We start from the raw sequence: 125,127 nt of genomic DNA on the forward strand, positions 1-125,127 counted from the left end.
CTTAATAGGTCTCCATATTTTTCTTTCTTTCTTTTTTTTTTTTTTTGGTGAGGAAGATTGTCCCTGAGCTAACATCTGTGCCAATCCTCCCCTACTTTGTATGTGGGACGCTGCCACGGCATGGCTTCACAAGGGGTGTGTAGGTCCATGCCCAGGATCTGAACCTGCGAACCCTGGGCCACAGAAGTGGAATGCGCGAACTTAACCACTATGCCACCAGGCTGGCCCCAACTCTCCATATTTTTCATCAGCTCAGACCCTTAAGCTTTTCACAAACTTCCAACCCCTTTGGCTATCACACATCAGAATGTGGAAATCTTTGAGCGCTTCTAGAGAGAAGATGTCACATTCTTGACTATACTTTAGTTAACTTAGAAATTTGAAGAAGACTGTGAATAGAAAAAAATAATTGTATTGACAAAATTGCCCACACTTCCTATTGTTGCATAGAACTGGTTCAGGGGCTGGCCCAGTGGCGCAAGTGGTTAGGTGTGCACGCTCCACTTCGGCGGCCCAGGGTTCGCAGGTTCGGATCCTGGGTGTGCACCAATGCACTGCTTGTCAAGCCATGCTGTGGCAGTGTGTCCCACATAAAGTAGAGGAAGATGGGCATGGATGCTAGCTCAGGGCCAATCTTCCTCAGGGGGAAAAAAAAAAAAGAGGAGGATTGGCATCAGATGTTAGGTCAGGGCTGGTTTTCCTCACAAAAAAAGAGAACTGGTTCAGAATGTGGACTTGGGAAACAATTGGTCTTAGATCAAACCCTGACTCCATTAAATACTATCTGTGTGACCTTGAGCAAGTTACTTAACCCTGAGCTTTTATTTCCTCATCTAATGAGATGGAGATAATAATAGTAATCTTCTTCTTGTGATTATTGAGAGGACTACATGGCACAAGAGTGGGGCTCAATGAATGTCTTCTCTTGTTACCACACTGGGGTCCTAGCACTCAAGCCTATCTGCTGTCACTCAAGGAACAGGTCTTCTAGCATCCCCTAGGCTCATTATAGCTATGCACACCTCCCTCCTCTCCCCAAGATGTCCTCCAGGTCTCCTGAAACCTCTCATTCCCAAGTTGGCATTATCCAAACTTAACCAGTATCTCTCGAAGTGCTGTCTAAGAACAAGCTGCATTGAAATCACCTGGAGGGTTCCTGGGCCCTATTTCAGACTTACTGACAGAATTAGAATGTGGAACTGGTGAGTCTGCATTTTAACAACCTCACCAGGTAGGGTTACTGGATAAAATACAGGACTTCAGTTAAATTTAAATTTCAGGTAAACAATGAATAATTTTTTTAGTATAAGTATGGCCTGTGCAATATTTGAGACATTCTTATACTAAAAAATTATTTGTTATTTATCTGAAATTTAAATTTAACTGGGTGTTCTGTATTTTTAATTGCTAAATCTTGCAAACCTATCCTAAGGATTCTGATGCTGAGTAAATTTGAGGACCACTGGTCTAAGAAATTTGGCGAAAATGTCAAATTCAACTTTGTGAGCTCCCCCCTCAAAGGAAAAAAATAGGAAAAATCCAAGCTCACAGAAATAACCTACATATCCTGTGAGTCCCCCAAACAAATATGCAGAAGAGCAGGGGTGCAGCGTTCTCTTCTTTTTTTTTATAATTTTATTTATTTATTTATTTATTTCCCCCCCAAAGCCCCAGTAGATAGTTGTATGTCATAGTTGCACATCCTTCTAGTTGCTGTATGTGGGACGCAGCCTCAGCATGGCCAGAGAAGCGGTGCATCAGTGTGCGCCCGGGATCCGAACCCGGGCCGCCAGCAGCGGAGTGTGCGCACTTAACCGCTAAGCCACGGGGCTGGCCCCAGCGTTTTCTTCTTCAGAATAGGTTAGCTTTTGTTCCAGCAGCCACAATAGCAGTAGACAATCTGGCAGCCAGAGAAGAATCTATGTCCCTATTTCTCTCATTCTATTCTCTATAAAGCTTTGGGTTGGGCTTTAGCTGTCTCCTCTGTCTCTCTCTCTCTTTTTTTTTTTCTTTTTGGTCTAACATCCCCATGCTGGCCATCATCTACTCATCTTCCATTTGGCGCTTCCTCTTTTGCTCTCCAGAAGGCATCTTGCTTGCATTCTCCTCTGTGTGCCCCAAGTTCCTAAATATCAGAATACTTCACCACATAGCCATCTTTCTTCTTCTAATATTCCATCTGGTCTTTCTCAATTTCAGTCCTCTGATGGGAACTTCCTAACTCAGAACCCATTCTCTTTTATGTGTAATATAGTAATGCATTGTGTTTGTATGGTTTATGTGCATTTCCAAAGTCCTTAAACATTATCTTAGTTGATTTCCACAATAATCTCATAACCTAGGCAGATGAAGCACTGAGGCTCAGAAGATTTAAGAGAAGCTAGGACATCAGTCTGGGGCTTGTTCTTCCTAGACCAAGACCCTTTTCATTCAGCCATTGCCTCATTTCAGCTTTTTACATTTAAACGCTGCTCATTTGTCATTTTAGGACAGTGATTAAAGCACAGCTGTGTGACCTTGGGCTTTCTTTTTTAACCTTTCTAAGCCTCCATTTCCTCATTTGTAAACTTAGGTTAAAAACCACTACATCATGGGGCACTAGATATAATGAGATGATCCAAGTCTCGGCACAGTGACTGCGTGTTGTAAGCACTTAGGAAATATTAGCTACTATTAAAACACTCCTTTGGGCCACTTCCTCCCCAGACCTAGCTCTCTCAGTGTTGTCTTTCAATAAACAAAGAGAGAAAATGGGAAATTTAGACCAAACTAGCAAAAAAGAGAAGTATCAATGGCTGCACAAGGAGATCATGTTGATCTGTGCCAAATTTTCTCTTAGCAAACACTTCCTCTTTTATACTACCCCTCTCTGAATTCTCACAATTTTATGTCTATGTACAGTGAAAAATATAGCCCTCCTAAACTAGACTCCATGGCCTGGAACGTAACTGACTGAAATATTAGGGTCTTTAGTTAAAAGCAGGGACTGGAGTGTAGTACCAAGAAGATTAATTTTAATTATTTGCATCTTGGCTAACTTCCTAATTTCTTCTAGCCTTTTTCACTTTTTCTTTTGTTCCATAGTAATTATGGTATCCATATGCCAGCTGTTTGGGGCTACAATATTATCACTATGTTCCTCCTTTTCCCCATTAGGATCTTTATATAATAATGGGCAGTGTGATATCTTGATATCCCCAATGGATGAGGTGGTGTCCCATACACGGGTGACCTCAAAACGCTTTCTTGCATTGCATCTATGAGGACTATTTTCTTCAGAAAATACTCAGGGCAATGCTGCTGTGGATAATGGGAAAAAAAGAATGGGTTTTCCATGAGGAAAATGAATGTCAAACAATTGAATAAAAAAAAAGAGAAACTATCTAGACTAGTCTCAAGTTAGGGTCAGTGCACAGTCCCAGAGGAGATATAAGTAAAGAAGTTCTCTTTTCATGACTGGGTAGTACTTGCATCACTGTTGCCTTTCTTCTCTGAGGCAGCACACAACTATCCCAAAGAAAAACCGAGGACATGCTTGGGGTATAGCAGAGCAGGCTCCTCCAAAATAGTTTTTGAAGGAATTTTATATTTGATCATTTTTGAAAAGCCTAAAAGTGATCATCAATGGAAAAAATTGGAATTTTACAGAACTTTGGTTTAGAGGGCTTTTTTTTTTTTAGCTACTATACTTTTGGGAAAGTGGAGGATGGGTGGACATCATAATCTTTTACTGTTTAGAAACTCTAAATGCCTTAGCCAAATTTAGGCTAATATAACATAAGTATTATTTGCCTTTTACCATTGAGGTAGGTATCATAATCCCTTTACTCCTCTATCTGGAAAATGTTGATTTTTTACCTCTAAGATGTAGAATTTGTCAGCATCATTGCTCCTTTGTATCTAACAGATTGGATGATGCTCAAGTCTTCCACATAGGCCCTCGCATGAAAACTGCCTCAGAAACCTCCACTGGCTCAAATACTTTGTCTTTGAATGGTACAAGGAAGTAGAATATACCTGGGGCATACACTTGACCTTCCTCTGCCTACTGAGATTCTTACTCTTTGGTGAGGCCATTTTATTGGCTATCGTATTCAACAAACAGTTCAATCCCACAAAAATTGTTTGAGCCAGTGCCATGTGCAAGGCATTCACTCAACAAATATTTTCAACTTCTACTATGTATCATGCTTGAGAGATTCACCTACAAGAAAAAGAAGACGAGGAAGAGGTAAAGAAGAAGAGGAGGAGGAGGAAGAAAAAGATGAAGAAGAAACTATCTCTGCTCTCAAGGAACATCAAATCTTCCTGGGGAGAAGACATGTAACATAACAGCAATACAATTCATGTGTTGCCTCCACAGACTGAGAGTGAGAGGGGTGGATCCTTGAAGAAATAACAGGGTGCTACTAGAAAAAGGGGGAATGGATACTGGGTAGGCAAAAACCACTGCTGAAAAATACACACTGAGACTTGAGTCATGCCCTAGGAAGAGGTGGGACTTTTATTCAAGTTGAAGCGTAGGCAGTGGAAAATATATGGATTTTGGAGTTAAACATAATTTTGATTTTGTCTTTGCCAGCGAGCTGTGTGACCTTGAACAAGTTATTTTGCCCCTCTGAGCCTCCTCTCGAAAAATAGGAATTGTGAAGCCTCGCCTCATGTGTTAGTGTAAACATCTGCTCAAGCCTCTAGTTAGTCTCACATAGTGTTTCAGAGTGTCTGGGGCCAACACTTAGCTATTAAACTTGGGCAAGTTACTGAAACTATCAGTGCCTCAGTTTCCACATCTGAAAATGGAAATGATAATAATAGCAAACCTACCTCCCATGGTTGTTGTGAGAATTAAACAAGTTAGTTATGTAAAGTGCTTAAAAGAGTGCCTATACATGGTAAGCCCTATGATCATTTGCTATTATTACCAAGTGTTTCATGATGTAATATAAGCCACTAAATTAGCATGCTGCCTGGATGGCAGATGCCCAGTATTTTTTTTTTTTTTATTAAATATATAGCACTGGGCTAAACATTGTGAGAAATATAAACTGTATTTTTAGAGACGACAAGAAAAGAAATGATAGCCTAGTTGTAAGTAATATCCACAAGTAACCATGATAAAGACAGTATGTGATAAATATTACAAGAAGGAACAGATCATTCAGAAGAACAAGGGGACAGGAAGAAAAAAACTATGATGGAGATAAGCTCTAGGAGCCTACGGGAAGGAGAAGGTGTGTCTTCCTGGGTGGAAGGAAAGATAATGATCCTCGGGGCCAGGCCAGTGGCGCAAGCGGTTAAGTGCACGCGCTCCGCTACGACGGCCCGGGGTTCGCCGTTCGGATCCCAGCCCGCACTCACGCACCGCTTGGCAAACCATGTGTGGCGGTGTCCCATATAAAGTGGAGGAAGATGGGCACGGATGTTAGCCCAGGGCCAGTCTGCCTCAGCAAAAAAAGAGGAGAATTGGCAGATGTTAGCACAGGGCTGATCTTGCTCACAAAAAAAAATGAAGAAAGAAAGATAATGATCCTTGAACCAGCAATGCAAAGATAAGTAGGCTATTGCAAGGTGGACTAATATAAGGAAGACATACTTGGCAAAACCAACAATGTGTTCAAAGGCATAGAAGCATGAGAGAGCTATGTGTGTTGCAGAGAAAAGCAAATCATTCAAGGTGATGGGTCATAAGGTGTGAACTTGGGGCCATCACTTGACTGATGGAGATACAAAGATGAATAAGACATGTAAGAAATCTTTTTGGATGATGCATGCTGGATGTTATTTTTGTTTTTTACGTCCCTTCTTTCTTGCCTTCCTCCTCTTCTTCCTCCATTCTTTCTTCCTTCATAATGTATTTATTGATACCCATAATGTGCTAGAGAAATGTGACTTCCCTTATATCACTGCTTTCATGACGTAGCTTTGTCATGTGAGAAGTGATATGATACAGATTGTTTCAAGTTACGATGAGGCCCCAAAAGGGCTCTTTGGTTAAACACCTCGTTTGTGCAGTTGTCTTCTCTCACTCCCATGTTCCTGGAGGGCACTGACAGTAGAGAATTCTTTTTACAGTCCATGTGGGCCTGATAAAGAGTAGGCAGGCCATAAATACTTGCAGAATTGAATTGAATTGAATTGCTTTGAGAACTTAAATGCTCTGGAATGCATCCTCTTCACAACTTGGTGGCAAGTTCTTTCAGGAACTGCAAGTTGGATGTTTTCTAAGGGAGTGAAAGCTTGTGGAGATCCTTTCTCCCTTGTTTAACAGCATCTACATGCTGATTTTTTAGGCGCTGAACATTCAAAAATGGGTGTTTTACTGACCTTAAATCAATGCCCATCACTGTTTCTGTTTTATACAGTGAATCCCTTGGTTTTTAATATTTCCATTATTCAAGTGAAAAGACAAAATTTTGTCCAACCGACTAAACAGGGAGATTTTAAAATAAGGTAGAAATTTTGACCTAGCAATCCTACTTCTAGAATTTTATGCTACTTACACATACGTACACATACATGCAAAGACTATATATCTGTTTATTGAAGCATTGCTTATAGGAAAAAGAAAGAAGCATCTATCCTTCAATGAGAACTGATTAAATAAATTATGGTATATCCATATAATTAAATAGTATGCAGTCATCAGAAAAAATGATGTAGATCTATACGGGCTTATTTGGAATGATTTCTAGGACAAATTTTTGTATTAAAAAAACACTAAAGGAATAAAGAAAGAGAAAAATAAAACTACAGAATATGTATAAGGAAGAAAATTCCCATTTGTGAGACACATAAATATTTATCTCTGTGTATGTTTTATATATTAATTTATTACATATGAATGCTGTGCATGCATAGAAAATTTCTAAAAAGATAAGCAAGAAAGTACAAATATTGATACTTCTGGATGGCAATCTGGACTATACAGGCAGCAGGCAAACTTTTCATTTCATATCCTTTGTATTCTGCATTTTTTACTACGCCAATGTATTTTTTTGTTAAAAATTATTTAATTGAAGAAAGAAAACTAATGGAGAGAAGCAATTTTGCATCAGTTCTATAGTGGCTTGTTGGAGACTAAGTAATATCAATCTTGACATTAATGCCCATATTAATAAACCAGTATTCCCCAGTCTTGGTTTGATTACAAGGGCACTTTTGAATAGCTCAAGTATGACTAGAATTATTTAAAGGTCTCAAAATAAAAATAAATGGTAATTTACTTTAGTTTTAAAAGGAAACGTATTTTATACACTTCGGGAAAGAGAGAGAGGTGTTGTTTTCAAAATAGAAGCAGTGTCTTAGTGAACAATGTATTTACATTCCTGTGTATCTTTAAACTGAGTACAAACTAAGAAAAAATTGTTCTTGTGGATTGCACAGTAAAATTGCTTTAATTTTCCTATCTTCAAAGGTCAAAAACACCAGAAAGCCTACCACTCTCAACTTCAGCTCATTTGAGTAATATTTCTCTTTGCTCTGGAACACAGTTAGCTCCTGGGGAAATAGGCCAACTTTTCAGTTTCTGCTTTTCATGGTTTCTGTCTTTCCCTCAGCTTCTGCAGGTCAGTCACACAGATAAGCATTATGCCCAGAATAAAACTGGCTTTGTTTATCTGGACTAATAAATGAATGGAATCAGTTATTTTCATTGGCTTGGTCTGGAAGAAAACCAAACTAATTTCCACAGACCTTAAATTGGACCTAAACCAAGCTCCTTGTCCTCATTAGTAACAAGAACAATAACGATGAACCCAAGTGTAAAAGTAGAAATTTTTACAAAAGTAATACATATCTACTGTCAGGAAAGGAAGTTTGGTTAAAACTAGGAACTTACATTGGGAGCTCTGAAAGCTCTGAGAAAATCTGCTTCATTTCCATTTCAATGGGTTTGAGGTTTGCAGGTCAATGGAAACTCTCTTTATGTTCTAGAGGCTCCAGTTTCCCTGTGGTCAGTTATCCTAATCAAGTTATTCTGCCTTATGCTGACGAACAGAAGATATTTGTGTGGCATCATCAAAACTTTTGCACAGACCTCTGTTTTACTTTGGAAACTCTTAAAACTCACAATTGTATTTCCAGGGTTCCTGACAATTAGGCATAGTTTATTTCCCAATTCGTTAATGGAGCAGTGAGATTTTGACTTATATTATGCACATATAGTAAATGTTTTTATAAGTAAGCTTCACTCAGTTTATTAAAGCAGTTACTGCCTCTGTCCAAAGGGCGTTGCTATCCCCATTTAAGATTCATGGTTGGTCTTTTAATTATACTCCCAACACTGCCCCTAAATATATTCCCATGAAAAATAGATAAAAATATTTAACTTAATTATTGTCTTGCTTAAAGATAGGGACAATTTCTGGGAGTTGCTTCCAGGATTATTGTTTTGTGATTCAAAAGTTGTTTAGCTATTTTCCCCAATAGTTAATTTAGATATATTGAGAATGGAATAAACTCTTTATTGGAAGGAGAAAGGACTTGTAAAGAACTTAAATCAAAGAGTAATTCCCCATAGTATGTATTTTTAAGTGGAAATCATTTATTCTTTCTGTGATTAAAAAATAATGCCTATTTGTGGTAAAACAAAATTAGACAATTCATTAAAATGTGAAAAAAAAAAGGAAAGGAATCCACCCCTATTCCTAAGCACTCAAAGAAAACCACTATAAACATATTCATGTACATCCTTCCAGACATTTATATGGATAGACGTTAGGTACACACACACATTTTTTAAGATAAAAATAGGGTCATATCATACTCTTTCAATTAACCATATACCCTTGAGCACTATAAAATGTTTAAAGATAGATAGATAATTAGATAGGTATACGGATAGGTAGACAATCTCCACCTCACTATGTATAGTGCTGCGTAGTACAGGAATTCCATTGGACTTATTTCACCCGTCTACTGTTAATGAGCATTTAAGTAATTTCAATTCAATGCAATATTATACAATCTTAATGCAAATTGCCATGTGTGTTTGTTGGATTATCTTTTTCAGTTGTATTCCTAAAAGTTACTGACTGTGGATATTTAAAATGTTTGAAATATAGTCTCAACTTGCCCTCCAAAAGTGTTAAAACCCATAGCATAGTTTTAGTATCTTTAAAGGGTAGTTTCTACTTCACAGGAAAGTTATTTGGAAAGAGCCTTTGGGTGAAAGAAAGTGGTGAAGAGGGATGGAGGACTAAGAAATAAAGACAATGCTAGATGTATTTCTCAAAGAAAAAAACAATCTGAGAGAAGGGAGAAAAATGAGTACAGCTCGGAGATTTAAAAAATAAGAAGAAGAAAAAGGTGTGTGTTACATGCAGTCAGGCACCAGTTCAAAGTGATTGAGAGAACACTCTTGTGAGCCAATGAGTTATCTAAAGGAGAGAAACCCAAAAGTTTTAGCTTAAATGAGCTGAAATGTTATGGTTTTGCTCAGGAGATTGGTCAAGGTAGCAAGAGCTCTTGCCTAAATCTTTTTCAAATACAATATTCCCAATTACTTGATGGGCTGTAAAAATTTTTCCTACTACACTTAAAAAATGCATTGTTTTCTTTCTCTCTCACACATCTTCAGTTTGGACCAGAACCTACTGGGTTAGATCTAGTTAACAAACATTCTCCAGGAGAAAATACATTTAGAAATAGAAGTTATTATTTTGAAATTTTTCCATAGTGAATTAAGATACTTCTTACACGTCTACAAATATTTAAATCCAAGTATGTTTATTAAATGGCTAAAACCACAGAGGTTCTTAGTTTTGCAAAACTAGCTCTTGGCAAACCTGTAAAATGGAAAAATGTATCCTTCTAATACTATTGTTCAATCTTCCCACCGTTTCTCAGATACCCAACCTCTCCGATGGACGCCACTTTGCCCCTTTAGATCTCTCTTCCTCCAGTCCAGCTCAGTCCCTTCAAGACAGGACTTCCAGGTGGGGCCCCAGGGATCATATTTACTGCACTCTCTACACCCACTGAATGCTTTAATCTTTGACTTCATTTCCTCAGGAAACTCCTAAATGGTGCACACTTATCTGATGAACTTCTTTGAAAATTAATGACTGATGGTAGTTCAGTGTGTTACTACTCCAGGTAACAAGAGCAATTTATAAGTGGCCTTTAATGCCTCGATGGAACGAAATCTGTTATGTAAAGGGAATTCAGACTTCTTATAACAGGATGTTTTCCGGTAAACACGCAATCACACCAAGTGAGGCAACAGCTCTCTGTTTCTGTTCACAGTTGCTATAGATACTGTAGACAGATACTGACAAATATTGTTCCAGCAGAGCTTTAATTTTATTTAACTTTTAATTTTATCAGAGTGATACATATATGCATACTTTTAAAAAGTAAAATAGCATTTAAGGCTTTTAATAAAAATAGCTTGCCCCTGCTCCCTTGCCCCACCTCAAAAGCAGGACTTTCAACACTAGATTTGCTTGTAATATGTATCCCCAAATTTCTATATTGCCTGCTCACTCTATTGATTTTTCAATTTGAGATATTATTATTGATTGATTTCCCTGCATGAAAAAGCAAGATTAAGAGGTCTGACACCTTCCTCCCACCACACACCGCAAATACACGTTCCTCTTCCCGTCTTCCCACTATATTTATAGCATACTTAGAGATTAAATCAGTATTTAATATTCGTATTACTATAAATGTGCATATCACTCACGGCTAAACCGCACCATGTTTTGTAAGTTACATTTCTTTTTTTTTTTTTTTTTTGTGAGGAAGGATTGGCCCTGAGCTAACATCTGTCAATCTTCCTCTGTTTTTGCTGAGGAAGACTGACCCTGGTCTAACATCCATGCCCATCTTCCTCTACTTTATATAGATGCCACCACAGCATGGCTTGACAAGCGGTGCATCGGTGTGCGCCTCGGATCCGAACCGGCGAACCCTGGGCCGCCGCAGCAGAGCATGCGCAATTAACCGCTTGCACCAACAGGCCGGCCCTAAGTTACATTTCTTTTCTTGTATTAATTTTTGTTTTCCCTGGACTTTAGAATAGCTTTGTAGTGTTTTGTTATCTTAGTCTCCTATGTACTTGTTATTCATTCACCCTCAATTTTCTGACACTGCTGTTACACTCTTAGGCAAATGAGACACATTAGGTGAACGGTCAGTACTACTTTTTTTCATGGAGACAGTCTTCCTGTGGCTGTCTGTCCTTCTGCGCTCCAGGCCTGCTGCACCGTTGCAGTCCTGGAAATTTCCTCTGCCCTTAATCCTTAGTATTCCTGTCCTTTCTCATTTGTAATCTATCCTTTCTCCTTTGTAATCTATCCTTTATAATTTGGATTTCATGCCTTCCTCTTACTTACTCTCTCATTTTTGAAGAAGCAAATGGTTCAGTGGCCTATTGAGAATGGAGACTCAAGAGGTAAACGCATTGAGGTAGTGCGTGTCAGAAAATATCTTTATTGTGTCCTCGGGTTTGATTGTGGTTTGGCACGGTACAGAATTCAGAGTTGGAAATCGTCTTCCCTCAGAATCTTGAAGGCAGTGCTCCAACTGGAACATGGCCCATGTTGCTGTTGAGAAGTTCAATGGAATCTGATCCTGATTCTAAATCCCTGTCATGAGAGCTGATTTTTCTCTCTGGAAAACGTTAGGTCTTTCCTTAATCTCTGGCTTTCTGAGGATGAGCTTTGATGTGGGTCTTTCTTCATTCATTGTATTAGAACCTTGATTGGTCCCTTTAATCTGAAAATGTGTCCTTCAGCTCCATTTTTATTCTGCTACTTCTTTGATAATGTTGTCACCTCCGTTTTTTCTCTTCCCTGTTTGTGGAACTCTTATTAATTGGATACGAAGCCTCTAATTTTCTTGACTTTTCTCTCCTATTTTCCACCTCTTTGCTTTTTATTCGAGTTTCTGAAAGATTTCCTCACAATTTGCATTTCAATCCCTCTGTTTTTATTTGTTTTCTTTGTACTGTTATATTCTTTTTAATTTTAAAGATTTTTTTTTCTGCATGTTTCTTTTAAATAAAATTCTTTTCTTGTTTCATGGGTGCAAAATCTGCTTTTGTCTTTGAAGATATTACGTATAGAGAATTTGCCTGTTGCTCCATGAATGCTTTCTAATATGTGGTGTAAGGGTTAAGAGCTTAGCCTCTGAAGCCAATTCAAATGCCAGTACTGCCATTGACTATGACCAATGATCTTGAGCAAGTTACCTGACCTCTGTTTATCAGTTTTCTCATTAAAATAGAAATAGTAAGAGTACCCACTGCATACAGTTGTTGGGAGGTACAAATGTGATTAATATATACTAAGCATTTAGAATATTACCTGGAAAATAGTAAGCCTATATAATACGTTATTGTATCCGTTTCCCGAGTTCCTTTTTTTTCTGTTTTGTTTTATTTTAATCTTTTTCTTCTGTGTTAGACACTTTCCTCCAATGTCTGCTGATCCTTGGTTGTGTGTTCATATTTAAGATCAAGGAATTACAAAGCTGACTGGAAACTCTGTGTGCCTTTGGATCCCTGAGCTGCTGTGTTGGAAATTTAATTCCCTGAAGCATGTCATGCTGGAGAGACCACATAATGATAGAGAGAGGTGGCCAAGGAGTACCAGCTGTTAGAATCACCACATGCAACCATGAGACGCCCCAGTGACAACTACCTCACTGAGTCCAGTCAACCTCCAAAACCATGAAAAGTCATAATAATAATAATAAATGATTGCTGTTGGTGTATGCCACTAAGTTATGCAACAATAGAGAAATAATACATGGGAGGGGAATAGGCTCTGGAATGAGCAAAGACTCCATCCCGTATCAGATCTTATGAGTTCTAAATTTCAACTAGTTGTCCAGAAACAGCCTCTTGACCTCAATTCTTTTAAAGTCTGCTAGACAACACCCTTGTTTGATTCTCTATAGTCATTAAAAATGTTTATCTCTCTATTCAGTTCAAAATAGGTCATAGAATCACACCTGGGGGCGTGTAAGAAAGGATACCCCTCTAAGGCATAGTAATCACTTCTTTTCTAAGTATTAAGATATTGCAGACAAAGCATAATAATAAACCACTTACAACAAACACAGTGCAATTGTTACCTACATTAATAACACTCTTCTTCTCTTTGCATCTCATCAGTTCTCTCACTCATCTAAATTCATCTAAATTCATATCTGTGCCAGAAATAGGATTTCAGTAAAGAGATTCCTTTGCAAATTCAAAAGAGTACTTCAAATTAAGGGAAAACAAAGTGAGATGAGAATGCCAGAGAAATCTTCTCAGAAGCTATAACAATTCTTTGAAAAGAGATGCCCACAAACATTAAGGCTTGACTTTTAGAAGCAGGTAATTCAGCATTAAATGATGCGCAGTATAATTGCTAGGAGTATATTTGTTTAAACTGGGGTCTAGCTATTACACTTGTGAAAAGGGATTTTGGACTTTGAACATCTTGATAGAGACCTTGTGTCTAAAACAAATTTATTTCAAGTCAATAGACATAGTTGACAATTCACTGTTCATTTTAATTCCACACTGAGAATGAGATTAGACTTCCCCTAAAGAAGTCATTGCTATGAGGATGGATAAAAGCAGAGAGTAGTCGAGGAGATCTCACAGGGGAGCAGGTAACTAAGCATCCAAATTAAAATGCTTAAATTTAAACAGCTGTAAACCATGAAATCAGTCATTCAGAATGTAACTGTCAAATTCAGCTACACTTATTGAAAATTTTACTCTGTGTTTATTTGAAATGTTTCAAAACTCTAAGTTTAAGATGAATATCATATTAGGTTAGCAAGGGAAATTTTACCTATTCTGATTTTATTCAATTACAGTGAACTACGGGGGGCTAGTGTAAGTTGCCTGGAAGATATTTACTGAAACTACTGTCATCACCATGGCTGATTGATCTTTAACCCTCAGCAGTTAAGTGCTGTGTGTAAGAATATACAGAGGATGAAAATCTATCCTTTAAGTGATTTATATTTAAAGAAGAAAAGATTTATACCTTTGAAAATCTTACACTGCCTCAAAAATAATTCAGCCACTGGGGCCGGCCCCATGGCATAGTGGTTATGTTCAGTGCGTTCTGCTTCGGCAGCCCAGGTTCGCGGGTTCAGATCCTGGGCGTGGACCTACACCACTCATCAGCCACACTGTGGCAGGGACCTACATATAAAGTAGAGGAAGATTGGCGCAGATGTTAGCTCAGGGCTAATCTTCCTCAGCAAAAAACAAACAACAACAAAATAATAATAATTCAGCCACTGTTTTAATAAATCACCTCCCCGTGAAGTGGGCCTCAGCCACGGCTGTTGTAAACTATGGAACAGAGCAATGGTTTCAAACTTGAATATGCCTTAGAATCACCTGGAGGGCTGGATGAGACACAGATTTCTAGGCCCCACTCCCATGGCTTTTGATTCAGTAAGTCTGGAGCAGAGCCTGAGAATTTACATTTCAAACAAGTTGCCAGGTAATGATGTTGCTGCTGGACCACACTTGGAGAACCACTGAAATAGAGTAGTCCAAATCATTGTTATGAGGACGTCAAATGCTGTGTGTTTGTATATTATCAAACACATACACAAACAGCAAAACCAGCAATTTTAGGAGGAACCACTTGCATTCTCTGATAGTTTACCTGTGTTCCCATTAAAAATAAGATGAAGTAAAATAAAATAAAAGTGAGCACAAGCTCACCCAGAGATAGTAAAACCAAAAACTACATTGGTGGCCTAGAAACGTAATGATAATCTCTTTCATAATGAAGGCACTGAGGTTAAGCGTTCTACGTACATTATCACCATTAGACCATATAACAGTGTTATGATGAATGTGTCAACATCTCCCCTTTACATATGAGGAAACTGATGCTTAAAGAGACTGAGAAATAGGATGACCAACCATCCTGGTTTGCCTAGGACTGAGGTTTCCCAGGTTGTGGGACTGTCACTGCTAATTACCAGGAGAATCCCGGGCGAACCAGGATGGTTGGTTGCCTTACACAGCAGGTCAGCTAGTTACCGAGTGTGTATGAAAGGGCATGGTCAGGTCTGCTGCACTGAAAATTTGAGAACATTCCATGGCAGCAAGCATTTCTTTCTTTGTTATGGGGTGGTTTTTTGAGTGCTGGCTTAGCTACTGCCTGCCTCCCATCCTTAGAGCTGGAAGATGTTCCTTCTGTATGATCTGCTAAACCATCAAAATTTGAACTTACCTCCGTGTTCTTGGGGCTTAAAGGGTAGCATTCACATGTATCTGATATCATATCCTAATTTTATTATAGAAAAAACTGAAGCCAGGAGAGAGTAAATTACTTGTCCAAGTTGCCATTTAACTTCACTTCTATAAATCACCTGGAGAGTAAAAGGAACAGATTTTTTATCCGCTAAACTAGAAATCCTAAATACCTGGACTAGGTTCAAAGGATAGACTGTCGAGAATATAAGATCAAGGTGTCTTTCAAGAAGAAAGAGGTAATATTTCAAATTGGTGATGTTGGATGATAAAAATACATAATCTACAATGTGTGTTGGCTATCTTGTTTTAGAATAGTTAGGCCATAGAAGACAAGAAAACAAATAGGAAGTGTACAACTCAGAAGGTATACTAAGCATAGATTAAGTAAATAGTAACCTGTGAGACATGTTCAATATAGATAGGGTAAGTAGAGCATATATGTGTGAATATAGTTAGAAAGGAATGGAAGGAGCAGGTGACATTAATTGTTTATCACACACTAAATATATACGAATCATAGTCATGTTACGCAAAGTATACGATGTAATATGGGAAGCACTCAGAAGAGGAGCTCTTAAACCATTGTGAAAGGGAGGGTTCCTGGAAGGGGTGATATCTGAACTGAATGCTCAAGTCTTAGAGGAAGTAAGGGTAGGGTGGAGAGGAGCATTCATATAGAGACAATAAGTAGGTGGTTGAGTATATAGATCCAGGGCAAGGAATCACTCTTATTTGATTCTATGCAAATGGTCAATGTCAAAAAGAAAGCACAGACTAGACAAGTACCCAGGGTGAAACTCAAGGGGCTCACAAACTGCTGAGGAAATAGTTAAGACACTGTGTAGCCTTGACTTACTTATATTGAAAAGAGCTCAAAGCATGTATGAAACGTCGTCGGTAATGCTACATACAGGTTGGGGCTTGGGAATATGTATAGATTTGTACTTCTCAAATCAAGTCAAAAGAAATTAATGTTCAAAAATTTTATTACCGTTACATCATAGATGTCTTTACCAAGGGATCTAAGAGGTTTTCTTTTACTAAAAATAGAGAAAGTGAAAATGGTAAAATCTGGACTAGTATTTCTTGAATATAAAATATCACTATCAGGGCCAGCCCGGTGGCGCAAGTGGTTAAGTGCGTGCGCTCTGCTGCTGTGGCCCAGAGTTTGCCGGTTCGGATCCCAGGCGCGCACCGACGCACCGCTTGGCAAGCCATGCTGTGGCGGCGTCCCATATAAAGTGGAGGAAGATGGGCACGGATGTTAGCCCAGGGCCAGACTTCCTCAGCAAAAAAAAGGAGGATTGGCGTGGGATGTTAGCTCAGGGCTGGTCTTCCTCACAAAAAATAAATAAATAAATAAATAAATAAAAATAAAATATGATCATCATTGTCATCATAGTCATTATCATCACTCTATTATTTAAACAAATTTGCATTGTGATAAATAATTAATACACGTTGTCTTACTTAATATGCAACACTGTAAGGTAGGTATATTTATATCCATTTTAACTGAAAATAAGGCTCCGAGAGTTGAAGTTCACACAGCTAACAAGTGGCAAAGCTGGTGTAAGAACCCTAATGTTCCTGACTCCAAAACCTTACTGTGAAATACATTCTAATAATGGGTGTTTTAACAATTAGATTTTAGTTCATATAACTTGAATCAATAAAAAATTCAACAAAGTTTGATAGTACCAGGTTTTATTCCAAATGCTTTCCATAATTCTATAACCCTTTCATATTCCTCACTAGCCATATGCAAGAGACAAAAAATAAGGTCTTGGTGCCAACCCTGTCCATAATGTTCAGTAGGCACAAGTTTTCCTTGATACTCCAAATTGCCTGTTACAGTCTTATTTACCACCAATACCACTGTGAGGATTTATTTAGCATCTTCTTGGTCTTCGCATTCTTCTCTATCAATAGAAAAGGCTGAGATGACAAGGTCAAACCTGCAAATTCTCTCCAGAGTAATCTATATATCATTAAAGAGAGCACATTATATCAAAGAAATATATGCTTTTGATGGTGGAATTTTAATCATTGACAAGTATCCTAAGGAGAGCTTTTGTGTTTTTCTCCTTTTTAGAGCAGGAAAAGGAGATAAAGAGAGGATGGCAGGATATGTGGTAGAGAACAGTTTGGAGGAAAGGAAATCCTCTCTTGACATCGGCCCCTCACTTTATTTGTAATGACTCTACCTCTGGATCAAGAGTATTGTGGAAAAATTCTTAATGAGTATGGATTGTTGTAAGTGATAAAATAGAAATTTATTAATCTTAGTCTTTATTATGTATCTACCTACATATACGTATGTGTGTGTTTTATAAATTCACTGCTGTAAACATTGTGTGTGTGTTATAAATTTACCACTAAAAATATTAGGCCTCAATAGGGACGTTTATCTATCTGTATCACTAGCTAAGATCTATCTGTTAAGGCAAAGGGCCTAGTGGGCCGGGAACAGAGTGGGGTGGTCTCCTGGCATACCAGAAGGAGAGAACTCCCGTGATTGATGAAAGGTTCAAAGCTGAGTCACTTTTGGTAACACAAACACATTCAACTGAGGGGTTGAAGCCTTTAAGAATGCCATCCCCAAGATCAGCATCTTCAAGGGCCAGTTCTACTTAGAATGTCAAGAAGATTGCCTCTATAGTTCACTCATCTGCGTAGAGTCCAAAGAGCTTCTCTAAGTCAAAAGAATCTCTTCCTTTCTTTTGAGAGAAGCCAGCTAAGAGTGGGCCAGTAGTCCTCACTATATTTTGTTTTGTCTCTTATCTTCTGGTCAAACGTTGTGGTAAAATTGAGGAGCACTAAAGACATTTTGTTTTCTCCTAGTCTCGGGATAAACTTATCTGCAATGGAGGAATGGTAATGAAACTTAATAAGGGTTTTAGAATAAAGCCCAAAATGTGAAACCTTTTTAGCACCCCTGTATCACACCAGTTGGTTATTCTTCCTGAGACTGGCCTGAAATTAAACCAATATTTGAAGACAGAACTTCATAGCAATCTCCAGGATGAGAAAATGTGGACTCATTCTTTCATTTATTCTTTCAACAAATATTTACTGACTGACTTCTAGTAGTACAGCACTCCCATGTCTTCCTGTTGAATGTTAAAGCAGAAAATGAGTGGGAGCCTAACTCTGACCATCCACTGCCTGACAGTGAGAAATTGGAAAATTGAAACGGAGATGGGGCTTGATTTTTGTTTCTTCCTAATGTTTTTGGAAGCCCCTGTCCCTCCTCCCAACTGAATTCCCTGATGAAGTTGTAGAAGGTTCCTTGTGCAATGATCAGGGAAATCCTGGGTCCTTGGACCTCTTGAAGAAGCAATCAGAGTCATAGGTCACTGTGGTTCCCAAATACTTGTAGTAAAGAGCTTGAGCCGGGAGGTTATAGAGCCATTCGCTTTTTGAGCTTCAGTTTCCACAGGATTCAAATGGGCATTAAAACAAAACAAAACCTACTTCACAAAGAATTAAAGAGATAAACTTCCACAAGGAACCTATCACCACATGTGAGATGATCCAAAATCCAAAATCGCTGTCACCATCTTGAACCAAGGATTGTCTGGTTCAATTTACAAGGGATCTCAAGTGCCATATGAAAGCATCAGACAAAATGCTTCACCAGTTCAAAGGAGGGGATGATTTATTTCTCCCTGGAGCCGCACTGGACGTGTTTTGGAACATGGTGGACATTTCCGCATTGGAAATGGTGTCATGGCAGTAAAATCAAGTGGCATCTGGGCCCAGCCTGGCCTTCCTCCTAGAGTCATGCTCTAGAGAGCCCCCTTAGGGTTTTTGCTCGGCAGAAAGAAAAAAAAAGTTCATGGAGAATTAAAGCCTTACTCTCCTCTTTTGATAAAGACATTTGGCAAGAATCACCATACAGTTCACAAGCATTAGTCACTGAGGGATCTAAATCACCAAAGCATAGAAAAATCTGTTGATACAAGTTTCTTGTCAGGAATAACTAGGACTGACCAATCTGGCTCTTTCACCCGATTTGGCCACTGGTTCTCAAAGATGTAAACTTTTAGAAGTATGTTTAGGTCATGGGTAGCTTTAAGCATATTGAAGAGCCCTTCCATTTTGACAAAATTGAGGATACGATTTGTGTGCATTTGTCTATTTTATCTAATGAGAGAGACAGTGAGCTCCATAAGAGTAAGAACTGTATTGCACCTGGCACATTGTTGGTGCTCAATAAATGAAGCAAATGCCAGCAAAAACCTGTGAAAAGATTTATATGATTATATTTTGGGAATTTTTAATGATGAAAAATGTGGTAAGAATTAAAAAGAATAAGAAGAAGAAATGAAGCCATTAATTTATTACGTTATTAAACATAATTTGAAGATAAAGCCAACACACCTAGGAAGGCAGAGCCCAAAAAACCTGCAGAGAAATGGAGCAGAAGCCTGATCACCTAGAGACTGCCGTATCACTGGCCTTAGTGCTAAGACAGTATATTTCCTTATTGCTCAAATCAATTTTTCTTTTATTTGTAGTTAAAAGCATCATAACTGATTCAACATCAATGCATTTACTTCCACTGAAACATATTTTTTCCAAAAACCAAAAATACATTTTTCTCCTACTCCAGATACTCCTTCCCATGTTGGAAGATCTAGGAAGTCAAATTAGTTATCAGAAAGTTCTTTCTCTCTCTCTTTCTTCTCCCTGATGGTGGAGTCCTTTAAAAGGGAATGGGATACTTATGGGATAATTTTCCGGAGGATTTTAACTAAGTCTTTAGAAATCCTGTTGAAATATTGCTACCTCTAATCGCTGGGAAATTCAATGCACTCTAGAGGAAGACCTTTTTTTTCCTCTTGGGATTGGTAGAGACCTTCCGTCCTTTTCTTCTTTGCTTCTGTTTGTATAAATAATCACTGTCTATAAGAATTATAACGTGAGCCTCAAATGCAAGCACGGAAATTTTCTAGTAGCCATATTTTAAAAAGTAAAAAGAAACAGGTGAAATTAAAATTTAATGATATATTTTATTTAATCCAAATATCTAAAATATCATTTCAACATTTAGTCAATATAAAATTATTAGTGAGTTATTTTACATTCTTATATTTGTACTAAGCCTTCAAAATTCTGTGTGTATGTTACACTTACAGCACTTCTCAGTTTGGATTAGCCACATTTAAAGTGCCCAATAGACAGTGCAGTTTTAGGTGGACACAAATATCCTTTACTTCTGTTACAGCCTAAGACACATAGACACATAACATTTGATTAGGTAACTGCATTACCTTATTATTGCAACCATTGTTAGACTAGTGTCATTCCATCTCTTTATCTGATTTGATGCAGTCTTATATATGTCACATTTTCTAATATTGAGATGCAAGCCAGTCTTCTCAATAGCTTTAGAGGAGGTCATTTCTCTTTATCCAAGGATTTCCTTATTATTCTTGACTGAATGTCATTTTTACAGCTATTAGATGGAAGTGTTATAACTCATCCTAGGAACTCCTACTTTGAAACCATGTATTCACCAAAAGTAAGCATGCATGGAGTGTCTATTTATTCCTGGTAAGCAGAACAACTAATGCAGCCAACAGATACTCAGACCAAAAGCACAACTTCGCTAGTTGGCCTTTTGGTCAAAAAGTGTTTTTATCGGATTAGTTGAATTCTAACTATCTTGAGAAATAGATTGACTGAGAGTACAAGACAGAGTGTACCATGGTGGAAGGAGCATAGGCATTAGAGTCAAAAAAACTTGGCTCTATGGCTTACAAGCTGTGTAACATTGGACATATTTATTGACATTTCTGTTCTTCAGTTTCCTCACTTGTAGAATGAGAATGACAACACACTATGACTGAGACTGTTGGTTTTACCCCAATATCCATTCTTTTCTTCTTTATCAGAAAAGACCCCCCAAAGGTTAGCTAGAAACTGGGATGCCCAAAATAAAGTCTACATTTCCAGCCTCCTTTGCAGCTAGGTGTGTTTATGTGATTAATTTCTGGCCAAAGGGGTAAAAATTGAAGTTATGTCCACAACTACCAGAAAGTACCCTTAAAAGAAGAAGGAGGATGCCCTCTCTTCCCTTTTTCCCTTCCTATAGGCTGGAATTCAGACATGATGGGTGGAGTTTGAGCAGTCGTCTTGAACAATGAGGTGTAAGCTGTGTATTGAAGATAGCAGAGCAAGAGCAGGAGCCTGTGTCCCTTATGATCACAGAATCACCACAATGCCCTACATCATTAGCCCAGGCTTTTAGAGAAGAAAGAAATGCATTTCTATTTTGTTTGAGCTGTTGTTGTTATTTATTTTCTGTAACTTGTTGCTGAATCTAATACATACCAAATCTAGAGGGCTGTTTTGAGGATTAAATGGGATTGCATATGTCAACTACTTTGTACAGTGCCTAGCACAGGGGAATGCAAGTACTTGATATATGACTGCTATTATTATTAGGATAAAATAGCTCCATAAAAGAGATGCTCTAAGGATCAAATAAAAAATACAAGTGAACATGCTTTTTAATCTGCAAATCTAATAATTGCTGTATAAATGTTGGTCATAATTATCATCATCATTATTAAATTATTATAAGGAATTAGTTAACTGCCAGCAAACTCAACTTGGATCAATCTATTTAGGACAATTGAAAAGTAGAAACAGACTTCTTTACTTTTGATAGGTTTACTTAGCTTTAGTCAATTATGAATGTTTATAGGCTTGTCATTATATTGGTACTTTAAAACTTAGAGGAAATATTCCTTTGAGTAGTATAAAGAAAATGCATAGAACCTGATGAGACTGTGATGTCTTTCCTTGATTTACTTTTACCTTAAAAAAGTTCTCTATTACAAAATTTAATGTAGTGTTTGTAGTTAAAATAAATTACAATTATAAAGACTTAAGTAAAGAAAAAGAGTCCAGGGGCCTGCCCTGTGGCATAGCAGTTAAGTGCACATGCTCCGCTGCTGGTGGCCCGGGTTTGGATCCCCAGAGCGCACCGAGGCACGGCTTGTCAGGCCATGCTGTGGCGGCGTCCCACGTAAAGTGGAGGAAGATCAGCATGGATGTTAGCTTGGGGCTGGTCTTCCTCAGCAAAAAGAGGGGGATTGGCATGGATGTTAGCTCAGGGCCGATCTTCCTCACAAAAATAAAAGAAAAAAAAAGAAAGAGTCCATTCCTTCCTTCTCTTCCCCATCTCATTCTTTAGAATTAACTATATTAATTTAATCAACAATTCCTTGTGAGTAAATTTCTATTTTTTTGGACAATGATATAGATATACATTTTCTTTTTACAAAAAAGATAGGATTGGGGCCGGCTGCGTGGTGTAGTGGTTAAGTTCAGTGCACTTTGCTTTGGCAGCCTAGGTTCGCGGGTTTGGATCCTGGGCATAGACCTACACCACTAATCAGCCATGCTGAGGCAGTGACCCACATACAGGTTGGCACAGATGTTAGCTCAGGGCTGACTTTCCTCAAGAAAAAAGAAATAGAAAGATTAGCAACAGATGTTAGCTCAGAGCAAATCTTCCTCACCAAAAAAAGATAGTATCATTTTTGTCAAAGTTCAAAATTACAGATAAGAAACTTTTTTTTGTTTTTTGTTTTTGTTGTGATATTGATAATAGTGATAATTAAAGTTGACCATGTCTCAGCTCAGTCTCAATAAATTACTGTTGTCAGAGAAGTGGTTTCTTATCCCCTATATATGTATAAAACATTATTCAATATATATGGAATATTTCTCATCTTATATTTATTTTAAAGATCCTCCTTGGGCTCTGTTGTACGGTAGAGGTGCGTGTCATGTTCTGGGAGGACTGTCAGGCTCAGGTTGGTTCTCTTCAGGATCCACTGCTGGGTGGATCCACAGATGTGACTACCCAGCTCAGTGCCAAAACTGAACAAAAAATACAGTCCATCCATCTGCCAGCTAGTGAGGCAGCAAAGGAGGCATTTAGCTTCTAGGGCATTTGGGAAACCTAAATGACCCATTATTAGATGGAGAGACACCTGCTTGATGGGGCTCACTGGGCCTTTGGGACCAGTGGGGATTTAAATGGCCCTGATGACTCCTGAATAGCTACCAGGCAACAAGTGATGCAGCCTGCCCTGGGGAGATGAAGCACATCTAAAAGATGTGTGGTTGGTGGCTCCTTGGGAGGAGCCAACAGGGATGTCTGGGGTCCCAGGAAGGGGAATGACTGATGCTAACTGGTGGCTTTGAGGCAGAGAAAGGGCTGTGACAAAAGCTGTCACCCAGAAGGGACAAATGGTAAATCTACTTTGCTAGATGTTGGCCTTCATCTTGTAAATTTGATAATTTTGTCATTTTCCAAATGTCTTAAGTTTAATTATACCAGATCCTGAAAAAAGACTGGGTAAGGGAAAAAATGAAATAGTTTTTCTTTTATATACAGCCATATAATTCTGCCTTCAGATATGTTAGGTGCCCAGATAAACAATGTCAAAAAGAAATCCAAGAGTACTTCATTTCCTAAACCGGAATGTTCAGGAATTACATATATCTGAGGTTGGTAGTAACAGTGGACAAATCACTGCCTAACCCTCTTCCAGAACATTTCTGATTTCTTGTGAAGCTGGAGCCTTGAATGGTCATCACTGGATGAGAAATAACACTGGACTCAGGACCATCATACACTTTTTTACTCTGTACAAGAGATCCGAAGCTCTGAAATCCATCCCTCAGGCTCTTGAAAAGCCTGAAAAGCTCTGTGCCTTGAAGAAGGGCCAGCTTTCTGTAATGCATCCACCAGGAGGGGGAGTCTTTTGATAGTTTCCAAAAAGGGTTTGCTAGTGGAGGTCTTGCCTCAACTGGCTGAGAGACTCAAGTTTGGATCTCAGCTGAAGTGTCTTCCAGCACCATCGTTCTTGTTTACATAATGCCATTCTCAACCCTATAAATGCATAGAATTGGGGAATTGAGAACCAGTTAAATACCCTAGAAATTACCAATTTCAACTCATGTTATAGATGAGAGAACTGAGCCATAGAGAAGTAAAGAGTTTTGCCCAAGTTTAGATAGCTAATGATAATTTTTATTCAATGACATTGTAAGATAATTTTTTGTGAGTGTGCATAGACTCATTTTTACTAATGCATCACTGAAATCTTATGTACCTATTGATTGAGGTTTAATCTATAATTTCAAGAAGACAGGTGAAACTGAAGGCAATTCTGCTTGCTGTTTAGATCATAAAAAATGGTTGGTCCCCAGTATAGACTTTCACATTCTATTTTACTTCTGTTCTAGGTTTTTAACTAAAAATGTTGTGGTCATTTCCTTGAAAGGCTTTCCCTCTCCCTCCAGAATGGGTTGCATATCCCTCCCATGTGTCTTCCCATCACCTTAGGCTTTCTCTCTGATAACGTTTGTGACATTATATTGAGTTATCATTTATAATTTTGGTTCGCTATAACCTGTAAGGTCTATGAAGATGAAGACTTACTGGGTATTTCTTTACACCATTGTATCCTCAGTACTGAAAATAGTGTTTGGAACTATAAAAGGGGCTAAATAAGCATTTGCAGAAGGAAAGAAGGAAGCAGAAACAGAGTGAGGGACTCATGTAGAAATTGGGATGAAAAAAATGGAATAAGAAAAATGTGCTAAGGAATAAGAGTTAGAGGTAGAAATAAACGTAAAGAATTAAATAGTTACCTGACTCACAAAGTCTTATGATTTCTAGGTAAGTATGACAGAGCATAACACGAGTAAGCAGAGATTCCTGTCTTTGCCTCTACGTGTCTATTTACATGCGGGGGTGTTTGAGGTGTGGCAGACACACTCTAAGGTGGCCCCCCATGAATCCTGCCCACTGGGGTTCACGCCTTTGTGTAATTCCCTCCTCTTGTAGTGGCCAGGACCTGTGACCAGCTTCCAGCCAATAGAATATGGCAAACATAACGAGGTGTCACTCTTGTGATTGTTACATTTATATACGACTCTGTCTTGCTAGCAGACTACTGTAGAGGCTCTCCTTGCTGGCTTGGTGAAGCAAGCCATGGGAAAGCTGATGTGGCAAGGAGCTGCAGGTGGCTTCTAGGAACTGGGGACAGCTGCTAGGAACTGAGGGCAACCCCAAGCTGATACCCAACAAGAAACCGGGACCCTCAGTCCAGCAACCGCAAGGAAATGAATTCTGCCAGTAACCTGAATGAACTTGGAAGCTGATTCTTCCCTAGTTAAGCCTCCAGATGAGATCCAGTCCAGCTGACACCTTGCTTGCAGCCTTGTGAGACTCTAAGCAAAGGACCCAACTAAGTCATGCCCAGACTCCAGACTCACAGAAACTGTGAGATAATAAATGTGTGTTGTTTTAAGCCACTAAATTTGTGGTAATTCATTACACAGCAAGAGAAAACTAATATGAGGTATTCGGTTATAAAAAAGCTATAAAAATAACTAGCCCCCCACTGAAAGGAAGGAAAGAAGGAAGGAAGGAGGAAAGGAAGGAAGGAAGGAAGGAAAGAAGGAAGGAAAGAGGGAAGGGAGGGAGGGAGGAAGGAAGGAAGGAAGGAAGGAGGGAGGGAAGGAAAGAAAGAAGGAAGGAAGGAAGGAAGGAAGGAAGGAAGGAAGGAAGAAGGGAGGGAAGGGAGGGAGGGAGGGAGGGAGGGAGGAAGGAAGGAAGAGAGGGAGGGAGGGACCAAGGGAGGAAGGAAGAGAGGGGCCTTGACCAGACTGATGATTGTTTATTATGAACTAAAGGGTATGGATAACTGTCTCTCAGCACTTGAGTTCCCCTAAAAGACCACTGAAAATGCTGTGGAATGAAGCTCTATTGTTATTGGCTAAAGAACCTATGCTGACCTGGGATATTTGAATTAAAAAATATAGGTACCTAAATTTTTATTGAGAAAAGGAGCCACATCAGGATAATGTATTCTCAAATGCTGAGGGGAATAGAGGGAATTTTTTTCTAAAAATAAAATGGATAATTTCTTAGATTTGTACTTGGAGAAAACACAATGACGAATGTTTTGGGAAAGTATTAGAACTTGTGCATTAGTCTGGTCTTAATGGAAGAGAATCTGTTTGACAAAATCATTCTGTTTGAGCAGAGCCATCTTGTGGTAGATCATTACTCCATGTATAAACAGCCAAAGGAGCCTTTCAGCCTGGTTTCATGGCACATCCTACTCATATATTTTCCAACCAAGGGTGTAGGAGCTGTACACTGAAGTCCATGTGGATACCCAGCTCAACAAGGCAGGGCACACCAATGAAATTGTTTTTTTATCCGGGTCAATCTGATTTCACATGGAAGAAATGACTAGGAATAACTGATATATGCCTTCTCCAAACAATCACACACATTTGTTTGTAATTGTTTAGACATGAGATTTAGAATATGTTTTTAGTCTAGTGTTTTAGACCTCACTTAGGAGGTTATAAACTATAAATGAATGAATGAATAAATAAACAAATGAAAGCAAACCACACGAACAAAACAGAATATATCAGATATATGTCCTTGCTTTAAATACATTTATCACCCTTGGCTACGAATTTGAGGAAACATGTCCCACAATAAAGGTTATCATTCAGCTGAAAATGATTTTTGCCTATTTTGAAAAGTAACAGATAGATGATAGATGGAGGAAAAAGAAAAAATAAGGTGAATAAGAAATTACTCCATTTATCTATACTTTTGGGGAATGATGAGGTGTTTTACGTTAAGTGATTCATCACTTAACCTGATTAATTCTTTTTAGTTCACCTCTTTTTTTTAATCTAAACACTTTCAGTAGAATTTTCTAGTTTGTACAGTGAATAGAAATTAACTATATATCTTTAGGCATAGAATATCCAGGTATCCATCAACTATTTTACGTGTGCTAACACAGTAATTACAGAGGCCATTGGAATGTGAAGGCTTGGTATTATACAAAGAGCCCTGAACTTCCACACATTTACAAACCCAATCTGCCTTTTATTGGTATCTTCTTTCTCAGTCTTCTGTCACTTCTTTCTGCCATGATTTTTTTTTTCAGCTGTTCCCCCTTCCTTGGCTATCCTCATGCCTACCACAGTCACATCCTCTCTTGTGGAAAAAAAATCCATGGTCTTTGTGACAACTAGGCAAAGAAATGATTTTCTCTTTCCTTCTGGATGTGTGTATCCAACTCAAATACCCAAGGGAAATTCTAAAAGCTTACTGGTATCCAGAGTAGGGAATCTTTTCTGTTCAAATTATTTTAAATCAAGCTGTCATGATTTTTATTAGGATTTTCGTGTCTACTAATAGATAGATGTGTCCCATTGGATTCATAGTTCATTTCATTCTATAAGGTGATCAACCAAAAGCACCACATAGAATTTTAGTAGTATCTATTTAATTGTGCAGCTTCTGTATTTTACCAGTGAGTTCAAAGTGAGTTTTTTCTTTTCTCTCTTCTGCTAATGCCAAAATTTTAGAGGCTAACAAAATCTAAACCTTATTTGGTCCTAGTTATAGCAACAGCCAAAGTTAGCATCAGAAGTTACAAACATCACTTTATCTGAAGAGATAGGAATAAAAGTTCCTAGGCTATTTCTTCATTAGAATGCTACTCTCCAGATACATAGAATAAGCTTCATGAATGAGGCTATGTCTATACACTTAGCAAGGGAATTGTAACAAAATTACAGTGACTAACTTTTCACTGGAAATCTTCCTAATTTAAACTATGAGCATGAAGTACTTGAACTTCAACCTGCAGACGTAAGCCTTTCAAATACCAAATACAGTGCCCTATTTGTAGTAGGTACTATGTAAATAGTAGAGAACCATTTCCCTTCTCTTAATCCTCAAATTAGCCTTAACTAGTAAACATTTTTATCTCATTTTTAAGAATGAAAGAAAAATAATAATAATAACCACTTGGCCCCACTTGGTCACTATGAAAATAGATGTATCTGACTGCCCAGGCTAGTTACGGAAGCTTAGTGGTAAAACCATTTCCGAATTGGTCTGCGTTGTCTCAACTTAGTTTCCTTTAGGCATCAGCCACCATGTCTCTTTGCAGAAGTGCTATTGTGTGAGTTGAGGAAGGGTTGGGTGGTCTGGGCTGTGCACCATGTCGTGCACTGCCAATTCAATCAAACGACCATCAGAACAACATGAGGACAACTGAATGCCAACATGAGTATTTCTCAGTATGTAAGCACAGTCAGACGGTACACAGGAGAGCAACACTTGTAAGGTCTAAAAAGCATTAACTGCAATATGCTGGGCTCCTACAATCACACTCTAACCCAATAATGTCTTATACCAGTATTAATGGAAGATTCTTTTTCATGGGTTCACAGGTTATTTTCCTGAAAGAAATGAAAAATGCTAGAAAATTATTTTCTAATTCCTATCTTCATTTCTTTCATATTATTAAATAATAATGTACAGTCAACCCTGATGTCATACTGATACAATATTTCTGTGTAAATCTAACATCTTCATTACACTCATTACATAAATATGATTATATCACAAATTTACATAATGGATAGTCCCCAAAGAAAGAACCCCATGCCTTAAAAAGTGGCAAAGCATTTATACATATTTCTGAGCAGTAATATTCAGACCAAGATCACCAACAAGTGATAGGTAACAATTTTCAGTAAAGAAAACTATAGAAAATAATTGAATCAGTTCACCATTTGTGGTAGAAATAAAATAATCCATACTTAATGCATTCTGTGATACTATAAAAACTTTTTGATAATAGCCAATTCAAAAAGAAATGAATGTATATTTAACTTTTTTCTTCTGATATACATATACATATAAATTAGAACTATAATTGCAATTAAAAATTTAATATAATTTTATACTTGATTTAAGAATGTCCAGTGGAAAGCCAATTTTAAAGCATAATATGATAATAATTAAAACATCTACAGTTCATTAAATTCAAGAAGAACATCATCCTTATACTTTCCACCTTAAAGGTCAACAATTAATCCATGTTATCATAATTTATTTTGTAATTTGTCTCAATTTAATACTTGTAAGATTAACTTGTCTGCAACTTCTCTTTAATATTCTAGGACTCAAAGTTCTTCCCAGGTTTCTGAAAATATTGGTATTTTCTCCCCCTTGAGGTATAGGAGGAGCTGCTTTAAAAACAAAATACATGTGAAAAATGAGTTGGCATTCAGTTGTACACTATCTTGGTTTACACTGGGGGAGGATGGAGGGAAAAATACTCACAAAACGATAGCTTTCAAGCAGACTCTTCCATCAGTTCATTTTATATTTTCTTTCTTTTTCCTCCTTAATGAGCAAGAGGAAAATAAATCTTTGGCATTCCAAGGGAGTGATCCTGAAGTGTAATCCCCTTCAGATCATCTAGATGAACAACTGTCCAACAACATTATAATAAAGGCAGTAAATAAGGCTGTTCCAGAGACCAGCTGAAAAACCCGAGGTTCCGTCAGTGGCCAGGACTGAAGCTCATCATGGTTTGGACACTGCAGCTGAAACGTCAAAGACTTATGCACTGAGCAACAATGAAGATACTGTATAATCAACGAGGATTACAGCAAGAAAACACAAAGTGCTTTTCAGATCATAAAAGAAATGATTATCACGAGGAAAGAGAAGTGACTGCTGGATTTAAAAGGCAATCAGAGAAAAATTAAAAAAGTAAATATAAAATATCATCCCCTACTCCAGAAGATGTGGAAATCTGAAAGAAAAATTTCCAAAGGAAATATAGTAACCTCACAGAAGAAAAAGCATTTACACAATCCATTTTAGAGTGTACACTTTGCTAAATGATCTGCAAAATTAGAAAAAGAAACTGATTCATCGTAGAGGTGCATTATCTGAAGAGAACACTGTCTAGAAATTTTGTTGCTTCTTTCACCAGAATCAATGCGAGGTTTGCAATAGTAACGATGGTGACGTTATTAAAAAAAAGAAGAAGGAAAAAAGCTAGAGAACTAAATCAAGCGAGAAGCAAGAGGGAATGTCAACAATGTTCATTTCCCAATGTGGAGAGAGCTTATTGTATTAAATAAAGTGCCTTCTTTTTCCTTCAGCTAATACATAAAGTCAAAAATCATCAGTACTCCTGAGAAAAGATTGTTTCTACTAATGACGCACTCTTTGCCATTCAATAGTTGTTGTTGAAATTTGGCTCATGAAAAAGCTGCAGTTACATTTTTCATGTGGCAAGAACGCCACTATGCATTTCAGTTAATTGTGCAATGGCTTGCCACTGTGTTGTTTCATGTGTACACATGTCAATAATTTCATTTTGTTAACAGTAGTCCTTGTCCTTTTATGTCTCAAGGCACCTACTGTAAATTTCATTCTCTCATCAGTGACATTGATTCACTACAGTAATCATGAAACCTTTTGTAGGAGCCCATGTTAAGTGCTAGAGCATCTCTCCAGTGGGAAGTTGAGAAGAGACTGCAAAGTAAACACCTTCCTCGGGAGATTCTCGTACAACCCCCAAGGGTTGTAAACCCCTTTCCCTTTTGAGAGTCACTGATCTTCCCTGGTTATAAACTCCTTTCCTTTTTGCAAATCACTGATCTTTGAATGAAGACAAAGAATTTATATTTTTTCTTTACGCCAAGTTAACAAGCTTCTAGAATGTGGTGTATGTATATACTAGATTCGCCAAGGGCATTCACTAACCCACATTTGGCAAGGCTTGCACTTTGATAGATGTTTTTTTTTTTCTTGTAGCAATGAAAGATTTATGCCTATCCACCACTTGTCTGTGATCACCAGCATAAGCAGGTTGTCTGGGGTTAAGTGTCTAGATGGGCCGTGGGATAAAATGAAGTTTTACTTTGGTTTATTTGCTCAGCAATTCTAACCCAAGCTAATAAACTATAGATCAAAGCTTTCTGTTGACAGTAATATTAATGGCAGCCTGATGTCTAAGTAAATTATCTGGGCCTTTCACTCGATGTTTGGCCGTCAGGAAGAAGGAAGGAAGAGGTCAGGCCAAGGCTTGGCTGTGACTACATTCACTAGCACCTGAAACAATTAGCTTTAGCAGCCACACAAGTCTTTAAGTGCTTCATGATTGTCTTTCTATCCCAATGAGTGAAAAACTATATGACGAAATCATCTTATAGGTAGGCGTTGTCTTCCCACCAGTGGATACTGTGGTAGGCCCCATCCCCCTATTCAGGACCAAGGTATTCCTTCCCCCAGATGCCAGGAGTGTTGCCTGCTGATGGCTCGCAGCTAAGCCCCTCTCCAGGAATTATCCTTGGCCTAAAATTATATCCCCTCCTGGGGGGAGGGGAGGGGCAGCCCGCATACAATGCAGGGCCGGGATGAGGGTGAGGCAAGTGAGGAACTGGCCTTGGAGCTAAATTTAAGGGAGTGCCAAAAAACTCAGAAATCAAGATAAATAATATTTTAATGCACTATTTCTAAAAAATCAAAATTGCAAATGATGATCAAAATATTACAATTTTAAAAAAAGACAGCATCAGTAATGACCGATTCCTTCTTTTGCCTGAAGTTCCAATATGGCTCTGCACAGCACTCTTACTGATTCTGTCTTTATTTAAAATGCTTAATATTTTGTTTATTGTGGATTTTTGCAGTAATTAAATTTTAAAATAGTGCATTAAAATAATATTTATCTTGGTTACTGAGTTTTTTGGTGCCCCTAAATTTTATCCTTGAGGCAAGTGCCTCCCTAACCTCACCCTAGTCTCAGCCCTAGCAGGTGGTCCCAATGCCTGGTTCATTTGCTCTACAGGGGACAATGCTGAAGGGCCATCCCAGCAACAAAGTCCCTGTGGGATCAGCTGAAGCCTTTCTCGTGACTTCATCACAGTCCAGTCCTGCCTCCCTCACTCCCTTACCAGTGTTTTGGGAGCATTCCTGCACGCAAGCCTCTGTCTCTGATTCTAAAACATCCTCATAGAAGAGAGGTAAAAACTGAAGTTCAGAGAGGCTGAGGGACTTGCCCAAGTTCTCAGAGTTCCTAAGTGGCCGAGATAAGAACCCGGGTTAGTCTAAATTAAAGCCCATGCTTCTCATCATAACACCCTGTAGACTAGGGCCAAAATTTTGGACTCTAGTCAAATAAGCCAAAGGTCAAACCCATACCAACAATCCCCATGCACTTTCCTGATTGAAATTCCTAATAGTGGACTGGAAATCAGGCTCTCTGATTTCCAAAAAGTAAGCCTCTGATTAAGTCAGACCCTGTGGCAGATAGAATAATGGCCCTCCAACGACATCTACATCTTAATCCCAAGAACCTATGAATATGTTAACCTGCATAGCAAAATGGACTGTGCAAATGTGATTAAGTCAAGGATCTTGAGGTGGGAAGATTATACTGCATTTCCAGTGGGCCCAATGTAATCACAAGGGTCCTTCTTAGGGAAAGACAGAGACAGGAAAGTCAAAGAAGGAGATGTGATGATGGAAGCAAAGGTCAGAGTCATGTGACCTAAGCCAAAGAATGCATGCAGCATCTAGAAGCTGGAAAAGTCAAGGAACAGATTCTCTCCTAGAGCCTCCAGAAGAAACACAGCTCTGCGGCCACATTGACTTTAGCCCCGTAAGACCCATTTTGGACTTCTGACCTTCAGAAGTGTAAGAAAATAAGTCTATGCTGTTTTAAGCCACTCAGTTTGTGGTAATTTGTTACAGCAGCAATGGGAAACTAATACAGACCCCTAAGGCAGCATCTTTGCCCTGACATCATGGCACCACTCTCTTCGCTCTGAGTTGCGGTGCATCTCTAAAAGAAATCAGATAGAACCAGCAGAGGAGCTGAACAATGACTTCTCAGTTGTATTATAGTTAAAAAAATTTTTTAAAAGAACGTGGATATGTGGAAGGATTGATGATCTGTTCTGGCTCCAGATGGCCATGTTCTCCTGATGACAGATGGAGGTCCAGGACAGGCGGGGCCCATCTACATGAAAGAAGGAGAGAGATGATTGACATAAGAAGGCCGGCTAGATCCCAGACCTCTTTAAAGCACACTTTACTTTTCTGATTCTTCAGTAAATCTTTAAATTGTGGATATTACTTTCCTATTGTTTTAATATGGAACCAACTGTTCTGTTTTTATTCTCTTTTTTTGCTGCACTCAAAGAGTTTGGAGTTTAAGCTCCTCCTGCATTTGAGCAAAAATAGACATTTTTTTGTTCTTGTTGTTGATTAGATATTGGGTCTGATGTGCCATCAAGGTTTATTATTTAAAAGCTGAATATTGAAGAAGTTTTTGGTTTTTGTTTTGTTTTTAAGATTAGTTGTAAGAAAGAGCACAAAATACTCTGGCTGGAAACCAGAACAAGAGAATTTAGGGCATCAAGAGAATATCTTTTTTTTTAAAGATTTTATTTATTTATTTATTTTACCCCCAAAGCCCCAGTAGATAGTTGTATGTCATAGTTGCACATCCTTCTAGTTGCTGTACGTGGGACGCGGCCTCAGCACGGCCAGAGAAGCGGTGCGTGGGTGCGCGCCCGGGATCCGAACCCGGGTCGCCAGCAGCAGAGTGCGCGCACCTAACCACTAAGCCACAGGGCCGGCCCAAGAGAATATCTTGAACAGAAATAGAAGAGACTAGGGCTTCACTCCAGGCAAGGAAGGGGTTCTGCCGCGGGGACAGACAAGAGGGAGAGAAAGGAAAGTACCATATGTACATGAGCAGGGGGGTGAGGGAAAAGGGGCAGGGGGAGTTGGTTATGGCTAAGCAGATGGGACCTCCAACAACCTTGCAATGATATTCTCGCCCCAAGTGTGTGCCAGCAAGATATAGTTCTACTGCCAGTGACCTCATAGGAGCCAAGTCATCGCTGGGAAACCTTAGCTTTTATCCAAATGAGCATCTCCTGCCCCTGGGGCACAGTTAGCTGTACTTGCTTCTGCTTCTCCTGAAGATTTCCATTCAGCAGCTAGCATCTTGTTTGGGGCCTCCCTGAAGAAATGATGCCTATCCATTTCCTTAAAGTTTGTTTGGTTCTTGTCTGACTCACTCGCACCTCACAATGCCCCAGGACATGTGTGAACTCAAGAAAACAGGGGTGGAGTCCTGGACACTTAACAGGGTGGCATAAAAAGGAATCCTTGGGAGCTAAATGGAACTGGCCTGACTTGTTCCCCTCCCAGTATCTCCCTGTCTTTCACATGAGCTGGGGATAATGGTTAATGGCTTTCTTTTACATGATAATAAAATAACGTGTAAATATAAGAACTATCTTGCACAGAGGAAGGAATATAAAGGTCAAAGGTCTTGTTGTATATCAACATACTCTTTGAAACAGTTTACAGATCAATAGAGAAGCACTGGTCTTGATGGCTGCTTCTTTGATTTGGAAAAGTGCAGGCCAGGGCAGCCATCAAGTCGTTGAGATTCTCAGCAACGCAGGCCCCGCTAAACTAGTTAACACTGAAGTAGTGCAGCACTTGATATGTCCTGGTTTGGGTTTTTTAGACATCTGGTAGAAAGAAAACAGATGGGAGAATTATGATTTTGAACAAATAATTTACCATGTTGAAAATTACTTTATCACTGAAAGTTGAGTAATTTTCTCCATTATTTAACTGAAATTTGTGTAGTTGGTCAGCTATGCTACTGCCTGAATGCCTTTTTTTTTTTTAATAGTGGATTAAGTACTGTGGAGGGAGAGGTACAGAAGGATCAGACGGCATGCTTGTACTGGAGCTTTCGGGGCTGACGCCCAGCAACCTTCTGATCTGTAGAGGTAGAGCTGGCTAACCTGTTTCACTGGGTGGCCCCCCTACTGGCCAGAGTAGGGCAGGAGGTGGGACTAAGGGGCTGCACATCAGTCTGCATGTGGCTAAACCTGTAACACGGGAGCGGGGAAATGTCTGTGAGAACTGGAGAAGAGCGTGGCTGCCCAGTGTGAGGGGGTCTCCCTTCACAATAGCTCTTCAGTGAGTATTTGTTGAATGACTTGAATTAGTAAACGGGTGGATAGATGAATACAGACATACAGAAAGTTGCAGAGGAGAGGGGTAGAGTCCTGCTCACAATCCAGTCCCTGGTTCCAGTTGCTTCCCCACTCTTAGCTCCAGCGCTGACCTTCATAAGCTCCATAAGCTCCTTGGCACCTTACATATAACTCAAGTCATCCTATGTTGGTTTTTGTTACTTGCAAATTGTAATCGCTAATAATAACGGGGAGCTTGGAGTCTACTTTGAGACAAACATGGAAAAAATCTATAGAACTTATTCTCTCTCTATATATGTATATTTATATGAAAGTATGTGTGTACGTGTATGTATATACAGTATCATATATATATATGCCTATATCCAAATGAACTAGATAAATTAATCAATGTCCCTGGGCTCTGTTTCTTATATCTAAAATGAAGAGGTTAGACTAAATGATCTGAATTTTAAGAGGTAATGCTTTCTAAGGATTATGTTAATGATTCGTTAGTAAATCACCAGAAGGTCTACTGTTGCCAGAAAAGAGAGCCAAAGATAGGCACTTTGAGAATTCATACACTTTCCATGTTGTACCATTGCTGGGGTTTGGCAATAAAAAGAGTGTGGCAGCTTTTGGGGGAAGTACATTCAGAAGTGGTTGCATGTTATTTTAACTCCGCTCATGGAGGCAGATCTCCAGTCTGAGGAATATGGTGACTGAGGGTGCTGGCAACACCAGTTTGGGCAGAAAGCAAAATAGCAATGAGACTTTTCCCCATGAATTGGCCCTGGAGGCAGACCCACAAGGAGTGCCTTGTCAGTATGGATGGAATGTTGGTGAGAATGCCATACCAAGTTAAAGGGTCCAGAAGGTGGATAACCTGCAGTAGGCATCCCCAAAGTTGGCTGTCCTCTCTTTGGATGGGGCCTCAATATCCCTCCCACATCGAGCACAATTCTGGGCCTGTCCCAGGTGTGCAATAAGCACTGGGTGATTGATTAAGCCAAATTTATAATAACAGCTGTCAGTGTTTGAACCCTTATTCGTACCAGGTGCTTTACATAGCTTTTCTTATTTCACACTGTCAACAATCCTCTTTTGTCCCATTTTAAAAGTTAGGAAATTGGGACTCAGAGAACTTAAGAACCCAAATCACACTGCTAAGTGGCAGAGGATGCAAAGCCAGGTGTCTGACTCCAAAGCCCACTGTGCTATCCCACCTCTCTCCTCTCAGCCATAACTGGAGGCGAGTGAGAATGGCACAAAACATTTGCTTTATACCTGATTTAGCTATCAATTATAAAGACTCTCCATAAAATAATATCGATCTGAATCATAAAGTTCTCCTGAATAGCCTCGGCTGCCTAGAAAATAAAGTTAGGGGCTCAGAAATGGTTCAAAAAATTCTATGTAAGTATTTTTACAATGTGGAAATACATGGATTTCCAGCTGTTACTTTCACTTGTTTTTTCGGAGTGTCTGAAAGGGCAGTGCCTCTTCTATAGCGTCCTTCTCTGCCTCTATCAGCTGTTCATGTGGGTTTTACCAGCATGTATCATTGTTCTCCCTTCTCCTATATGCCCTAAGGTAGGGCACTTCTGCCACCCACTGAAGTTCAGTTCTAAAAAGCTAATAGCTTTGGAGGAATAGCAGAGGAGTTAGTCATTTTTTCAAGTTAGTGTGGAGAAAAAGGAAGAGAGCAGATTCTTCCCAGAAGCCTGATTTCTAGTCAGCATGCTGCTTGAGTCCCTGGTTGAACACATTTCAGCCATCCTGTACCTAAGGAGAAAAACACCACTCCTGCCTTACGTCGCTATGGTAACTGATGCTCAGCAGGCAGCTGCAGTTTCATTCAACATAACTGGCTTTTAGAACTTGAGGGGAAAGTATGCTTTCATGTAAAAGGAAGGGAAAGATGAGTGGTTTAATTAATGTGTCTCAATTTAACATAGGGATACAGGTCACTTCCACTGTTTGACCATAGCTTGTGTACCTCCGTTTTATATTTGTATCAGATCTAAGGCATCAAAGGAGGGACTGTTTCTCTCATCATGTGTGAAGTGTACAAAGTGGCAGAAAAGGAGAGACAGGGGTTATGTTGGACTTTTTGCGAAAGGTTTTTCACTTTATAAAACCATCTCAGCTTGAGAGTGTATAGAAGAATTGCTTCCTCTCCTCGCATCCACAAAGGAGGCCTGAGAGATGGGTTGCTAGGCAACCTCACACCGAAGACTGGGGCGCTTTGAAATTAACGTAGCTGACCTTCCCATCATCTCTGCAGCCTCTGCTATTCAAAACCATTTTGTGAGGCCATAGGACTCAAGAAAATAGATATAAAATGTAAATACAAAAATAAAGAATAGGGGAAATAAATCTAACTTTTTCAAGCAAAGACCAGATTCATTCAATGAAAAAAAGCAGGTCGAGAGAAATGGTGTTCGTCACTATAAACCAGAAACTTGTACTTTGAATAATCTAGGAAGAAAATTTTCCTCTTATGTATTTAGAGATGTTTATAACTGCTATGTAAAACATCACAGCAAAGGGCAAACAAAAAATCAGTTTATGAGAATATAGATCTACTACATATTTTTAACAAAAATCTCAACTCTCAATCCTCAGCACATAATGTTTTGCTTAAGCTTGAGTCTCCTACTCTCCTTCCTGCCACTACACCATTAATATGACACTGGTTGGTGTGGGGAGGGATAGCATTTATTTTGCAAGTAGATGGATATTTGGAAGGAAACTGCAAAGCTGGTCCATGGAGCAGAGCATACACTTCTGTCAGCAATAAATTATTTAGTTTGATTTTTAAAATACCTCATGCCTCTGGGAAATGCTTATGGTAACATTTTAAGATAGGTTGTTAAATTTATCAACATTGAAATCAATCAAAATTGGTGGTGGTGTGGGAGGTGGGGGACAGCAAACAAGTCCAGAACTCTTTTTAGTAGGTTTATTATTTGTTATGAGTGTTCAGCAATTCTCAAATTATTTGAAATGGCTTACAGGATTGAAGAAATGAACAAATATCTTGAGGTTGTGGGACTCAGGGTCTCACTGTGGAAGAAGGGACATACAAATGAAAACTGGGAGAAAGCAAGAAAGAATTCTACAGCGATGAGTTGGAATTGGAGGAATTGGTGTCATTTTGTGATTTCTAGAATGTGTCAGTGTGTGTATTTGTATGGATGTATGCATGTATATATAGGCACACATATATGTGTGTGTATATATATGTACATAAGTGTATATACATATACACACATACACATAGACGTTCACATGTTTACTATTTGCTGAAAGGGTTTAGAAGCAATTCACCCTGGTAGCGATGAGCACACTTAGAACTAAGATCTTGATCTCTAATACCATTCCACCACTAAAGGGAACCAAGGCTTCTTGGAGAAATTGCTAATTCCAGGGCTGGGGCAGGGTAATTAGAAGTTAAACCTGGGCTATTTTGGTATGCTAGAAAGTAGGAAAGTGCTAAAAAAAAAGTGAATGAGGGGGCAGTCCCGGGACACAGGAGTCAGCTTGAAGCAGCTCCTGCTGGCCAAATCTGAAACAATTTGAGCACCAAAATAATTAAGAATATTAATGAATTATGAATCATTGAAAAAACTAGGAATTCATGAACCCATATGATAGTAAATAATAGATGAATTAAATATATAAAAAGTAAAAAATAATAAGAAATAAGCAAGGTAGGGGGTCTTGCTTACAGTAAAAAGGTGAGAGCTGACTAGCTGGTAATGTGGAGAAAATGCTGATGTTAGGGTATCATCCTTTATAATCATCATGGTAGAGATTAGATCAGGCAAGAATCATGCTAATCTGGGGGATCTTTTTGAAGAAGAGCAGAATATTTGTATGATCTGAAAGTGTCTTCTCAGCAATTGGTTATTATCTGCAAGGGAAAAAAATAACTATATAGTGAAAAAATTTAACTGGGTAATCAAGGGTACTGTCACCAATGAAGGCAGATGGATAAGATGAGGACACAGCGTTACTTCTGTGTTATTATGGCCAGGAAGGCTCAACTCAGATCAAATCAAGAGGAAATATCAGACAAGCCCAAAATGGAAGAACACTCTTCCAAAAAAAAGTGGGGAGACAGAGGACTGTATTCTTCAAAGATGGCTGTGTCATTAAAGATAGAGAAAGGCTGTGGAAATGCTACAGATTAAACAAGACGAAAGAGACATGACAAGTAAATGCAATACCGTATCTCAGAGTGGAACTTGACTGGAGGAAAAGGATGGCATAAAGGATGTTATTGGATCAATTGGCGGTGAAGAGTTGTAGATTAAAAGTATTGTATCTATGTCAAATTTACTGAGGTTCATAACTGTATTGTGATTATATTGGAGAATATCCCTATTCTCAGGAAATACACACTGAAGTACTTAGGAGTACAGAGGCATGTATGATGTATGATGTATGCAAATTACTCTCAAAATGTTCAGAAAAAACATTTTACATATAGGTATGTGCATATTTATGTGAAGTTGCGAATGATAAAGCAAATGAGGTGAAATATTAGCAATATTTTAGTATGTCTTTGGGTAAAGGGCATGTGGGTGCTCTTGGTACTTTTCTTATTCATGCAACTTCTGTAAGTTTGAAATGATTTCCAAATGAAAAGTTAAAAAAAATCAACCAAAAAATTTTTTTTCTCTTTTTGTGGAAACAAAACAAATTTTATTGGAACTAGAATAATGAATATTTATGTTTTAAGAACTCTGTGAAAACAACTATATCCCAACACATACAAAAAGATATTACACTTCATGAGAGGCAGTAGAGTTGTGTGCCTAGCAAAGAGGAGTGACGTCAGGATGCAGACAAATCTTGGCCCCGTTTCTTCCCCTTGCCTCTTGGTATGGTATGTGTGCAATCATTTTAACTTTGCCCTTAGGTGTTCTCGAGATCCTGGACTTTCCCCTGCTCTCATATCCCCCTCGATCTATCCTCTGCAATTCGCGACTTCAGTCAATGTAAAAAATTGGCCAGAAATTTTTCAAGAAATTATATGTCAGGGAGAAGTTTTCATTTATTGACTAGAGCAACTTCAAGTATTTAACTTAAACTGTGAAAAGAGCATTTACGTAACTGCTTAGCATTTTAGTCTGTTTTTTTCCTTTGCTTAAGTTGTGTGTTTTTCAAAGAAAGTTTAATCTCTAACTGTGAAAAGGATCTATTACTCTGACCCGTTATAAGTGAAGATACTACTGAATACTTCGCAGCTCTGTTCTTTGTGTTGCGTTTTTTTTTTTTAAGGTTTTTACATCATTTACCCATTAAAAATAAAACTAGTCTGCTTTTGGCGGAAACTGAAATAGTAATTACCTTCTTAAAATACCTTTATGTTTTTTTTAAAACAGAGTTTCTTTTACATTGCCAAAAGAATTTGTTTGAAAAAAGATAAAAATAACATACACACTATTTGAAAACAGCCTGGTTTAAAGACTGCCATAGATTCTAAGGTTATACCACTCGGAAGGAAGACATTTAGAACCTGCTCATTACTCAGCTTTCCTCAGTTATAGGATCAAATTGCTTTTACGGGCATTGTGCCAGATCCATTTATGTGCACTGTAAGGCAGATTGTAGAGTGAAGCATTTCTCTAGAAAACATCTGGTTCTTAAGAAGAGTATTAAAAAGTAACACTTTTTTGCTCATAACTATGATTTATTATGTTACAGTAACCCCCCCTCTAATCTGGCAGGCAGACTTCCAGCAACCACGAGGAACTTGGAAGTAAGTGAAACATACTTCAGAGCCCAAGGAAAACAGAAGCCCCCAAATTCCATGCATATGAAGGAGTGGTACTACCCCCAGGTCAACATCCATTTTATTTATTATAAAACTATTGGAGCCAATTAGCATAAGGGCTCCTCAGGCCACCTTCATATACAATACCTCGTTCTGTAGTTATATTGTTCCTTTACTCCCTTTACAAAAATCACATTTCTCTGAACTCTAATTCTTCTAAACGCCCCCTGGACCCCACCCTTTTCCTATTCAGATTTTCCCCTCTTCTCTTTCTTGTATGTTCAATATCTACTGGCTTTTTCCCATAAATATTGCAAGATGCTCAAGTAGCTCCTATCTTAAAAAACAAAACAATGACACCTCGTATGTCCCTCTGTAGCCATCCCCTTATGGGTCTCTCACCCTCAGCCCTGTATTGAAACATTTTCCATGTCTGGAAACTGTCTCTAGTTCCTCGGCCTCCATTCACAGAGCTATTGCTAACCTGCGAGGAAACCTGGTGAACCAGATTAGAAAAGGGGGCCCTCTTCCTCCAAGGGGATGCAGTTGCAGGATGCAAGATTGGAGTGCGGGCTCGACTCCCCCCTCCACTAGGTCCCTCTGTTCAGGACACACACTACACAACACACGTTGTGGCCCTGTGTGATTTCAATTATTTCCACTGGCTTCTTACTAATCAAACTTGGTAGGATCATCATTAAAACTCTGTCACTATAATAATGGACTAAAAGCGCCGAGAATTGGCTTTGCTCTCAATTTTTTCTGTAGCTGCCAGGCTGTGCTTTTACTCTTTTTGACAAAGAGGTACTCGCATCTCCCCTTAGCAACTCCTGTGTCCTCCTATTACTACCACTATTACCACTCCTCTTACCATTTTCTGGCAGAGTCTCCTCCTGTCTTGCAATTCCTGAATCTTTTTCTGTGACAGCTGAAATAAACCAGATTACATTTTGTATTAGTAGTAAAGTGTGGGTGTTAAGAGTTGAAAAATGTCAGCTTTTATTTTTTCCTGCTCATCTTTGCTCAGCAAAATAGCTTTAAACAATCAGCAAAAAGCAAGTTTGAGAAGGCTGTTCTCTAAAAAAAACCTTTATATTTATTTTTAGTGTATATGTTCACTGATTTAAGTTGCAAAATGACAGAAATAAAAATGCTGATATTTCATCACTCAGATATAATTACTGTTAAAAATTGAGTTAATTTCATCTGGTTTTGTATATCTATATCTATGCATCTATTAATATATTTTTTGCAAATTAATCTTATATGAACAGTTATGTTTCCTGCTTTTTCACTATTTTGTGAGAATTTTAGCAGTTAAAAAATCTTTGAAAAAAGTTTTAAAAAATAAATTAAAAAAATCTTTGAAAACAGTTTTTCATGACTACATAGTACTCCATTATCGGTAAACTTTAATATATCTGACCATTTTGTTTATGTTGAATGTTTTGGTAACAACCAAAACACCAAGCTATTTGTTGTTACAATGTTTTTTAACTAAAATCCTTGAGAAAATTTCTCAGTATCTCCCATGATAAATTTCTCTAAGTGGGATTCCTCAGCCAAACGACAAGCTCGTAATTCATACTGCCAAACTGCCCTTCAGAGAGGCTGCACTAGACTCTACCAGCAGCGTATGAATGTGGTGGTTTCCTTGCACCTTTGCCAATCTTTCATTAAAAACAAATAACACGACAAAAAATATTTGCTACTTTATCCTCACTAGCACTGTTATATGATCCTGGTTTAAGGCTATTCATTTGTCCTCTCTAGTCCCAAACTAAGTTCCTGTCAGAGTCTTAATTGGTCTTTTGGTTTCCATAGTGATTCCATTATCTACTGTACCCTCTTGCAAAGTTCAACCTAGCTTCCTCAGCTGTCCGTGCATAAAAGCCTTCCAGAATTGCCCTAGGTTCTTGACTTCTGGGGAAGAAAGCTATTTCCTCTTGGGACCCACTTCACCATATAGCTGGCTTAAGGTCAAAGTGCATTAAACTTATAACTATTTCCTTACCACGAGGGAAGTGGTATTCAGATCCCAGGTCTACATAAAATTCTCTCGTTTATGTTGTGTCTCTCCCCTCTCCATCCTGAGTGCAGGCCCCAAACTCTCATTTAACTTGATTCTCTCAAGTAGCAGTTCACAGCAGTTTGAGTCCCAGCTTTCCTGGATGTGCAATCTTGGGCGTGTCACGTAAGGCTTGGTCATAAACCAAGCCTTAGTGAACAAGAAAAACATCAGAGATTAGTAACTGCTAAATAGAGTTTAAAAAGGGTGATATGATACAGAATGACAGGATGGCTACTTTAGATTGTGGGCCTGGACACGGTCTCTGAGGAGGTGATAATAAACTGATACCTGAATGAAAGAAAGAACACACCTAGAGAAGGAAGCTTGGAGACGGAAGTGAGGGTAAGGGAGAGGTAGGTAGGGAGAGAATTCCAAGGGGAGGAGGGTGGGGCAAGGGTATGCTCGAGATGGATGAAATGAACTTATGCATGTACAGAGTGCAGCCTAATGTTTGGTGGGTGGAGAAAGGAGAGAGAGGGAGGGAGGGAGATAAAGTAGAAGGAACCGGAGGTTGGGGGAGGGAGAGGATCAGTGAGAATCCTGGATTCTGTATGGCTGTGCGCTCTAGGGGAACTACTTGTCTCTTCCTCTCAGCCTGGACTGCATTTTCTCTTCGCTTCCGAGAGGTGCTTCTCAGTTTGCAATTACTCCGTGCCCCTGTTCCGCTTATAATAAACAAATATTGCTACTATTTATTAAGAGTCTGAGTCAGATTCATTAGAGGTTTTATATATGTTCTCATTTAATCCTTACAACAACCTGAGGCAGGTTATCATCTTTATATGCTTCTTTATGGATGAGAAAACCGAGGTTCAGAGAGCCTATGTAATTTGAGAAAGATGAAACATGCAGTAAGTGGTGGTGCCAAAATTTAAACCTAGGCTGGTCGGACTTCAAATCCTTGTTTTTAACTACTACACTACCCTGCTCCTCACTTAGACTTTAATAGTTCCTACATTTCTAAGACTGTTCATTCCACTCAGTTCATCTTGTTCCTCATTACTTAGCTATCTCTGTGATAGAAGAGTTAGTTTCATCTGCTAGCCAGATGTAGACAAGAAAATTTTTTTTCATATAGATAGTCTTTCTTAGTTATGGAAGGTACCTTAATATAAGAAATAGGGCATGAGCTTTGAAGTCGGGGCCAGTATGGAATCCAGATTCTGATATTTTTTCTGTGACCTTGGGCAAATCATTTAGTTTGAACCTTATCTTCCTCATCTGAAAAATGAGTGTTATTTTTCTGGAGAGTTAAGTGAGAACTAAAAGACAATGTAAAGAAAATTACTAAACAGTATCTAACAAATAGCAGGTGCAAAATAAGTGGCTGCTTAAGAAACAAAAACAAACTCCTCATTTTACAGATAGGAAAACTGATTTGGAAATGTCTTGCTGGGAGAACAGATGTTCCACTTTATCCAATTTCCAAGATTCTAGCATTCCATGATGCAAGTTCATTAAAACTACTAAAGGTATTCTGTTATATGATGTCCTTAACAATGTCCATTTAGGCTTATTTTTTTTTTCTCCTGAATTACAGAGAAACAGATCATCTGTCAGTTTCAGAACTGTAAAACAGGGATAATAATATCTATAATATAGGGTTGTAAGCATCAAATGTTAATAAGACATGTGAAAGTGTTTTAACAGATATGCAATGCTTCATAAATGCTCTTATTATTAAACATTTTCACGAAATGCCATAAATAAAAGGTAGGTGAAAAAGAAGAAGGATTAGAATTTTATAACATATAATTGGAATAAAATGGACTTTGGAAAATTGGAGAAATGAGCAGGGACAAAAGAATGTAGCTCAAAAGAAACAAACACAGGACACTTAAAAGCAACAAGTGACTTGTAAAAATACTGTGTTTATTGAAAATGCAAATGAAATCGAAGAGTATGTTTATTGTATCTTTAAAAACAACAGAAAATGATGTAGACAATAAATTAAAAATAATGCTAAGAACTGAGTTTACTAGATGAGGTTAAACTTAGCGTGAAAGGATGAGAACGGTTCTGCCAGGATGGTCTGAGGCACAATAGGGTAGGTAGTTGCTGTCATATGGTGTGCTTTGTGAGTCCCTGTTGACCAAAACTATCTTGTCACTCTTCTCCACCAGGTGTTACAGAGTCTGAAGTTACACCAAAAGACCTAGCCTTTGGGCTAAGGTTAAATATTTGCTATAAAGGTTTATGTATTTAAACTGATTTCAGGTACTAACTGTTTCTCAAGATCACATTGGCATTGAGATCAGGCAGAAGGAGTTCAACAAAGGGAAGGGAAATTCATACTCTTTACACTTTTCAAAAAATTTTTCTAGGGAAGTCACATTTTCTGCAATACTATTCATTAACATTGCAGACTGCATGGGGAGCTTACCCTCATTTTGCAAAACTTACCATGTCTTTTAAGTTCCAAGAGGAATACAAACCATGAATTTACAAAATCTTTATTAAAAATATATTTTCTTTCTCACAAATTATTTACAAGGAATTTACTCAAAGCTTTGAAACGAGAGATTGTTACAAAAAATTTTAACAGAGAACAATAGCATTTTAGATATATTTCCTGAAATAAACAGCTAATACTCCTTAGAAAAGATATTGGATACTTAATTACCTAGATTTTAACAAAATATTCTTTATAAAAATGGGTTATAATCTTTACCAACAACACCAAATCTGCACCTAATCAAGACAGTCAATCAAATAAAACACCTCTCATTCACATTCTCCATCAGGAACCATCCATTTGACAGTGTTTCCTTTTATATACAACAGCAGCCTCTGCTGGAGAAAAAGTATGCTTCTATTATAAAATGTAGCTCAAACCTATTTGGAACTGGAAAAACTCAGATTCTTTTCATTTCCCACTGAACCAACAAACTAAATTAAAATAATTTTCAAGGTCTTAAACATGTACGGGCCTTATCAAGTATATCCTTTCTGATTTTTGGATAAGTTGGATGTGCTTCAAGAACCTGCAAAAAAAAAAAAAACACAAAAAACAAAAATGAAACAAAAGCACAAGAACTTCTAATTAATCACTGAGAATTGGGGAGCTACAAAACTTACTGGAAATGAGCATTACAGCTGAGATTTCATGGAATTAATACTACAAATATAACAACATTTTTTAAAGGTGACAGGGAGATGTGACATGATGATTCATTTATATTAATACTAATTAGATGTAAATAGTAGAATATGAATACTCTGTGTGGAAAATACAACAAATATAATTACTTCCTTAACAGATCAGTTACAGAAAACAACTATGGATCAACGATTTAAAATATTTTTTTAATTTAGCTATTTATGTATGATATTTAAAAAACCCTTAGAAAGTTATTTTTAACCACGACCACACATCAGATTTACCTGGAGTGATTTGGAAACATACAAATTTCCAGGCCTACTGAGTCTAAGAGTGGAGAGACATTCATTTAAAAAGAAGCTCCACAAAGATTCTAATGTATAACCTTACATTAATGTACAACCTTAACCTTCATGTGAAATACTGACTTACGAGAGACTCTAATCAATAGCAATCACTGAGGCCAAGTGTTTACTGTAATGATGCTGTCACAGCTATCTGGGATAAGGGATATTACATAATTCTCTTCTAAGGAGCTTTTCGTGTAGCTCCTAACAATGTTTAATATAATGCCTTACACGGAATATCTATGAGACAATGTTTATATAAAGAAACTGCAAATTCTAAAACTGCAACTTAAATATTTGTCATTTTAGTAAGGGATCATTTAGTAGGGGATCAATTACAGAAATGTAATTGAATGACTTTTTTTTTTTTAATTTTTTTTTATTTATTTTTCCCCCACAGCCCCAGTAGATAGTTGTATGTCATAGCTGCACATCCTTCTAGCTGCTGTATGTGGGACGCGGCCTCAACATGGCTGGAGAAGCCACGCGTTGCTGCGCACCCGGGATCCGAACCCCGGGCCGCCAGCATCGGCGCGCGCGCACTCAACCGCTAAGCCACGGGGCCGGCCCTGAATGACTTCTAAATTACAGAAATACCTTTCATCTGAAATTTATAAATCTGAATTCTCTGATCACTAGACTTAGACACATTCACAAGAACTTCTATTCAGAACAATGACTTAAGAACCTATAACAATTCTCAAATATCTTCCTACTTAAAGATTAAGTTTTATTTAACATGCTTCTCTTCTAGCCTCTTTCTTTAAATTGACATAAACATTTTGTTATTTGAGCCCTAATTAAAAACACATATGTTTAAGTAAACTTTATTATTTTCTAAACTTTGAAAACTGATAATCTCTCCCAGATGTATTTGATAAGTCATTTAACCAAAATACTAAATCTTCTACGTCTATTCATGTACATCTTGAGATTAACAAAAAGTAGGAAATTGTTCATCCGAAAAATTTTAAGAAATCTAAATTTAAGTGTTACCTGGTGACATATGTCAATTGCATCCACATATCTTTTTGCTTTTAAGTAATTAAATGCCAGTTTGTATCCTGTTAAGACAAAAATCCATAATGATACAGGACTATTTATGGAGCACACTGCTAGTGTTATCTTTTTTGCCTCCTCCTTTGCTTACTTACAGAAGTCTTAATGGTGGCTGGCGACTGTACTACGATAGAGGGAAGGGATGAATAACAGAAGGTGGAGTGACAGCAAAGGAGAACAGGTAGGAAAGAAAATGGAGTTGGAAAAAAGGACCATAGTGTGTATACTGTTGGGTTAGAAGACTGCCATCCCATAAATGTGGTTTAGTAACTTATTAGAAACGTCTCATTTATTTCAGATTATGGTAAAAACTCATCATAGGGCAGGACATGATAACACAGTGATTCATTTATATAGTATAGATTTATTTAGCTCTTAACACGTCAGGCAAACTGGTTCCTACAGTCACGAGGTTTACATTCTACTAGGAAAGTACATTATTTAAGTAATTATGTAAGTAAATGAATAATTTCAAAACTGAGATAAATGCTATGAAATAAAGGCCAAGAGAGCTATAAAAGAAGCCTGGTTGGGGATGGGGTGGGTGTCAGGCAATGTCTGAAATCTGAAGGATGAGGCACAAACTAGGACAAGGGAGCGGGAAGCAACGACACTTTTAGGCAGAGGGAACTATACATGTGAAGGCCAGTGGTAGAAGGACACGTAGGATCCAAACAGACCTGGAGTAAATGTGAGAGGGGGGAGCAGGGAGGAGAGAGGCCCACAAGAGAGTGGATTAGTCATCAGATGTTCCACAACAATGATGAGTAACAATTATCACAATTACTGATATTGAAATGTCACGTTTCAAATAGCGACAATTTAGAAGAAAGTTTTAAGACATTCTTACATGACTGTTGTTCTCCTGTAAGAATGCTGTAAGAGTAAGCAAACTAAGGCAAAGACAGAAAAAGTAACAGTGGTGGTGTACTCAGTAAATAAGATATAGCACAGTGTAAAATAATACGTTATTAATAAATTAAATATTTCATTTTACCACTTAAAAATATGAAAAAGGGAAATTTGAATGCTGCTCTTGGGCTCTAATCAAAGTACCAAAACAAATTTTTAGAATTTCAAACAAATGTTTGAAAAGAATTACTGGCTAATGTAATCATATGGTAGTAAAAAGTAAGAAATAGGAATTGTCTCAAATTTATAGTATTTGATACACACACACACACACACACACACATGCATATAGAACTGTCCAAGATGAAAAATAAGTTTTAGAGAGGTAAACTAGATATCCTCACAAAGGAATGTCGAAATGGACTAATAAATAAAATTTGTGACATTTACAAAGGAAAACAATTTAAGCTGTCAAGCCAAACATAATTTACACGGAAACTAGAGCCCAAACTCTGAATTTAAGTTTTGGTTTCTGGCTTCCTGACTAGCTTTGAGACCTTAGGCAAGTTACTTGAGCTGTCAATTTCAAGTTTCCTCATCCAAAAAATGTGGATAATAACTCTTCTCTCTCTTAATGTAATTTTAAAGGTCAGATGAAATACCTGTTGTGAGATGCTTTTAAAAACTTTAGAGCACCACACAAATATTAGCAATTTTTTTCTATGTAACCACTAAATAAAAAACACAGTTTTAATGTCAGAAGAAACTTGATTGATCATCTCATTCAAAAAATTTTAGAGAGGAAATAAAGGGCTAGAAATGGCAAAGAACATGTGTACTGCAGCTGCACTGCATCTGTCAAGCTTCTCAGAATTCAACTCTATGTAATCAAGGGAAAAAATAGAAGAGAGAGAGGGAAAGGGAACACGAACAATGTAAATAGTCTAGTTACTATCGTGTAACCTGAGAATGGGTGTGAAGGGAGAAACACACGTGCTCTTCTCTCACTGGATCTCACTTCCTGGTGCCTTCTACAGTGACAATACTCAAGCCTGAATCCCATGCAAAGAACACAACCATGATTTTAAGGATTTACTGACAAATGAAAAAGTGAAATGCATTACAGTCATGCATCACTTAATGACAGGTATACGTTCTGAGAAATGCATTATTAGGCGATTTCATTGTTGTGCAAACATCATGGAGTGTACTTACACAAACCTAGATGGTATAGCCCAGGTGTGTGGTAGGCTATATGGTACTAATCTTATGGGATCATCGTCCTATATGCAGTCCATTGTTGATCGAAACATTGTTATGCGGCACATGACTGTATTAACTTGGCCACACAGGTTGGGGGTGTTGGATGCAATGACAATCTTAAGGAAGAAACTAAAGAATTAACTGAGAGCCTCAGAGAAAAGCTTACTAAGGACAAGTCAGAGGAATTGATAAAATCATCCAAAAAATACAAAGATGACATAATGAAAGAACTAGTGAGTTAGAATCTTTATATTTGTTGAAGTCTTCCAAGGTACAGAATATTTAAATAATTTAACTTCTAAATGTATTCCTCTTGTGGGATAAAGCATCGAAATTACATATGTTTTAAGGATTTTAAGGAATTTTCATTTAACAAGCTGATTTTATTCTGTAAGATGCACAATGCTTGTGAAGGAAAAATATTATTAACAAACGTTAGTTCCTGTGCTCTATACAACTCCAATAAAATAACAGATCCCAGAAAAATACAAGGTAGGAAAGTCCTGAACTGATAGCAGTTAGTGCAAACATGACCTACTTGACTGCAAATTAAATCTGAGTCCATACTGTGACACAGCTGCCAAAAAGATGGATGCCATCTTAGGTTGAATTAACTACTGTATGCCTAAAAAAAAAATAGCTTCATTATCGATACAATTAGTTCTTAAATCACACTTAAGAACTTGTTCATTTCTGGTACAACAGGCCAGGAGGGACACAAACAAATAAAATAGCCTTTTCCAAATGTATTTGGCCAAGGAATCTAATCTCCTCACACTCAACTCTCTCTCTCTTTATTTTTTAACAGAAATATCTATTAATATCTCATCAAGTATTCCAAAGCACAGTTTGGAAAGCACTATTCTAGAGTTTCTAGGAGACAGCAACAAGGAGGGTGAAAGACTTGGAAGCAGATCTCAGGAAGACTGGACAAGCAATTGAGGATGGTTTGAAGAGAAACCTTAGGAGACACAGGACAGAAGCTTGCAATCAGAAGGCCATTATGTGTAAGAGGGAAAGGACTCTGTGGGTTGCTCCAGAGAACAGACCAGGGCAGTTTCAATGAAACACATTTCAGCTCAATGTAACGAAAGAGAAGCACGGAGATGAGCTCCCTCACAATGTGGGGAGACGGTAGCCACTAAGCATATTCTGGGTGCTGCCCACCTTAGGGACACTAGAGACTAGCATTCCTCAAACCATTAGTCCACCACTGGAATAAGATGATGTTTCCAGATGCTCAGGAGAAAAAAAAAAGTTCCATGGTCAAATTATTGTGGGACACATGTCCCCTCTGTGATATCCATCACAATATACATTAAGGTTTAACGGGTTTGAGAAGTTCTGCAGTAAAAAAACCTGTAGAACTTGATTTAATGAAATATTTTTCTAACTTACTTGACAATGGAACACTTTCCCCCACAGCATTACCATTTTGAAAATAGCAGAGGGTGAAGGAAGAGAAAGGGACAGATTACATTAGATGTCATCTAAGGTGATTGAAGACAAGTTTGAATCTCAGGAAATTATACTTAATAACTATTAGTAGCTAATAATCTATTATGACTATAACATTTATTTTTCAGAACTGACGAAGTTTGCTCTTAATGTATATTTTGTTCTTAAAAAGAAAATCAAATGCATTTAAATGAAGATTTACAATAAAACCCAAGTTTCCAGTGAAAACCTAGTGTCTAATTTGTTAAACTCACCTACTGCTGGATTTGTCTGGTTGCCATATTTCCACGCCATCTCGTAGTTGAAGGCAGCATCTGAATACGCTTGCTCTTTCTCCATAATGTATCCCATATATTCATAAGCTTTGCAGCAAGACTGAAGAAAAATGGAAGATGAATCAATAGATTAAACTTGATACCACAAAGATTTTATGGGCTCCTTATGACTATAGAGGTCAACCATATTAACTCATTTAAATGGCACATAAAACAATGGTTTTCAATCTTGGCTATGCAATCAAATCATCTATGGGACTTAAAATATTCTGATGCCAAGCCCCCACCCTAAACCTACAGAATCAGGATTTTTGGGTGTGAGGCAAGGACATGTGTATTTTACACACATATATGTAGACTTTTTATTACAAAAAAGTTTTATTATTAATTTCAACACATACTGATATAAAAAGAACAGTATAATGATCAACAATTAACTCCTAATACCATTTCAACTTCAGCCCAAACATTTGTCCTTCTGTATTATCAGATTAAAATATCTTCAGATATTGTATCATTTCATTCATAAATATTTTAGTATCCCTCTTTAAAAATAAGAACTTTCTTTAAACATAATTTATTACACCTAAAATGTAACAACTCTTTGACATCATCAAATATCCAGTCACTATTCAAATTTCAAATGGTCTCTCTCTCTCTATATATATATTTTTACTTTGTTAGGATGAGGATCCAAATAAGGCCTAACTGGATTGAAATGCCTCTCAACCTTCTTTTGATCTAGAGGGTTCTTCTTCATGTCTCTCCCTCTCTCTCTTTTCTTACAATTAAATGTAGCAGAAATGAGAATGTTTGTCCTAGAGTTTCTCACAGCCTAGATTTAGTTGAGTGCATCCTTGTGCTTATGTAATATATTCCTATGTCCTTGTTATTTCCCAGAAATTGTAATTAGATCCAGATGTTTGGATTTGATTTTGATTTGGGGGGAAAGAGGTTGAAACTACTTCATAGATCAATGCCCTGCCCTTTGGAGCTTGAGGCAAAAGGAAAAATGTACAACCCTGTATACATGTTTTTAGATATTTTTAAATTGCTAATTGTTTCCAGAATGTTAAATTAATTTAATAAATTGAAAAGCAGATATATTAAAACACATTAAGTTTGAATATTTTATTTATATCCAAACAAAATTTATTATAATTTTACTTTCCTGACTTTAATGCAAGAAAATATATCAATAATACTTTCACTAAAACCATTACTTATTAAAAAATACATACAAACATGGATATCAGGGCACACATTTTCCCTTTTGGTTCAGGCTTCAATATAGCTCAGCACAGCACTGTCAGATTCTATCTATTTTACATTCTGATATTTTGATTTTTTAAAAAATATTGCATTAAATTATTACTTATCTTGATTACTACAATGGACTGAATGTGCCTCCCTAAAATTCATGTGTTGAAACCCTAACCTCCAATGTGATGGTATTAGGTGGTGGCGTCTTTGGGAGGTAATTAGGTCATAAAGGTATACCCCTCATAAATGGGATTAGTGCCCTTATAAAAGGGACCCCAGAGAATTCTCTTGCCCTCTCTTTCCACCATGTGAGGATACAATGAGAAACTGGCAGCCTGCAACCAGGAAGAGGGCCCTCACCAGAACTGAACCATGCTGGCATTCTGATCTTAGACTTCCTGCCTCCAGAACTGTGAGAAATAAATTTCTGTTGCTTATAAGTCACCCTGGCTATGGTTATATTATAGCAGCACCAAGTGACTACGATAATTACTGAGATTTTAAGCGCCCCTTCAAATTTTAGAGCCGAAGTGAGTGCCTCACCCCAGGCCAGCCCTGTCACAGATGGTGAGTTCTTCTAGCAGGAGGCATATAATGTCCGACTCTTTTTATGACGTTATACCCATTCATTAATTCATCAGGGTTGGAAAATGGTGATATTCTATCATTCTTTCTTCATTCATTAGCTGGAAAATATCTATAATGAGAAACGTCTTCTTTTCTACTATTTCATTACCCAGTGGCATGGTGCATACAGAAAAGGTGGGATAAATGCTTGATTTTTTCACTTTATTTGCCAGCTTTAGAAATAACAATTAGTTTATTAGCATATTTCAACGGTGACCAAGGTTTTTTATTTTCGTTTTTTGGATCTTTGTGAACTCATGGATTTAAACGGTATTTGGTGTGTTTCAATTCACTGCAGTTACTATTCTTATTGATATTTAAAGAGTCCCAACTTTGGCTAGTGAGAGTGTCTTCAAGTTTGCTCCTGAGTCCTTGATGTGACTCTAATCATCTTCAATGGCTTCCTTGCCATCTGGTATGACAAGATGGTCTAGTGTCATCTTGTACATTTCCTGCCCCAGATCTGGATGATCTCCACTTTTTAATTATATAATTCAAGGTTTCTGAGCTCTAGTTCCTGAATCTCATGCTTCCAATATTGACATGCCTAATCAGCAGGGCAAATGCCTCTACAGTAGCCATCATGTTCAGCCACGCAGTGTAGTGCTGTCAGCGTTCTGGCAAACTGAAATTCTATCTGCATCCAAACCTTAATTCCCACACAGTCTTGCTTAATCCTAGACTAGGCATTTTGTTCAAAAAGCGTCAGCTATTCAGCAGGTTAGATTTTTCAAAGCCTACTAATGAGTATTCTCTGTTTTTCAAGGCCAATTTAACTTAAAATTAGATGTATAAACTGTAAGTTGATAAATGGCTTGATGTTTTAGGCTTTTAAAGTTCTAGAGAAAGTAACTTAGTATTAGATAATCACTATTCTTAAAAAAAAAATGATCCATTTTGTAATCTAATTTGCTCAAAGAGAATAAAACATAAATTTACTGTGATTAAGATTTTGAAGTAACTAATATGAATCTATATAGATAAATATCCTCAAGTTTCTAAGTTGGGTACAATTCTTTTTCAACAAATAGTAACAAATTCTTAACTTAAAAAATGTTTTAATAAGACATTCTTTTTTTGTGATGAAACACCAAAATGCACTATTAGTAAAGAATCTTAAATTCTAGGGACTTTAAGATTTCCAATTTGATAAGGACTTTTTATTAAACAAATCAAATTAAATGCTCAAAAGACTTTTCCCCACCAAATATCTTATGCATAGTGGATTCTAATAATGTGGAAATGACATGCAGCTGCAGTAAATTCCTCAAGACTACTTCTTAATAGGAGGGACAGACGTCTGCAATTAATGTGTTCTTCTGCAATTTTCATTAGCTCTGGGATGAGATGGATAATCACAGGCAAATGCCTGACATTCCAGAAACACTTTCTGTAAGTAGGGCATACCACACAGCTGAAACTTGAAACTGCATAAATCTCTATTTTTTTATTTTCAAGGGCAAATGACTGCTTTCTTACTATTAACATTTATTTCCTCATTGTGTTAAGAATAAACATTTAGTTTTCAAAAAACACGCAAGAACCCTCAGAAATGGACCAAACGGACTTCAGAATAGAACCAATAATAACCTATTATAGCAAGTTTATACAACAAAGGTTAAGAATTATTTTTTACTTTTCTTTCCCTTTTTCTCCCCAAAGCCCCAGTAGATAGTTGTATGTCACAGTTACACACCCTTCTAGTTGCTGTAAGTGGGACGCGCCCTCAGCAAGGCCGGAGAAGCGATGCGTTGGTGCGCGCCCGGGATCCGAACCCAGGCCGCCAGTGGTGGAGCACGCGCACTTAACCGCTAAGCCACGGGGCCGGCCCTATTTTTTACTTTTCAATCACCTACCCTATTATGACGCAGGCACCGTTTTAACAGTTCTTCTGCCATATCGTATTTTGCTGATTGAATATAAATATCAGCAAGTAGCAGCCAACTCTTCTCAAAGTCCTCAGCATCAATAGCATTCCAGTTCATTTTTGCAATCCGCTTCAGCTGGTTTCTGGCTCTTGGCGTCTGTTTCAAGATCATATAAGCTGTTGCCATTCCCAAAAGTGCTGGAATATGATCCTTCTGTAAGAAAACAAAACTTTAGACCCCCAGGTACACAAACATAAATAAGTGTGCTAGGTTTAAAAGGAAAATACATGGAAAGCAGCAAGTACTACATAATGTAAGAACGGGCCTGTGGATTCTATTTCTGGCTCCAAATAGGTAACTGGGATATGGTCATTCTTTAACACATCAAGTAACCTCAAGCTACCATGAAGAAACTTGGTGAGGCACCATGTGGTCAAGATAATTCAATAAGTATGCAGATGCCATAACCACACAATTCCAGACAATTAGGGCAACTCGGTCTTTAACGGGATTGACTGGCTGTTCTGGTTTTGTATAAAAACAGAAAAAATAAACAAAATTCTGTTTCAGTGTAATCCTAATTGTACATTTATGTTTCACGACTTTGCATTTTGGCTCCTTAGTTCTCTCACCTGTAAAACAGGAATAACAAACAGAATGCTTTACCTGCAAATGATATTCCCACCTATCTTGACTTCTATTGCTCTTTTTCCCTCCCTTCTCATTTTATTCAAAATCTTCTTCTCTCAATAAACTTTGACCAATGAAATGTTACAAATACGGCATGTAATTAATTAATCATTTGGAAATTATATGAGACAAACTCATGCCTTAAAATGTGATTGTAGATATGGAGTCTGCAGCTTCTTGACAGTGTCTATAAAATACAATGTTCTTTTAGACAGAGTTCAAAGTCAGAAAATGTCACTCTGTGAAATCATCAAACTAATAAGAATTGGTATAAGATGGAGGCCATTAGCGACTGATCCAGAAAACCAACTTACCTAAGCAATAATGGGTATGTCCCTGATAAAACTAGGGTACTTAAATTTCAGCAGAGGGACTGTGATGCTTTTATACAGAGGAAGCTTTCAGTTTAAAATACCAATAAAAGATGAGAAACTATGATTTGGAAATTATAACATCATAACTAATACAGGTGCACTGTAAGATAGCAAGTTTGGGTAACTAATAAGGAACAACAGGAGAGTAGAGTGGGAAATGTCCAATGTCCAACACTGATCATGGTTGGAAGTCAGAAATAACCCTGGAATGGAGAAGGGCAATTCTTTAGAGCTTGATGAAAACAGGTTTTAGGAATATAAAACTTCCTTGGCTCTAATTTTATGCCTATCAATAGACTTCCAGTATGTAATGTGTTCTCCTAATTAAGGAAAGGCAAAAAGGTTTTGAGTGCCAAATCCAACCAACTGGTAGTAAATTTTGAAGACGTGTGGGATATTATCAATTATTGAGCCCCACCCTATCCCAGGTGGGCTGGAGAAGAGAGAAACTAGAGCCCGGCTATGTATTCTTCAGTCAGGTCCTAGGACAGCCCAAAGAGAGAAGGGGCCTGTAAAAACGTCCAGACCTATTCACACACTAAAAATATCCACACTACACGTTTAAAAATAAGCTCTCTGATTTTAAAAATCACACACCTTGTGTTTGATTCGAATGAATCAATTCCTCACCACTTGATCATTCCAGAGTGAACTGAAGAATAGTTTCTAAAACTGCAAACCTGAGTTCTAACTGCCGTGTCAGACCCAGGAGGTCTCTTCTGGTGCAGACATCCTGCAGTGTTCAGCCAGCTTCTCTCTCCCTCTCAGTCACTCTAAACTGCAACAACTTTAGATCACAAAGGACAACACAGCGATATTATAAACAACACACTTTCGTGGTTCGAGGTGATGCGATGAAAGCAAGCGGAAACACTTTGCTTGGGTTTAATGTATCTTTCCTCTCATGACTTCCTATCACGTATCTCTTTTTTCAATCAATCTGGATGCCACAAGTGCTGTGAATATACCCTATGCTTCCCTGCCTCCTTGCCTTTGTTCACATTTCTCTCTTCTCCTAGAACGCACTTTTTCCATCTCTCCCTGTGAAAACGCAATTTATCTTGGTTCTTCTTAAATCATACCTTTTCCACAAAAGAGTCTCCCAACTTGCCTTCTACTGTCTCCTACAGCACTTTGATGTGCAACTCTAGGACAGAAGGAAATAGATTTTGCTATGTACACAGTCAGTATGCTTGTCTCATCTTCCCCAGATGATGAGAAACTTGAAGAAAGGGACTATATGTGGTTTATCTTTGTGATTCCCACAGTGCTTAGCACCCACTGGCTGCTTAATAAATATTCATTATATTTAATATATGCAGCCTATGAGTTTAAAGAGAAAAATGTAAGATAAAATTTGTTGTTTATGAAACTTCATACATCAGTCTTTGGATAGTATGGTCAGTAAACAGATTTGAGAAGAATCTGTTACTAATCACAGATATAAGAATGATAAAAAATACCGTGGTTTCACCAACACAAGAAACTGGCATAGTCTTTCTGGAAAATAGCTGTGACATCATTCACGGCTCTCAGTGTTGTTCTCTCAAACCTCACCGTTCAAATTCTCTCTTGTTATACAACAGAATGCTACTTCACGTCATTCAGTAGCTACGACACCTTACTTGAAATGGTGCTTCATCATGTTCTTACAGATTTTCTTAGATGACAGTCCTACTTCTGGTCTCTGTTCAGTCAGCTGCTGTCATCCATCTGTTGCCACACAGCCAATTCAACTGAGCACAACCCCTGAGAATGTTACTTCAATGTCAGCAAGGGCTCTGCTCTAGGATGTTACTGCTGCCTGTGCTACCTTGCTGTTTTGTTCCAAGCGTGGCTTATGGTGGTAATAAGTGCCATCTAGAATACTTGTACCCAAATGGCAACAGGAGTTGTAGCTTCCCCAACGCCCTCGACATCTGAATCTCCTCCAGGGTCCTGGGAGGCAGGGCAAAGGGGTCACTGAAGAGGGTTTTTGGTAGTTTATTGCTACCACTGTGATCTCTGAACAACAAGAAAACACAGCAAAATTCTGTATATCCTGTGAGACACACAAAATTATGAGTTTTGGTGGCCTACAACATTGGGGAGTGGAAGAACAGGAAATCCAATGAGTATGTTTCAAACTAGCTACTACCAACTGCTGATGGGGTGGGTACCTAGAATTCCTTCCTTAATATCAAGTAATTGAAGAAATACAGACCTGTGTGAGGGAAGGAAAAACAGAACACCCAGAGAGTGAGAAGGGAGGTGGATCTGAGTGGGGTGAAAAGAGGAGAGAACCTTTGATCTAATAACAAGAAGACTGCAGGGGGTTATTTCAGTGTTGCCAAAGACATCATTATTTGCCTGACTGAATTATAAGTTGTCAGTATTGATCTCACTTAGCCCCAGAGTTGGAAAAACGTGAAGTTCACCTAAGTGAACAAGTGAGCTATGAAGGCAGCCAAGTGTTTATTTTCATTAGGTAAGTTAACCTAGGCTACATCTACAGCACAGAAATTCTCCAGAGAATAAATAAAGCTTTTCCCTTGAGAATTAATTTATGCCCTTTTGGAGAACTTCCCTTCTCTAGAATTCACCATTCTAATAGTGATAAATATATCAACAACACATCAAAATAGTAACTTGAACACTTTTCTGGAAACAAAGTGTAAAATTATGCCAAACTCTATATCTAATTTTTAATAATAATAATTAAGTCAATATTCAGAGAATAAACAACTATTCAAAATAAATATATTTCTACACCGCCAAGGAAAGATAATGTATGCAGATGAAAAAGAAAATCTACCAACCTCAGACGTTGCTACTTCAGTGAAGGTATTCAATGCTTGCTCAACATTAGATTTCTGTTTGGTGGCCATCAGGCAATAGTTTTCCATTATGCGAAGCTGTACATGACCCTGAACAGTCTGAGGTTTTAGTTCTTTAAGAAGTTTTTCTGCTGTTCTCACTGCTAATTGCACAGACTCTTGCTTCTCAGTTGAATTGCTGTATACAATTAAAAATAAATCTCTGTGTCTTACAAAGTAAAATTCACTGAGATCCGAATGAGCTCTATGGTACACTGGTTTCTTTTTTGTCACCAATTTAAAATTTAAAATTCTTTTTGAAGAACATCACTCATTCTCTTCTAATACAAAGTAAAGCAAAGTTATAATGCATTTTTTAAACAAAATTAATATAGCTTCAATAAAACACCATTAATCATCTATTCACTCTGGACTAAAGACAAAATCTGGCCAATATCTATGTGTGCTAAGTGTGTTCATTTCAGCTAATATAAAACTAGAATTCAGGATAAGTACAATCATACAATTATCAAGTGGTGTATCTATTCACAAAATAAAAGGAAGGGAGGGAGTGAGAAGTAACTAACATTGCTGAAGCACCTACTATGTGCTAAGCACTGTATTATTTCATTCAATCGACCGTGTATCCATCTTATATATGAGAAAACTGAGGCTCAAACAGGTGAAGTAATTTGTCAAAGGTCAAACAGCTAATAAACGGTAAGCCTGGGATATGAATCTAAGTTTGTCAGACATATAAAGTCTACTTGATTTTCCTCACCCAGTTGCCCATCAGACTCTCAGAAATTAGGTATCTGTCAAAAGGTTGTACAGTTCAAGTGCAATAACAATTTGAATATGTAACAGCAATTTACTTATTTTTTTATAGACACTTGTACATATATATATGTTTATCTATATATGTATATCAATTAATAAAAGGAAGTTAAATTCTCAAAGCCCAATCACTAAAGCCACTGGTCTTTTTCTCAGGCCTTAGACTTTTACCTTCTCCAAAACATTTCATACTGCTGGCGACCTTCTTCTAAGCTCCCTTCCTTTGGCTTCTGTCACATTACACAGTTTTGGTTTTCTTTCCACCACACTGATTGCCCTTTTCTTACCTCCCTTCCTCCTCCAGTCTCCTTAAATATTAGTGTGCACACAATTTAGTTCTCAGACTTCTGTCACCACATTCTACTTGCAAAGAGGCCATTCATGTTCCAGCTTTCTACTCTGTACACGTCTCCCAAATCTCTATCCCCAGCTGTGACTTCCCTTCTGAGTTCCATTTTTGTATTTTCAACTACTTGCTGAAGATTTCCATGGGGATAGCCTGTATTCGCATAACATACAAACGTTACTTTCGCCTAACATAAACATAAAATAAACATGCCTCTCCCCTCCTCTAAAACTTAAATGGTCTCTATAATCCAAATCTTCAAATCTGTCATTGAAATCATTCAGCAACCTGGTTCTAATTTTCCCCCACTCCTCTATGCATCTTCCCCTGACTGCTTTGCACTACCATGATTTCTAGGAATTCCTGCAACACTTAATATCCATTGAACCCACTTCTGTTTTGTTGGAGACAGAATGGTTTCAGATACTACTGTCTTGCCTCCTAGGTAAATCACATGTTCCTGAAGGTAGAAACTACCTCTTATATTCCCTTTATATCCTTATACATCTCCCACCACGACTTGCTCAAATCTAAAGACAGGACAAGCAACAAACACAGGTTGATAGAAATATAACCATTCACCAGCAGTGCACCACAATGGCTAACAGCAGAGGCTTTGAGCAAGCCAGGGAGAACTCAATTCAAATCTTGCCTCCACCGTTTACTAACTCTTATCACATTAGACAAATTAAGTTTGAGCTTATTTCACAATACTGTTGTAGGGAATAAAGAAGATAATGCATATAAAGTATATAGCACAGGGTGTGGCATAAAACTACCATTCGTTAAGAAGAAGTTATTTTTATTTTATTTGAGGAAGATTGGCCCTGAGCTAACATCTGTTGCCAATCTTCCTTCTTTTATTTTTTTCCTTTTTTTTTCCTCCAGTAGATAGCTGTATGTCATAGCTGTACATCCTTCTAGTTGCTCTATGTGGGATGCTGCCTCAGCATGGCTTGATGAGCGGTGTGTAGGTTCACGCCCAGGATCTGAACCGGCAAACCCCGGGCCGCCGAAGTGGAGTGCAAGAACTTAACCGCTATGCCACTTGGCTGGCCCCCTAGGAGTTACTATTATTATCTGGACAATTTTTGCCAAAATAATCAAATTCTACAATTTATCCTATTTTCTACAGAGTAATTATGGGAGTATCTTCATAACATGTCTATTCTGATTTAGGAAACCTTCTAAAAGCATTTCACGCTTGTTTCAGAGAACAGTTCTTCCAGCTATGATTTATTCACCTGACCTTTCATTAGTGCTATCCTAGAATTTAGTTCTCTTTTATAAGTTATCCTCACTTATTATCCTCAAGAAGTCTTTCAAAAAAAAAGGATAATTTGTCAAACACTACTCACCCCAAGTCTCCATTGAGATTTTCAAATACTTCACCTCCAATAGTTTCATTATCTGGATTCAAACAGATTTCTATCATATTATAAAGGGCATTTTGGCCCCAGTCACTATCTTTCCGAGCTTTATTAAAATGTCGAAGGGCATCATTTGGTTCTCCAGTATACCTAATTAGATATTTAAAAAAAAATCACTTGCTTCAATCTCTGACTACAAACTTCAAGTAGTTTATAATTTGTTTGGGAAATAAAACTATTAGCATATTTTAAAATGTAGATATTTTTTAATACAAAGAAAAGCTTATTCTACCTTACCAACAATGAAAACATGACTATTATGTAGGATTTATTTGCCAATAGATTTACCAAAGATATAGTCCTTTACAGTACTGAAATCCTGGCTCCAATTTTGCTCTGGAGTTACGTTTCTCAGCCATTAAGAAAAATCTTGGAACATCCTCAAGTTTGCCACATCTTCTTAGAAGATCAATTAAGCGAGATAATGTCATATAATTATCTAGAAACAAAGAATATTTAGATAGAGACAACATTTTGTATCTTTTGCTTTCATGGTTATAATCCTACTTCATTAAAGTACAGTTTACTTCAAATGAAGCACAATGTAAATATAAGCAAAGGAATGCCTTAGGGATTATAGGTCCCTAAAGAGACTGTATGGACAATTGGATGATCTATCAAATGATAAAGACTGGGTTGGTCTGGTCACACTGGCAAATCTATAAAAGTATGCATCTGTTGTAACTGTAAGTTTCAATCATTCCTGGGACCAAAACCTTCTAGTAACAATCTCTGCGTAGACAATCTAAACTCTAACTGTAAACTTCAGGAGGATCAATTTGATTGCACAAGGCAAGTTTATCTCTGAGATCTCCTTTCCCACTTACTGCAGCTCAGAAGGGAGTGAGAACAGTAAATTCTGATGATAATGTTTGGGGTATGCAATTAGAAATGTTACTCCAGACTTTCCTTAATATGTGTATGTACCTAATGGACTAGACACTAGATTACCATACTATAACCTTACCATATTAGTCCCAGTATTTTAATCCTATTTACTTTCTTCTAAGGAAAAAGAATTAATTTATTTCTTTGGTCTCAAGTATAATTTCCTGGCAGGTTCCTAGAAAGCCTTCTCCCAATTCTATCCAGTTCTTTCTCATCACTAAAATACTAACTATCTAAATACTAAAATATTTGAGAATAATTTAATAAATATTTTTTAAGATTGTAAAAAATAATGTATGGACACTTTAGAAAATTTGGAAAAATACAGAAAAGTATAAAGAAGGAAAAAAATCACTCATATTCCTACCACCTAAAGATTACCACATTTTGGTAAATGTTTAAATGTATGCAAATAAATATGTTTCTTTGCTTACATATATACAAAATCGAAGTCACACTTGGGGTTTTGATTTTGATTCAACATTATACGGTACACATTTCCCAACTGTCATTGAATGGTCTTCAAAACATGATTTTAATGGCTGCATAATAGTCTATTATATTGATGGATAACATTTTATTTCTCTATAGTTGTGTTTTTTAGGTGTTTAGGTTCTCAAGTTTCAGTTAGCACAGGACTCATAGCAAGGGATTTGTAAAAATCCTTATTATATAAGCTATTTTTATCACTTTTGTAGGGTGAGTTAGAATTAAAACACAAACAAAAACTTTTTAAGGCAATTTACCCTGTTTCTATATCCCAAGAAAAGAGAAGATACCATATGATCCAGCAATTCCACTTCTGGGTATATACTCAAAAGAACTGAAAGTAGGGACTCAAACAAATATTTGTACACTAGTGTTTATAAAGCAGCATTATTCACAATAGCACAAGAGGAAGCAACCCAAATGTCCATCAATAGATGAATGGATAAATAAAATGTGGTATGCACATACAAAAGAATATTATTCAGAATTAAAAAGAAAGGAAATTCTGACACATTCTACAACATGGATGAACCTTGAAGACATTATACTAAGTGAAGCAAGCCAGACACAAAAGGACAAATACTATATGATTCCACTTATATGAGGTACCTAGAGTAGTCAAATTCATAGATAGAAAGTAGAATGGTGGTTGTCATAAAATGGGCAGAGGGGAAAATGGGGAGTTAGTGTTTAATGGGTACAGAATTTCAGTTTGAAATGATGAAAATGTTCTGGAGATGGATAACGGTGATGGCTACACAACAATGTGAATGTACCTTATGCCACTGAACTGTACACTTAAAAATGGCTAAAATGGTAAATTTTATGTTATGTATGTTTTACCACAATAAAAAATATTAGGAAGAAGAACCTCTGTAGGCTTTGCCTCTACTCTATTACATGATGTCAAAATAATCCAGGTTGACAGTATCGTCATTTGCCTTCCTTGACCCATAATAACTTTGGGTCTCAAGACTTTGTTCTTCTGCCTTTTGGCATCACTGAATAGCAGAGCATGATATGACTACGGTTTGAGAAAAAGAGGATTCAAATATTGGTCCTGTCCTTTAGCTATGTGAATTCAAACAAATTATTCAAATTCTCTTAGTCTATGATTATTTTGTTAAAATAGGATTATAATATTGACCCTCAGTGTCATGGAAACCAAATAAAATAAAGGCATAAAAGAGCTTTAAAACTATAAATGTCACTAGTAATATTGATAACTCCAAAAGTTTTGATAAAAACTAGGATGACTACCTTATAACAAAGTCACAGAATCTAGAAACTGTATTGGATTAGGCAGGAAGCAAAGGTTAAAATTTCTGGCCAAATTTTTTTAAGATATTTCTAATATGTGTGATGTATGATATTGCTAATAGTATCCGACGTCAACCGTGGGAGGCCAGTTTCTTGAATAATTATCACTTTGCAATATTAATGAAATGTATTCATTATTAGTTCAAATTATAATTATCACTTATAGATTAAATTATATTAACTTGTCTTTTGGTTAACTATGAAATTTGATAGCAGGCAAATTTCTGCACTTAGGGAATCCATTGAAAGCTGAAATGTATTACACTTTAGAGAAACTTAATCCACATTTATTGATGGATAGTGAGAAGATATCAAAATAATTATAGTGTGAGGTGATGAGGCAAATCACGTGCTATGGAATTAAAATGCACAGAATTCCTAACTTTGCCCATGGGAGGCAGGAGAAGTTTCACATAGAATCAGACCTTTGAGCAGCCTAAAGGATAGGAGGAGGAACTTGCTAGACAGACAAAGACATTCCAAGAAGCAGATGGCATGTGCAAAGACAGAGCAGAGCATGGGGAGTGCAGGTAAGCTTGATGTTGCTAGAAATTAAAGTGGAGGAAGAGGGATAAAAAATATGAATGGAAGGATAATCTGGGGCTAAGGGATAGCTTTTGATTTTTAGAAGTAATATGATAGTCCTATGATGGCGTGGGGCAGCAAGAGCCTAGAGGCTGGAAGATTAGCTGGGAAACTCTGCACTAGTCTGGGAAAGAGGTGGTAAAGGTCTCAATTAGAGCAGCAGGCTAGGAGAAGACAGGCTGGATGTGATAGTTAGCTAGTAAACAGAAAAAACTGATGGGACTTGTTAACCAAATTAGTGTGAGGGAAGGGGAGAACTCAGGATGATTTGGAAATTTTGAGAGAGAAAAGGTGTAATCTGTCAAGAGCAGCAATTAGATCTATAAGAAGAATTTTCTACTAGCTAAGTTAAGTCAAATTAGATAGTACATTTCTGAACTAAGCTAAAATACAGCCTTAATTTAACGTATAAGATGAGCTACTGAGGATGACCTGTAATGCATGCATAAAATAACTGGTAGATGGTAGACAGGTTTTAGAATAATTCTGACAAAATAAATCTGTGGATAAGTTTGAAAAGTCCTCTTAGGAATAAAGCATAGAATGCAAGATTAAAAGCATAAGCTATTGGCATGGATGTTAGCTCAGAGCTGATCTTCCTCACACATAAAAAAAAGATATCAGACAAAAATTTACTTAAACTTTAGTATTTTTAAATGACATGGTATTTCAGTTATTCATTGATCTGTTCAACCAATACACATTTACTTTGCACCATCTATGTGTCTGGGAATGTGTCTGATGCTGGGATATAAGATGAATATGATGTGATCCCTGTAAACATGAGGAGTCTGCAGTCTAACAGAGAAGACAAATATATGTATAAATATTTTCAGTAAAATACTAAGTGATAAAGAGGTGTGGATGAGGTGATCCATGATTAGGGTGACTGACTCATCTCAGTTTGCTGAGACTTTCTTTCTTTTAGCATTGAAAGTCCTGCATTCCAAGAGATCCTTCAGTCTTGGGCCATTCAAGGTAGATGGTCACCCAACTCAGCATCACACAACGCATCTTATAATGCAGGTGGTGGCAGTGGGCTGCAGGTTTTTGTTTTTGGTGGAGGGGAGTATATTTTGGATTATATGGAAAGACAGAGAGAGGAAGGATAAGGAAAGCAAAGTGCATTATATATAGGCAAAAGGAAAAAAAAACATGCAGACTTGGAGGGGTGGTTGTATGTCATTTAGTATTTCTGGAATATAAGGTCCTTATACTGAATTTATAAATTATTCATTTTATATTTGTTTATAGACAGTCCAAAGCAGCCAGTCTACTAAACCAATTTTACTATTGTCTATTTGGGAAAAATGCTGGTGTCAAGTAACCTTGGTGAGACAAAACTCACATGACCGATGAGGGCTTCTTTGAATCTTTCATGTGAGGGCATTATTGCCACAGATGGCTTAAAAATTGTCACAGGTGGGAGCCAGGCCGGTGGTGTAGCTGTTAAGCTTGCACGCTAAGTTTCGGTGGCCCAGGGGTTCACAGGCTCGGATCCTGGGTGCAGACCTGCTCACCGCTCATTGAGCCATGCTGTGGCAGGCATCTCACATAAAACAGAGGAAGATGGGCACAGATGTTAGTTCAGGGTTGGTCTTCCTCGCCAAAAAAAGAAAAAGAAAAAATTCACAACGGAAGAGGTTTTTTTCTTTTTTAAGGAAATCAAGTTGGATCATTCATTCAGAGGGAAATGCTGCAATACGGAAAAAGCTTGAGACAAGATGATGAAAACATTATGTGTATCATCTTAGATGGTAGTTCAGAGAAGGAGAAAAGGACAAAACAGAGTTTAGAACCCAAGGCAGAAATGGCAGGAAAAAAATGACTTATGCCAGAAGAAAGCAAGAATAAGGTTTGGGCAACTGAGGTAGGGGGTGGGCCTGTATTTTGGACTCAGAGTGAGCAGAGGAGGTAAGATGTTAAACAAATTAATAGCACTCTTTTAAATAACATCTGAGTATAAGCTGGAACTGACAGGGTAAGAACCAACAACATGGCCTGAGGCAGTCCAACGGTGGGAGAAAATTTAAAAAGATAATAAAAAGAAATTAAAATGTTGATATTACCATAAAAACAGACAGGATTTTTTCTTTTCAATCTTTGCCATAACTAGGGATGTTTTATCTGTAAGTAGAAAGGGTTGTTCTCTAAATTCAAAATTTTTTAATTAAAAGCACTAGTAAATACAACATGTAGAGTATAGCTGGTTCTTGGAGTTGCTCTACTTGAAGCACAGCCATCTCTATGTCCACGCCACCCTAACCAGGCAGCCTGACTGCCGGTGGCACCACCCTAAGAGGAAGGCATTAGGGTTTAGAGGAATTGAATGACAGCTCTAGAACGTCCTCTGAGATTTCACACTCTTTAGTAACAAATATAAGTAGCACACTACTACTGTTTCCACCTTCCCTTCCTCTTTTCCCTTTCTCTCACCTCCCTCCCTCCTCACCTCCCTTCCTTCCTTTTCTTCTCCCACTCTTCTTTCCATCCAACATTTATTGAGCACCAGCTGGGCCAGATACTGTTCTAAATCCTGGAAACACAGCAATGGAGACAAAGGTCCTGGCCACTTGATGCTTATGTTCTACTGTTTACAATTTTTCTTTTGTTTCACAAGAACAATTAAAAAAAACAACAACACAGGGTAAAGGATGGAGAGCAACAGGAGGTGCTATAAGATGGCTGGGGAAGGGCACTCTCAGGAAGAGGCAACACTGGAGCAAAGTCCTTAATGGGATGAAGTAGCCGCCACATGAATATTTGGGAGGAACATATTCCAGGAAGAGGAAACAGCAATTTAAAAGCCTCAAGGCACTAACCTGCTTGAGCTGTTGCCTATCTAATATCTAATATTAATAGCTAATATTTATTCTGCACTATCAGAATTCTGATTTTATTCTACACGGCACTTGTTCAGCTAAAAGATGACACTTCCCACCCTCTTTTGCAGCCGTGGAGGTGCCTCTGGAAAGAGTTTTTTTAAAGAAAGAAAAGATGATTCACTGGGGAGGTATGCCCTTTAGCCCACCCCTACCTTCCCCATCTAGACCCTGGAATGTCAATGGCTAGAGCTGCAGTGGTCATCTGGAGCACGAAGTGATACTTAGAATGGAAGTCAGCCTAATGATGATAGAAGAAAAAGAAGGACTCCAGTGTCCTGATGATACTGTGGAACCTCTGTGCCATTTCTTGCATAATCTACTTTTAAATTTCTTTTACATAAGAGAAAAACAAAAGCCATAATTATTTAGGCCACTAGAATTTGGGGGGGGGGGTCTTTGCTACTTTCAGCTGAAAACATTTCTCAACTATTTGGAGGCAAGGAATAGAAACAGAGATGAGTTATGAGAATGCTGCAATAATCTACACGAACGATGACGACGGCCGAGACCAGAGTGGTAGCATTAGAGGTGGTAAAAAGTGATGGCACTCCAGATATATTTTGAAGGTAGAGCTAACAGAGATTTCCTGACAGATTAAATATGTTGTACAAGAAAAAGATGAAAAAAAGGTAAATGTAAGGTTTGGGGCCTGAGTAAACGGGTAAATGGTGATGCCAGTTACTGAGATGAGAAGTGGAGAAGTAGCATATTTGGAGAGAAGGAAAAGATCAGGCATTCTATTTTAGACATGTGAGGCTGGAGATCCTCCTGGACAGCGGAGTGGGAATGCAAATAGGCATCTTCACTGTCAAGATGGAGTCAAGATTGGAGATACAGGCTTGGGAGACATCTGCATATACATGGGACATAAAGCCATGGGCCTGGATGAAGTCACCTGAGGGGGTGCATGTATAAAAAGAGAAAAGATTCAAGAACTGAGGTCTAGAACATTCTGATATTTAAAGGTCATAAAGAGAAGAGTGGTCTTACAAAGGAGAGTGGATAGCTAGGAGAAGAAAAACCAGGTAAGCCTAGCATCTCAGAAGACAAGGGAAGAAAGTCTTTCATGACAGAGGGGGGATAAGCTGTGCTAACTACAATGACAGGCCAAGTAAGCAGAGAACTGAGAATTAAACACTGGATCTGGCAGCATGGAGGTCACCGGCCACCCCGCAGAAGCAGCTTCTCTAGAGAGCAGGAGTGGAGGAGACAAAGTGAAGACAGCACCTACTGAAATTCTTTAGACGAAATCTGCAGTAAAGGAAAATGGAGGAATGGAGCAGTAATTGGAAGGGAAGAGTAACTGGAGAGTCAAGAGTAGGTTTTCACTTATTAATGTATTTAAAGCGGGATGACGTCACAGCATGTTTGCGTGCTGACTGGGAAAAAAAATGCTGGTGCAGAAGAGAGAGAGAACTGCAGAAGTAAAGCCTTTCTGGAGGCCAGGGGTGGTGTCCAGCGCCCATAGGGAGAAGCTGGCTGCAGATGGGATTGCAGACCTGGGGAGGACAATGGCTGGGAGCAGGCAGACCTGGTGAAAGGAGGATGGAAATGTTCCCATCCAGTTGCTCATATTTTCTCAGCGAAGTAGGAGACAAGGATTTTAGCTGAGGACAAGGAAGGGGGAAGGGTGTTGGAGGTTTGGGGAGAGAAGAGAAAGTGTAACAAGTAGTGAAGCGAGTGAATTCATTAGAGAAATACAGTAGGATTGCCAGGCAGCATGTAAGGACCCATCTGGGGTCTACGGTCATAATTTACAGTGAGACCAGTCAACGGTGTTGCACTTTCCTTATAGCCATTTCAGCTGCTCAAGGGCAGGTGTGGAATAAGCAGATAGTTGGATTCAACCAGGATTGGGGTTTTTCCAAGAAGCAAAACAGCCAAAAAGAGGAGAAAGGGAGTCGACTGCATTAGAAAAAATATAATCAGTGGATGTTTACCTGGTTTGCGTTCTAAAAGTTGTTGTAAATGAAACACTGCTTGTTCATAGTCCTGTTTTCTGAACATGAGATCTGCCATCATCTATAAAAGTAAAAGTTGGTTCTAAAAATATTGCCATATATTTCACAAAGCATATTCTTCCTATCAAGATTTAGCACTATGAAAACACATACGAAAAATATGACGAGGGCAGTTTATAAAAAGGAGCTGGGCCGGCCCTGTGGCTTGGTGGTTAGGTGCGCGCGCTGCGATGCTGGTGGCCCGGGTTCGGATCCCGGGTGCGCATCGAGGCACCACTTCTCCGTCCATCCTGAGGCTGGGTCCCACATACAGCAACTAGAAGGATGTGCAGCTATGACATACAACTATCTACTGGGGCTTTGGGGGGAAAAAAAATAAAAATAAATAAAATCTATAAAAAGGAGCTATTTAAAATCCAAGTACATGGGGCCAGCCTGGTAGCGTAGTGGTTAAGTTTGCCCACACCACTTCAGCAGCCCAAGGTTCGAGAGTTCCGATCCTGAGAGCAGACCTACACAACACTCATCAAGCTATGCTGTGGTGGCATCCCACATACAAAATAGAGGAAGATGGGCACAGATGTTAGCTCAGGGACAATCTTCCTCACCAAAAAAAATAATAATAATAAAATAAACTTAAACAGATTAGCACTGAGATCAGTGTAACAAAAGATAATCAAGGATGTGAAACAGATCACTCTGTTCGCAAAACTATATTTTTAGCAGAAAATATGTTTCAAGTGGTTATTTTAAAAACAGAAATTTTACGGGAATTGCACACTCCATGTGTTATCATAGCAAAGACGCCTCACCGGACCAGGCTAAAATGACAATGAGAAGATTTTAACATAACACTCTTAAATCCTAAATATTTCAAAAGAATATAAAATGAGCAAGACATACTGAGATTTCCTTATAATATGTTTTAAAAGGCAGACTTATACTTCTTTTTAGTTATAATAATACCTTTGAACAAATCTCACAAACTGTCATCTATGTAGCTGTTTGAAAAGCTAACAAATGCCTCAACCCAGGTAAAAATGAGAAAGCAAAACAAAATTCTATTTAAAATACACCATCTTAGAATGATAAATGAAGTTTTTTTCTGTAACTCGAAAAGTCCCACTGAAACTTTTATATTAGTCCAGCGTGTCTGAGTAAGTACTTAAAAGTTAGTCTTTAGCAAATCATAGCTTGACCACATGAGCTCTGCCTGATTAAGTATCCCCTTAGGCATAAAGAAAAATTAACTAGGCCCAAAAGGGCAAGTAAAGGCTTGACCTAGGTTTACCATTCTTATAAAATAAAACAAGTCTTGTCTTTATTGGTAAAATATACTAATAGTGTTAAAAGTGTGGTTTCCTCCAAAAGCCGACATGAGCCAGGCCTCTCATCTAGTATTAGTTTTATTGGGTAAAATTTGAAAGTTCCACATGGAACATAAAACACAGCTGCCTTTATAGCACTGAGGTCTCCTGGACTAACCATGGTGGCAGCCTCATTGTCCTGGTCACTCTGGAGAAGGAGAGCACAGTGCCGCAGGCAGGCGTCAGGGTCATCTTGTGCCAGGTACAGCCGTGCCAGCTCCAACATTATCTATAGAGAAAAAGGGCAAGATTAGTGAGAAACTGTTTGGAATAAAAAGTGATGAGGAAAATGTCTGGACACAGATTAAACTTTAGTTGACTAAAAGGTATTGCAATAAAAATGCCAAGCATGATAGGCAGGAAAACTAGAGGCATGCTCATCTCTATTTTCTCTTACATTGGAAAAAAATGAAAAACCTGAGGGTAATTTGCTTGAAAAGTAGAGAGACACAAAGCCCTGTGAAAAGAATAATGGTCTTAAATCAGGAGATCATTCTAGTCTGAGCTTCTCCACGGTGGGGCCAAGTCCCTACTGCCTCTCTAAATCTATTTTTTCATTTGTAAAATAAAAAGCTCAAAGCAGATAATCTCTAAGGTATGCTTCAGATTTAAAAGTAGAATTTCACCTCCTTTAGCCACTGCTGAACAAAGTACCTGTTTGGTTATGCCTTAATAAAGATTATTTTTGCCCTACATCTGATGAATATTAAAAAACAAACAGCTTACAGATTTACTTTATATTACTTGTCCCAGAATAATTTTTAGACTCCAACATTATCATTTTAAAGTATCATGTAAGTATTCCGAAGAATTTCTACATACAATATTAAGTTTTTAACTTGTATTTTCATTATATTTATTTTCAAATCTTCTTTATAAATAAGCTGGTAAGAATTTCACATTTGGGTAAATTAGATGACATCTGCAATAAAAGGTGCTTAAAATTTTATAAAGGTACTGACCTTATTATCTGTTTCACAATGAACAAGAGCCTCTCTATAAAACTTAATTGCTTTTTCATAGTCTCGCTGAGCAACAGAATGTTTTGCAATCTCTGCACAAATTTCAGCTGCTAAATGTTTCTGAGCAGGAACTGCATCTGGCTGTTCCATCTGAACACGTTTTAGTACCCGAGCTTGTAATTCTCGAGCCTAGAAAAAAACAAGGATAAAAAGGAATTAAAAAAAGAAATAGAAAAGAAATTAAACAAGTCTCAATAATGCACACATAGCATAATTTTACAGAAGATTTATTTAAGCATTATTGGCCCTCGATCTAACAAAGGCTGATCCAAAGAAAATGTCTTAATTGAGGTCTTTAACATGCACTTGCGTGCAAATGAGCCAGCATGCACATATCTTTCCAATTGAAGAACTAGAAAATTACTGAGTCCTTTCCCACTGTTATAAAGATGTGTACAGGAAGCTCACTAAGAAGGAAATGCAACCATGAAATAATATTTGGAAAAGATGTTTAGATGCTGCAATTAAATAAATGAAACTTTAAAAATATTTCTTTAATAAAGTAGTATCTAAAAATTATTAAATAAAACTTTGGCAGGTTTCAGGTAGTAAGTACATCCACAAATTATTGATGGCATATGAATTAGTCCAATCTTTCTGGGAGCACCCCAGCAAAACATGCTAACTGCATAAAAATAACCAGACTGTTGAGACTTAGTTGCTCCACTCTTGGGAAAGTATTAAGGACATTACTTAAAGGCAAAAAGGAAACATGTTACCTGTTATAAAGAAAAAACAATCTCTGTTATTTGTTGTAAAAACAAACAAACAACAAAACAAAACAAAAAATCTGGAAGCAACCCAAATGTCTAATGATGGGGAAATAGCTAATCAACTGATGGTGTTAAGTATATATATATGTTAAGTATATATATATATATATGCTAAGCAAAGACACCCGGAAAGGAGGCAGGGCCCTTCCTCAGGGTGAGAATGTGCAGAAGGTTGCTAAATTGGAAGAATATAGGCCTTTCAACCCATACAACTGGTTTCTGAAACAGTGAGACCTTCCTTTAATAAGTGACAGAGAACTCGTACGTTTTAGGCTTTCACAGTAAAATTTAACTTTGAGCTAGAGCTAATCATTCACTAACGCATTCACGCATTCATTTAACAAACAGTAGATGCCCACCATCTGCCACACGTTATGCTACACACAGGGAGCCCTTCTGGGGACTTGTGTCAAAATGCTGGTTGACAATTGGTATCTGACAAAGATGGTTTCAAGTTGAGGTTTTTTTTTAAACCACAGGTCATAATATTAATTTATGACATCATAATAAACATTCTTTTGGAAATGAAGGGGAAAGGATTAGAAAATATTAGTGCATACAGCATGTGGTAAAGGTTAATACTGTTTCATGAAATTTTTATTTTGGTTATATTAATGTTGTGTTTATATAACTATAGAGGTATGTGTACCTTTGTGTATTTGATGTTTTATATATATGCATATTTTTATTTTGGTTATATTACTGTGTGTTTATATAAGTATAGAGGTATACATACATTTGTTTATTTGGTTTTATATATATATATACATGCATATATCTGTGTGCATGGTTTTGTGCGTGCGCGTACACACACACGCTCGCTCTCTCTCATAGTCAAAAAACTCTGAACAGTTGGTCTAAATAGGGTGATCGTACCTCTCCATCTGGCCAGGACAGTACCTTTTCATACCTGTTGAGCCAGCTTAATTATTTTAGCATATGTGCTGCCAAAGCGGACACCAGCTTAATTATTACTACTGCTTTCTATCCTCAAAGTTTCTGGCTTGAATGATAAATTATATGGTCACCTTAGGTCTAAAAGATATGCAATTCATTCTCTAGGTAGTCTGAGTTTTATCTCTGTATCAACTAAATCTCCACAAAGTCAAATATGTGGACCTTAGTAGCTTAGCCTCCTAGAGAAACACATTTATGAGTTACATTTTCATGCAATACTTTGCCATATTCTTAAAGGTAAATAATCAAGGGGGATTTTTTTTGAGCAAAAGTTTTTTGCATTTTCTATTTAAAGACATTTCATAAAAGAGTGCTCAATTTCTATAAGTATATACAATGATCATTAAGAAACATTTTCATATAGAATAAAATTTTCCTGAAGAATTGATACAATTCCTTCTGTTTTTCCCTGATTTCCAGAAAGATCAGAGCTAAATTTAATTATCTGTTACAATAACTATAATAACCTTGATTGTCAATACATTTACTTTTCCCTCCCCCTTCCTATTTTATAATATGTATTGTTATAAATTCCCTCAAACCCTTGGGTAGAACAAAGTGTATATAAAAACATCTTATTTCATAGACTTCTTAGTTTTTCCCTTTCTATTTCAATAGCCTTGTTATACACACATCTTACTGAAGATCACCTCAAAATAAAATATACAAATAAAATCAGAATATCACATTATTTTTTATATGATGGAGATGGAGCTATACAGATACACTGGAAAAATCTATACAACTGAATGTTAAGCAAAAGAAGAAAAAACATATATAATCTGAACATATTCATTAAATCTATATCAAGTTATAAAGTCATAAAATTGTTAGTATTTTATGGCATAGAGTTTAATTCTGAGTTGTTTATATTTTATTTATATTATTAAAAGAGTTAATATACTAAAAAGTGATTTTTTTCCTGTAATAGTACCTGCAATTAAAGAGTTAACCTATGATTTCCTTTCAGTCATTCAACAAAAATTTTGAGCACTATTGTGGTGGACAGATTTTAAGGTGGCTCCGTTGATCCTCACCTCTTGGTGTTCACTCCCGTGTATAACTGCATCTCCTTGTGTGTAGATGGGACCTGTAACTTGCTTGTAACCAACAGAATAGGGCAAACATGATGGATGTCACACCCATGATTACGTTATACAAGACTCTGTCTTGCTAGCAGACATACTCTTGATGGTTTTGAAGAACTAAGTGGCCATATTAGCTGGCCCAGCAGGCAAGGAGCTAAGGAACCTCTAGGATCTGAGGGTGGCATCCAGCCAACAGCAAACCAGAGCTGGAGCCCTAAGTCTTACAACCTTGAGGAAATGAATTCTGCTAACTACCTAAGCTTAAAAGTGGACCCTCCCCCAGACAAGACTCCAGACCAGAACCCAGCCCTGGCCACACCTTGACTGTCTTGACACCTTGTAGAGAATCAACCTAAACTGTGCCCAGACTCCTGACCCACAGAAACTGTGAGAAAATAAATGTATGTATTGTTTTCATTGACTAAATTTGTGGTAATTTCTTACACAGCATAGGAAACTAAAATGACTTGCTATGAGGCAAGCATTTGCTAGGGTCACAAAACATAGGACCATGCCTACACTCATAGAAATTCTAATTTTAGCAGGAAGATAGACAACAAAATAATTATAGCAAATCATGAGGAGTTTTATGATTGGGGAATATCGGTTGCCATGGGAGTACATAATAGGAGACCTAACCCAGTTTTGGAGCTCAGGTGAGATTTGAAGTATGACTGGCAGTTACACCTTTGTGAGTCTGGGAGAAAGAAAAGAGATGGGATGGGATACAGGCATTAGGAATTATATGTGAAGGAAAGAAGGCAAGGGATACTACTGCTTGATCAAAGAATCAGAAGGAAAAATGGCTGGAAAGATAGAGAGAATTTATGAGAGCTAAGCCTGTTAAATAACTTATGTTTAATCCTAGAAGCAATGGGAAGTTGTTTATACATGTTTATAAGCAATGGAGTGACATGATCAGGTCTGTCTTTTAGAATGATCACCCTGGTGTTGCCGAGAATTGACTGGAATGAAACACGATTGGAAGAGGATGAGGGTAAGTTAGGAGGCTACCAGAGGAGTCTGGGCAAAAGATAATGATGGATAGTGCTAAAAGATGACAGAGAGGGATGAAGAAATGTGGAGTTATTTCAAAAGTCTGAAATTTTTAGAAAGTAAAATTAATAAGACTTAAGATTTCCTTAAATTTACCAACTCTGTTACTCCCTACAATGTTTAGCAACTATGCAGAAATACTATGATGGAACTCCTAAATTTCATAATGTGGAGAATTAACCTCAATAAATGGTTGCTGAATAAACGAATTTAAAATATCAACAACTTTGATTACACTTATAAGTTTCTGTTTGGATTGTACCTCAAAGTCTGTCTTTTTGGTGATCAGAATGTACAGAATGTTACACTTAGGAAGAATGTTATCGTTCTTCAAATTTTATCAAAGATGAATAATGCCTGTGCTATAAAATATAAATTTAAAACTAACTAGATTTTGGTTTGTTGGCATTGTCTAGCCATGGTATACTGTTAGTTCTTTTTTTTTTTTTTTTTTTACTGTTGCTCAATGTGTTTCTCATATAACATAGGAGCTCGTGCAACCAGGTGGCTGGGCTAATGCTATTCATAAAGGGGTGAAATAGCCTAATTCACTTCTAAAATGTTTTAAAAGTCTAAATTTACCAAAATTACACTCTTCTTGTAGCTAATGGTAGTTAAGCTAGGGTTAGGTGCAATTCTCTATCATGTGATTCAGAAAACAGGGATAAAACATACCAACAATTAAGGACAAGATATTAACATTGTTGAAGATTACCTATTTTAATGAAACTGTAAGCTTAGATGGATTTCACAGAAATCTAATAATCCAGGGCTGGCCCCGTGGCTTAGCGGTTAAGTGCGCGTGCTCCACTACTGGCGGCCCGGGGTTCGGATCCCGGACGTGCACCGACGCACCGCTTCTCCAGCCATGCTGAGGCCGCGTCCCACATACAGCAACTAGAAGGATGGGCAACTATGACATACAACTATCTACTGGGGCTTTGGGGGAAAAAAAAAAAAAAACTGAAAAAAAAAAATCTAATAATCCAAGCTCAATTCATTCACAACTAAAACAAAAAAAATTATTGGACGTTGCTGCTGAAACATGGGTCATTATATATATATGTATATATGTATGTATGTCTGTATGTATACATTAGCCACTGTTAGCTAAAGCTCAAAACCATAACATTTGATAAATTATCTGCAGAATGCTGGGTATACATGAAAATCAGGTCAAAAGGTGACAAGTAGTGTGGTACTCTGGCAAGCACACGGGGTTAGGAGTGAGTGAGGTGCTCTATGTTCTACTTCACGCTCAGAGAAGATGTGGGACAAATCAATTAATGAACCTGCTCTAATTCACATATGTTGACCTAAGCACTCAGTAATGCCAGAAACACATTATTTCAAATACACACAGGAACCCTTACCAAAATTCATTATAATGTAGGACATAAAGCAAGCTTTAACAAATTTCGAAGGATTGAATCATTCAAAGTGTGTCTTTGGCCACAGCAGAACTAAACTAGAAATCAATATCAAAAAGACAAGAAAATTGGAACTGCTTAGAAATTGAACACTACACTTTAAATAACTGGGTCAAAATTATTGACCCAATTGACCCAAGGGTCAAAAAGGGACCAAAGCAGAAATGAGGAAATATTTTGCACTGAATAATAAACTCATGGGATGTAGCTAAAGCAGTGTTCAGAAATTTACCATCTTAAATGAATACAAAAAGAAGAAAGGCTAAACATCTATTACCTAACACACTATTTCAAGAAGCTAGAAAAAGATCAGCAAACCAAATCCAAAGAAAGTAAAAGAAACTAGTTAATGAGGTAAAAAGCAAACACCTAAGCAAGAAAAGGCAGAAGCTGGTTCTTTCAAAATATTAAAATAATAAACCCCTGGCATAATTGATCATTAATAATAGAAGGAAAATAAAATTACCAATATTAGGACTATTAAAAGAAGGCCTTTTTACAGCACTTGCAGACATTCAAAAGATAAGATATAATGAACAAATTTATATCAATAAATTTGACAATTTAATGAAATGAACAAATTATTTTAAAAATATAGCCATCTAAACTAACATAAGATGAAATTTAAAAATTATCTGTTTGAAATCTATTAAAGATGTTGAATCCACTAATAAAAATCTTCCATCAAAGAAGCCTTGAAGTCTCGATATTGAATTTATGGTTTTAATATTTAATAAATTTTAATATTGAATTGTTCCAAACATTAAAGAAATACCATCAGTCTTAGAGACCAATTTCTTTCATGAACACATCCAGAACAAAATATTAGTGAATATTTTTAAATTCCAGCATTATCTTTCAAAAATTCACAACAAAGTGACATTTATTTCAGGAATACAAGGGTCGTTTAACATTTAAAAATCGAAAGTGCCCATCAAGGGACAAATGGATAAAGAAGATGTGGTATATATACACAATGGAATACTACTCAGTCATAAGAAATGATGAAATCCAGCCATTTGTGACAACATGGATGGACATTGAGGGTATTATGCAAAGTGAAATAAGTCAGAGGGAGAAGGTCAAATACCGTATGATTTCCTTCATTAAGTAGTAGATAACAACAACAATAAACAAACACACAGAGACAGAGATTGGATTGGTGGTTACCAGACGGGAAGGGGGGAGGGAGGAGGGCGAAAGGGGTAATTCGGCACAGGTGTGTGGTGATGGGTTGTAATTAGTATTTGGGTGGTGAACATGATGTAATCTATGTAGAAACAGAAGTATAATGATGTACACCTGAAATTTATACAATGTTATAAACCAATGTTACTGCAATAAACAAAAAATTAAAAAAACAAAAAAAACATTTAAAAATCGATCAGTTTAATATACCACATAAATAGGAAAAAAATAGGAGAAAAGTCACATGACCATCTTGATAGATGCAGAGAGTACATTAGATAAAATTTAAGTCATTTATAAAAAAAATTGTTAGCAAACTAGAAGCTGAAAAATTATCAAAAAACATCAGCCACTTAGGAATACATCTAAGGAAATGTGTGTAAAACCTCTACAGTGAAAACTACAAAATATTAAGAGAAATTAAAGAAGATATAAATAAATGGAAGAAGTGAGTTGAAATCTTGCCTATGACACTAGTCATGTGACTTCACATAAGTTATTACACCAAGCTGCCTCAGCTGTAAAATAGAACTACAAATATCAAACTTCCCCAATTGTTATAATAATGACCAATAATATATTTATAAGCAGTACACTCCATTGGCATTTGATCATTATTTCTATTTTGACTTATTTTCTATGAGAGCTGCACCAAAAGAGATTGTCTTCCTCTTACATGTGGCATATTCCCCTCTGCGCCCATCTCCCACCCCACAACCACACTCACAAACGTGTTTACCTGTTGTAAGGAAGTGATTGCATCACTAGTTCTTTCCATTTTACTATAAACTTTTGCTAGAAGAACTTGAGAACGTCCATCCTCCATGAGAGCTGATAGTTCATTTACTATGAAAGAACAGATTACTTTGGGAAAAAATATTCATTTTAAATAAATGTTTACATTTTTCTACAAGTTTTAAAACTGGTATTTAGACAGAATGATTTTGAAAAATATTGAATAAAGTTAAAAAATTTTTAGTAAGTTAACTAAAGAATGGCCAAATTTGAAAAAAAAATTTAGGATAAAAACTGGCTGGAAGAAAAGTTAAAGAATTAGATAATAACTGGAGTTTTTTCTTGGATGTATATTAAGAGAGAACAATGTAACAACACAAATAAGAATTTCAATTTTGATTCTTAAGTGTATTAAAATTTCTGTTCAAGTCATTAAAAGACAAGATAGAGTAGTTGCTACACGCAATTAAGAAGATAACGGCTATTTTTAAAATAATAGATAATCGATAAGCAATAAAGTATAGTCATTAAGAGAAATGACTTCACCACCAACCAGTCTGGTTTCCAATCTAGGCTTTATCTCTTACTAGCTATTTAACCTTGAACATGCAATTTAACCATTCTGTGCCTCCCTTTCATCCGTAAAATAGGGGAAATTATAGTACCTGTCTCATAGACTTATTGTAAAATTAAAAAGTTAGTAAACTATTAAATAAGTTAACACATGCAAAGCAATTAAAGTCAAGTCTGGTACATGGTAAGTGCTATTTAAATACTCGGTATTATTATTTTGTAATCTAAGAGTAATAAAAGAACCCAAGATAATTAACTAAACTGTTTCTTCCACCATTTTTCTAGTGCATGGTCCATGACACATGTGCCACACTCTGTTCAAAGTGGTTTATATATATTGTTTCTTTAAAATCTCAACCTGAGAGGCAGGTTTTGTTATCACTATTTAACAGGTAAGAGAAGCTCTAAGGTGGCACAAGAAACAAGGAGGCTGTGACAGTGGTGAGAGGAGGGTAGAAGGAGAGGTCAGAGGAGCAGGCGCGCACATGTGGACGACCACGTGAGCCACTGTGAAGACTTTGGCTGAGCTCTTAGGGAAATGGGAGACGACAGTGAGCTTGAGCAGACATAACTGGACTTACATTGTTTAAAAGGCTCAATGCTGCTGCTGGCTTGAGAACGGCAGTGGCAGGGGTGTGGGGGTGAGGATAGAAACAGAAAGACCAGCTGGGAGGCTACTGCCATAATCCACTTAAGAGACGATAGCGCTTGGACAAGGGCGACAGTATTGGAAGTAGTGAGACACAGTAGGATTCTGAATATATTTGGAAGGTAGAATCAAGAGGATTTCCTCTGGACAAGGACAAGGGCAAAGGCAAGGATTTTGGCTCTTAGCAACTACAAAGAGGGATGAAGTTGCTATTGAGATGAAGTGGGCTGCATGTGGAAAAGATGTGGGGAGACAGATCAGGAATTCAGTTTTAGATATAAGTTTAAGATGTTTATTAGAACCCAGCTGTTACTATTTATCAGCTAGATATACCTGGATACGTCAAGAAAACTGAGTGTTAGACTGCTAATTTTAAAATAGGGATAATTATATACGCCTAGAAAACTAATGTGAGCATTAATGAAATAATATACAATGAAATGAAATAATATACAATGAAATGCACACACAGGTATCTAGGTACACACAGGCTGTGCTCAGCAAATATTCATTAAATCAAAGTATTTATGTTACATAAATACACACACACAGACACACACACACTTATACCCAAAAAAGTAATACATGCTATTTGAATCTCTCCACCTACAACCTTTTAAAAAACACATATCCACATTTAAAGCCATCTGTAGTGTTTCAAGCAAGGTCTGACAGACCCACGTAAATATTTTTATGGAACAAATAATACTTTATACAGTAAATGCATTCAAAATTAGGAGAATTTAAGCACCAACTTCATCAAACTGAAATAAAAAGACCAATTTGTAAATATTAGAAAACTTGAGCAGGCTTGCCTTTTTATGTATCCAAACGTATTTTACAGCAACAGTGAACAAGGTATTGGCAAAAGAAAAGAAAAAAAACCTCAGTGCAATGAAACAAAGATTCCCAGAATCAAAGTCATATATATAAAGAGGTTTATTATATGATACAGGTGGCACTTCTATAAATAGCACTGAAATAAAATTGGCTATTTGGAAAACTATGTAGTAAAAATTGTATGTGGATTCCAGTACACAGATTTAAAGTTCCCAAAAATTCTAGAAAAATATAAGGAAATATTTTTAAAATGTTAGGATTAGGGAAGCTTTTTTGAGCATGACAAGAAATTCAGAAGTCAAAAAAAGAAAAGACTGGCAGGTATCATATATGATAACTAAATATTCTATTTGACCAAAGAAAAGATAAATTTGATAAAGAAAGGACAGCGTGGGAGAAAACATCTGTAACAAGAATAATAGGTAATAGACTCATGAATAATGAGTAAAGGATTAAAGACAAAAGATATCAATAAAAATTTCCTAATAGAAAATATGATCCAGGGACCGGCCCGGTGGCGCAAGCGGTTAAGTGCGTGCGCTCTACTGTGACAGCCCGGGGTTCACTGGTTCGGATCCCGGGCGCGCACTGACGCACTGCTTGTCAAGCCATGCTGTGGCGGCAACCCATGTAAAGTGGGGGAAGATGGGCATGGATGTTAGCACAGGGCCAGTCTTTCTCAGCAAAAAAAGAGGAGGATCGGCAGATGTTAGCTCAGGGCCGATCTCCCTCACAGAAAAAAAAAAAAAGAAGAAGAAAGAACAATGGGGCAAGATTCAATTCTAGGAAGGACACGGTGGTATATAAACAATGATTTTGTCTCAGTATTGTTTCCAACTTTTCTTCAATCTAAATGTCATCAGTAGGGGACTGATCAAATAAATTATGAATCGACATACAGTAGAATACTCTACCTATGCTAAAAAAATAAAGAAGAGTTATATTTGCCAACAGGGAGAGAAGCTATTAAATGAAAAATGCACACAGCAGACCTATAGATATAATATGATCCCATTTTTGTAGAAAAATAGTGATATGTAATTGTGTGGGACAGAGAGACAAAGAGAGATGGGGTGGAGAGACTGATCAGGATGATACACAAGTTGTTAAATGTGGTTTTCTCTGGAGAGTGGAGGAGGACACGACTTTTTCACTTTTGTAATCTTTACATTTTGGCAATGAGAAAGCACTAGATTTATTAAAAATTAAAGATCTTTAAAAAGTAAATTTGTACAAACTTGTACAAAGGCAATTTGATACTATCCAATTAAATTTTAAATACATATACCCTTTGACTTAACATCTGGCTCTTAAGAAATATAAGCAAGTGTACACCAATAAGTGAGATATAAGGACGTTCATTGTAACATGCTTTATAATATCAAAAGAATGGAAAACAAGTTAAATGCCCAGTAATTGGGGGAATATTAAATAATGGATGGAGTTATGAAATATTATGATGCCAGTAGACAGAACGATATGAATGTTCTCACATCAAACTATATCGGGGACATACCGTATGTGAAAAAAATTGCAGAATGGGAAGAACAATATATTTTGAACGTAAAGTTGTGCATATTACACTTATATATTTACGTATATATAAAATATACACTAAAACCCAAAAAGGATTACCTCTAGGGAGGTAGTTTGAGAACAGGGCAAGCAGAATTCACAGAAGAAACTGGAGACTTAGAGTCTTTTATAGTGAATTAAAAAAAAAAACTTTAAGAGTAAAGATTATAAAAAATGAGTACATGTTTAAACACCAGACATAGTTGCAATTTAAAGAAAACTTCTTTTATGTCATTGTGGAAAGTAAAGTATCTTCCTGTAACACAACTGACTGTTTCATAAATCTGTTATTAGATTTTTCAAATATCTTATTTTGCTAGAGTGACATCCTGATAAACGACATAACCATCGTCATATATACAATACTGAGAATACAAATACACACATATAAAAATAAAATATGTCAAGTATATCAGGTATACTTTTTCCAAATCAAAAAGACTTTCATACCAGGTTCATGAGCTAGAGCATGCTGAAGAACTTTTTCTGCTTTGTCGTACCATTTCAATTTTAATAAAAGCTCAGCCAGGTCATAGCAAAGATAATTTTGCTGTCCACTTTTCAGAGCAGCTTCATAATAAGTGATTGCCTAAACAAAATCCATTTCGGTTAGGGGAAAAAAAGGCAATGAGAAGGGCACTCAAGCATAGATGCTTTATACATTACAGACTTAAAGTATACATACAATTGGAAATAACCTAGAAGCAGCTTAGGCATATACCTGCACTGTCAGTTAAGTATGCCATTTTTCTTAGAGAAGCAAACATCACACTAGGCAACTAGCATTTCTTAGGATAAGTAGCTAAAGAAAAGAGCTGGGTGAAATTTTTTTTACCAGTTTTATTCCAGAGGCCAGCAAATTTTATTGAATGCAAACTACTCTGCAAGCTGTTGTGTGTATATATGTATGTTCAAGAGTTACCAGGAATAGGGCAAGAATGCAACAACTAAAGGAAAACCCATTATCTTTACTAGAAAAAAAAAAAGCTCAAAGCACGTGGCTTACCAAAACTGGTTCAACAGAAAGGACATCTATTATTCTTTGTCATATAATGAAAGACAACAATCGCAAGTTTATTGTAACTGATTTGCTGGCAAGGAGTTAGGTGTAAGATGAAGCCTGAAATAACTTTTAGGACCCAAACAGTCTTTGCAAAATGCAGCGATGAAGAATCTGAGACATTCAGAAAGCCTTTAACACAAATTCCAGTTTGTGAATACAACTCTGAAGTTTACAACCATCAAGATAGAAACAGTGCTTGCTGAAGACCTCTCATAGAGCAGGGTTTGAAAAATTTGATCCAACAGAGATACTTCAAACTATGAAGTATTTACCTTTGAGTAGTTGTGAGTTTTGACAAGCGCTTTCCCAATTTTGCTTGCCAGTGTTCCATCTTTTGGGTTCTGATGTAATGCTTGCTCATAGGCTACGATGGCTTCTTCAGGCTAATGTTGGCAGATACAAAAAATAAACAATAAATAAATAGCTTAGCTGGATTCCACTAAATGGCAACATTTCTATAATTAAGTTCTTCATTGGGATACTTAATAAGACTACTAAAGTACATATGTAAGTCTTGAAACCTAGATAACTTCACAGAGGTGATAGTCACTAGTGTAGGTGTAACTAACTAGTATAATCCCACTGATGTTCATTGTGCCTTTGTCCTCATAAATAAAAACATGAGAACTGAGAGACAGCTTCTTGACGTTTCATTTCTGGCAGTCATAAAAGCCAGATACAGAGTCACAGCACTGCTCCCCTTCAGGAAAACACCATCTTAGCCAGTAGCTCTCTTCATCCTTCTGTTTAAAGAAGACTCTTACCTTGCTTCTGATATCATCTCCATTTCAAATAAAGATAGTGCTGAATCACTGGATGTCAATTTAAGAAAAAAAACCTTTTTTATTATAATGGTTGAATCTTTTTTATTGTGATTACTGGATCTTCAGATATTAAGTAAACATTATTAAAAAACCAAATTCCTGGGCCAGCCCCATGGTGTAGTGGTTAAGTGTGGCGCACTCTGCTTTGGCAGCCCAGGTTCACAGGTTCGATCCCAGGCACGGACCTACCACTCATTGGCCATACTGAGGCGGCAACCCACATACAAAATAGACGAAGACTGGCACAGATGTTAGCTTAGAGTGAATCTTCCTCACCAAAAAAACCCCACAAAAAAACAAATTCCTTTTAATAGAATGTTATACTAATCAAAAAGAATTTTTTTTTCATCTAAGTTCAGTAGCATCAGAAACTTTACCTCTTGAATATTCATGTATGCATCACCAAGGAGAAGAAAGGAACGAGGGCTGGGCATTCTTCCAGCAATTTCTCTGGAAATCAGACCAACTCTACTTAGTATATTGAATACACATTATCTTCTTCTAAACCAATGAAATAAAAGATAAGCTCATCTATCTTAATTAACCAATAGCCTTCAGAGTACCTTCTACATATCCAACAGCGTAGTATTGTAAAATGTATTGCTGGATCTAATACTAATGCTGGATCAACTATTCTTTTCATTAAATCTCTCCATTTTATGAAATGCAGATAGAGTGCAGATAGATAGTGAATATATAAACTCTCATTATCTAGAAATAAAAGTTTTGTTATGTTTAATTTTGAAATGAGGTGGGAGTAAAGGTACCAAAAAATGATAGGGGGGAAAACACTTATTATCCTCCTATGTATCTTCAGCTTCATTATTCATAAGTCATATGCTGAAATGAGTTACCTCAAAAAATATAAAATCTTCTACTTCAATATTTGCTGCTTAGTTTTTACTTGTAAAATTTAGACTGCTAAAGGTCAAAATACCAAAGTTGCTCGAATAATAATGTGTCTTAAATGTATAGTATCTCATTTGACTGGTCTAAAAACTCTATATGAGAAAGATAATTATTATTCCGATTTTACAGATGACACTAAGAGTCTACAGCTCACACGTCAGATCTGCCTGAAACAAAAACCTATGCCTTTAACTACTATATTATAGTGCATTCAAACAAATCAAGTCTATTTTAAATAGTTTCATATTACTAGAGATGATAGTTAGTGTTGATCTTTTGGAAACATCATAGAAAATATGGCCTTGGAACTCCAGTTCACCCGTCTATGCAGGGGGTGCTGTTCAGCGTCTTTGCATCACCCAGCACCCAAAAACAATCTGAGCAGCTTCTGAGCTTTGATGAACCAATAGGACTTAATTCATCAACATTATACTAGGCTCTCAAGAGACAGAAACATTAATTTTCTCTTCCATGGAGTGTGTGTTGTATGTTTCTCTTTTTGTTTGGGGAGAAAAGTAAGAGCAACCCGTGTATGTGCGTGCGCACGCATGTTGCGTATCCCAATAACTCCTAAGAGCATCAGTGCATGACAGACATAACTTTTAAAGCCCCCGCCCTTTCACCAAGGAAAATCTGTAATCCATACCTCGGTGTGGTGTGTACTAAGCCATAATTTTCCTTTGCTATATTATATTGAGTATTAAATATGACCATCTAGCCCCTGAACTGTTGTTACATTACATAATTTTCTTAAGCTATTAGAATGCATGTAATTGTTGCTCTTTTCTTTCCCAAACAGGAAGATTCAGGGTCTAGAAATAATATCTAATGAGGGAGGAGAGCTGAGAAACTAGAATAAGCCATGGTTTGAAATAATCATAATTACTCTGATTTATGTTTTAGGGAGAGTGAGTAACTTGGTTAGAGTGATTGCGATTGGTAGTAGGAGAAGGAAGCAAAAAGCCATTAAAGGATCTATAAAATATCTGTAAAGCAGTTAAAAGGAAGACAAAAATAAATTTGGGAATTAATTTTTGGAGGTAAATGTGTCAAAATATAATGGCTTGAAATAACCATTTACCTATAACAAGTGATATATAACATTTTCTCTTTCCTGTGCTTCAGATATATATCTGCCATTTTTTCTTTGGCCTCTATGAAATACGGCTGTTCAGTGGTAACATTCCGAAGCATGCTTAAAGCCCGCTCAACATCTCCCTGGGCTAGAGCTAAGTCTGCATTAGCAATAGTAACACGCAATTCTTCAGATGTCCCAGAAAATTCATGGATGGCATCTTGTAAAACTTTTGCTGCTTCATGCTGTAAAGATAAAATTAAAATAACATTCAACATATTCAACAAACTACATTAGAAGCAAGGATTTTCTACTAAAACAGAAGGAACAAAAAATGCAAGTATAGTTATGATATTCATGATATAATTGATGGATTTTTGAAAAGTACAAAAATTTAAAACTAAACTCAAAGACCAAATTCAGATGACATTATAAATATTTGTTAGTTGAAAAGTGTTTTCATAACTAGGACAACAGCAGTTGCTATACAAGAGTTGCTGCTACTATAATTTAATAAGCATTTACTTTGCACCCAGCATTGTATTAACTCATTTAATTTTCATAAAAATCGTGTAAAGTAGTTACTATTATTAACCCCATCTTGCAGTAAGGAAATTGAGATTTAGAGAGTTAAGAAGTTAATGAAGGATGAAACCAGAATTCAAACTCAGGCAGCCTGACTCCAAAGCCTAAATTCTTAGCTATGGTCATTACTGCGACTTTGATGGGGTCTAGTCCACAGTCATCCACTGAACCCAATGGCTCTTCATTAAGCAGCAGATTACTTTATTCCTTCTGCTAGGACATTTTTGTTATACCTCAGGTGAAAATATTACCTCATTCCCAAATCTGTATCTCAATGAATCTAAAATGTCATTTATTTTAAAATTCATCTCAACTCTAGAGATAAGACATTCCGATTTCAGCAATGTTAAAATGTGAAAAAAATAGTGCACCTCTTCCTTCCTTCCTCCCTACCTCTCTCCCTTCCATCAGCATTATTTTTTAAAGTATTTGATTTTATGATTGTCCTATGAGTTTCCCAAAGCTGTATTCATCAAGTAGTTCTTTTGTTTTCTCAACTATTAGAATTTCAGGCTGGTACTTTCATTTTATTCCATTGGCATTTGTGTGTGTGCGTGCGTGCGTGCGTGTGTGTGTGTGTGTGAATCCTTCTAGGAATTCACAGAATTATAACTATATTATATTATTACCTTTCATGGTAGCCAAGGTAATCATATATTATATACATTATATTATATTAATACATTTCATGGTACATCACACTACATTGTATTATTATTTATATTATAACATTTCATAGTAGCCAACATAAGTACACTGATACTTAAAGTCATCCAGGAACAAACCATGTTGAACTTCAGGAGCCCAGAGAAAGTACATGACTTGGTGCAAAGTAATGAGAAATAACTTTTCCAAACTTTACCACTTGATCAGGGAAATGATTTTAGTTTTTTCATTTCTTACTGATATATATACTTGAATAACAAAGTTCAGATCTGAGCCATTGAATTAAAACTTGTCCTACCTGTTCTCCATTTAAGCGATGAACTTCTACCAATTCAAGAAAGACTGATAAACGATGGCTTGCATCAATTTCAGTTTTTCTGTATTTTGATTTTGAGGAAGCTCCAATTCTCCTCATTCCTGGTAAACTCATTGCCATATGCAGAGTTTTAATTGCTTCTGCTATTTCTCCCATTTTCTTTTGTGACTGAGCTTTTATCAAATGATATAAAGGATATTCTCTCACCTAAAAAAATAATATTCAGAAATACTTCCTTGGAGTGCTTACAACATCAACACACAATTTACAATCCACCAAACATTAAAATAATAGGATCTTTGAGGGCAGTCTATCTGTGATTGTATCCTTGAGGTCTATTTCTGTCCTCTTATTAACTTTCTGATCATTTATCATATTAAATCAGATTCAGGGAACCTGCCACTATTTAGCATCCTCCCAGGTGACAAACAAGTTAATTAGACACTTCTATCATGATAGATTAGAAAGGCAAACAAAGTTCACAAATACATTTTAAGAAATTATTTGAGTTTTCAGGAAAGGAATTTATCTGAGACTTCTAGTACTAATACAAAGTTATTAGATTTCTAGAAACAGTTTTTTCCTTTCTTTTGTTTTTTAAGATTAAAAATTTCAGGACACTTTAATTAAACATTAGTTTTACCCTTTTATACTACTGTGAAACATGTAGGAATGAAGCTTCTGTCTTTATTCTGGCTATCAACAGTGTATACAAAAAATAAGAGAATGGCAAACTGAATGAGGAAGGAGGAGTCAGAGAGAAGGAGACAATCCAGAATGAGGTGACGTGGCAATCATCTAGCATCTAGGATGGCTACAGTCCTCCTTAAAGCTGTGGTTCCAAGCCTTAGTTACCTGTGGGCTTTGTGTAAATACTTTCTTATGCTTTTCTCTCTGGGATTTTGATTCATTGAGGTGGGGCACCAGCACGGGGGGTATGATGCACCACCAGTCCTGAGAACCACTGTCCTAAGAAGCAGGCGTTACCTTATACAAATCTTGCCTGAAACTTCAATTATCTGGTCCACTGAAGGGTTCTCACATAATAGGGCTCAAGACCCTACAAACCAAAGTGAAAGTCTGAGGAGCGCCTCCACGACTCCGGGTAGCTCAGGGAGCACCTGACCTAGGATTTTCCCTAAAGCTGAGGGATATGAGATGTAACATGGAAATATCTTAGATAGAAATCTAGTGTGTTTATATCCTCGAACCACATGACTAGGCACTCTTTGATGATCAGTTTAAAAAGAAGTTACTAAAAACCAAGGTCCAAGAAAGAAACGGGTAATAAAATAAAATCCTTATACATAAAAATATTCAGCATAATGTTCTATAGTTTACAATTATTTTTACATACATTCATTTTTGCATTTGATGCTCACTATAACCACAGGGAATTATTATATGAGTTTCATAGAAAAGAAAACTAAGGTTCAGAGAGAGGTAAGTGGGAAGACCAGACACTGACCCTCAGTCTTTTGTCCCCAAGTTCATATAGTTTGGACTCACTGCTTGAGAGTCCAAAATCTTTTCCATTAAAGAAAGTGTTTATTTGCAAAATGTTACAGGGTAAAATACAAAATCGTTGAATATGTAAACATTTGCTAAAGGTTCAAGGAGGGTGATGTGTCTTTATCCCCTTGAGACTGGAATACTTACCTTAAAATTATAGCTCAGACAAAGTTCAAGAGACTGAGAACACAATTTGAATTTTTCTTGAGACAAATAAACCTGAGCCATCAGGAGATGAGCATCTGCATAAGAAGGACTGCGTTCTAGGCAATGCTGCAGGTTATTATAAGCTGCTTCAATATCACCTAACGAGGGAAACAAACACCACTATAATTCAAATGATTAAGAGACAGAGATCTGAGAGAGAAGTATTTAGTCTATGGATAGTTCTAGTGTTTGAACTTAAAGTCCTCTGTTCCCAAGGCCATGGTTTAATCTCTATCTTCACTAGTTAGCTTCCTTTTAGTCCACATGAAAGAATATACTTGTAACTCAGCCACCCCTTGGTCATAAGGAGCAAATCAGGGAAAGTGTATGAAAAGACCAGAACTGATCAGGACCACTGTTACTGAGAGGCATATAAATATTTATTTATTTTCCTTGTCAAAAAAAAATTTGTTTATTTATAATTTCATTAAAATAAGTTATGTAAAACATAGAAATTTAAATAGCCATAATGTGACAGTGTCACATGAACAAGGAGGATTTAGTTTAGTAATCATTCTTGGCCAGAAATTTTATTACAGTACATAAAATAACAAGAAAGGCATTAGGATATATTCCAGAGATTTAGAAATATGAGTTATAGATTTAAAATGCTTTTAAATAACAACTAAAATATGAAATGTTTTGGAAACACATGTACTATACATCTGGGAGTAGAAGGAAATGATCAAGATTAAAGTGAGTGGAATAGTCAAATCTACCTTGGGCTGGTAGATGGGGTAGGAAAAGGCTCTTCAGAGAAACAACAGCATAGACTAGGTGCTAGAAGTTTCTTGTGATGTAACTCACACTGATCTGCATTTAGCCATCTCATAAATTGGCCTTAAGTAGGTATAGCTAGGCCAACTCCCCATGCAACTTTGCTAGGAGAATGAGGGAAGAAGATCCTAAATTAGTTTTTGTTCAATTATTCTCCTTAACCTTACCTGACCCTTCAACAGATAAAATAAGGCTTACAGTCAGGGCTTCCAGTTTCCGAAGGCTCAACCAACTTATAACAGAAATCCATTTAAACAGAAAACATTCTTCTTAGAGACAGAGGATTAATGGACAAAAATCTGGCTGAGGTAGCACAAAAACTTACTAAATACAGTGTTAAAATCTGTCAACTAACCATCAAGCATAATACTGTAAATATTGGATTCTTTTTCATTGTGATGCAATCCAACACTTAGAAATGTGCAGACAAAAAGGGAAATGGGAAGGTTAAGCATAATAAATGTGCATGCAAATTACCACTCGCATGTTGTTTTAGAAAGGAGGAGGACTAAGGAGATAACTTGAGAAAAGAGGTTATTACTAAGGAGAGAAAGCACATAGAAAAGAATCAGGGTTTGCAAACAAGAGACTGAAGAAAATGAGGACTATGTGAATAAGTAATTGTGATGAGAATCTTTTTTGTTTCTTTTAAAGGTAAGGGCGAAAGATGCACGGAGTGAGTTAGCTTCAGACGGCCACTACGTATTTAGAAATGGAGAAATGAGTCATCATTTTTGATAAAAACAGACCATATCAATAAAGATCACATCAACATCACATTCTTATTAAAGAGCAGCCCAATTTCTCTTGAGGGAAAAACGAAAGACATTTCTGTCCTGCAGATCTGTATAATAAAGAATTTGGCTGGCCTTGTCCCAGGTTCCAGGGAAGGAGTCTATAAATCTTGGAATGTCCCAAGTGATAGGAGTGTCTTTGTTATTCGTGGTGGGCCCTGACAGTTTATGCTAAAGATATGACTCAGGATGGGGGCTGGCCATGCCAGAAAGACCAACCACACAGTAGGAGGGTTGGGACTTTGAGCCATGTGACATCAGCCTGACCTGCAGGGTAGGGGAGCTGGAGATTGAGTTCAATCACGTGGCCAATGATTCAACCCATGCCTACGCAATGAAACCCTAATAAAAACTCTGGGCATGGAACCCTGAGTGAGCTTCCTGGTTGCTAATGTTCTACAGGTATTGTCATATATCGATGTGTTGGAAAATTGATGTGTCATAATTCCACAGACATGGACGCTTCACATCTGGGACCCTCCCAGACCTCACCGTGCTGGTTCAGGTTAATATTCTTTGTATAATAAAACTCTAATCGTAAGCATAGTGCTTTCCTGAGTTCTGTGAGTCATTCTACTGAATTACTGAAACTGAGGGGAGGTCATAGGAACCCCCAAAGTTGTAGCCAGCTAATCAGAAGTGCAGGTGGCCCTGGGAACCTCCAAACTTGTGGCTGGTGTCTAAAGTGAGGGCAGTCTGATGGAGGATTGTGCCCTTAACCTGTGAGGTTTGGGCCGACTCCAAGTAGTTGCTGCTGGAAGTCATGGCAGTTGGCAATTTAGCAAGAATACTGCTATTTAGACATGTGCCAGCAGTATTTCAAATTATTTCAGGCTGCTTTTTTTTTTAAATGGAGTTAATACACGAGATTTTCATTCCTAGAGACTTAGTCAATTAAGTATTACTATATTGAGACTGATTTATATCAAATTTCAAAATAAATAATGTATGTTAATAAATTAATCACATAACTCAAAGTTTCAGTTTGATCATCACCAAGTAGGTGATACCCACTCCACTTGGGAAGAAAGTAGAAATGTCATGTGGCTCAATCATGGAACGCAATCAGAAGAAGGTATTATACAGTCACTTCTCACAACTAGAGTATTTGAGAGGTGAAACAAGCTTTTGAGATGATCTAGTTCTTTTTTTTAAACAATTAAAACTGAGATCCAAAAAAATGGTAAAGTCAATCTCTTAACTCTTTCCATTATGTATAAGAAATAACTTTTTATGAGAATACCTTTAAGTTGGTTTCTGCCCTTTAGGACTTTACAAACTTAATTTACTTTGCCTAGCATTCAGCCAGCAAAGGTAGATATATAAGCACCATATGATTATCTATTCTTATGTATCTAGTCATACATGTGTTTTTATCCTAAAAAGCTAAGGTTATAATTGAGGCTATTTTTTTTAGCTATACATAACCAATCACAGAAACTAAATGTAAATTAATCAACAGATTTCATAAGCGCCTGAAACCTGGTACATATCACATTTGGTTATGCCATTGAGTCAACAACTGTGAATTAAAGACTAAATTATTATTGCCAGATCCTAGGACCATCAGATGAACTTTTTTTTAAGTGGTAGAACTGTATTTTCCCAGCAATTCACCAGAACCACAAAAGTTTATAGTAATTTTTAAAGAATTAAATAGTAAAGAAAGTTATGCAATTTTATTTTGGATAAAAATTACTGATCTGTACACACGTAAAATGTGCATTTTATGTGACTATTCTCCATACATGTGGAGTGCTTAGTTTATACTTGTGTTTTATCAACATCAGGATACAAAGGTTATTTTAAGTGGTACACCTTACCTGACAAATATTTCACTTTTGCTATTAGGAAGACAGCTTGCAGAAGACCTGGTACACTTCTTACTACAGTCTCCAGGATTGAGGTACAGCGTCGGAGCAGTGGAGAAAGAGGTTGCCCAGGACTTGCAGGCTAAACAAACAAATTAGCAAAACATTTTAAGTTTGTAATAGCATTTAGCTAAAAACAAATCCACATTAATTGTAATGTGAATAGTAAAACCATATATTTTTCTAAAATTTTCTCATTCCATTTATTGCTCAATATCTTTACTATGATAGGACTAATACTAATTTATCTCCCTGGGATCTATGAACAGGCTATGTAAATAATGACTTTTGTTCAGCAAAATAATTACGAAATTATTATACAATTACTAACTTGATAACATATGAAAGGAGTATATCTGTTCAAAAACTTTATCAAGGAAACATTATCTGTTCAAAAGAAACATAACTAAGAGGTAAAGTTTCTTGCTGGAATTGAGAGTCAGGGCAATATAAGTTTTAATTCTAAACCTGCCTTATGATTTACTCAGTTCAATAATTTTCACTACCCCTAGAATATTGTAATGTCAGTTCTTAGAGTATTCAGATTTTGATTTCCTAGTAGAAAGCGGAGGGTAGAACACACTCATGTATATGACACTAAATGTCTCACACCTTCACATTCCCCACGTTTCTGCCTGGCATGTTGTAGATCCTCAATTTTTTTTTTTCCTTTTATCAATAGTGAATATGATAACTAAAGCAGTACTAGACCATTTGTTTATTCTTTTAATGGCTGTCTACTCAATCAAGCTTTATCCAATGGTTATCCACTCACAACTTAGAAATGTGATATTAGAATTTAAATGTCAAACGTTCATTCTCCCTACTTTGCCCTACTAATGTTGTTTCCTTTACCTGAAGTTTGATCCTCCTCATTCCCCACCACACACACATTCTTCACTGGAGTGCAGTCTCTTACTGACAATCACTCCTACAACGAGCTGTTGTTACTGACAAGAAAGCCGCATCTTCTCACAATGTTGAGGCATAAAAACATGTGTGCTCAAAAGGATTTTCAGAATATAACCACTGGTGCCTAGAATACTTCAACTTCTTAAAATTTCTACAGCACTTATTACATACTGTAAGTTATTACCGCAATAAAATTTAGCATTCTATATCTTACACAGTTCTGCAATAGTTTCATATTTAGTTTTGCCCCTTTATAGGACTAAGGGAGGATTAGAATTTTACACTTCCTCACATAGTAATGGATACAGTATAAATTCTTAAAACATATTTATTTTTTCAGCACAACTGAAAATAATGAAAGTATGGGTGATATGCTGAGGTTCTGATAAAGTTCTTTGCCACTTGCTAAGAATTAGTTATTGAAAACAACCATCATTTTTACCGTAGTTTCAGAGTGAATCATAGGAAAAAAACAGGACTTACGTGAACAATCTCTAAGATAACATCTGTTGGAGTAAAAAAAACAACTATATATATACAAAAGGGCCAAAGAAGCAGGAACAGACTGTAGAGACGAGTACGCCTTTCTGATATTTCCCATGGAAACAGCATTATAAATGCTAATTAGGTTCTATCATGCTGATAAAGGTTATATCATGAAAAAATAGGACGACCCTGGCCTAGGGACTCAACTACCACTGACTACATTATTTCTTGCTCCAACTATTTATTCTCAGCACAGCTGCCAGAAAAATCCTTTTAAAATGTTGAATCGAATCATGCTGGAAACCCTCTGATGTGGCTCCCCATTGTACTCAGCATTGAAGCCAGAGAAGTTACAACTGGTCTCCTGTGTGATGACCTCTCTCTGACTACCCCTCCCCCCTCCTCTTCACTCTGTCCCAACCACACTCATCTCCTTGTCCCTTCCAGCCACTGCACAACTCCTCCTTTGCCCGAAACACTCCATACCATATTTCTACATGACTCTTTCAAGTTTTTCTTCAAATGTTACCACCTTAAGAAGGCCTATCCAGACCACTTTACCTAAAATTAACCCCCTCATCCTGTTCTGTTATTTTCTTCTGTGATCTTCTAACATACTACATAATTGACTTGATTATATCATCCATCTCCTCCTGCTAGTATACACGCTTCAAGAGGGCAAGGGTTGTAGTTTGTTTTTAAACAACCATTTCCCCAGCTCCAAACAGAGAGCTGGGTTCTCTACAAGCATTTGTTGAATGAATTGTGAATACTGGCTGAGTACTGAAAAGTGCATTCCAACTTCCAAGCAACTGAAAACAGATCATGACTTGGGAGACTGAGATCAATTCCAGGTGTGACTCCAGAGTGGTTAGTTAAAAAAATAGATTATGAAAGTCCGGAAAAGGACACAATGATCAATAAAAAGCAGCATGGGTTCCCCAAGGAAAGGTCACTCTTTTCATTTCCTTGTTAACACAGTTACTGAAGCTGTAGATCAGGAGAATGCTAAGAACTATGCTTTTAGCAAGAAAGTAGCTGATAGTGCCCCTCACGACACCCCTGTGTTGAACTGTGAGTTGAGTATAATAAAGTTAAGTCATCTGCTTACTGTCTATAAAAAAAGAGTGTTGACTAATGGATCCATATCAATCTGGAATGAACTCTCTGGTAATACTACAGAGGGTTAGATCCTCAGTTCCACTCAGAACTAGATAAGGCAGATGATCTATGACAATAAAGATCCACATAAAATAGATGACAATCAGGATCCAAAAGGATATAGTAATCTGGAATTACGGGATGAATCTGAGCAGACAAAATTTCATAGGGATAAATGCAGAGTCCAAAGGTACAGTGAATAACAGATCTAAGGACTTTAGTTAACTGTTAATTCAATAGGGGTCAATAATGTAACATGATTCACAAAAAGAAAGCTGGATGGACATCGAGAATTAGGGAGGAGAAGGATCTAATCTAGGTTGAATCCATATTTGCAATAGAGAGGTCAAATCCACATTTGGAATAGAGAGCTTAATGAGAGGCACAGACAAATTAAGGATATCCTCAGGCTCACAACCAGGGTCCTCAAACTTGTCATATAAAAAAGAAATGGTTGAAAATTTGGAATTGTTTAGGGGAACATGAAAACTAATTTCCAAAATCTGAAAGTCTGTTTCATAAAAAGAAAGAGGAATGATCCTTGCTCAGACTAAGTAACTGGACTTGCTCCACGTCACTCCAGGGGGCAGAAGGATGACCAGTAAATGGGTGAACTTTTTAACACAAAGCAAAGTCTGACTTAACACAGGAAATACAGCTTAATAATCATAGTTGTACAATAAGAACTGCATTTCTGAGTGCATCCAGAGGTGGGATGGGCCCTTAATGAAGATATAATAACTACATTCAAATATAAGGTGGGTGTCTGAATTAGATGACTTCTTTTTTTTTTTTCCCCCAAAGCCCCAGTAGATAGTTGCTTGTCATAGTTGCACATCCTTCTAGTTGCTGTATGTGGGATGCGGCCTCAGCATGGCCAGAGAAGCGGTGCGTCGGTGCGCGCCCGGATCTGAACCCCGGCCGCCAGTAGCAGAGCGTGCACACTTAACGGCTAAGCCACGAGGCCGGCCCAGATGACTTCTAACAGTTCTTCTAAACTCAAGATTTTAAGATTTTATGAATTACAAATATTTGTAAATCAATATATTTATTAGTTGAGAGCAGTCATTACTATAAATATTCTGATTAAAAACTAGTCCAATTAACAGATACAAATACAAATTTTAAGATGCCGACATAGTCTAACATGTGTAAGATAATTTATTCGCACCTTTTTATAAAACATCATGTAAATACATCCTTGAAAATAAGTCCCAGAATTACTTACCTGCATTGGACAGAAATTCAGGTATTCTGTAATAATTTCTAGCAAGAAATCAGGATTTAACTTCTCAAAATACTGTATGCCAAGAGGTAAATCTTCTAAGTGTGAAAAATGAGTGTCCAGGACATCATTTAACAAATTAATAACTTCTTCTTCTTGTTTATTTTTCTTCATAGCGAGAACTGCATGTAAATAGGTTAATTCCTGGAAAATAAGTAGTTTTCATAAATTATTCCATTCAGTTATAAAGCCATTTATTTCTACTTAGATTCAAATGTATATGAAGTGCTATTTATGTGCAGTATTTGTTCAAATTTAAGTATTAGCTTGGATGGATTTTTAGAATCTTGTGGAAGAACATTTCAAGTCTAATTTTGCATGGAGGTAAATTAATAAATGTGATTACATATTAAAATCAGTGTACATTACTCCTTTAAAGCCATTACTAAATAATAAGACATTTAAAATTTCATATTTTATAAACAGTAGCTAGGATCTACCATCTGATAAAATAAAATACTATACCGCAGATTTTCCAATAGACTGCTGAATTTCACTAAGGAATTCTAGCTGCTGATCTGCATCTTGTAATTGCCCTTCTATTAATTGACATCGGATAAATCCTAAAACCAAACAGGACAAAAACAGTCAAAGTCCACATCATTTCAGGCATCCACACTTCAAACCAACACACACAATATTAATAAAACAGGTTTTTCCCCCCTTAATACATTAAAGTTTTAGATTAAAAAAAAAGAACGAAAAAGAAAAGGGTGAAACAAAATAAAATGAATTACTTTGTACCCACATAAAATCAGTTACTAAAAACTTCATAATTTAAAGGAACTATCTCATAAAATCTATTTTTTCAAGGTATCATTTAAGAAGTAAAAATTTTATTTTTAAAAATATATGATTTTTTCTGTTGTGGAGAGTGGAGTTTAATTTTAGAAAACCACAAAATACATTTTTTCTTCAACAGCAGGGATTAAAAGCAATTATTACTCGCACCTATATGAGGAATATTTATAGAAATAGTCATCATACCAATCAGTGCAGGGACACTGGTTTCATTAAGTGTCATGGCAGTCTTGTACCACTTCAATGCCTCTTTAACTTTTCCTTGTAAAATCATTTGGTATCCAAGTTCTGTAGCAAATTCTGATTGCTGAGGGGTTAAACTAAAAGCTCTTTCTAGTAATGTCTGAATTTTTTGAAGAATGAGTAGACTACGTCCACACTAAAAAGAAAAAAAAAATTTAAGTTTGACTAGAACACTTCTATTCAGGCAGAAGGATTATTTTTTTCTAAATATCTATGTATTATTTGTACTTCACAGAAACAGAATGAAGGAAAAAAATAAAATTATTTAATCACCAAAGAAAAATAAAACTTCTCTATATACTATCTAGACAGTGCAGCAGGAGTTTATATGCTATCAGAACTTAAATATCCTAATGAGTAGTGCTTTTAAAAAACAGCTATCTTGGGGCTGGCCCTGTGGTGCTGTGGTTAAGTTCACATACTCCAATTCGGTTTGCAGGTTTGGATCCTGGGTGCAGACCTACGCACAGCTTATCAGGCCATGCTGTGGCAGGCGTCCCACATAAAACATAGGAAGATGGGCACAGATGTTAGCTCAGGGCTAATCTTCCTCACCAAAAAAAAAAAAAAAAGCTATCTTGCAACATATTTCTAATGAGGTTGCAGAACAAGTACATTTTTTAGAACACTTTTCTCAAGCTGTCTCATGATTGTTTTGCAAATTAGACAGGAAAATCATTACTTAAAGGTTATATATATATTTTTTATTGAATCAAATACAAGGACAAGGATGTGCTTTCTCCCTCAAGACAAATGTGCCACCAGTGAGAATATTTCAATAGATCATGCCTTAGAATCTTCTTGAAAAAAGCTTCAAAAATATTTCAAGAAACGGCAGTGCTGTAACAATAAACATATAACTTTTGAAGACAACAACTTTTAAGAGGAAAATACTTACTAAACTGTCTGAATTTTTGTAAACTGATCAAAATAATATGTCTGGAAATAGGTATAAAAAAGGGTAAATACCCTCTCTAACTCAAACTTTTTTTTTTTAACGGTTTTATTTATTTTTTATTTTTGTGAGGAAGATCAGCCCTGAGCTAACATCCACGCTAACCCTCCTCTTTTTGCTGAGGAAGACAGGCTCTGAGCTAACATCTATTGCCAATCCTCCTCCTTATTTCCCGCCCCCCCCCCCCAAAGCCCCAGTAGATAGTTGTATGTCATAGTTGCACATCCTTCTAGTTGCTGTATGTGGGACGCAGCCTCAGCATGGCCGGAGAAGCGGTGCGTCGGTGCGATCCAACCTGGGCCGCCAGTAGTGCAGCGCGCGCACTTAACCGCTAAGCCATGGGACCGGCCCCAAACTTTTCTAATTGCAGGGATTTTTTTCCTCTAAATTTTACACAATCTGACAATCACTGGTTTTAAATAAGAGAATTCAGTTTACTCATGTCATTTAACAATATCCTTGATTTTTTTTTTCAACTTTGTATTTACTAAATATTTTACTTCATGTCTACTTTTTTCCTTATTTTTTTTTCTAGTTTAATTAAGTAACTTTTCAATCCTCTCATTCCAGGTACTGATTTCAAGATTCTGCTGCCTTTTTCTATTCCATTCCTGACTGTACATATGGCAGATATTAGGATCATTATATGAGTCATATGTTCAGGTGGTCCACCGTCACTGGATCTCTTCTTCCCCCAGGCCATCATCCTGACTACATGTTCGTCATTGCTTTTAGTGTTAAGTAATTTAATGTCACTGGTTGAATTATACTAATCTATGTTCCTCTAAACCTGATTTAATCTAAAAATGTTGGTAATCTAAGCAATTCTGGGTCTCTGAATTGCATTTAATTCCTGGTACTTTTGTCCCAGTAAATTGTGAGACCATACTTAGGATGAGCATCAGGTTGGGGCTGCATCAGACCCTCTTTAGGTTACTCTCGAGTTTCTTAAACTGAGATTATTCTCTTGGGTATTCAAGCTCTCCTGGGCGTTGTTTTTGCTACATGATTTAAAAAAATAATTTTATAAAATTACAACTCATATTGCCACAAAATATCAGCACACGTGTCTATATCTGTCTTTACATTTGCTTTGGATCAGCATAAAGCCAAGTCTAATTTAAGTAAGATGATGGTTTTCTAGTTCAAGTGGTAAACAATGGTGGAAGAACTGAGTCTTCACGTGATATATGAAGGTAGTAGCAAGCTAAACTCAAAAGAACCTGTACTATGTAATCCAGCACCCTGTTAATACTGGACAAGAGGTATTGCAATTTTTTATTGTTTTTATTTTTATTACTTTGCAATAGTTCATTACAAGAAATTGAAATATGATAAAGTAAAAAAATTGGAAAAAAAAAAAGATTCTGCTGTACTTTTCTATTCCATTCCTGATTACCTTCTCTTTACTAGGTGCTTCTAATAAAAACATTTCTTTATTATGAAAAAAATAAGATACCAACCATTTCCCCCACCAAAACAGTCTATTATACACTTTAAAACTTTTTTCAAATAGTTTTTAAAAATAAAACAAAACAAAGAACAACTCTTGTCATAAATCCCATGCTCTGATGAAAATAAACCACTTTCTCTTTCCTTTGCCTAGAAGGCACTTCCTCATCCTTAAAGGCTCAACAAGTGCCACTTCCTCCACGAAGCCTCCGTAATGGCTTCTTATAGTTGGAAATTATCTCCTCCGAACTGCCTTTCTTAGGAATGTATCACATGTTTAGATACATATTGTATTTTCACTCTAGGCCATACGCTCTTTGGTGCCTCAATCTTTGTGACTTATTTTACATTCCCAGCTACTGATAACAAAGCTCTGGTACATGGTAGGCACTCTTACAGTTCTGCTGAAGGCTACTGTGATATTATAAAAAAGTTGAGCATTCTGTGGTTCCATGGCATCCAGTGCATTTCCTAAGTTTTCCAGCTTGGTGGCAGCCTACAACAAAAGTATCCATTTTTTAAAAAAACTAAGAAAAAAAGAACATAATACATGACATTTAGACTAATAAATATTATTAACATTTTAAAAAGTCTTTGCTTTTATAAATTCTCTCTCTTCTAATGAAATCTCATATGTTGCCAGATGTATTAAAAGTTCTTTTAAAAATCTCAATAATTATCAAGAAAGAATTGAGCTCTAGAATGTGTTTCTTTAATTTTCATTACTGAATGGAACCTTTGGGTAGGTAAAGATACCCACAATATTCAATTAACTATACATACCAAGCTCCCTCTCCAACAATTAATTCATGACACACATGAGATATGAGTAATAATACATTTATAAACATTAATATTATGAGATAAAACTTTGGATTACCCATATAGCCTGGTTTATATTTAAAATATTTTCTAGAATAGAAAAATCATTAAGATACTTAATATAAGTAATTTCAATGCCTGGAAAATTTACTGAAGAGTTGCCCCTACTAAGATTCTTCTAGTATTTACTGAAGTACTTATTAGGTACTGTCACATTAACCAATTTAACTAGATTAAAGACAATCCAAATCTACTACTTGTTATAATACTATTTGCTTCAGATACATTTTGGCATTCCATAATCCAGTATATAGTCAACGTGCTCACTACTAGAGAAACATGTGCCTTATTATAATGTCCAATGGGATTTCATCGCAAGCCCATTTAACCTATGCAAACTCAATTAAATTGTAAAAATTCTGTGAATTGTATTTTGCATATGTATTCTTCCATACCCAGTATCACTGGTTACATTAATCATATATATTATTACACAGACATTTTATATAGAAAACCACATAAACTGTAATAATGATCTAAGGGATTTTTCAAGGGTAATTTGAACTATATAATGTTTTTGCTTTACTACTTGATTTAAGAAGTTTACCTCTTTGTTAAAATGTATTTCTAGAAATCAACTAAAAACTACCATGACAAACATTCTAAAAAAGCACTTCAAGGCTCTAAAGTATGTATATGTATGTGTGACTACATATATTTTTAACACAGGAAACTTAAAATAGTACAGTACAACTTACCTTATCTATATCTCCCTCCCTACACAAATAGTAAAGAGCCAGCATTCTTAGTGCTTCCACATTTTTATTATCTTGAAGCAATAACCTGCAGAAAAACATTTCACTTAATTTTGAAATAAACTTATGTATTTTCTTTTATTTGAAGGCTTGAAAAGTTGGTTTGCTGATCTGACTAGTTCACTGTCAAAATAAGCAATTCTAATTAGTAAAATGATACCTCCTTTATGAAAATTATCAACCACATTATTCAAACTAAAAAAAAATTTCTGAATCTTAATTTTTAATATGTTTAAAAAAGATATGAGTAGATTGTACCAGTCTCATTAAATCCTTTGGCAATCCTAAATAAAGTATCTGCTAACCATACACAACAGTATATTAAAAGAATAATTCACCCTGACCAGGCAGATTTACTACAACAATTCCAGGAAAGCAAAGATGGGTTGAATAATAAAAAAAAAATCTGTTAATGTAATTCACGACATTAAAATAGATTCCTATGTGATAAAAATAAATTAGAAAATATTATGAAAAAATAGCCTATTAATAAGAACAGCTCCCCCTCCCCCCCAGAAAAGATATAAACTCAGTAAAAAATATGCAAAAGCTATAAAACCTCCTATAAAACTTTACTCAAGGACAAAAGGAACTGAACAAATGAGGTAACACACTAGGTTTCTTATCGTGAATAGTGCGGTCCACTGACTTATTAGTTCCAGTTTTTCCACGCTCCTTGAATACACGCCTTCTGCCATGTAACTCAGCAGTTCCTCCTACAAAAGCTGAATTTTATGTTACTGCTCCTAGACTATGGACTGAGGCATTTTTCTTATATTGGCCAATGGAATGTGGGCAGGAGTGGCAGTGTGCCATGCCTAAGTTTCAGAGGCGTCGTATATTTCTGCTTGTTCTCTTGCATCTCTGCTGTCACTATGAGAAGAGCTTCCTCTGGGTAGCTGCTGCTCTTTGGCTCGAGCCCAGGGAAGAACACGCAAGAGCTGACTGGAGCTCAAACTGCAACAAGGTGCCAGGCCTACCCAGCTGGATCTGAAATTTGAAGCAGAGCCCCACCCAAGCTGGTCTAGATCAGCCAACCCTAGACGACCCACACAAAAGTGAGAAATCAGTGCTTATTCTCATCTCCTGGGATTTGTAGTTGTTTGCTATGCACCAATAGCTGCCTGATGGTAATAATCATTTGGGGTTAAAAAAAATTCTCCCCAAATAATCTATAGATTTAATGCAATTCAAACCAAAATCTTATAAACTTTCTTTTCTAACTTAATAAGTTAATTCTGACAGTCAACTGCAAAATAAGAGTCAAGAAAACTACCAAAAAAGAAACAACGTGATGGAGAACTTGCCCCAAAAGACATCAAAAAGAAAAGAAAGATCAGTCAATATACAGGAAAAAAATAGCTTTTAGCATAAAAAAGATGCTCAATATCAACATGATCAAGGAAATGAAAATAAAATAAGGTACCATTCTTACTCTACCAGATTGTTTTAAAAAAATAACAAAAACACCACACTGATAATAGCTAGAATTGGTGAGGACAGGGGGAGGGGGCATTCAACAGACTATTGATGGGAGTATAACTTCTTAGGAGAACAATTTGGCAGTGTCTATCAAAATTTCACATGTGTAAACCTGAGGCAGAGACTCTAATGTGTCTCCTCAAATCCATTCTCCACTTATTTGCTTGGGCGCATGGCTAGCCAACATTTCTCAGTCATCTTTGCAGTTAGACGTGGCCAATGTGAAATGAAGCAATATATGCCATTTCTGGACCTTGGCTTTTAAGAAAAGTGGATTAACTCCTCCACCCTCTCCCCTTCTACCAGCTAGATACCATCGTCATGAGATTTTAGAAAACAGCAGAGCTGCAAGATGGAAAGAGCCTGGGTCCTTTAATGCCAGTGTGGAGGAAGGCTGCCCGATCAACTCTAATACCCACCCAAAACAGTTACATCTAACAAAAAAAAAATCTATTTTATTAAACCATTATATGTTTAGATCTATTTTTATAGGATCTTAGCCTACCCTAACAAATGCAATACCCTTTGATTCAGTAATCCCTCATTTGAGAAACCACCCTCCAGAAATACTCCTCTGTGTGTAAAAAGGTGTGTGTGTTCACGGTAATATTCAGAACAGTGAAAAACTGGAAAAAGCCTAAATGCCTACCAATGGGGCAGGATTAAATAAACTATTTGTATGTTCACTTTATAGCATGGCAATCATTGATCATAAATAATTAAATATATCCGTGTGAATGGATATCCATGAAATACTAAGTTAAAGAAAAATCAAGTTTAAAACTATATAACAAGTCTATTTTTTATTTTACAAATGCCTTCCAAAATATATACACATATTTTTATACATTATATACATAACACAAACATACACACACACACACACACACACACACACACACACAATGCCTAGAAAAGAAATCTGGAAAAATATAAACATCAAATAGTTACTAGCACCCAAATTGTGGCCTCCAAACATTATTTCCTTCTAAAAGTGATTAGACTGTCCTGGACAATGGCTGATAACTATCTGGGGCAGTAAATACAAAAAATGACCCTGGTACACCTTGCCATACCAAATAGCAAGGAAACTATCAAAGACTCCTAAAACCATGTCAAAAGGACTTAAGAACAATGGTTAAGAATAGCCTTGAAGGGGCCGGCCCCGTGGCTTAGCGGTTAGGTGCTCGAGCTCTGCTGCTGGCGGCCCGGGTTCGGATCCGCGGCACGCACCGACACGCCGCTTCTCCGGCCATGCTGAGGCCGTGTCCCACATACAGCAACTAGAAGGATGTGCAACTATGACATACAACTGTTTACTGGGGCTTTGGGGAGAAAAAAGGAGGAGGAGTGGCAATAGATGTGAGCTCAGAGCCGGTCTTCCTCAGCAAAAACAAAAGAGGAGAATTAGCATGGATGTTACCTCAGGGCTGATCTTCCTCACAAAAAAAAAAAAAAAAAAAAAAGAATAGCCTTGAAGAGGGTATTAACGGCCAAAGATGAGACAGTTTGAGCAATTATAATAACCGAAACAGAGCATAAACTTCATGAGGGCAGGGGTATCTGTATGTGGGTACAAAAGAGTGTCTATCTTAAAACAGGTACTCAAATATTTATGCAAATCAGTAAATTCAGTTTTTAAAAACAATGCAGTGCTAAGTTTTTCCTCCATTCTATATTGTTTGGAAAAATCAAATTTAAAAAAATCTTATGATAAAAATATTCACACAGATTTTCTTTTTTCTCAAAATTATAACCAGATCCAAAGATATTTGTGTTATCTTTTTTACTCAACCTCTGTGCTGTCTCAACCGTCTGGTCCCAATCCTGTAAGGCTAGTTGTAGTTTCATTTTCTTTACAAAAGCAGGATGGAAACTTGGAAATTTCATGATTATCTGGTTTACAGTCTCCAGAGCACCTGAATAATTCTGGCGCATCTCGAGGCACTGTGCCTAATGGGAGAAAGAAAGTGACATCAAAACTGTGATCATATATACCAAGGTTCTCAAAATAGTTATCCTAAAATTGGTAGAATACTAGTATTTAACATTTTCTATATTTTTGTTTTCTGACTTTTCTGGAGGGAACAGTTGTCACTTTTATAATGAGAAGAAATGTTTTTATCAAAACAAAATTTTCAAACATCACAGAATGAAAAAATATTTTATATAAGTAATTTTGTTTTAAAATCCTCTTTTAAATAACTGAGAAATATGATTACAGGATAAAATTATTAAAAAATGTTTTTAGAAACAAAAGATTGTTTCTATTTAGAACAAAAAAATTAGCTTTTTAAAATAAAATATTTCCTGGATATTTGAAAATAGCATCTAAAACTAAGAGACTTAAAAAAATTACTTGCAGGCGAAAGAATAAGCAAAATAAACTTCTAACAACTCCCTCTACCTCAACATTTTCACTTCTAGGAATTATCTTTAAAAAAAAAAATTGGATAAGATCACAAAGAAGCATATAAATTATATTTATGGCAGAATTAATTTACAACAGAAAAAATAAAAATAACCCAAAATATCCATACAGGATTTAATTATACCATATCTATTTAATAAAATCTTAGGTGGCTATTAAAAGTGATTATGTACATTTGTAGATCTATATTTACCGACACAAAGAGATTATCATTTATAATATAACAGTTTGTCTCTAATAGTGGTATTTACTTTTAATTCAGATATTACTGTATTCTGAAAAAAATGTTTACAACGTCCATGTATTACTTCCACAGTCAGAAAAAATAAAGCTATAAATATATTTAGTGCCTTAAGAACAGATAATGATGCATATTTACCACATATCAGATTTTTAAAAATTTGTTTCTGGATCTCCTTTAGGAATAAATTTAGTCCTAGAATACCTCAGTTCAAAATGAGTATCCAGTCTCAACTGATTTATAGTAGAACAGCAATATATTCCTGAAATCAGTTTGAGATTTTATTCCCATATAATTAAAGGAAAGTATGAGAACCACTCAAAGATACCACTGACTTTGTCAAAATAAATTTCTCAATAGTTGACTATAACAGCAAAAAGATCAATGTAGATAATTTTTTTAAATTACATATGCCTAAATAGTCGGTAACCTAAAATAACAAAATCATGCTAAAAGACCTTACATGTGTCCACATCTAATATTTCCTTAGACCAGCACCTCCCATATGAATGCAGCATACCCAAGTAAGTGAAACCACATTTGCTGTATATTTGGTTCACATCATTCCTAGCTGTAATCAGACTAATGCGACCTTCCTGTTGAATTAACTGAAAAATAAATACACAATTGGAATGGTTATATCAGAAAAAGAATCTACACCAACCTTAAGTATAGGAGGAAAAAGGTAAATCCCTCCTAAGCTGCTTATATTAACACCTTAAATAGCCCTACCTTAGACAATTATCAATTAGCTTTTCTTTAAGGAATAGAGAGGTATAGAAATGATGAAGAAAAACTTTATTAAAAAACTTGCTAAATGCTCAGTTGCTCTAGCAGTACCAGTAGGTAAAACTGGAGTCCGATCAGCCCGAATATTACATGCACTGGCAGCAGAAATCGGAACAAGCTCACTAGCCACAGAAACTGACAAGAGCGCTACGCGGACGTTAACAATAGCCAAGACACCATTCCTCTCCTCTTTTTCTTTCAAACCTCCCCAAATTACTGCTTACCTAATAGACTTTTTCCTAACATATACATTTAATTTCTTTTTGCTGAATCAAAATTGAATTTTTTTTTTTTCCCGAGGAAGATTCGCCCTGAGCTAACATCCATGCCAATTTTCCTCTATTTTGTGTGTGGGTCACCACCACAGCATAGCTGACCAGTAGTGTAGGTCAGGGCCAGCATCCAAACCCAGGCCGCTGAAGCGGAGCGCGCTGAACGTAACCACTAGGCCACAGGGCCGGCCCCTAAAAAATATTTTTAAAGTGTTTAGAGGGCATCAAAGAAACAAAAGGGTCCAAATTAAATATTTCCACCCACCAATGATTTCTAATGACTCTCAACTGCTCATCCCTCAAAACGTAAGTTGGATTATGTTATTTCTCTTTTCATTGGCTGCCTATCTATCTGATTCAAAGTAAAAGCCAAAGGCTTTATGGAAGCATCCCCGCCTCTCCTCATCCCCCCATGTCCACCTTCTTTCCCTCTAGCCTTCACTTCTCTCTTCATTCCACTTTAGTCTCCTGGCCTTGAAATGCCTTGAACATGGCTTAAGGTATCTGAACTTATTATCCCCTCTACTTGTAATGCTTTCTCCCAGGAAAGGCTTAACTCTCATCTCTTATAAGCCTTTGCTCAAATGTCACTTCCTCTGACCACATCATTTAAAATTGCAAGTTCATATCCCAGCTCTATTTCTTCCCCTTTCCCTGATTTATTTTTCCAACATACTTATCACCTTCTAATATACTACATAATTCACTCATTTTATTTACTGTCTGTATCCACTAATAGAATATAAGCTCTATAAAAGCAGGATGTTTTCTTTTGCTCAGGGCATCCCTAGTATCTAGAGTGATGTCTTGCACATATCAGACACACAATAAATGTTTGCTGTGTAAATAATGTACAAAACAACAACAGCAAAACCTATCCAGGATTCAGGAATTTGGTATGGAATACATTTCTTTAGTTTACTGTTCATTGTCTTACACAAATGCGAGACCCTCCTACAGTTAAGAATTGATAAAAGTAACATGAAAATTACCCTTTTTGAAGAGTTTCATTGGGTTTCAAATATATTATGATTAAATTTGAAAACATGATTTATTTATCCTAACTCCAACTCACCTTACCCAGCAGAGCAAAAATGTCATTTCCATCTTGTAATCCTTCTTCAAAATACCTTAGTGCTTTTTTAGTATAAGGTTCTTTTCCTCTTGTAATATCAAGCCATGCTCTCAAAACCTGTCCCTGTAAAACAAATTAACTCTAATCATACTTCCATTTCTTTGGAAATGAAATAAATAAATGTTGATGAAAAAGGTAAATCTAATATCATTTTTTTTTGCACTTAGTAATAAAAAGTACTCTATCAACTAATGTTATGAACAATAAGTCTGTGCCGTAAAATCACTTTCAAACCCTTGCCAGCCTAGAGTCTTGGGAACTATATTTTATTATGAATTTCACCCTTTAAAATCACTACTGTGCTCAATATTAATAATTAAGAAGCTTGTCAAATATTCCATTAATTCTAACTAATATTCTTATATGGGACTTTGCTAGTAGGTTATTATTTATAATTGTTAAACATGTAATTCAATATATAAATAAGAATTTGTTACCTCTTTTTGGGCAAACAGATCAAATGAACTAAAGTGCCTTGCTTCACACACATTAAAAATTAAGATAATTTGACAACTATCTCCTTAATCTCTGGGGCCAGTCCACTGAGTTTTAAATGAACGGATAAATGGCCTCAAAAATTAAAAACTGAAGAAGTCATGGATGTTTCCCTTCAGAAATGTTAGTGAGCCAATGGGCTATAAGGTTTATAGGATTGGAAATTAGTCAGATACAGGTTGATTATTTTTCTTTTTAATGTCAGATAAAAAACTGTAAAATCCACTCTTCTGTCAAAAATTTCTAGGTTAATTCATAAATATACAAATCTTTAACTAAGATTATATTTACCCCCCGTATTTCTTAAAAAGACAGATAAGAATACTAAAACAATGCTACTTCGACTCACTAGCTCAGGGTCCCTACTCAAAGTGTTTCCACTCTTGTCTCTGGGTGAATGATTTCCAAGCTTTATTCCTAGTCCAATACCCTTTTTAAACTTTTTTCTTCTTTTTCCAAAAGCTCATCTACTATCTCCATCTCACTGTTCTGCCAGGGCCTGAAATATAGCACATCTTCAGGCAAATACATCACCTCTTCCAGGACTACCTTCTCATCCCAACATATTTTCTATTCATGTTAACTGGTCTCTGAGTCATACAGGCTTAAAACCTCAGAGAGACATCTTGATCATCTGACACCTCAATACCTTTCCCCCACTCTTCATAATCAGTTGACAAGTCTTGTGGGTATTTAATAATTCTCAAACTCATACCCACTGTACAATATTTTAGTATAGACCCTCAAAACCTTCTGCTGGAAAGTACTACCTTCTTTTGGCTACATTCTAGTTTCTTCCCAGGTCATTTCATCCTATAAACCATTGTTAAATTAATCTTCTGAATTTGTACTCTAATAATATCACTACCATGACTAAAAACCTTCAATGACTTCTCAATGCCTATCAAATTAGATACAAATTTTTGTACCTAGCTATCAAGATCCTTCAATTTGCTCCAACCCATCTCTCCAAGCTTTTCCTCCAACCTCTTCATCTATGTACCGTGTTCCTGCGAAATGTGAGCTTCTCACTGTACCCAGAACCAACAGTCTCCTTGTTTTTCTCATTTCTATCTATTATTTCCCACCTTGGGAGTATAGTATCTACTTCCCTTTTCCATAATCTTTGCCTGTGGAAACGGGAGCCATTCTCTAGGGTTTAGTTTAAATGCTACTTCCTTCAAGAAATTTTTCCTCATTCTCCTAACACTTATAAATGTGATCACTCCTTAAGTACTTAAAATAGCGCCTAGCACAAAGTGAGCAAGAAATGTTAACTATTATTTTCCTGTACACTTTCATCACACCTCTCTCATGCCATTTGCAAATTTTCTGACAATATTAGCTGGGTATGTGCTCTATGCTACTACCAGATGATCCAATCATGAAAGTAAAGTTTATATCTTCCTTATCTCTGTATTATTAACAGTGCACATAATGGTGCCGCGTATCTAGAGCAGTTCAGTAAGGACAATGGCAGGAAAGGAAGGAAAGAGACAAGGAAGGAAGGAAGGGAAGGAACCAGGGAGAGATCTTTCCAAGAGTTAATAAACAGCATAAAAATAAACAACCTCAGAGAACCACAAATTTACAAAATAACAAAATATTAAAATAAAGCTGTTATTTATAAAGCGAGACTAGAGGTGGCAAAAACAAAGATTTAAACAGCAGAGGGGCCGGCCCCGTGGCTTAGCGGTTGAGTGCTCACGCTCCGTTGTTGGCGGCCCGGGTTCGGATCCCGGGCTCGCACTGAGGCACCCCTTGTCCGGCCACGCTGAGGCAGCGTCCCACGCACGTACAGCAACTAGAAGGATGTGCAGCTATGACGTACAACTATCTACTGGGGCCTTGGGGAGAAAAAGGGAAAAAAAGGAGGAGGATTGGCAACAGATGTTAGCTCAGGGCCAGTCTTCCTCAGCGAAAAGAGGAGGATTGGCACGGATGTTAGCTCAGGGCTGATCTTCCTCATAAAAATAAAATAAAATAAAATAAATAAATAAATAAAAATAAACAGCAGATACTACTGAATATATAAACAACATAAGTTTCCTTTAATGTTACTATTTCAAAATAAGAAAACCGGCTACCTCTTTACTACCATTTGACATTTTGATCATTCTGTCAATATATTCTCTCGCCTTATCGTGGTGACCAACGTGCCATAAAAACAAGCCTGCGTGGTACAAAGCTTGTGGTCCAGCTCCCTTACGTTGCTCCTTCACTTTGGCATCTGATTCCAGAATAGCTTCTCTATCTGGGAGGGCAAAAAGACATTAAACGAAAATGAAATTCTTGATCAAGTAGTTATAATAGGTCAGATGACTAACAGAGCAGAGAATATAGTTCTCTCTATAGCAGCACTGTTCAATAGAAATAGAATGCAAGCCACATATGTAATTTAAAATTTCCTAGTAGCCACATCAAAGAAGTAAAAAGAAACAAGTAAAATTAATTTTAATTATATATCTCTCATTTAACCTAATATATCCAAATTATCATTTCAACACATAATTGACATGAAAATTATTAATGAGATACTTTGCTTTTTTTCCTTCTTACTAAATCTTTAAAATCTGGTATGTATTTTACACAAAACACATCTCAATTAAGATACTAAAGTTTCTTCAGAAATACTTGATTTGTACTTAGATTTCATAAAATTTATAGTTGAAAAAGCAGATTCATATACTTGGTCTAAACATAAGTTTTCTAATAACTGAATCAACTATCAGTTTTAAATTTAAAAGTAAATTAGAAGTTAGTTAAATTTAAAATTCAGTTCCTCAAACTAGACACATTTCAAGTTAACAACTACCGTCATGCACACAACGGCTCCATAGTTTATAGTGTTCCCAAGACATAAAGGCTATATATGCAAGTATTTTTTAATAATAAGACCTGAAAAATTAGTAATGATTTTTAAATGATACAATTATTAGGGGCAGATTCTGGACTAGTACTCAAATTACCCAACTCCCTAATCCAATTTTAAAATATATAAACATGCCAGACTAGTGTTACAGGCCAGCGAAAGGGTAGTATAATTAATGTTACTTACATAGCTTAATACTGACTGCTCGATTGCTCCCTTAAATAGGTGGTTTATTTCTAATAACTCTAATCACTTCTATTAAATCCACTATATAAGAGTGTGTGTTAGGACACAAACGTCAACTAGATCCAAATCCTGGATCAAGTCAGAATCAGGATCAGCTATGCAATAAGGAAGAAGAGATGTCGAAGTTGAAGGCTGTGACTCTAATGGACTGCACCTTTCTGGAAATGCCCCAAAGTATGTGACTCTTTCTTTTAACTCCAATGATACAAATCTAAATTTAAATGTGGAATTATCAGGGAACAACCTTACGAGTTTAAGAAACAAAATTGTTTCTGGAGAGCTACAGATTGATTAACCACCCACCTGAGTACCTTCAGAAATTTTCAATAAATCGTCATGATACAGAAACAGAATTTATCCAGGGCAGGAGCAGGCATTGTACTTTCCCGCCCAGATTTCTGTCAAGTCCCTAACAGGGCATCAGTTAACTGTGACACTGTCTGCACAAAGCTGGCTCTTGCCAGATGTCAGCTCAAGTTCTTACTGCGTCATAGCCCTTTTATAATCAGGGCTTACACCAGCCTTCAGGAAGAACACACACTAACAACCTAGGCCTTTCCTAGGCAATACTGACAGACATCCAGGGCCCTGCTGAGCTCAAGCCCACTGAGCATCATCTCTGGTGGAAAGCAGAGTCAGTATTCAGGTGCCTCTAAACAATATTTCTACCTCCATCTTTTTAGTGTCCTGGAAATCACATTTCCCAACAGAACCAATACTGTCGGGAATAACCAATTAAATGAAAATTTGACTCTTGAAAGAAAACATTTTGTACTAATAGCATTTTTTTTTTAGACTTACTGACCACAGCTCTCCTGTGCAAATTCTCTATTCCAGCTAACCATACTCCTGCTGGAGCACAGAGAAACAGAATCCACAGAAAAGCCTCATCCTGAACCACTTCCATGTATCTGCCCATTGATTACTTCTATTTGACAAACACGCTTTATATTCAAAACATACCTGTTCTTCAAAGACTAGATAAAGTCCCCATCTTCCACAAAGCCTTCCTAGCCTATTCCTATGGATTAACAGTACATACCATTTTCAATTAACTATGAACTCATTTGTTTTATTTCTTACCATTTTATTTAGTAACAGCATTAGAATTTAATCTTTGTGGTTTTTACATTTTGTTTTCTCAACTAGATTATAAACTAGATGTCATGAATCACTTCTTACAATTCTTTTACATCTTCTAACAGTATCTGACACAGTCCCTTGCAGAAAGTAAGCATCTAGTTGTTAGATCTGTTTACCTGCCAGACACATTAATGTTTTAAATAACTTTTTATTGATACGTGTATGTGCAGTGAAGGAGGTATGTCATACTTTGCTTAAGAAAAGCACTGTTTTCTAACATTTAAAAAACTATTCTATGACATTTGGTTATTGTCTAATTATTTGAAACAAGATCTATATTTACAATGCTATTAGCTATTACCGGATATATGTGGAAGAATACAATGCTATTTCTTCTTTAGTACCTATAATTCTGATATTCTTCTGCCACAGTCATTAAGATACACTATATATTAAGACAGTTCACACAACTTTAATTGCTGGTTTATGTATAAAGTTCCTTCTATAATCTAGTCATATTTCCCAAGCTACTACTGGATAAAAATTTACTGAGTATCTTCCAAGAGCTAGCCCCTTAGGGGGATGTAAAGGTTTTCAAGAAGCTTCAGATATAGTAGAAGAGATAAACTGCATGTAGCTGTATGTTTGCACATAACAAGTTGTAAAGTTGGCTGCTGCACAGCAATTTATGTATACACCTATTTGGGGCCGTCCTTTTTTGTTTGATTAATAATTGCGATTATACATTCACCTTTACATTAATTCAGACAATCCCTATATATTAATGAAACTTCTGCCATAGGATATAAGGAATATGAACGTAATATAAGACACAGATTCATTGTGATTGATGAATTTATAATCTTGTCAGGAAGATAAAACAAATATGATATAAATAGTATCCATAGATAATATAATACAGTGTAATCGGACTGAATGCCAAGGTAATTGAGAAAAATAAAAATGAAGTGAGTAGGAGAAATGGTCCTAAGCATTGCACTCAAATACTATACCTGGATTAGGACTCATTTTATGTGCGTATATCAGTGCAATTAGAGAACAAAGTGATACATCTTGTTTATTTTTAATAGCCTCAAATTCTCGAAGAGCTTCTTGAGTTTTACCTGAAAATCAAAATTATGAAGTGAAAAATTGTTCTTAGTGCAAAATACGAATTTAAAACTTAAGGAACATGTTTAATAGTCAGCACATACCTTCCATCAATGTGCCATAGGCATGATAAAACCTGAAGACTGGGTCATTACCATACCTCTTCATTCCTTCGCTGGCAACAAGTAACACATGATGGAAATATCTCTCTTGACAGTAGTAATTAATCAAAGTCTAAAAGGAAATAAAGACTAAACATTAAAAAAAGATTCTGGTGCTCTGAAATACTCTAAGCAGATATTAATCTAAAATCTTGAATAATCTAAACCTTAGATAATGTGATTCTTTTTCTTCCGAGTTCCTTAAAATATTGTTAAAGGCTAACACTTAATAAGGAATACAGATCACAATGAACACAAAACTCAATGTCTTCTAATAATTTCAATTTTTTCTCCTAATACTGAAATCGGGTTACTTTGACCTCTTTTCTTGTCCACATTTTCTTAAAGGTTTTAGAAAGCAGGAATATAAACAAAAAGCAGGAATAAGGAAAAAAAGGAAAAGAGGCTTCCATTGCCAGACCTTTTAAAAAATCTTACTTCTTTTTAAAATACATATTTTGTTTTTATAGCATTACAAAGTAATGACAAACTCAGCAATTTACTGTCAAATGTTATCTTGTTTTTTATCGAGTTCTATAACAAATAGTTGTCAGTAAGAACAAATGATCTAAACAATTTTTAATAGAAATTATCTTCAAGCTTTTTTCAAAATTATATTATTTAGATTTACAAGGCAGAAAAACTATTATCAGGAGATACTAAGTTCTGATTAACTGGGTCTACACTTCACACTATTTTTCTCAGGATCATATCTAAGGCTTAGCTGCTACCCTAATCAAAGAGGGAAGCCACATTCACCATGGCTGTGATAGACCTGATTCACCTCCACAAACCAATTTGGGCCATCCCATACCTACTCTGACTCTATCCCTGGTTCAGCAGGAGTGAGAAATATGGATGATGCACTGATTGATAGGATCAAAATATAAGTGACTAGACAGCTCTTTCTTACAGTCTATTGTTTCTGGAGGGCTACAGTCCACATGCTTCTCTAGAACAGAGTTAGGCAAACACTCTCTGTAACTTTTACTTTGCTTCTCTTCTTGTGGTTACTGCCCACTAGTCCTCTTCTCAGCCACGTTTCTTGAAAGCGTGATCCGTACTCCATGTCTAAGACCCTACAGCATATCTCAGTCAAGTGCAGTTTTCCTCCAGTGCCCCTTCCCGAAGGCCACAAATGACCTCCTGGTTTGTCACAACTAAGGACACTTTTAATATCAGCTTACTTGACTTCTGTCCAGCATTTAGTGTCACGAAGCACCTTTAACTCTCCTGAAAGGCTGTAGCATGGTATCACAATAAGGACATGGATTAGAAGGCAAAAAGGCCTGGTTTCAAACTTCTGGTCCATCTTACAGCACCTCAGTTTGCTCATTTGTAAAATGCTGTTAGTCCTTTACGGGTCACTATAAGGATTAATTATATCACACTGTAAAACTCCTATTCTGGAAAAAAAGATTCCTCTGAACCCCAGTTGTTGATGAAATAAGAAACCATGTGTCCAGCCAAGACCTCTCGTCTAAGCTTCAGATTCATCTTCCATTTGCCCCTGCACCCAGCCAGAAATCAAGTCATGGAACTCTCCCTTGTCATCTGCCCCATCCCCCTAAGCCTAACCAGTCAGTAGGTTCTTCTGTCTCTCTAGTCTACTTCTCACTTTCCATACCTATTACCACCACCTTGGTTCAGGTTAGGTTGTTCAGTCCAACAAACATTTACTGACCGCCTACTCGTGTCAGGCACTCGGCTAAGCACTATAAATATGAAGATGGATAAGACACGCTGCTTGCCCCAGAAATACTTACGTTTTTCAAACAAGACTAGAATTTAAAGACTCACTCAAATACAATGTTGTAAATCCAAGAAAACAGTTTACAAGTTGCTTTGGGAATGTAGGAGGATGAGGGTAGGGTGTGGGAGGATAGAAGAGTAAAATTAAGGGAAAGAATCTTGGGGAGGACTTCAGAACTGACTCTTGATTTACAAACTCCTCACTCCCCCTCCCCACACATATACACTCTTCCTGTTCCCCTTTCACGATTCTTGAGGAAGGTACAGGAGTTAGCCAGGCAGAGGAACTGCAACAACACGGAGATAAGAAATCAGCAATGAAACAGGGATAGGGTGGTGATGGAGAGGACTAAAAGATATCGAATATTCTAGCACAGGGATTGGCAAACTATGGCCGGTGGGCCATATCTCGCCTGCTGCCTGTTTTGGTATGGCCAGCCAGCTGAGAATGATTTGTACATTTTCAAATGGTTGAGGAAAAAAACCACAAGAAACAAAAGAAGAAAAATACTTCATAACATGTGAAAATTATATGAAATGCAAATTTCAGTGTCCATAAACAAAGTTTTATTGGAACAAAGCCATGCTCATTTAAGTATTGTCTATGGTTGCTTTCACGCTACAATGGCGGATTAGATGCCACAGAGACCCTATGACCTCCAAAGCCTAAAGTATGTACTATCTGGCCCTTACAGAGAAAGTTTGCCATTCGCTGTTCTAGAATCTTAAGTAAGAGGGAGTTTATTGGATGAGGAGGTTGGAGAGGAAGGTAGGCTCCAGAAGGGCTTCATATTAAGGACTTGAATTTGCTCCTCTAGTCTAAGTGATGAGGAGCCCCATAATGTTTTTTTAGCATGAATGTGTCTTTATTAAAGAGTTCATTTGGGTGGCAGCAGAAAGGATAAATTTAAGGCGACGAAAAAAATTTAAGGAGATGTGACCAGTCTTCACAGGAAGACAATATAAAGACTCAAAAAAAAGCAAAGACTTGCAAAAAAGCAAGACACTCCAGCACACCCTATCACTGTCAAATTGTCCTCCATCCACTTACGACCATCCAACACAGTACTGTCTGAACCTCACTGCTCAAATGTAAGCTCCAAGAGTGGGAAGGGTTTTCTTAGTTGTCTTACTGAAGGGCATATTATCTTCAGGCTTTAGAATAGTGCCAGTCACAGAAGCACTCAATAAATATTTGTTGAATTAATTTGATCAAGGTTTTTTCCCACCATTAGACTGTAAAATTTGTGAAGGCTGTAAAATCGGTTCTGTTCATCACTCTCTAGCTTCCAGTGGACACACAGTAAGCTCTCTATCAATATGCGCTGACCCAGCGAATCAGTGAACAAATGAAACGGAGGAGACCAACATCCTACAAAGAAACTTATTTTCAAGCCTCATGTCTTTGTTTTCAGATCATCATTTCTTAAGCGGACTGTATTTAATATTTGCTGAATGGATGAATCCGTGATAAACAGAGAAGACCATCACCCTAAAATAAAGACTCCTCCATTTTTAAGCCTACGTCTTGAATTGTTTTCATATAATCTTTCTGTGCTCCTTTTACGTTCAACGGGGGGAGATGGCACTAGTTTGCTCTGAGTCCTTAAAAATCGCACCCGGGAGGCGCAGTAGGTGTCCTATGTCGACCAAGCTTTCTGAGCAAACAGGCTACAAAAGTAAAAGTGAACACAACAACTAGGGTGGGACGAGCACACTAACGGCAATTCGGGAAGCAGCGCGCTGGGAAGGCTGCCCAGACCTCAGGATCCCAACGCAGGGCCCGGAGGTGGACCAGGTGAGGCGGGCTCCAGGCCCACACGGCCAGGCGGGGCCCGCGGCGAAGGTGGGCAGCAAAGGCACAGCGGGGGACTAATGGCCTCGCGAAGTCGGCCCGCGCTCTCTCCACGCCCCCCAGCCCCTCGCCACCCGCCAAAGCCACCCTCGTCCAGGCCCCGCCCGCTCACCTTCAGCCCCTGCGAGTCCATGGCTCCCTCGAGGATGGGCCGCGGGCCTACCGGGCTTGCGCCCGCCGCAGCCCCTCAGAAGAGCCAGGGGCGCAGCGCTCCGCGCAGGAGGCCCCAACCCTGCTCGCGCTCCGGGAGGGGCGGGGCGGGCCGGGCCAGGGCCGCGCCGCCATTGGTTGCCGGCGGGAGGGGGCGGGCCTCTGCTGCAGGGATTCCTCGCGGAGGGGCGGGCGGGGACCCCGAGGGAGGCTGCGGATTGGGAGTGGAGCGCGACCGGATGGTGGGGAGGGCAAAGGAGAGCGAACAGGGACACGGCGCTTGGAGGACAGTGGGTGGGCGGGCCCGAGGATATGGAATTAAGGAATGAAGGAAATGGGAGAGGAAGTAGGAAAAAAGGCAGTCTGTTTCCCATCGCTGGCTACAAAGAAAGGCACCATTTTCTGCAGGTTTGTGTAGAGGCAGATGCCCGCAATGCGGCTATTTGAAGACCTGACCAGCGCTGAGAAAAACCTTTTAACTTTTACGTGTAGTAGTTGTATTATGGCCACAAGGTGGCGCAGAAAAATCACAAGTTCTTAACAGAAAGGGGATAAAGCTTCTTGGGCTCATCTTTGCAGTCCCGTGTTTTTTGTTAGATTGCATATTAAATTAGTCCTTTTTTTGCCCATCCTGATGATGAGAGGAACGTATTTTTTCAATATTTCTTTTTCTTTAATGATACTGCTGATTTTTTTAAACTGACAGTAAAATGAATCCTTATGCAAACTGTTATGTTTGTACCTGTCAGGCAACTGTCAGCTGCTCGTAGAATTCTTCAGAGAATTAAATTGAAACATAGTGGAATAAGAGATTTCCTATTCCTGCTTAAAGATATTTTAAAAATAGTGGTTTGAAGTTTGACGTTTAAGTGATCTTTGTAGAATCTTTTACATAAATTCCAAATTTTGATCTTATTGTTAATTATCTTACCTTATCTATGATTCAAAGTTGCCTTAATCAAATTTTAAATTTGTGGAGGAGTCAGTGAATGTTGACTTTTTCGCATGCCAGTAGTTAGGTAATGACCATCTTGAGAGAAAGGGTGGCTACTATCCCAGGCTTCAAGGCTAGGTGATATTTCTCACTGGTTTCTCTTTAAAAAACATTTCACCCAAAAAGGCACATATTATTTTTATGAAGATTGCTTTTTGTTTCCAACATTCATAGTCAAGCTAAACGTTTGTGGTGATGCACAACTGGTAGTATCTTCTGGTCTGATTTTCAAAGCATGTGGATTAATCTGCACTTGGTATGCATCAGAGAATACCACATGGTGCTCATCCAAGTATATAATCTCGAACTGTATGCTTTTGGTTACAAGTGAAAAGTTCATCTGAAAGAAAATATCTAAGGATCATGGTTAAAGGAACAGATGATCAAGATACCTTTCTGAGATTTTTAAAGTCTAAATTTGGGCTGGCATACCATCAAAAGGCTGCATACTTGGACCTAATTAGCCCTTTATAGAATTTCCTTCAAATTTTGTTTGACGGTTAAATTATATAGCAAAAAACATCATGCCTGGCATTTCATCAGTGTTTGTTGGATTAAAACTACTCTGGGAATTTGCTTTGATGTCCCTGGTAACTTGATGTTCCCTGCATAAGATCTCATGTGAGAAATTTCTTTTGGATTTCAGGCCATGAAAAACTCTGTCTTCCTTCAAAAACTGATGTGTTCTTCAACTCAGACATTTTTATTGGCTCACTTTTGCCTACCAACTTTTGAGTCTGGCATCTAAGACCCTTTACCCTATTGTCTTTTCAAAGCTTATCTCCTACCTCCCCCTTCACAGAGCTTTTATTTCAAGCAAGTGGGACAACCATTCCTTCTTCTAGGAATGCTTTCTCTTTCTTTGCTCTGAGCTCTTTCTTCATCTGAGAAAAATCTACTCTTTCTTCAGAGTTCATCTCCAATCTCAATAGCAATGAAGCCTTTAGGGATCACCATAACTGGATGGTTGTGAGAGATTGCATGGTGTAGTAGAAAGAATATAGTCTCTCAGACCTGAGATGGAGCTCCTATTATGCTATTTACTTTTGTGACTTGCAGCAGTAGTTTCCTGAGCTTCATTTTCCTTATTTACTAAAGAAATTAAACACCTAACAGACATATGAAAAGTTCTTGACACATAATAGGCGTTCTATCAGCAATAATTTTCCATTAAATACATGGTGCTCTGTAAGACTTACTGTGCTTGTGTATTCTTAGTATTATAGTTATGGTGTATTTTTTGTTTGTTTGTTTAATCTTCTCTACTAAATGGTGAGCACCTTAAAGCCACCCAATCTATTGTAATAGGTAAGAGCTTGGTCCCTGGAGATAGGTCATCTGCAATTAAATTCTGATAACACCATTCACTACTTGTTCACTGGGAAAAATTACTTAAACTGTCTGTGCTTCAGCTGTAAAGTGAGATGTAATACCTCAGAAAGTTATTAAGAAGATTAAGTGAATTAATATTTAATGGACACATCAGTATTAGGTGTATGGTAAGCATTGAATAACTTTAACCTATAATTATTTGTACTGCCAACTACTCCAAACACAGAATACAGTATTGAGTCCATCAGCATTTAGTAAATCTTATAGGACTATTGGGGCCCTTCAGTTGAGTCTGTTTGGCTTTCTTCTCCCCAGTTCTTACACTGATCCACTTGTATCTATATTACTTCATCATATATTTAAGAAGTTAAAAGAAAGCACTTAGGTAAAATAGATGGTTCTAGTGAAGACAGAAGTAAAAGTAAGTAGACAAAAAATAAGATGAATACATGTCATCGTTAAATCTGGGAGCTGGAAAGAACTTTGGAAACTATTGTCTGACTTTTTTCTTTATTTTACAAAGGAGTAAAATGAAGCTCAAAGATATAAAATAATCTACCCAAGGTCCCACAGTTTTCTACTCCCAATCTAGACTTCAAAGCAGTTTTGAATAATGATAAGATGAAGCGTCTGTCTTGTCTTCTCTTCTTAAGGCTACTACTATGAAGTTGAAATAGGAGGGATAGAGGTTAAAAAAGTTTGACACCAAAATAAACTAGCACACAGTTCAGTCTCAGAGGTGACATCATGGAAAAGGTAGAGGTTAACTGAAGTCAGAATTGCTGAATTTGAGTTAAGACTCTATCCCTTAATAATTTTGCAACTTTGGGCAAGTCATTCATTTTTCTCTGCTGTAGTTGATACGTTTGTAACAGATAATTGGAAATGAGATTGTAACGTTTGCTGTGGCAATGTATAGACTAAATGAGATTATGTGGAAGTATTTCAAAATTTGAAAAGCACTATATAAAAGTTCATAGCACATTTACAGGAAAACTTCATGACACAGTTACAGGAAACCTCCTGAACTAATGAGCTGACTATGGAGCAAGCCATCTTACCTCTCTGAGGTTAGGATCCAGCCTTCCATATGCTCTCTGGTGCTTTTTTCTTTTCCAAGTAACACAGTACAAAAAATACTGTACTTTTGAATCATGTGTGAAGCATGATGTCTGCTGATGCAAAAATTAAGATGATTGTCATAACTCCTCCCTGTAAATTCTATGATTTTATGCATTTAAGTTAGAGAGAAGATGATAATGGTCACTCACTTGCTTATCACATTTCTTTTGCTAAATGACACTATGGAGAAAGTTGAGGAAGTGGTCTAAGTTCTAACAGTATGCTGTTTAATCATTCCTTCGTCCATTCATTAAACATTTAGTGAGTGCTTATGGCAGAAAACAAAATTCTTGTTCCTGCTCTCTTAGAGTTTAAAGTCTAGTAAAGGTAGATAGACATTGAATAGATATTGAAAGGAAAGGAATAAATTACAAGTAGTGACAGCTTTAATAGCTGTTTTACTGAACTTGTTTGCTTGCACTTTACTGAAGTGCAAGTAAACAAGAGACTCCATTGAGTGGTCTCTGCCCAGGTTTAGGAATTATAAATTCATGTCGCTTGTTATAGTCCAGGGAATCTTTCCACTCAATTCCTACAACTGACTTCTTTCAGACCATTGTATAATGCTTTGTTTTTTTAAAAAAATACCTAAGCAGCTTAGATATCTGAAGGCTAAGAGCCTTTGATAACAGGAAATTTGCTTCTTACTCACCTGAACTATCAGATGTAATGAATTTTGCTGCTCAAATACCGTGACAGAGACTTACTAGGAGAGTTATTTTTTCTCTCTTTTTTTTTATTGGCTATATCTTGACATTTCATCTATGTAAAAGTAGGAGAGAGAAGACACAGAAAAATACATTTCAAAAGAGTCTGGTGTTTTGAAATAGAAATAATGAATTATTTAAATGTTTACAACTGTGATATACAGAACATCTTGACAAGATGCCATCTGCCTTTCCTCTACTTATTTAAAGAATCTTTTTCTGGTTGATAGAACAAGATGGAAGAATAGCGATAATTGACCCCTCTGCCTGGTGTGACATTGAGGTAGGCAGGACCTTGTTTTAGATTTTACGCAGTTAGGTCTCAGTTCACATCTGAATGATCTTACCCAACATCAGATTCACAGTACGCATCTTCCTAGACACTCTATTATTTCCAGACATGAGTTAACTGAAGCTCCGTTCTAATTTTTACCTTACAGTTGAGAAAAATCAGGCTTTAGCTTTCTAGGTGTCTGATTCTTGATAACTTGGTTTATATCAGTTTCTGTAGTCACCAACACTGCTTAGAGGTAATACACACTAACATAAAACGTTGAGTTTGCAAAAATAAAGGAGGGGACAGGGACTCCATGCCTAGGAGACTTGAGGTTATGCAGGATGTTATGCTCTCGTGTGATCTTCTTTGGATATGTTGGATATAATTTTTCTGACTGATCTTCCTTTCTCTGCCTTTTCCATCAGTCTCTCCTTCCCCGCATCCATTTCAGCATCTGTGTATTAATAGCCACTGTATGACACCTCTGCTCTACTGAACTGCCTCTTCCCAGCTTGTCATCCAACCTGCTTGCTCTAAATATCTTTCATTCTGCCAGGTTGATTTCTTTTTCTATAAGAAATGAGGCCAGAGTTCATCAACGTATCACTTCACACTGGCGCACGTGACATTCCCTCCATCCTGAAGGCACCGACTCCAACTGCCTCTGAAAGACGACCTTTCCCATTCAGAGCAATGCCTGGAGGCAGTGCTTGTTTCCCTTTGACAGCTGAGGAGATTTTTTTTTTTCTCACCCCAAAGTATCCAGGTTTTCTCTTTTCACATCCAGCTCCTGGATATCATTCATTGGGTCCTCCTCATCAGCCTTACCGCTTGTCTGAATTGGCTGAATTAAAACAGCTGGGGCTCACACCTCAGGATCCCTGCTCATAAATCCATTTATAACTGGGCTTTCATTTGTGGCAGTGTATTTTTTTCCCTACATTTTTATTTTGAGAATTTTCAAACAAACGAAAAGTTGAACAGTCTAATGCATACTCCTATACTCATCGCCAGTGAACATTTTTGAGATGCTATTTTGTCATGCTCTCCGTATTTTCCATCCTCCTTGATTTGTGTAGATATCTATGCCATGAGTATTTTTGTCGCAGGGTGGAAACAAAAGACTTTAGAACTGTGCTGTCTAATCAAGTAGCCATTAGCCACATAAGGCTGTTTAGATTTACATTACAGTTAATTAAAATAAAAAATTAAATTCATCAGTTGCACTAGCCGCATTTCAAATGCTCGGTAGCCACATGTGGCTAGTGGTTACTGTACTGGACGGCACAGATAGAGGACATTTTCATCATCTCAGGAAATTCTATTTTACAGCATTTTAGAAGCCTTTTGAATCTTTTGTAAAAGACTAAGTTTATTAAAAAAATGAGTCTGCGTTTCTTGGTGGGTAGGAGGAGCCAGAGAAGTGCCTCTGAGGCAAGAGAGGAAGGAGCACGTTCCAGAAACAGGAACAGGGACAAAAACCAATAGAATCCTGTAATTTCTAGGGATCCACCCTTGATCTGCGGCAGTGCACCCAGAAGGGGGCAAAACTTCAGATAAGCGGGTGCATGGTGTGCTGAGTAGAGCTGAGTCCAGGCTACTGACCTCAGGGATCCATTTTAGTCTGGACAATAAGGATGTCATCAGAGGCTATAATGGATGCGATGGTCAAGAAACATCTCCCATTTTTTGAACACCATATATATATAAGCCTCCTGGGTTCTGGTTGAGGCCAAGGAGAAAAGGGTGTTTTAATACTGAGTGAGAATTTCCTGACAATCCAATGGGACTGATGCTCAGCTTTAAATTGTATTAGATTTAAAAGAAGAAGAAGAAATAGAAATTTCTCGCACATGTGAATTTGGGGACAGTGTTTCAAATCCACTAAAAAAATAGTGAAAGTTGTCTTTGGTGATTTTTTAAAGTATAGTGTACAAATATGTATATATACTTAGTAGCGTGTGTGTTTTTGGCCACCGGGGGACATTGTTTCCCCGGTGGGAAGCATAAGACAAGGAATGCTTTAGAGCAATGGTTCTCAAACTGGAGCATGCATCAGAATCGCTAGGAGGGCTTGTTAAAACACAGATTACTGGGCTGCCGCCTGCAGAGGTTCTAGTTCATTAGGGAGTGGGGAA

The 125,127-nt window shown here is 37.1% G+C and overlaps 1 protein-coding gene across 4 annotated transcripts; it reads right to left on the reverse strand.

Moving 5' to 3' along the window:
* Positions 1 to 44,838: 44,838 nt before the first annotated feature.
* TTC21B (tetratricopeptide repeat domain 21B) lies at positions 44,839 to 118,630 on the reverse strand. 4 transcript variants are annotated; one of them, XM_058549167.1, is made up of 29 exons: positions 118,520 to 118,629; positions 114,744 to 114,873; positions 114,543 to 114,653; positions 111,416 to 111,582; positions 108,774 to 108,896; positions 105,761 to 105,918; positions 102,427 to 102,511; positions 101,244 to 101,342; positions 98,383 to 98,575; positions 97,861 to 97,958; positions 97,339 to 97,539; positions 93,504 to 93,633; positions 90,050 to 90,207; positions 88,373 to 88,597; positions 86,830 to 87,068; positions 85,217 to 85,289; positions 84,288 to 84,398; positions 83,403 to 83,541; positions 79,320 to 79,426; positions 72,029 to 72,217; positions 71,185 to 71,295; positions 69,679 to 69,760; positions 61,860 to 62,010; positions 61,500 to 61,661; positions 58,962 to 59,157; positions 55,088 to 55,312; positions 51,321 to 51,441; positions 47,431 to 47,498; positions 44,839 to 45,971 (listed from the first exon to the last, which is right to left on the reverse strand). In XM_058549167.1, the coding sequence occupies exons 1-29, from the start codon at positions 118,538 to 118,540 to the stop codon at positions 45,894 to 45,896; spliced, it is 3,951 nt and encodes a 1,316-aa protein (XP_058405150.1). In that variant the 5' UTR covers positions 118,541 to 118,629; the 3' UTR covers positions 44,839 to 45,893. The 4 variants fall into 4 exon arrangements, 3 of the variants coding, with proteins under 3 accessions (XP_058405150.1, XP_058405151.1, XP_058405152.1); XR_009221417.1 differs by lacking the exon at positions 44,839 to 45,971 and adding an exon at positions 50,147 to 50,233 and having other exon boundaries at positions 47,434 to 47,498; XM_058549168.1 differs by lacking the exon at positions 114,543 to 114,653 and having other exon boundaries at positions 118,520 to 118,630.
* Between the last annotated feature and the right edge of the window lie 6,497 nt (positions 118,631 to 125,127).

Source organism: Diceros bicornis, chromosome 10 (assembly GCF_020826845.1).
Source record: "Diceros bicornis minor isolate mBicDic1 chromosome 10, mDicBic1.mat.cur, whole genome shotgun sequence".
Classification (NCBI taxonomy): domain Eukaryota; kingdom Metazoa; phylum Chordata; class Mammalia; order Perissodactyla; family Rhinocerotidae; genus Diceros; species Diceros bicornis.

What these genes read in the sequence shown, in the direction of transcription:
- TTC21B (XM_058549167.1), bottom strand. Translation starts at nt 118,540, where the DNA reads ATGGACTCGCAGGGGCTGAAG. An exon ending in ACTTTTAGAACGCAAACCAG is followed by an intron (nt 62,011 to 69,678) that starts GTAAACATCCAC and finishes CTTTGTTTCTAG; the next exon opens with ATAATTATATGACATTATCT. An exon ending in CAATTGACATATGTCACCAG is followed by an intron (nt 45,972 to 47,430) that starts GTAACACTTAAA and finishes TTTTTTTTGCAG; the next exon opens with GTTCTTGAAGCACATCCAAC.